The 144,179-nt window shown below is 48.1% G+C and overlaps 1 protein-coding gene across 1 annotated transcript; it reads right to left on the reverse strand.

The window, feature by feature from the left end:
- Positions 1-25,770: 25,770 nt before the first annotated feature.
- Positions 25,771-118,494, reverse strand: LOC142578047 (uncharacterized). Its single transcript, XM_075687465.1, has 5 exons — positions 118,192-118,494; positions 116,020-116,174; positions 93,998-94,101; positions 59,660-59,743; positions 25,771-25,993 (listed from the first exon to the last, which is right to left on the reverse strand). The coding sequence occupies exons 1-5, from the start codon at positions 118,333-118,335 to the stop codon at positions 25,815-25,817; spliced, it is 666 nt and encodes a 221-aa protein (XP_075543580.1). The 5' UTR covers positions 118,336-118,494; the 3' UTR covers positions 25,771-25,814.
- Positions 118,495-144,179: the final 25,685 nt, after the last annotated feature.

The raw sequence follows: 144,179 nt of genomic DNA on the forward strand, positions 1-144,179 counted from the left end.
TGATTGAAAGAACCGTCATACAAAAGTAATGGTGAAATCAATGGCCTGTGAAAAGTGTAATTTGTATATTGACACTGTTGACATAATAGGTGTCATACCGGCCTCAAAATTGTACTGGACAGAGCAGTTTGTTTCCTGTGTGAAACACAAGCTTTCATTACATGCTGTGCAGATAACCAAGCTCAGTTGTGATGTGGTAGACAACATTCACTGTAATCTATTTTTGATTCTAAAGAAGTGCTAAACACCACCTCTTTTTCAAGGACGTCATGGGAATACTGGCGAGACCTTTTTACAGCCCCTCATAATGGAAGTGTGGCCAGCCAGCTTTACTTGGATGCCTTTACAGATTTCTGTTCCTGATCATTGTGTGCTATCAAGTTGCTAAAGTCTATGCAACTGGTGCAAGGCATTACGTGATTCTATAGCCAGATAAAACTTTAGGAGGCCGCAGAATCTGCGCTTTAAAGGCAGGTGAACACAAGCCAGCACCAATGGGAACGCACTCTAGACTGATGTCGTGCCGCCGGGCGCACTAATACCCGCTTGTTGGAGAGGGACTATTTCTTTAGTCGTGGAGGCAATCGACTTCTGCGCTTTGGTCATCTGGGCGGGGCCTGTCCTGTCTTCTGAACTTGCATCCGAGTGTTAAGGATGCCGCTTTTCATACAACACAAAAGGGCTAAGTGTACAATTATTTGGATTGTGAAATGGATACATGAGCAGTGAGCTATGCAAGGGCTTAAGCTGTGTGAAAATTAGTACATGCAAATATATGACATTGTTAAAGAATATGTGGTATCGAACATGCATGTAATGGCATGTTTGGGTCGGGGAGTGTTGCAGTAATATGCACAGTCTACAGGTGATAGCAATATTAAACTCTTGCTGTTTCCTGTCTTTTCATTGTGAATTACACATACCGTTCGTTTTGTGGCTAATCAACACGCACTGTATTCTTGCACATAGAAAGAACAAACAGCACGATGACGTGTATGCTGCATTAGTGTATTTTTCATTTACATGATCCAAGAGTGGCACAGGTTGTCTTAAATTTTTGCCTATTTTGAAGAGACACCAACTGCATGTTACAACTGTCCTAATATGCACAGCACAATGTTTACTGCAATAATTCTATTCATTCTCTAGAATAATGACCAAAATAATAAACTGAAATCTCTTTTATAAGGTGTCTTCTGGGGTCTCGACGGGAAGGCAGTGAGGGCACCGATACTAATGTTGCAGAGCAGCCCTCAGGACCTCTGTCACACTCTCAAGAGCACGAGCCTGGCGCTCGCCTACTGCCACCAGGCGGTTGAGTGCCTCCAGCAGCAGAATGTCTTGCTGCAAAAAAGTGGATTATTGGAATGAATCAACCGCATATAAACCATTATTTACAAAGGAAAATGCTCGTTGCACTATTGGTACTCATTGCCCTTAACTGTGGAAGCCTTTTGTGTAGTATGCATAATACAACGATGTGTTGGGATAACGTTGCTTTATTTTTCATAACTGGGGCTGTCTTTTTCAGAGCCAATTGTCATGTTGATTAGTATGCCAGCAGCTGAGGTGTCCCCACACCTGCACGAGTCTCTACTGTCAGCACCACAAACCTATTTTTGTTCACTGCAAAACAAATGACTCTCCCTACAATCCCTTCTTATACGAGCTGATTGAATCCTATGCTACAAACATCATATTTTTGTCCCATTACGCAATTTTCTACCATCCTCGGCTGCAGTTCTTTCTCCTTGACATCCATTCTCTTACGCTTATGTGATAACCTATTATGAATTGACAACAAGGGATTGAAGACGTGCGTGGCCTACCTGCCGATTCCATTTTCTTTCTTAATCTCAACTAGCATATCAGTTGCCACGGTTTACTACGCCACTGTCTTCCTGCCTTAAAGTTATCTCCAACAATTTTTGTTATTTCGCTTTCTACACAGTCCTCGACTTCTCAAGTTTCTTTGTTTGTGTCCCATATAGCATAACGGGTAGAATGCAATGATTCTAAACTTTTTTCAAGGATATCGGTAACGTGGCGATCACGATTCGGTAATGCCTTCCATGTGCTGTTGAACCCATGAAATGTTTCCTGCTTTATATCAGCACCTGCTATTGATATTTCACCTGGATAAAGATATTTTTTCATAGATTCTGCGGGCTTAATGTCACTCTTGAATTTTTGTTATCTCACCAAGTTAGTGAAGGTTACCTTCATCTTTTCGATATTTTCGTGGGCCCACGTGCATGTAAAAGCACGAACACTCATTGGTTCACAATGCCTTTTTGGAACTGCTGGACATTCAGTTTGTTACTACGAAAGTGACTTAATCCGTGCACTATTATGCTAAATATGAAACAGTAGAAATTTACTTATCTGCAGTTTGTCGATGTCTCCTGCACTATGTTGGTAGCAAGATCCATCTTCGGCACCACCTCCTTGTCGCCTCGTAGATATATAGGTTGTCTTCCTTTTGCACTCACTATGTAATATTCGTGACGCTCGCCGTCACGCTGAGTGGAGGAACTCGGCGCACTCGCAGAAGCAGCACGGGACACGTTTCTTCAGCATTGCGCCGTGAACAGTAGGTGCGCGTTGCGATCTGTAAAATCGCTGAAGCTATTGGCAGTCTTACGGGGTGCAAGGAAAGATTGCTCACGGAGGAACAGAACTATCCAAGAAATAGTGGTCATCGTCGAGCCTGATCACTACGTCGCGCACTGCAAGCTCGTTGTACGAGTTTGTTTACACTGGGCCTCTTCGATGTTTAGCCGCCATGCTCGTCGAGTGAATGGATGTGATGACGCCACCACAGCGTTCCCTCGTGGTATAATGCGAAGCGTACTAAATTACAAACTAGTCTAATACACATTTAGTGTACATCCTGTGAGCTTTAAAATGCTTCTAAACCGCCTTGAAGTAACCAATAACATCGTACTAAATGCATTTGTTTTATAACTTGCTTGTGCATGTAATGCACTCAGTGGAACGACAAACAAGTGAAAGAAGGCACGACCATGGACCGACAATATGGCCACGTGAGTCTCTGTTTGTTGACAGCACAGAAGGCAACGCCCAAGGAACGATAGCCACCCAAAGTGAATCTAGATAAAGTAATGAAACTGGAGGCTTGTCGAAAGATAAACTGTGTCTCGGTACCATTTGGGCTTTCATCTTGGGGTGTCGCCAGAGCTCGTTAAGATCCCGAGTTTTGTGAAACTCGGCGCATCCTGCATAGCACCCCTGAACCAATTTTAATGAAATTTGTTGCATTTGAGAGAGATAAGTAACTTATAGTGACGGTTGGAAGCGGAATTTCTATTCAGTGGCTGAATATTGTTAAACGTATTTTGAAAAATTCGAAAGTGCAAAATAATAGAAGCACGAAGTTTACGAATCAATAGGTTTGCATCAAGAAAAGATATCGCGGTTCTTTAAACAGCATCCACTAGATCATTCAAAGCGGAAAAATTACATATGCCAATTTATATCGTACATGAATTCGTTACGTGGTGTACAAGGGTTCTGCAAAGCTGTATTTATATATTACTAAGTTTTTAGGGATTCATGTATAATATATCAATTTTGTCCGCTTTAGATGTACTGTTAGATGCAGCGCAGAGTTGTGATATCAGTTTTCATTGCCGAATAACAGTTCGTAAACTTTATAGTTTCATGTACTAAAAATTGGAGGTGTTTGTTAATTTTTAATAAACTAGTGATGACCTAAATCAAAAATTCAAAACCAAAAGTCACAATATTTTAAATTTTTCTGGTAAATGTAACGAACCTCGTCAAATTTGGTGCAGTGGTTGCCGAGAAAAACGGATTCTCCTTTTACATGTATTTATACAGGAGCAACCGAGCTAAAGCTTCCTCTTAAGGGCTACTTTTCCGAATATCGTGTCCTCGTGTACAAAAAAAATGACAAAGATAGTCGAATGCCGCGCCCACCCGCGTCGGAGGTGCCGTTCGCCATTAAGGGGCCCACATACACTGCTTCACTTGTAATCCTTCTTCGCAGAGTGGAAGGGCACTGAGTTTTATTTTTTTCGCATTTATTTCGATTCTAGAGAGAGATAATAATATAAATGCAACGCAATTCGTACCGCTCGTGCATCGTGCACTGGTGCACAAATACCTCAAAAACAAGCCCTGCAAGGTGGTTCCGGGTGCCTAAAGACAACAGGTGAGCGCTCAGACTCAAGGACATCAGAAGGCGCATGTACACGAACACAGCTCTGTCCATGTGTGTGCTCCAGAAGCCTCCGGACGTCGTTGCGCCTTGATTGTGCTACACTTCCCTCTTGCCGGTAGAGAAAGCTGACAAATAGATGTTCCTCCTCCTTGTCACATGGTCTATGCCTTGTGTTTTTGTGTGCCAAATCTCATTCTGCAACTTCAGTAACTTGCCAGATTTCCATTCTGGCCTCAGTGCTTTTTCTGCGTGTCATGTTCTACAAATGTACAGACAGTTGAAAAATTACTGCTCTTTTTGTGTATTGTGTATCTTTTTGTGTATTTTGTGTGTCTGAGGCGCGGCGTCACTGAGAATGACATAGACGTTGTGCATCGTGTGCCATCCAGGGATAAGAGTAGGCCGAACGTGATCGTAAAGTTTCGTATGAAAGCCGCCCGGGATAGAATGCTTTCGACAGCAAGGAAAAGAAAACTAAATGCGAGGGATCTAAGGTATGACACAGATGCTTCGATCTATGTAAATGAGCATCTGTGTCGTGAAAACAAAATGTTGCCAGGAAAAGCGAGACAAGCAAGGAAAGAGAAAAAAATTGAAGTTTATCTGGGTGTCTCAAAGCAAAGTTCTCATGCGGAAATTGGAAAAGACACCAGTTTTGCGCTTAACGTGTGATGAGGACTTGGCGCAAGTTGTTTAATAGGTCGTCAGGGTGGAAAAATGGTTTTCTTTGTTCTGATCCTGCATGTAATTTTTCTTTACTTTTTTGATCACTTTGCTAAACATTTAAAGCATAATCCTGTCCTTCTGTAGAGTGTTAGATGTGCCTAAACCGATTTCTTAATAGTACACAGCATTTTCTGTAACCAATGCCTCTACTCTTCATCTACATTATGTAACTGAACATTTGTGTAAGGCTTTCAACATTGCTGTGGGCTGGATTAGTGCCATATATCACTTCTCTGTTATCTATGATAGATTTTCTAGCATTGTACAACGAAAGTATGGATTCGTAACGATTCATCAACATCTATTACTGAGTACGTTTACCCTATTCAAAGGTTGCTGTTTTGTTATACTTGCTATAATTAATTTCTGTATACATAGGTTATAACCACTGTCTACTAATGGACTCTAGTACAATAGGTTCTAGTCCATGGAAGCCAAATTCACGCATTGTAGACCACCGCATATCACCCCTAGCTATGCTTCACATTAATATGCAGTCTGCTTGTTGCAAAAAAGACAACCTCTTTGTTCTTCTTGATCAGATTAAATTTGATCTCTCCATAGTTCTGCTAACAGAAACTTGGTACCGTGATGATTAGGACGTTATTAATATCGCGGGTTATAATCTAGTTTATTTAAATAGAAAAATAAGGACAGGAGGTGGCGTATGTATGTATGTTAAAGATGAAATGAGATACGAATGCCTTAACGAGTGGCCTCAATGCACGGATGATATTGAAATTGTATGTCTTAATGTAGAAACCTTTGTGGTTGTTGCAGTATACAGACCACCCGATGGCAGCATAAACAATTTTATTCAGTTTTTAGATAACATACTTTCCTTCGTTAATGACAATGGATATAGACTTGTGTAGGGAGGTGACTTGAACATTGATAGGTTAGCAAGCACAAATAAGCAAAAGCATTTTTCAGTACTTGTTGATTCGCACATTTTATCGAATGTTATTGTCACTCCTACTCCTATCACTGACTCGAGTGAAACATCAATAGACCTGTTCATAACAAACTTTCCCTTCGATTCAGTACTTTCTGGCAATATTTGTACTGCTATCAGTCATCACCTACCTATATATTTTATTGTACACCAATCCCGCTGCATACCTAGACAGGCTGCTTCTGGTATATATAATAGAGCTATAAATTTAAACTCTCTTTCGTGCTTTCGTGATGCAATTGAGCAAACGCAATGGGATCACTTATTTTCTTTCTCCTGTGTTGACTTAGCTTACGACTACTTTATCCGAAAGGTCATTTCAACTTATAATAAACATTTCCCACTTCAGGTTGTTAAAAAAACCAAAGCGTGCCCGCAAACCTTGAATGACTACAGAGATCCTATAGATGATGAAGGAAAATGATAGGCTTTTTCATGCATTCCTAGTTAACCGAAGTCCAGATGCTTTGAGGATGTTTAAAAATGTAGAAATTTGATCATTAGGTAACAACCGCAAGTAAAACGAACTTACTAATATAACATGTTCGAGGGCGTCACGGATATCAAACAAATGTGGAATAAATTACACTCCATCATATCTCCAGGTAGAATAAGAAATAGTTTAGAATAACATGTAGTTGACAATGAAGTTATTAAAGGCAAGAAATTAGCCGACAAATTCTATGAATACTTTACATCTGTAACTGAGAGATCCAGATAGTGCCTTTGATTACATGCAAGTGAGGCTCAAGGATTCTATATTTCTTGCCCAACTGATGAAAATGAAGTATTAACAGTATTTAAAAACTTTAGGATGAGTAAAAGCGAGGACATAAATGACCCAAAAATGGAGCCGATTCAATATATTATTGAACTGCTTAGTCCGTGTGTGACACATATTATCAACCTTTCCATACGAAGTGGCATTTTCCTACAGAATATGAAGAATGCTAAGGTGACGGTAATATACAAAAGTGGAGATAAAAACATTGTCGGTAATTATACACCCATTTCAATCATTCCCCTATTCTCCAAAGGACTTGAAAAAATTATTCATCATAGACTGTCAAACTTTATGACAAACATGCCGTCATAACAAAGTCGCAATACGGATTTAAATCAGGTTTTTCAGCAGAAAGTGCTCCACTGTTTCAAAATGAATTGATTCCCAAGAATATTGGAGTAAAAAAATTCACATTCGGCATATTTTAGATATGTCTAAGGCCTTTGATATAATTATTCATGAAACATTAATAGGCAAGCTGCAGTGTTATGGAGTTCGTGGTGTTGCCCTAAATCTAATTAAAAACTACTTAACAAACCGACATCATTGTGTATCGATGAGCAGAACTCTGTCTTCTATCATCATCATCACCCTGGTTACGCCCACTGCAGGGCAAAGGCCTCTCCCACACTTCTCCAACTACCCCGGTCATTTACTAACTGTGGCCATGTCGTCCCTGCAAACTTCTTAATCTCATCCGGCCACCTAATTTTCTGCCGCCCCGTGCTATGCTTCCTTTCCCTTGGAATCCAGTCCGTAAACCTTAATGACCATCGGTTATCTTCCCTCGTCATTACGTCCTGCCCATCCCCCCCATTTCTTTTTCTTGATTTCAACTAAAATGTCATTACCTCGCGTTTGTTCCCTCACCCAATCAGCTTTTTTCTTATCCCTTAACGTTACACCCATCATTCTTCTTTCCATAGCTCGTTGCGTCGTTCTCAATTTAAGTAGAAGCCTTTTCGCAAGCCTCCAGGTTTCTGCCCCGTACGTGAGTACTGGTAACAAACAGCTGTTATACACTTTTCTCTTGAGAGTTAGTGGCAACCTGCTGTTCATAATCTGAGAATGCCTGCCAAACGCACCCCAGCCCATTCTTATTCTTCTGATTCTTTCAGTCTCATGATGCTGATCCGCGGTCACTACCTGTCCTAAGTAGATGCATTTCCTTACTATATCCAGTGCCCCGCTACCTATAGTAAACTGCGGCTCTCTTCCGAGACTGTTAAACATTAGTTTAGTTTTCTGCAGATTAATTTTTGGACCCACCCTTCTGGTTTGCTTGTCCAGGTCAGTGAGCATGAATTGCAATTGCTCCCCTGAGTTACTAAGCCAGGCAATATCGTCAGCGAACTGCAAGTTACTAAGGTACTCTTCAGTAACTCTTATCCCCAATTCTTCCCAATCCAGGTCTCTTAATAGCTCCTGTAAACACGCTGTGAATAGGAGTGGAGAGATCATATCTCCCTGCCTGACGCCTTCCTTTATTGGGATTTTGTTGCTTTCTTTATGGAGTACTACGGTGGCTGTGGAGACGCTATAGATATCTTTCAGCATTTTTACATACGGCTCGTCTACACCCTGATTCTGGAATGCCTCCATGACTGCAGAGGCTTTCACTGAATCAAACGCTTTCTCGTAATCAATGAATGCTATATATAAGGGTTCCTTATATTCCGCACATTTCTCTATCACCTGATTGAGAGTGTGAATACGGTCTATTGTTGAGTAGCGTTTACGGAATCCTGCCTGATCCTTCGGTTGACAGATGTCTAAGGTGTTCCTGATTCTCTTTGCGATTACCTTAGTAAATAATTTGTTGACAACGGATAGTAAGCTGATTGGTCTATTATTTTCAAGTCTTTGGCGTGCCATTTTTTATGGATTAGGATTAGGTTAGCGTTCTTCCCAGATTCCGGTACGCTCGAAGTCATGAGGCATTGCGTATACAGGGTGGCCAGTTTTTCAAGAACAATGTGCCCACCATCCTTCAACAAATCTGCTGTTACCTGATCCTCCCCAGCTGCCTTCCCCCTTTGCATTGCTCCCAAGGCGTTCTTTACTTCTTCCGGCGTTTCTTGTGGTATTTCAAGTTCCTCTAGACTATTCTCTCTCACATTATCGTAGTGGGTGTTACTGGTACTGTATAGATCTCTGTAGAACTCCTCAGCCACTTGAACTATCTCATCCATATTAGTAATGATATTGTCGGCTTTGTCTCTTAACGCAGGCATATGATTCTTGAATAATTCTAGTTTCTTCACTGCTTTTAGGCTTCCTCCTTTTCTGAGAGCATGTTCAGTTCTATCCATATTATAGTGCCTTATGTCAGCTGTCTTACGCTTGTTGATTAACTTCGACAATTCTGCCAGTTCTATTCTTGCTGTAGGGTTAGAGGCTTTCATACATAAGCGTTTCTTGATCTTTCGTCCCCTGTGATAGCTTACTGGTCTCCTGTCTAACGGAGTTACCACCGACTGCTATAGCGCACTCCTTAATGATGCCCATAAGATTGTCGTTCATTGCTTCATTACTAAGCTCCTCTTCCTGAGTTATGGCCGAATACGTGTTCTGAACCCTGACCGGAATTCCTCTATTTTCCCTTTTACCGCTAACTCACTGATCGGCTTCTTATGTACTAGTTTCTTCAGTTCACTCCTCAAGTCTAGGCTAATTCGAGTTCTTACCATCCTATGGTCACTCCAACGCAACTTCCCGAGCACGTCTACATCTTGTATGATGCCAGGGTTAGCGCAGAGTATAAAGTCTATTTCATTTCTTGTGTCGCCATTCGGGCTCCTCCAAATCCGCTTTCGGCTATCCCGCTTGCGGAAGGAGGGTATCTATTATCCGCATAATATTCTGTTCTGCAAACTTTACTAATAACTCTCCCCTGGTATCCCCCGCTTACTTGTCTCCAGCCTGCTTCTTGCCCACCGTGGCATTGAAGTCGCCCATCAGTATAGTGTATTTTCTTTTGACATTACCCATCGCCGATTCCACGTCTTCAGAGAAACTTTCGACTTCCTGGTCATCATGACTGGATGTAGGGGCGTAGACCTGTATGACCTTCAATTTGTACCTCTTATTAAGTTTCACAACGAGACTTGCCACCCTCTCGTTATTGCTATAGGATTCCTGTATGTGACCAGCTATATCCTTATTAATCAGGAATCCGACTATCAGTTCTCGTTTCTCCGCTAAGCCCCAGGAGCACAGAAAGTGCCCACTTTTTAGCACTGTATATGCTTCTTTTGTCCTCCTAACTTCACTGGGCCCTATTATATCCCATTTACTGCCCTCTAATTCTTCCAATAGCACCGCTACACTCGCCTCACCAGATAACGTTCCAGCGTTAAACGTTGCCAAGTTCATATTCCAATGGTGTCATGTCCGGTGGCCTATCTTCTATGCAACCTTTTAATACGGAGTTCCACAAGGCCGCATATTGGGGCCGCTTTTGTTTAATATATTTATTAATGATATTGTAAATGTGGACCCTCTATAATAATATAATAATATTTGCGGTTTTACGTGCCAAAACCACTTTCTGATTATGAGGCACGCCGTAGTGGAGGACTCCGGAAATTTTGACCACCTGGGGTTCTTTAACGTGCACCTAAATCTAAGCACACGGGTGTTTTCGCAGTTCGCCCCCATCGAAATGCGGCCGCCGTGGCCGGGATTCGATCCCGCGACCTCGTGCTCAGCAGCCCAACACCATAGCCACTGAGCAACCGCGGCGGGTAATGTGGACCCCTCAGCCCAATACATAATCTATGCTGATGATACAAGTCTTATCTTTTCAGCAACAAATATACATGATGTCGTGAATCTAGCTAACTTGACATTGGAAAAAAATACGCAGCTGGACACTTAGAAATTCTTCACAAATTAACTGCTCAAAAACTAAAGCTATTCTTTTTCACTCTAAATCCATACTTTATGACTCACTCGTTCTTACAACCTCATGTTGAATAATAATAAAATTGAATTTTCTGCTACACTAAAATCTCTAGGTCAAAATTTTCACAAATATATAAAATTGGATCACCATACTGAACATTTACAAGACAAGCTTTGCAAGGTCTTGGGCATACTAAGAAGATGTCAGCATGTATTGCCAGTTACATAAGAGCTTTCTATATTTAAGGCACTCTTCTCATCACATCTGCGCTATAGTAACCTAATTTGGGGTAACGGAATTCAGTAATTAGTAATTAATCTCGTTATTCTTCAAAAAAGGCCCTACGTTCTGTTGCAAACCTACCATTTAATCCACATACTTCAGAACTTTTCGTTAAATATAATGTAACTAAAGTAAGCATGGTATATATAATTACACTTTATAACTTTCCTTTACATCTGGTACTGTAAAAAATCGCGGTTATATACACAGTGTAGCTAACTTGCAACTAAATCCTTCTTTGCGCCTAAACAGACACTCGGAAAAATGGTATATGCCACGGCCGCGCGCGAACTATAGCTTTGAAACATTAAGTTATTGCTTGCCGAAGACATTAAATAAATTCAAGATTTCTTATGAAAACGTTCGCACACTCTCTAAAACTTCTGTTTAAGCATGCTGTGTTGAATAGGTTCAGTTAAATTTCACTTTTTGGAAAATATGTCTCTGTGGATATCATGTTTTCTCAGTTGACACCGACGTTCAAATGTATTTTTCTTTTATTGCTATGCTGCCTTAGTGAACCGGGGACGTGAGGCCCAGTCAAGCTGATCTTAATGCAGCTTTTTTCCCTCGTTCCAACCACTTATGTGAAACTCCATGTATGTGGTAAATAAATGAACTTGAAACTGAACTTGAGTAACGTTTGAAGATTCGATATGTTAAAGAAGAGATGGTTCGAGAAGCAACAACTGCAGAGAAAAAGCGATGAACGACAAACTGTGAAGAATATAACAAACAACAAACAGCGCAACACGGAATTGGAGACAACACAACGCAATGGAAAATACCATGGAGAAAAATCGCAAGATTAACCAAGAGAAAAGAGGGCGAAGCAGGGATTGTTCAAGCTCGTTCCCCGGACTCTCCGAAGCGGACAGAGAAAATGTCCAACGCAGACCCAGATCCACGTCCCGGCCCAAACAAACGTCCAGGCCAAGGGCCAGATCCAAGTCAAGAACAAGGACGTCACCTCTAGGAGAGTCCCGGGAGGGTCCTGGCGGAGGTCGGGGCGGCTGGACACAGGTGAGCTGGCCGAGAACGGCATCCGGTGCTTCTCTCCTGTCTGGGAGGTCGTCTGAGGCAGTGGCAGAAGAGTCTGCCCTAGGACAAGAACTAATCCAAAGAAAGTAAATGCTAGAGCAACTCACCCAAGAAAACGCAACACAGAGGGATGAAATATAACATTTAAAGGAGCAGAACGTTCCGCTCAGGCAAAATCAGCTACACAAGTCAACAGCATCATTACACTCGCCTAGTCGAGCCCCAACGCCTGTGCTAGTAATCAGGAGTGCAAGTAGCAAAAAAAAGAAAAGAACAGGAGAAATGTCACACGTAGAAAATGATGAAATATCACAAACATTAGAAGAAAACTAGAGAATATGTTCGGAGAATTAACCAACAATATGCAACAGCAATTCGCTGGATTGGAGGTGCAGCTTGGAGAAGTAAGCCAAATAATAAATAGCATTGAAAATCAATAACGGCGGCGATGAGCACGCAAACAGATCTGAGGCCTGTAGGAGGGGGACCGGTCAAAGCAACTATTAAACCTTACAGCAAAGTGGCTGCATATAAATGAATTAAAATCACAGTAGAAGGGCAAATTAATTAACATGGCTCAACGTGATCACTATACGATTTGGCAATTTCACCGTGGAAATGTTGCGGGTATAGCCGGCAACGGGAAAGCTATAAACAGTTCGTAAAGGAAAAGGAGGCCCCCGACATCATCGCCTTATAACAAATTGGAGGATTGGCTAAATTATCACGCTATAAATCTTATGAACGCCCTGATGAAAAAGCATCCGTAACTAGACTCGTTCGAAGAAATATCACAGGAAATTTTAGAACACGATAGAGACATTTACGATTTAGCTCATGTTCTAGTTGAGCTAATTCCGACAAAGCAGAATAGGCAAAGTTTATTCATATTAAAAGTGTATAGCAGTCCCAAATATAATACCCAATTTAAGCCGCTTCTCAGGAAAACTATAAACATTGCAAACAAAACAGCACTTGTTATGGTAGGAGATTCTGATGCATCACGTCCACCCAGGTGCTATGATAAGGAAAATATCGAAGGTCGAAATGTTTGGAATGATGCCTACAAAAGGGTCAAATATCAGTTACCGACCCGTCTTCCCAACCAGGATAGGAAACAGCGTATCCAAAGACACCACTCCTGACTTTACATTCACTAAGAATATAATGGAAACGCATTGTATAAAAAAAAACTGGAAAAATATGGGCAGTGATCATAAGAATATGGAAGCCACCTTTAAAGCGGGCTCAGAGAAAAAGGAAATACAATGTATTAAATATAATTGAATGGGATGCCTTAGAAATATTAGAGATAAGCATGCAAGCGATATCATAGAAGACATAGATGAATGGCTAGGAAACCTCTAATAAAGTATTCAAATGACAGCTAAGACCACATAAGCGAAGGAGGGACCAGACAGAACTGAAAGTAAGCTTTTACATATGTGGGAAGGGAAAAGAAGATTATAAAAGAGATGGAAAAAATTAAAACACAACAAAACACTTATAAACAAGATAGCTACGCACAGCATGGTAATTGAGGAATATACTTTGGAACTATGCAGACAACAATGGGAAAAATGTATGATATGATGGAAAAACAAATGGGTTTATCCAAAACATGGAGCACGCTAAGATCACTAATACAGCAAGACAGCATAATGACAAAACTTAAATAAGCTAGATTGTAGATAAAGACGAAGGTACAGTAGAAGAACTAGTACAGCAAACAAAGAAGAGATACGTAGGGAATACAACGAAAGACCAATTAAGTTCATACAAGGGCAAAGAATATTGTTCCCTAGACAGACCCATAATAAAGGCTACGGGTAAGATCAGAACTTATGAAACTGAATACAAAATCTGCACCGCTCCTGATAGAATTACGCACAAAGTCATCAGGAATTTAGACTATAAGTCAATCACAGCAATCACCAAACATATGAACAAGTGCTGGAAAAAAAAAATTCGCATACCCAAACAGTGGAAAACGGCACAAATAATAATGATAACCAAGCCTGGCAAAAAAACCAAATCTTGAGAGCCTTAGACCGATTTCCCTTACATCGTTTATAGGGAAATTGTTATAGCATGTAATTCTAACGCGCCTGACCAATTATATGGAATATAATGAACTTCCTCCCCATCCTATGGCAGGACTCAGGGTAAAACTCTCCATACAGGTTACTATCAAACGTCAACTAATCGATGCAGAAGTGGCAGCAAAGGATACTAAGATTACAGTAGGCATATATCTTAAGAAGGCTTTTGATAATACTGCACATAAAGTTATACTTGAAACTCTTCAAGAATTAGTGGTAGGAAGAAGAGCCTGCAGTTATATCAAAGACTTCCTTACTGACCGGGTTGCAGAAATAATACTAGGCGGGACAGAATTCGATAAATTTAGCCAAGGTAGTAGAAGAACGCCGCAAGGCTTGGTACTATTCCCATTTCTTTTTAATGTGGCGATGACACGTCTTTCTACAAGAGTGAAAGGAATTTTAGGACTCCACCATAGCTTCTATGCTGATGACTAGCATTTGTAAGAAGGAGGTAGTGACGGACAGATCACATTCGCATTGGCTTTTCAAAAAGTTTTCCAAATAGCAGTAAAATTGTAGAAGACTATGTCAGTAATAAGGGACTGAAATGCTCACCAGAATAGTATGCAGTATTTCACAACGAAAGTAGAGCTAAGAAAAGTAAAGGATGAACTTAATATTATAACCTATCTTGGAAATAAGGAAACACCCTCGACCGAAACCATAACAATTCTGGGACTCCGAATAACCTCAAACGGACATAATGGAGAAAGGATCAGAATACTTGAAACTAGTGCGCCACAAATTATGCGCCTAATTAGACGGATTGCAAATGCGCACTATGGTATGAAGGACAAAAATATTGTCACGTAGGTGCCGGCGAGCTGACTGGCACGCAGGCAGACAGAAAGGAACCCTGCGTCAGCGGTAAACTCAAATGCAGTTTATTCGGCGCACTTGTGCCCTAAAGCAAGCGAACAACTATGTGACGGCGAAGGCAGTCGGCGGCAAGGCTGTACCATGTATTGATCTGTTATTTCGCTGTCGACAGGCTGTCCGGTTGCGCACGCACTCAAAGCTACCGACACGGCTATCAGGGAACACGCATCGACGCGTGTTGGCAGCCTGCATCACCGATTTTTGCATCAAGATTCCAAAGGACCAACATCGGCGTCCTTCCCTGTCGCCATACGTCGCTCCCATCGCCTTGGTCACCTGATCTCGGCAGCCCAATCAAGTCTGACTACCGTCTACAAAAGGACTGCTCTCGCTGACTCCCGTCGCAGTCGGCGGCAAGGCTGTACCGTGTATTGATCTGTTATTTTGCTGTCGACAGGTGAATTGAAACGACCACCTACCCGCGTTCTTTTTTCTATTTTGCTCTCTGCCGCCGACTGCACCACAATGCCTGATTGTACCGCTTGTGCTGAGCCATTGCCGCGAGATGATAAGTTTCTGACGTGCTCTGTTTGTAATGAAGCTTTCCACCTGGGTAAAAACTGCTCGACGGTCGCTGAATCAACTTTTTGGAAAATGTCGGCAGCAAAACGGGGATCTTAGGTATGCCCGGCATGCAAGACGCAAATCGTCAAGCAACCTTCAATGGGTAATAAATCGGATGATGGAGTACTAGAACAGCAACTTTTGGCTGTGAACGATAAACTGGACCGGCTGACGACTACAGTTGAAATGTTGGCTAGTCGAGTGGAAGAACTACTGACCTTCAAAGCTATCGGAGAAAAAACCGCAGAAACTGTCCTGCTGTTAAATATGAATCGGTGTCACCCACAGTGACTGCAAACCAGATAGCAGTCGGCGAGCTTGGCACGCAAGTACATACCTCTCCTCTAAGTTTGTTGCCCTGGCTGAGCTGCTTGGGAAGGTTGGCTCTGAACTTAGCGAATTAGAGCAACACAGCGGACGCTGCAATTTTGAGATTCATGGCCTGCAATATATCTCCAACGAGGATTTGCCTTCCTTCTTGTCAGGACTGGCGGCGAAGCTAAACATTTCCGAATTCAAAGTGACCGATGTTTCTGCCGTTCACCGACTTCCGGCACGCAGCAATACCATTCCTGTAGTGCTTGTGTAAATGCACACTGTTTCGGCCAAACAGCAATGGCTCGCTGCACGAGGAATCCTACGTGAACTTGCTCAAGACAGTACCTTTCCGCGGCTTTACTTCAACGATAATCTTTCGCGTGCCCAACGGGAGCTGTATCGGCTGGCATGGCAGAAAGGCAAAGAATCAAAATTTAAATTCGCTTGGACCAAAAAACGGCAGGATACTGGCTAAGAGGGATGAAGATGCACCTATTCTGTATATCAATAAGGCATCTGATCTCGAGAGTATTGCATGAGCATGAACAAAGCTGCCTTCAAGACATGTACTAATCTAAACGAGGTTCTTAGTTTCTTTCCAAATCCTAATGGTTGCGGCTTCCGTGCTGTTCGCGTCAACATTTGTAGTATTAGAAAACATTGGGTCCATTTTCAGGCCCTAATTACTCCTTTCAACTCCTATTTCGATGCGATCGTGCTTACCGAGATTAACATTCCGTCCGCCTGCATCAATCAGTATCAGATTATTGGATACCAATGTTTTCATATACTAGGCCAATTAAAAGGGGAGGAGGCGTGGCAGTCTTCATCCGGGACACATGGGCGACAACTGAGCTGACTTTCCCGTTTTCCCAAGCTGAAATTGTGGCAGTGCGTCTTTGCGCACCTTCCTTGTCACTAATTCTGCTTGCGGTTTATCGCCCACCGTGTTGCAACGGTCGTATATTCCTAGATGAACTTGATGCTGCCCTGGCCTCGATGTCGTCAATGGACCATGTTTGCCTAATTGGGGATGTCAACATAGATACGCTACGCCCTCCAGCAACGACAGTTGGCAATTATTTGGAGGTCATTTCCAAATGGGGGCTTGCAAAACACGATCTGTGAACCTACACGCGAAGAATTCCTTGCTGGTCATCTTGTCACATCTTGCATAGATCATATAAATATACGTGCACATAACTGAAGTGTCAAATCTGCCGTTATTACAGCGAAACTTGCTTATCATTACATGGTCTGCTGCTCTCTAACAGATGACACTACCAACTTGGTCGCTCCAAACGAACTCAAACAAATCTTAATTGTTGACCCCTTGGCTTTGGAAAAATTTGTAATGAATCACGACTGGCATAACTTTTTTGCTGACTGTTCCTCCAGGCGACGCCTACGACAACTTGGTAACACTTTTCACCGATTTCCGGCTTGCAGCTACACGGGTCTGTAAAATCAAACAACGTAAATTGGACCAAAAATGGATGTCGACAGAAATACTTGCGGCAATACAAGCAAACGACTTGTTATGTGTTCAAACAAAGAGAAGTCGTAATTGTACTGCTTTGCGGCTTCGGTACAAAGAGCTTCGAAATAAGGTCAATGCTATGATACGTCTAGCAAAACGTAATAACATACGAGCAAAATTCACGGACGCTCGTTGTGACAGCAGGAAAACATGGTCCCTAATTAACAATCTTAGAGGTGGTGATGTAAACGCTAATCGCCATGTTGATCTGATGCCTCGTTTTTCTTCAAATGGTACTGCCACAGCTAATAATTCTAACTTATTTTTTTCAAAAGTGTCCAGTGTAGCAAGACCTCATCCAGATATTTGCACATTGCAAACTAGTATTTCAGAATCCGCCCTTCTTCCCATGTTTTCGGAACATGACTTCAAATCAATTCTTTTCAGTCTAAAATCAAATAAGTCTCCTGTAATTGATGGTATTTCAATATTAGAGCTGCGCAGAACTTTCGAAGCAATAAAAGATGTGCCACTACTAATTTTAAACAATATTATTACCACTGGTATCACTCCAGATAATCTGAAAAATGCGCTGGTCATTCCTCATTTCAAAAGTGGCGCACGCAACAATATCGAAAACTACCGGCCTATTTCAATCCTTTCATGCATTGGGCAGATATTGGAAAAACATCTGCTCAAGACAATGAGCAGCTTTTTAAGCAATCATGGCGTGTTATCTCCTAGCCAGTATGGTTTTGTGCCGAATCGGGGTACGCAGTTGCTGCTTGAAGATTTTTCCGATACACTAAACTCTGCGTTTGAACACAGATCAGATTTGAATCAGATTGCTTGTGCACTGTTTCTAGCCGTCCGCAAAGCGTTTGACAGCGTCTGCCATAGTATACTGCTAACCAAACTTTCTTTGCTAGGCTTTCGGGGTGCGTTTTTGCGGCTTCTGAAAAAGTTCTTATCTCATAGGCAGCAACTTGTGTCGATTGGAAAATTTCGTAGCAACCTGACCGAAGTTAAAGCTGGCGTCCCCCAAGGTTCAATTTTCAGTCCGTTATTATTTAATTTATATTTTAACGATTTATCTAATGTTGTGAACGTCAAATTATATCAGTATGCTGATGACGCTGTCCTAGTTTCACACGCTCGAAGTTACACTGACGCCATCTCTTCTTTACAAATGGCAACAACAAAAGTGATGGACTGGTTGCAGAGAAATGTAGTCTATATCAATGCGCCCAAAACTCAACTAATCTGTTTCCACAACCCTGTCAAGCAAGTTACCCTATCGTCCCCATTATATTTGCACACATCACATTGCAAATCCTGTTTGTGTGCCCCTGTGCAATACGCTTGTTCAATTAAATACCTTGGTGTCTTTTTTGACAGTGATTTATCCTGGAACTCTCATTTCGCATATATTTGTCAAAAACTTCGCGCAGTGTCTTGTGTTTTGTATAATATAAAATTTTACATGCCGTTGTCTGTCCGAAGGCTTGTAGTACATGCCTTATGCTACAGTGTAATCCAGTATGGGATGTCTACATATGGTCATGGCGCTCAACATTTGGTAAACCGGGTCAACTCCGTCCTTCGTGGCATTCTGAAGCATGTTGCTTATGATGTCCTCCCCTAAATCTGATGTGTTCAAAACTTTGTCTTTACCTGATTTCAACTCTTGGCTGCTAGAAACTGTTATCTTAAAACATTTTTGGATAGGTCAGTATAAAATTACTTATGTGCCTGTTCGTTCCCTGAGACCAAACAATCCTTACGTTACACCCCGCTGTAAGACGAGATATGGTCGAATACTTCGTAGCTACTATGTCCCAGCAATGTTTAATTTACTTCCTCAAAGCATACAAGATGTGAAAACGAAATATGGTCTTAGAAAGGCTCTTAGACACATTATTGCGTGATGTGAAACCTGTCATGTGTGTGTGCGTGTTTTTAACGCGATAGCGTTAAGGAGCTCGTGTCGCAGAAAAGCCGGTGTCGTCGGCGTCGGTGTCCGCGGCGTTGGCCGTGAGCGGTAAATAACGGCAGGCAGTTCGTAAATAAAAAGCAACGTCCAAGATGGTCTGGGTGGGAATCGAACCAGGGTCTCCGGAGTGTGAGACGGAGACGTTACCACTGAGCCACGAGTTTTTTTTTTTCTTTATTGCCTGACTTTGACAAAGAAAGAACAGCAATAGCAATACACAAACCAAAACATAAAAGATACAATGAACACGTCGTATTGACATAAACAGCCTGGTAGGGGGCTGGCTTCGCCACATTAAAATTCATTTAGAGCCATCAATGGCTCCACCCTTGACAGCCACTCGGGGGTATCGCCGCCGGCCTTCAAAATTTCAACAAACCGATGCACAGTTTCACGGAAATAAATTCGCGTAGGTCGTGCATCGGGATCGCAGTAGTATCCTGCCATTCGAGAGCGCCAAATACTGTGGAGGCCAATTAACATTATTAAATCAAACGGAAAACCATCCTCGTTAGTAATGGGTAGATACCGTATTCCATGAGGGTCGAGGGGAAATTGTTTCTTTAACGTTCTTTGTAGTACGTCCCAAAAAAATACCCCTCCCCAACAATGAAGAAAAACGTGATCTATCGTTTCTGGTTGTTTGCAGATAAGGCAGTGAGATCCCCATGGAAGAAATAAGCCCTTTTCCTGTAAAAACATTTTTACTGGCAACGTTCCAGTGTGTAATTTAAAAAAAAAGGTTTTAACCCCTGGCGCAACTTGCATTCTTTTTACTCTCTTTAACACGTCCCTACCAGGGCCTCCACTGTACAAGGCTCTGTACATTGGCTCCGGCAGAACGACATCACACAAATCCTTGTACAATTTTTTCTTTTTCACAGTAGATAAATATTCATTTGAAAACCTCGTTGCAAGGAATCGTACACTTGCGACAACTTCTCTAAAATATCCAAAAATGCCTCCCGTGAGTGTTTCGGTTGAAACAACAAAGTCTGGCAACGCGCGCCCGAGCCTTACTTGGCATGCGGTGCGCAAAAAAGGATCGCTGACGTCACGAAGGAAAAGAAACCTGTTAACAATCTGCCGCAAAAAAAGGTGTCCCAGGCCCAATCCACCATTCTTGACTCCTCTGAACAGATTTGTCCGGCTGCACCTTTCCCATTGCGCATCCCACACGAAAATGGCGAAAATTCGATGCAGCTTCTGTACATTGAGCCTTGCACAATGTAACACCTGCATTACATACCACAGCCTACTAATAAAGAACAGATTGCACACGGTTGCTCTAGCAAAAATCGATAAGTTCGTTCCTTTCCACCTTTCCGCTTTTCCACGTGTATCATGCGTCTGCGCTGTCCAATATGTCGCACTATCACGGTAGCATTCTAGAGGTACTCCCAAGTACCTCGTTGGGGTCGTAACCCAGGACACGTTTGCAAAGCGGTCGGGCGTCGATTGCCATTCTCCGTGCCAGAGCCCTAGTGATTTTGCTAAGTTCACTCTGCTGCCTGTGACTTGGCAGAAGTTCTCTACACATTTAATAGCCTCAGTTACGCCTTCCCTACTCGTTGAAAAAACCGCCACATCATCCGCATATGCCAGCAGCTTGACTTCCGCTGCTTGCAACCGAAAGCCGGGAATTGTCTGCTTTTTCACGATGTTTAACCACATCGCCTCTATGTAGATGCAAAACAAAAGAGGGCTAAGGGGACAACCCTGGCGTACCGACCGCTGCACGCTAAAGGGGACACCCAGACTCTGGTTAACGATCAATCGCGTCGTGCAGTTCCGATACGCCAGGGCGACACCCTCGCGAATAACAGAACCAACGTTAACATGATCTAGTATGCAAAGCAAAATTTCATGCGCGACACAGTCGAAAGCTTTTTCAAGGTCTAGTTGCAAGATGGCCACGCGGCTATTTGTAATATCGCAGCACTCCAGCACGTATCTTGCTGTGTGAATATTAGTCGTAATAGATCGTCCCTTAATCCCGCACGTTTGATGCGGTCCAACGATTTCCTGTATTACTGACTGTAATCTTCGCGCTAAAACTTTCATATAAATTTTGTAATCCACATTTGTAAGTGCGATTGGCCGGTACGCTGTTACTTGTCGTAACTTCTCTGCATCGTCAGTTTTGGTTATTAAGACAGTGTGTGACCTTGCATAAGACGGAGGCAATTCGTTAATTTCGTAAGCTTCATTAAACACTACGGTCAATATTGGCGCGATTCCACGCTTAAAAGCTTTGTAAAACGCCGCGCTTAACCCGTCCGGTCCTGGCGATTTACCAGGATTTAAATTGTCTATCGCCATTTCTACCTCTGATTCGGTTATTGCCAGCTCTAACCTAACCTTCTGCTCATCGTTGAGTCGCGGCAGTGCCCCGAGGAACTTATCCTTAAACGTGTTCGTGTCGGCAACATGTAAAGCGAACAACGCCTGATAGTACTGAAAAAAATGCACGCTTAATATGTTCGTTATCATCCGATAAGACGCCTCCCCATTCTATGTTGTCTATGTGATTTCGACGAGCGTGGGCTTTTTCAATTCCGAGCGCTCGTTTAGACGGAGTCTCCCCAGCAGCTACATGTTCCGCTCTCGCCCGGACCAGTGCACCACGATAGCGCTCCTCTTCTATCACTTCAACTTTTTGTTTCGTTTTCCTAATGTCATCGATCCATTTACCAGGCGCTTCGCATTCTTTCTCGAGCAGTTTTGCAAGCATAGACCTTAGATTACGTTCAGTTAGTTTCTCCTCGTACGCCATAGAACAAGACCGCTCTATTGCTTTTATTTTAAGTTGTTCCTTACAAAGCTCCCACTGTTGCCATGTTTTCAGTTCATTATTCGGCTTTATTTTGCCGATTTCTTCAACTACCGCAAGGTTGAAAGCATCGTCTTTAATCAGCTTGTTATTTATCTTCCACAGTTCCCAGCTAAAAGCACTGCCACGTTTTTTTGCCCCAATCCCGCACTCTACTAAACAGTGGTCTGAGAAAGACACCGGCACTACTTGATAACTGTAGCATTTTGGAATCACGTCCAACGTTACATAAATGCGGTCCAGACGGGCATGACTTGCACGCTGGAAATGTGTGTACTTCACACCACCCGCGCCTTGCATACACTCCGCCACATCCTCAAGGTTCCATTTGTCTATGATTTGCGACAGTACCTCAGTACTTGCGTCCCTGAACCCCCGATCACTAGTCTTATCACAAGCACTCAGCACACAGTTGAAGTCGCCCATGATAATCAGCTGTTTATCGAAGCTGAGACGCTGCTCAACACTTCTAAAGAAATCGACCCTTTCATCCACAACATTTGGTGCGTGCAAACATAAAACACGCCATTCTGTATCGCTGAGTGTGAAATCGACAGCAACACACCGACCTGACAAGCACGAGAAATCAGCATGCACGACCAGAGCCGGCAACTTCTTGATAAAAAGGACACAACCAGCAGATGTGCCGATGGCATGGCTTACAATAGCATAGAATCTAGACGTGAAACGTCGCACCATGCTCCCGGTCTCTTCCTCACCGTCAACTTTTGTTTCCTGCACGGCCAATATATCAATGTCGTGCTCCGTTAAAAGCCGATACACCTGACTTTGCTTTTTCATTCCTGCCAAGCCCCTGACATTAAGTGTAGCTACCTTCAACGGAGGTGCAGGAGCCATTTTCGCAAGGAAGTGAAAAGGCCGAGAGCATGGTGCTTACCCTCCGCGTCTAGCGCGTGGCTAGACGCCATCGTTGATGCCGGAGCCACCCTGTGCAGGCTCCAAACCTTGCAGCGTAGGTGCTGTATCGCCGGTTCGCCTCTCAGACGAAACGTTAGGTCGCTGCCGAAGACTGGCCCGCCTGGCTTGAGTTGTTTTCGCAGGCGGCTCCTCGACGCTGGTGGCTGCCACCTTATCCCCTTCGTTGCCGGTGTGGCCATAAGGGCGCTTGGCTGGCGCGGAGACGCTGACTGCGCGGCCGCCGCTCGGGTCCGCGTTCGGCGAGCTGTTCGCTGGTTCGACGACTTTGGGTGCCGGAACGCTCTTCCCATTCTCCGACGCCTTCGCCCGAGACGCAGGCAATTTCTTCTCCTCGGAGTGCGTCTCTCCGTTGCTTGACTTGGTTGTGTCACCGCCGGCAGGCAATTCCTTCTCATCGGGGTGCGTCTCTCCGTTGCTTGACGTGCTTGTGTCACCACTGGCAAGCCCCGACGGGTCGGTCATTCCTACTGGCTTGCCCACTTCCTCGGCTCCTTTCGCTGCCTCCTCCGCCTCGTCGACGTCCATCAGCAGCTCCGTCGACTTGTCTTGCGATGCCGGCTCCGTAGCCACCGCATATGTGCGGACGCAATCGCTGTCGACATGGCCATAGCGTCTGCATTTTGAGCACCGTGGCACCTTGCATTCACGTCGAACGTGGCCCGTACCACGGCAGCGTAGGCATTGCATAGGCCGCCCAGGCGCCACCACAAGGGCCAACTCTCCTGCAACGCGTAGCTGGTGAGGTAGGTCATCGACCTTCAAACCGGGTTTCAGCTTCAGGAGCACGGTCCTCGTTGTGGACCCTTTCTCCTTGACGCCTGAGACACGCCATCGCTCCCGGGTCACTTCGGATACGCTGCCGTAAGCAGCGAGAGCCTTCCGAATGTCGTCGTCCGCCACGCCGTGCAACATCCAGTGCAGCCGTAGTTTCACCTGCTGGTTATCTGGATCGAAGATAATGCAGCGGCGTCCTTTTACTTCCAGTTCCTTGAGAGCGGCCAGCTTCTTAGTTGCTTCGGTGCTGTTGAGAGTCACCGCCCAAACATGGTTGATTTGGTACGCCCCCAACGCCACCACTTCGGGAAGCGCACCAGCGTTGGCTAGGGCGTCGCGGAAGTCCTCAACCCTGTAGGGCCTAACTCGTACATCGCCGTGCAAAAAAACAGTATTAACCACAACACATCCGGTGGGCAATGTAGGCAAAATGATCTCGTAGTCCTGACCGTCATTGTCTTCAATCCTGTTTCCGCGGCTTGCAGAAGCCGCTATCGCCGCTCCGCTGGAGCACATGATTCCGCGTCCGCACCGAACGGTAGTCGGAAGAAGAATGACTGAGCCACGAGTTCGATGCTTCAAAGCGGTACAAAAGCGCCTCTAGTGAACGCGGTGTTGCCTTAGAAACGAGCTGTTTCTAAGGCTCAGGCGTGCGTCGCTTGCTCAGGCGCACATTTCGTTGTCGCGCCGAACGCTGCGTTGCTCGACGCTCACCGCGTCTGATGCAGGGCGGCTAGTCGCTGCGCCGTAGCCCATTGTCTTACACCCCTTGGCGGGTCGATGGGAACGCTGTCGCGTTCCACTCTTGAAGGCGAAGCTTAAGCGTTCTCCAATTTTTTTCTCACTGTTGTCTAATAACGAGTTACTGATGGCTCTGTCGCTGTCTGCCAGGCACTGCCGTTCAAGCCCACTGTGGCTTTGGCAGGCCAGATTCTTCCACTCTATGATTCTCAAGTCATCAATAAAGTATTATTATTATTATTATTATTATTATTATTATTATTATTATTATTATTATTATTATAAACAGCAAGCGCGCCTACGGCGTTCGTCGGGCTAAGCCAGCGCAAGCGGTTGTCCCGTATTTATGCCTTGCGTCGCGGAATGCTTGGTGCGCGTCCATGATCGAAATGCGTCAAGCGACGCCGCTCGCGTCGCTGCAATCCGAAATAAACGCATGCGGCACTATAATAGCTTTCGTTATAAGACGTATTGTATATGTGATTCCGCACAGCACACTTCAATTCGCCAAAAAAGAAAAGAATAGATAGAATCTTTTGACGAGTTTTTTTTTACAGGCGTTTGTACTGCCGATACATACCTCTAATGAGAAAGTACTCGAATAGGCGTTCAGAATACCTTAGAAGAGCTTATAGAATCTCAGAAAATGGCACAATGTGAAAAACTGCCGCAGAGTAAGACGGGCAGAGATATACTAGGAGAATTGAGAATAAACTACACAAGTCAATTTGGCTTCAAGAAGGATATCTCTTGTGACATGCGGAAATATATGATAATCCCACCAATACTAAAAAAAAGCATGCATGCTGAACATCATCAGCAATGGAGAGCCTGAAGGAGCAAGAAATATAAGTACTTTAAAGATTCCCAAGAAACCATCTATGTGGACGCGGCCAAGTAAAAATAAGATAACTTGACTGTAGTAATGATGGTCTACAAAGCGAACAATCAGGTGAGTGGTTCGGTAAAACGAGCTTCGCAGAAATGGTGGAGGAAGCAGCCATTGCCCCGCTAATAGCAGCGACCTCAATTACACTCCTCATAACCGACTCGCAGACGGCCGTGATAAACTTCGCACAAGAGCGCATATCAAAAATAGCAATAATAATGTTGGCTGAATTCAAAGACCAGCGTATTATAGGTATAATCTGGGCACCCGCTCACTCTTTACCCGGCGATGAAGCTGCACACGAGGCGGCTCGAGGAGCACCACTGCCCATTTTGCAAAATAATTCAGCGTTATAGTGAATCGATTTTATTGCAAAGTAAGGAAGATGTTTGCTTTATTAACGTGCTTTGGTGTTTTCCGTTGGGTATTCTTGGGCGTCTTGCCATTTGCAACCAGCTGCATACACTTTTTCAAGTGCACGTTCCTCACCGCAAAATCGTTTATAGGCTATCTTACATACAGGAGTCAGGCCCTTACCGACAGTCGAATTGCTGAGAAGAACCACACAGCCGGTTCCTGGGAAAATAAATATAGACAACTTACGGATAGAATAAAAAAGCAAAAATACAGTTTGAAAATACAGCAGACTTGCAACCTTAAAGAATCCCATCCGAATTTCCAGCAAATCCGCTTTTTTGTGGCCGTTACAAGATATGTAATTGCCATTACAAAACTTCACGCCATTACAACGTAGCCCATACATGACTCGTCCGTTTTACATCTTGGTGGCATACAACGCTTCGAGAAATTATTGAAGAAATGTCTTTTTGAAGAGAGCTATTCATGCACAAACACATAGTTTCACGCAGGCAGTGACCATAAAAGCCCCCGAGCTCTCACTTAGTTCGCTTTTGTGGCATTGAATAGGTCCCGAAGGACAAAGTACTCACACCTGCACCGTGCGTAAAACAAATTTATAACACTCCGAAGAGCTTGAGTACGTAATTTGTTCAAAGTATCGCAGTAAATTCGAATACTTCTAACCTTTACTGCACATCCCGCATGATGTTCCTCTTCAATTCGCGAAACACAAACGAGGTATACATGGGGGTTACCGAGGATGCTCCGGACAGCTAATTACAATACTGTATAGCGGATAGAAATACGGAACAAACGTGTGCTGAATGCTCATGTGAAAAGTTCACATATAATCCAGATATGTTAAAGCTTTGCCGCACATTGTACCTACTTTGGTCACCATTTATACCAAAAGTGAACTTGGTGTTATTACGATTTTTTTGGGTGATTGTGAAATTATGATGGCCTATATGAGGCCTTTCAATACTTTTTGATTAAGTGTTTTCTTTTAGCGCGTGCTGTTATTAACAGGCGTTCTTTAATGATTGCGCACATATCAATTATACCCCTCCCCCCTATATCCTCAGCATGTGAACGTTTTCTCTTGCAAACCTACTTAAGGATGGTTGGTAAACTCTGATGCACGTGGTTCTTAAGTAATTTTAAAACGTATGCAACGCCTACATAGGTAATGTTGAACAAAGATTCTAATTGTCCTCCACCGTTTAAATAACCATCGTATATGCAGCTTCCTATTCTAACGAAGCAATAGCAGCTTGAATCGTCCGTTTCAGCTAGTAGGTCGAAAAAAACCTAACGTACGCCTCGTCTAACACAATTAGGTTTTTTTACTGAGTACTTTTTTATTATTTACAAAGCATATAATTAACGCGCGCGTTTGTAACTTTCGGTACACAAAATCTATGTAATGCTACTCATTTCCCAGGAACAGATCAATAGGGGGATAACAAGTGCGTACAAAGTCGTGAACAGTCAAGGACATGAAGTGGAGCGAGGGGCACGATGGAGGCGATGCATTAAGGACAGCACAGACATTGTCAGATGCGTAGTTGGCGCTCCTTATAATGTTGCTCCGTGTTCACAATTACAGAAATCACATGTGATGTCTATGTACATATTTTCGCAAGGTCATTCACATGCCCTGAAAATCCTGGCGCGCTCCCCTTTTTTGCCTCTCACGATAATCGTGGAGTTCTTGTACCAATGAATTGAAGAGTTGTGTTGCATCGTTTGGGTTTCAACAACAGCATTCTAGATTTCTTCGTGATATATTTTTTTATGAAAAGCAGAACTATTAAGTATAGTTCTGCTTAGTATTGATTTCTTTTTATGTTAACTAAACTATCTGACAACGTTTAGATGAAAGCCGATGTATCGATGAAAAATTGTTTTTTGAGAGGTGTTTAATGCTGAACATAATAAAAACGTATTCCATGTCTGCAAGCAAGCCCCTGTTTAGTATTTCTTTGATGTCATGAAGTAAGATTAGCTTGCGTTTTATCGATACATGATCATTTCGTCGTTGCTGAAACAAACTTACGTGACCCCTGTCATTTTGCTTAAGAGGTTAAATTTTAATGTTTAATTCCTTAAAGCCTTTTCGGTGACGAGTAGTCTGACCATCAACATGGTCGTAGTTCTCAGGCATGAGCAAGACAGCTTGCTCAGTGTTTTGTCAAGCTTGAATTGCATGTGTATTATTGCTTGAACAATATCTTTTTTAGGAATACCTGTTTAACTGATCAAACCACAGTGTCCGGTTTGCACAGAGCGTTGTGTATATTGGCTTGATCTTTAGACCACCACGCGTTCTAGCCGTACGAAATGCTGGACCTTTCTACGATTTTTGTCGCTTTCGATAAAAGAGTTCAAGGGCTCTTGGTAACCAGAGGTAATTTCTGAATGTGATCTAAGTAATACGACTTCGTACACATGTGATGCGGTTAACTCTGTTCAACATGTTTTTCACTCAGCATGCACAGATTGCAGTCGTTTTCACATGTGATGTACAGGTTACGTAAGTATGCATTGGCACCAGGTCCAAGACAAATGGAAACAAAGCAAACCTATAATGTAGAGAGAACAACCAGCATTCAGGAATTCTAACAGACCCCATCTACGATTATTGTATGCATTAAGCCAGAACATTCGCACGCACACATATGTTATTCAAATTCAATTAAACGCTATTGAGCCGAGCATGATGGTGTGGTCCTTTGGTTTCGTCGTTTTTGCAGTCAGACGCGTTGTGCGTCGCTCGAAACCCAGTAAACCTCCTTGATCGATCTGCGTGAGCCATTACGAATAAAATCTTCTTGAGTACAACTGTTTTGTGTGGAGCATGATGATACTGCGTCCTTTGGGCGTCGTTGCTTTTACAGCCAAACGCACTCCACGTTTCCGGGAAAACTAAGGGATGCAGCCATCAAAGCAACGACCGTTCATGCACGTCGATATTGTGACAGTATGACGGTGGCTCTTCAAGTCTATTGTCGCGCGTATTCTGAGCCCCTTCACAGCTGTTAGCGTGGTAAAGATTAGGTACTCAATTGCCACGCTGCAAGTGTATTCGATTCCTCCGGGGCGCTAGATTTTTGCAAAATAATTTTTGTTACGTTTTCGGGTGGAGGTAAGCTCGACTGATTAAATTAGAGTAGTGTATCGAAAGATATTGTGCAATAATTAAAGTTACCCGCATAGGTAAGCCGGACTCTGGGCGTATCACTGCTGTTGCCAAATCTCAAAGGCATTCTGCTATTCCGTGCCCAATTAGCCAGTAGGTAATGCGTAAGTACAGGCTATGTGACGCAAGCCAGACGAGGTAGCAGCGTTTCCACAGGCCTTTATTGATGTTTGCGCATTTGTGAGCCACAGTCGATCGACTTCAATCTTGACAAGGTGACTGAATTGAATTTTGGGCTTTTACGTGCCAAAACCACGATTGCATTGAGGCACGCCGTATTGGCGGACTCCGGATTAATTTTGACAAAGAGAGAACCTTAACGTACCCCTAATGCACGGGAAACGGGCGTTTGTCTATTTGGACCCCATAGAAATGCGGCCGCGGTGTCCGGGATATGATCCCTCGACATCGAGCTTTGGCATCGCGACATCGAGATTCGACATCACGACTTCGAGGTTCGACATCGATCCCGTAGCGACCAGATGCGATTCAGACGAAACGCGCAGTCAACGCGATCCCGAGCCTCGCTGAATATAATGGGGCCGTCTAATCCGGGCCCCTGCAAACGAATGCTTTCGCTCATTGCAAACTTTAGATTATATTAGAGCGAAGCCGTTTATGCGGACCCTATGTCGTTGTTGTCAGACTTCGGTAAATAGGGGACACTTCAACTACCGGGAGATGAAAAGAAAAGCTCAACAGGGGGAAAGCATTTCAGTTACCCCTTTCCCCCCTGTGAGAATGCTGTGTTATACGCGAACCTAATACGGTTGTCACGCGGTGCGTTTTCGGTGATCGAGCCAGATCGCCATCGATTTATCGCCATCGAATTTATCGACCCTGCCGCGAAAGAAATAATCTTATGCTGGCGGTTTGCGGCCAACGAACAGTGCCTAGCTATCGAAACGCGATACTAGGAGCGCGTGGCTGCCGGCATTTCCTGCGCCAGCAAGAAGCGCCGGTAGCTACAATGATCGTCAAACCGATCCAACCAGTCCGCCAAGCCTTGCTCTCATTACTGGCGCGCAAAAAGAAAGAACGCAGCAAATTGCGCGCAAAAAAAAGAAAACACTGGCAGAAGTGCAAAGGAAAGCACTACTAAAGCATGGTAATCGCGCGAAGCGGGCAAAAGCGCAAATGAGGCGAAACAGTGGTTAAACAAAAGATTCACAATTTCGACTGGTTGCGAAGTTTGACTTGCAGGATGTAATACTCAGGATGTAAACTAATACAGCTTCGCTGTTCGACCATCTTCACGGACTGGAAGGGGTGATGATTTTTTTTAAAATAACGATCAGATTTTTCTCATAAATATATGGATTGAGCGTTATACATTATCAATGCGTATGTGTTACGTGTAAATGCTTGTTTTTGTGTCGGCTTGACAGGACGGAAGGACAGGGGAATCATTTTGGTAATTTCCTCGCGGACTGGACTCGACGAGCCGGTTGCGAGAAAGGACGAACAAGTTTCAATGTCTAATGCCTCGATGTCACATGCATCCAGCGCTGACAAGTTGACCACTGAGATGCCTTGCGGGAGAGATTGGGTCGAGTTGCTGATATTGAGGAGCGGGAGCTGGACGTTGTTGTCGACAACAGTCAGAAGGGTCGGCTCCACAGCAATATTTCTACTCAACAGCACGTCAACTAGTAAACATACTACGTAGTCGCCGTCGGGGACTGGCGATGCCGTCGCCATTTATTTATTTATTTATTTTATTTCCCAACACTTTCTTTTCCCGACATAAGTACATGTGTGAGCTACACAAAGAATGAAAAAGCAACAATATTCAACAAAATACAAAGGATAAGGTAGATAAGCTATACAACAGAACGCTAAACAAAGCAGAATAAAATGAACCACAACCGGGGCATATCATAGTCAACGCAAAAACGTGAAGTATTTGGAAACAAACAAGTGTATACATTTTTTTCTAAGCACTGTTAGTTTAACATAAAGAGAACAGGGGACAAACATGAGAAATCGTTAATAATCTCTTGTGATGAGCTCCAGTTGTGAAACGAACAGGGATAAAGAATTTGTCGCTGTTAATGACGAGTTAAGTTCATTCCATTCTCTGATTACTCGAGGAAAGAATGAGTGCCTGAATGCATCATTATAAAAGGAATACTCGGTTATCGTATGTTCGTGTTGATGCCGTGTTATCCTAGATTGCGAATATGAAATGTACCGGGTGATATCAATTTTATACTGACGGTGCAGCATTTGAAACAGAAATTTTAGTCGACCTTGTTTCGCTCTCGTCGATAATGTGTTGAGGCCCGAGGAAGCTAAGAGACGTGAAGGTGAGTCAGTAGAACGATATTTGCTATGAATGAACCTTGCGGCTTTTCTTTGTACAGCTTCAAGTTTAGCTATGTTAGTTCCTGTGTAAGGAAACCAAATTGTATTAGCGTATTCTAAAATAGGTCTCACAAATGTTTTGTAGGCCAGAAGCTTATTGTTCGTTGGAGCGATCTTTAGGCGTCTCTTTAGATAAAATAGCTTTCGTAGTGCAGTAGTTGTAATATTAGTTATGTGTGTTTCCCAATTGAGGTTTGATGTCAGCGTTATCCCTAAATATTTCTGTTGGTCAACCATGGAAAGAGGCGTGCCATTAACGATATAGGTGAAATGAGAGGGTTGCTTTTTTCTTGTTATTGTCATTGCCACTGATTTATTGACGTTAATAGACATTTGCCACTGGGAACACCAGTCGGCTAGCGTGTTAAGGGAATCATAAAGATCGAGATGGTCGTTGTGGCTGTTAATTTTTTTATATATCACGCAGTCATCCGCGAAGGGTTTGATTTTGCACCCTATATTATTGGTTATATCGTTAATAAAGATCACAAATAACAGCGGCCCGAGTACCGAGCCTTGTGGTACTCCAAATGTGACAGCAACGACATCAGATGGCATGTGGTCATACATAACAAATTGTGAGCGGTGTGTTAGAAAAGCTGTTATCCAAGCAGAAACTTCTCCTTTCCCGATGGCATGCTCCACTTTTACAATTAGCTTAGTGTGACTCACGCAATCAAAAGCTTTAGCTAAGTCAAGTCATGTCAATTTGAGAACGATTATTAATACTAAGAGCAAGGTCGTGAACTACCTCTGTTAGTTCAGTGATGGTTGATAAGCCAGATCGAAAACCATGCTAGTGAGGCGATAGGATGTTTCCACGTTCTGGAAATACTGTCATGTGTTTTAGAATGATGTGTTCTAGTATTTTGCATGAAGTGCTGGTGAGAGATACAGGTCTGAAATGGCAACATTATTTTTGTCTCCTTTCTTGTGGATCGGTATTATTTTAGCCTGTTTCCAGTCATGTGGTAGAGTAGAAGTTGCTAGTGATTTACGAAAAATCTGTCCCAGATATCTACTGCACCACTCAGCATATTTTTTTAGGAATTCGTTTGGAATTTCGTCAGGCCCGATTGATTTCTTAGGGTCAATGTTGAGGAGAAGATTGTGGATTCCGGCGTCCGTTATTATTAACCGATCAAGCACTGACGTACAGGATGGTGGAAGAGGGGGGAGTGTACCATTGTCTTCCGTGGAAACTGATTTGAAGAAATTGTTATATTTGTTTGCCGTTGCACTTTTTTCTTCTTCGGTTAGTTTGGGTGTTGTCTGCTCGGTACTGCGCAGATGTTTCCAGAACATTTGTGGGTTATCTTTTAGAAGTTAGCAAGAGTGGCACTGTAGTAATATTGTTTTGAATCTTTTAGTTTCTGCTTGAAATGCATAACTGCACATTTTAACTTCAACGTTGTAGATGGTTTTGGGTTATCCTTGTTTGCCTTACGAAGCCGATTTGCGCGCCGTTTAGCATGGATGATTTCGCGTGTGATCCATGGATTCTTAAGGTGCTGTTTTTTCTTTTGCATTGGAATATAATTAGTTAAACAGTGCAGGACAATGATCTTAAAATGTAGCCACAATGCATTTACATCAGTAGATTCCTGAGATGCTTTTTTCCGAAAAGGAATCGAATTCATACGAGAGATAAGTTAGTATGCTGGCGTTATCTGCTTTATGAAAGTTAAAAAAGCTCTTTACTGTAGACTGGGTAGTAATACAATGATCAAGCTGGAATGTGCACATAGGTATACTGTGATCAGGTATTCCTTCAATAATGTCTATTTGTGCTTTACTTGTAGTAAAATGGTTGCTAAGAAATATGAGGTCGAGGATGTTTTTCGTTGAGCCTTGAACGCGGGTAGGACGAGTGACAAGTTAATGTAGGTTAAAATTTAGCAATAAGTCTATTAGCACTTGGGAAGCTTCTGACGTATGATGCATTGTGGACCAGTCTATGTCAGCTAGGTTAAAGTCGCCCGCAAGAATAATCCTGGATTGATGGACATGACGCTGCATATATTTTTGAATTGGTGAAAGGCATGCACTGTCAGAGGAAGGGCTCCGATAAACGCAACCGGTTACGATTGACGTCCCGTCGCACAAAATTTTGCAGAAAACGGCTTCAGCGTTGTTCACCTCGGGAAGAAGGACAAAGCGAAGACAGTTTTTTATCAGCATGGCAACACACGTGGCGGCTTGCGGCCACAACCAAACGTAATCGACAGAGGATAAGCAGTGTGTCGGTGAAGGTGGAAGATCAGCAAGTTGAGGAAGCTCAACTTGAAGGACGCCGGTTGCACAATCAATCAGAGCGGCATCTGCCGAAAAGAAATCGAGTGCCAGAATGACGTTGCCAACGCATTGCTTGATGACAGTAAAGAAACAGATATATGGTGACCGGCGATGGTGATACGAGCTGTGCACATTCCGATGACCGCGGGACTTCGTCCACCAGCGACACGAATAATACTAGTAGCGGTGGGAGTAAGTGCTTTCTTGAGGCGGCGGTCAAGTCGATTACTCATCGCGGACATTTGTGCCCCAGTACCAGTCAAGGCGGGGACACTTAAGCCGTCAACGTCGATAAGGTTTCGTCGTGTCGGCAATACGAGGAGACGATTTGTGGTGAAAGTGGAAGATGCAGCGTCACCTCTAAGAGCTCCATCCCTTAGTTTTCCTTCCTCTAGGTTGAGCGACGATGTCGAGCGTCATCGTAGAGGCGAAGGAGAGGACGCACGACGCGCTGGCGGCGAACAGTAATGGTGACCTCCAGGTGACGGGGAGCGGCTGTGCGGCGTAGGACAGGCATCGATGTTGTACGGCTCAAAAGGCGGGAAGTGCCGATAGCTATCAGTATTATACGGCTGAGTGGGCTGAAAATGGCGGTATTTGTCGGTGCGGCTAGCAGTGTCATGCCGGGTAAACGGTGACAGCCAACGGTTGTTGAAAAAGTGAGCGACGTGACCGGTATGGCGGCAGTTAAAACAAATCGGCCGATCAGTTGCTGTCCGCCATTCAGCCATATTCCAAGAGCGAGGATGGAATCGTTGTTCCTGGGGCGGTGATCTTGGGCGAGGCCTCTACCTAGGGTAAAAGTCAGGTATCCGAGAATGAGCAACGGTACACACGACGAAACCCAAGTTGCCAAGTTCGTCCGCCAGAATGGACTACACCAGGGAAGCTGCCGGCACGTGAAAATTGCCGTGGCCGGTGTTGGGAAGAACAGGAGCAATCGCTTAGATTTCCTGACGGACGATTTGTGTAAGTTCCGATGGCGGCGACGACTGGAGACGAGAGACCTGTCCGCCTTCGCATGATGACGTCGGAGTGGTGTTCGGTAGCCGAGTGAATGTCCATTTCCAGAAAATGGCAAACAAGGCCCGCAACGGTAATCCCGGGGCTCCAGCAGCCACGACCGCTGGACTTTGACAAAACGTCGGATTGGCCGGCGTGGATCGACCACTTCGATGACCAGCGCTTCGCCACAGCTCTCAACGAACGTTCGGGAGAGGCATATGTATGCACGCTACTTTACACAAGGGGCTACGACACATTGATCGCCTACACCATGCCGCAGATGGTCAAGTACTCCTGACCCGTCTACGCTCCCGGCCATCACACATGGGACGGCTGTGTGGCCTCTATAAGGAGGTCATAGGGGACACTCCTGCAAACGCTGTACAGCCTCGCCCACCACATCAACCTCCAATCCCTATCTCGACGGAGCTGCCAGGTGTCTCGAAGAACCGTTCCCCAACATGTGCCCTACAGCAGACGGCAGCCTCTCTCCTTCAAGAGAGACTTGGGGACCACCTTCACATCTTCGTCGATGGATCCGTGATACTGGAGACTGGCTCATCCACAGCAGCCTGCGTTGCACCGGCCCTACGAAAGAGCAAGCTGTGCCGTCTCCCGGGGCACGCAAGTTCTACCGCAGCACAGTTAGCAGGACTCCACCTTGATGTGGACCTACTTGCAGAGGAGCTACCAGCGACCCCGGCAGCCATCTTCTGCGACTCCAAGGCGGTGATGTTCTGCCTGCAGAACCCTGACAGGGCTAGCCTTGGGGTAGCGCTACTCTCCTCAAGACTGACGGCCCTTCAGGACGCAGGATGCTCAGTATCTTTGCATTGGCTACCGGCACACGTGGGGATCCCGGGCAATGAAGAGGCGGACACTCTGGCAAAAAGTGCCCACCACTCGAGCGTCCCCCTCAGCCCTGCTGTAACGGCCGCAGACTTCTCGAGGCACAGGCTGCGCCGGCACATCATCGCCTGCCACCCGGACAAACGCGTATCCCTGGGCCGGCCTCCACGGCCTCTTCCACAGCACGGCCTCCTACGAAGGGATGCCTCGTTGCTGCTCCGACTGCGAGTTGGCTGCTACTGGATGGTAGCCCGCCGGCACCGCCTTGGGAAAGCCACCTCGCCAGCCTGTGCCTCCTGTGGTGAACCAGAAACTCTGGAACACCTCCTGCTAGCCTGCCCTGCTCACCTGCAGCACCGCGGTCGACTTCTGCGAGAGTTCCACCGCCTGGGGCTCCCATGTTCACGATAGGAAGATATCCTCTTCCGCTGTCGTAATCAGCTACCAGCCTTCCTAAGTGTCGTCGAGTACCTCGACTCGTCGGGGCTCTCGGCGAGACTATAGGACATTTCTACAAAGACGGATGGCCTGACGGCCATCCCACCACCTCGTGCTTCCTGATGGGCCACTACTTCGCTTCCATCTCTACGAGCCTCTACCTTTCTCCTTCCTACCCTCTCTCTCTTTTAACCCCATCCCCACCACCCTGCTGGCGCTGAGCCGTGCTCCCGCATGGGTTGCAGAAAATAGCGCTAGACTTTTCTCCTTCCTCTCAAAAACCACTTCTGGATGCCAAGCCGGCGAAGTCTTTGCTACATTTGAGCTGACCGACGATGAAGCAAAAAGTTATGATGTCTTTAAGCAGAAGTTCGACAGTCATTTCGTAAAAGAGCGGAACATTGTTTATGAAAGTGCCTGCTTTCACAGGCGCCAACAATGGCCAGAAGAGTCGGTGGATCAGTTCGCAAGCGCACTTCACGTGCTGGCAGACCGCGGCGATTTTGGGGATATGAAGAAGAGACTCATCCGGGACAGGTTTGTCATTGGGCTGCGGGACGTGCAAATATCCGAGCCCTTGCAGATGGACCCGCAGCTCACATTGGCTACGGCGCTGGCCAAGGCCTGCCTCAAGGAATCCGTGCGTCAGCAGCAGCAGAGCCTTCGACCGGAGCGTGTCCACATCGGGAGCCCGCCAGAACTTCAGGACCAAGGCGCCATCGTGGACACCGTAGGCCACCAGAAACGCCCTCAGCACAAAGAGGGACGGTGCCCCTACAGCATCGGCGACTCGCACCCGAGGTCGACGTGCCCAGCCAAAGCTTCTAGGTGCCACTACTATGGTAACAGAAAGGTACGCGTCTCGGCTGTCAAACATGGTACCGGAGAAAGTTTCATTGGCGCGATTGATGTGGCCGGGAAAGCGCGCTGTGTGCAGATTCTGACAAGCTGTGTGCCTATCCTTGCTATAGTTGATTCGGGTGCAGAAGTGTCGGTTCTACCTTCTACATTTCCAGGTTTTCCCACCCACCTGGATAACGCAGACGAGGTACTACAAGGGGCTGGCGGGAACAAGCTCAATGTTCTAGGCAAATTTGTCGCAGGGATTGCGTGGAAACAAGAGGACTGCCCGAAAAACGTGCTATGTCGTTAGCCCTCTTCGCGACGTACTTCTCGGGCTGTCAGCCCCTGAGGCTTTAGGTATCGTTAAATTTGCCGGCTCGCTTACCGCAGACAAGCAGCGGTATCAGACACTTGTTCCGCGCATGGGTCGTTGTCTAGGCACTATCCCAGGAGAATACACTATCAGGCTACAACCGGGCGCAATTCCACATGCCATAACCGTTCCGCGGCGAGTGCCGATTCCGCTAATGGAAAGGCTAAAGCACGAAGTCGAGAGACTCGTGCGCATGGGAATAATTAGAAAGGTAGACGGCCCCACGGATTGGTGCGCAGGAATAGTCCTGGTAACGAAACAGTCGGGGGAACTGAGAGCATGCATCGACCTCAGAAAGTTAAATGAGTGCGTCGTTCGTGAGCGCTTCACGCTACCTAAGGTCGATTAAGCATTAGGCTGTCCGGCGGGTGCGAAATGGTTTTCGAAGCTTGACGCCTTCTCGGGGTTCCATCAAGTCCGACTAAGTATCGACTCTGAAGAACTACGTTCTTGACTCCATTCGGGAGGTACTGTTTTACCAGACTACCGTTCGGAATTACGCCCGGTCCGGAGCATTTCCCGAAAAGCATGTTAGAAATCCTATGTGGCCTGCCAGGTGTTGTCAGCGTCATGGATGATATTTTAGTGTTTGGTAATACGAAAGCCCAGCATGACGAAAGCTTAGCTGATGTTATGTCACGCCTAGCTAACGCAAACTTGACTCTTAACAGAGAAAAGTGCCTGTTTGGCGTTAATAAACTGAGATTCTTGGGCCATATTCTGAATGAGAACAGAATTGAGCCTAATCCAGCGAAGGTCAGCGCTATTAAGAATCTTAACGCACCGAAAATTGCCACCGAAGTGAGAAGCTTGCTCGGCATGGCCGGTCACCGAGGTCGCTTTTTGCCTCACCTGGCGCAAACTACCGCTCAGACGTGTGCTCTTTTGCACAAAGATAGCGAATGGGTCTGGGGGTGTTACTAAGCAAAAGCCCTGAATAAGCTGAAAGGGCTAACTTGTTCTGCGCAGTGCATGGCCATGTACGATACAACGCTTCCTACCATCCTTTCAATGGACGCATCCTCTTTCGGACTGTGAGCTGTCCTTTTTCAAACGCAGAAAGACGGTCACCGTAGACCAATAGCTTTCGCGTCTTGCTCTCTCTAGAACACAGAAGGGCGATACTCCCACATGGAAAAAGAAGCTCTAGCACTGACGTGGGCTGCTGAAAGATTTGACGAGTACATCCGTGGCCTAAAGATTACCTTTGAGAATGATCACACGTGTTTAGTGTCTTTACTGGGCCAGATGGTCATTGATGATATACCACTCGAATTCAACGCTTCCGGCTACGCCTAATGCGCTATCTTTTCAGGATCCAGTACGTTCCCAGCAAATTGCTAGTCAAAGCCGACACCCTTTCGCGGTCCCCTGTAGCACCCAGCGATTCTTAGAAATCCTTGAGCGTGTCAGATATCACAGTGTATTCTGAGGCGTGTTTACTTGGCTTGGAAACGGGGGACAATTTTTTATCCAGAGTGAGAGAATGTCAAATTAATGATCCCGTTTGCAAACACCTTTGCAGACTGTGTAAAAGCAACTGGCCAAGGAAACCGAATGTTCCTTCTTTCCTCATGCCTTACTGGCAAGATAGAGCATGCCTTAGCATAATTGATGGTCTCTTGTTGAAAGGAACAATACTTCTAATCCCACAGTCTCTAAGAACAGAAGTGCTGTGCAGACTGCATGATGGGCACCAGGGTATCGTGCGTTGTCACAATGTTGCTAAAGGTTCTGTCTGTTGGACAGGATTGAGCACTGAACTGGCGCAGTTCGTGAATCTGGGCCGCAATCTTGTATACGTTAGAAAAACCGACGTTCGATTTCGCCTCACGCGATTGGACTAGATTGGCCTAGGCCGTGATATCGGCGCAGCCTGGACAATCACGCGAGGCGAAATCGAACGTCGGCTTTTCGAACGTGTACAATATAGCGGCCCAGAGCACTGTTTGCGTACAACATGCCCAGCAACTAGCCGAGCCCTTGTTAGCAACCGCAACACCATCATTTCCTTGGGAGAGAGTGGGAGCAGATCTGTGCGGAATCAACGGGCAGGCATATTTTGTCGCCGCGGATTATCTTTCACTTTACCTTGAGGTAGCCATTCTTCCTTCCACAAAGACGGGAGCGGTCATTGATAGACTGAAAAGTATTTTTTCTTGGCATGGAATCCCTGAGTGCATGGTGACCGACAACGGTCCTCAGTTCGTGGCAACTGAGTTTGAACAGTTCGCTATGTTTTACGGGTTTCGCCATGTCACCGTGAGTCCGAGGCACCCACAGGGCAATGGGGAAGTAGAGCGAATGGTTCCGACGGTTAAGCACCTCCTTCTAATGTCTAAAGACCATTATCTGGCATTGTTGGCTTATAGGGAGACGCCCGGCATTCTTGGGGTCAGTCCTGCGGAAATAGTTATGGGTGGGCGACTGAGGACAAGAGTCCCAATGCTACCACGTCATCGAAATACGGAAAAAAAGCAGCCCGAAAGTCTTGGCCAGCGACCAGAAGGTGAGGCGGCGGCAATGCCGCTACTACAACCGACGCCATCGTAACAGACGGCTTCCCGAGCTAGAAGCAGGTGACCAGGTCTGGGTTACAGACATGCAATACAAGGCCTCAGTCCTCGCACGAGCACCGAAACCGCGGTCATATGTAGTGCAAACAGACAACGGCTTTGACCTCCGCCGAAACAGGAGAATGCTTAACCATCTCCCAAAAAAAGGGCGCACATGGAAATTTACGAATTTCCAGAAAACGCGGAGCAGCCCAGCGCGGCACAATTGGCTCATAGCCCAGATGGCGCGACTGCAACAGATTCAGCCGTGCCTCCGACTCGTGCCTGGCCTATAGTGGCCCCACTCCCACTGTAACGCGGTTTCGAAGACTGGTGAAGAAAACCCATACGACTGGGCTTTGATGAGTAGTGCTTTCGTGTTTAGTGTTTTTGTAGTACAAGATATGTTGTCTACCTCGAATTTGCGAATGTTCCTGTGTCGTGAAGAAATCCATACGACTGGACTTTGAGTGGCTTGCTGTTCTGTTTTTTCTAGTATATTCTCTACCATGTATGTGCGAATATGCCTGTGCTTGAAAAAGAGGGATTTGCTGTCATCGCCTGTCTGTGAGGCGTGTGACATCACGACAGATAGCTGGGCGACCACTGCGAGTGCCAAGCTACCTGTAACACTTGACACCCCCCACCTTGTATATTTTCGGCCAGCACAATAAACAAGGGCTCTTTTCTTTCGTCACCTGGAGCGCGGCTCGTCGACTGTTCCTTCCGACACACATACGCGTCGCGCTCGTAGGCCGTGTCACCACACACAACACACCGGCTTTCGGCATGCTGAAGACTCCGGCATTCTTGAATAATTTCATCGACAGTCGAACAATTTCGCCACAGTAATAGGTTGAACACATCGCCTGTGATTCCCTCAGCACGAGACCAACCTTGTCCGACTCCGTCATGCCGCTTTCGACTTTACGGCAAAGAACCAAGACGTCTTAAATGTAGGATGTGTATGATTCGGCGGACGTCTGAGCGTGAATGAATAGCTATCTCATTGCGGCTGCCTTTCGACCCATGGGCTTAAGGCGCTAAGTTTTTCTTTGAAAGTGTTCCAACTTCCAATCTGTGCTTTGTGATTCTCGAACCAGACATTTGCCGTTCCTTTGAGATAAAACAGCAACTTCGCCAGCATCAGCGTTGGGTTCCAATCATTGATCTCACTGATGCGTTCATAATCAGCAAACAATCTCCGACGTTAACTTCATCCGTACCGGAGAACATCCCGGGGGCTTTAGGGTGGGTAAGGACGATTGTCGACGTTGTCGTCATGGCTGGTGCAGGCGTCGTACCGGTTGGCACAGGCATGCACGTGGTCTCGTCTGTCATCATGATGACCCCGACACGACGACCACTACGGAGCTCCGTTGTACACCGCTTCTGGTGCCCCACCCCTCTACCAAATTCTCATGGGGATTAGGGCGTGCGTGAGGGTGTACATTAGGGTGTATATATTTACAGGCTGCTGCTACCGCAGAATCGCTCAGAGCATCTCACGTGGCATGGCCCGTCATCTTTCTGTTCGCATAGCGAAGCAGTCCATCAACGGCATGCTCATACGCGGTTCCTTGTAACAATATTGCTACGGAACACTATTTGTGATGACGAAGAGGCGAGCAGTGTGAAGGCCACCACGGCGATTAGAGGAGTAGAACTTGTTGCTGGGCGAGTTGCTTGGGATCTAAAGAATACATTGTTGCGCCAAAAACGGAAAATAAAGACTTGGAAAGGAAGAGTACGGAAAGACAGATTGAGCGCTGATCTGTCTTTCCGTACTCTTCCTTCCCAAGTCATTATTTTCCTTTTTTGGCTCAACAATGTATTCTTTAGACGATTAGAGGCTAGCGTCAGCTGTTGCGTCTTGGCCAAGTGCGGCGTATTTCCTTGTAAATATACTTGCATGTAGCTTTTCGTCTGCGTCTTCCTACGAAACATATCTGGTGGAGGTGCACGTTCTCTGTACCTCGTCACGGAGCTTCGCAGTGGATGGTACGTCGAGCCATCCTTCATGACTCCCGGCGACGACAACTCGACTCAGCCGCCTCCGATACCTGCTGCCACTTCTACGACCTATATTGCTATCCCCGCTCCCCTTGATCATTGCGTATTCTCGGGCAAAGATAGCGAAGACGTCGAGGACTGGATCAGCCTGTACGAACACGTCAGCCGCCATAACTGGTAGGACCCTACTATCATGCTCGCCAACGTAATCTTTTATTCGGTGGCACACCTCGCGTTTGGTTTCGGACGCATGAAGATGAGTTCACCAGTTGGGATTCGCTTAAGTAAAAGCTCCGAGACTTGTTCCGCAAACCCTACGGCCACCAACTTGCCGCGCAGAAGGCACTTTCAGGCCGTGTGCAGACGTCAACAGAGCCCTACGATACGTACATTCAGGACGTCTTGGCTCTGTGCCTCAAACTTGACACACATGACTGAGTCAGATAAGGTTTCCCACATCCTGAAAGGTATGGCCGATGACACCTTCAACTCGCTCGCATTCAACAACGTGGCGACGGTGGATGCAGTTATACAAGAATGCCACCGCTTGGAACTCGCTAAATGCCGACGTATCGACCAACAGTTTGCCCGTCTGCCCAACACCCCAGCGACATGTTCCTGTGCCGATGCTCCTCGTCCCAACAACACTGGCGATGTTACCAGGATCGTCCGGCGTGAGATCGAGGCCGCCTATCCGGCTGCCTTCGACTCCAGGTCCTCCAGCGCACCTGCAGTCACGGTTTCCCTGATCCGGGCAGTTGTCCGCCAGCAGTTCTCAAACATGTCTTCACACCATCCGCTCGGCCCATCGCCCTGATGCCCACTCGGCTTCTACGATTCCGCCTCGTCGCGCATCTCATAACCCACCACGTTTGCGCGACTCATCTGAATGGCGCCCTGCTGACGACAAGCCCATTTGTTTTCACTGCCGTCGAATCGGGCACATTTCTCGGCACTGTTGCAGTCACTGGAGTTCCCCGACCCGGTGTACTTACACTGCCTACTTTTGCCCCCCCGGTGGCCCTTCTCGTCCTTATGCCGCACGCTCCGATAATGCCACCACTGATTCTCCTGCGCCGAACCGCCCCTATTCTCGTTCGCGTTCGCCCCAACGACGGCAACTTCACTCTCCCCAGCCCCGTCGCTCCTATTCGCCGACTCCCTTCGGACGGTAATCCCACCCGGAAAACTAGACGATGCAGCGCCTCGAGGTGGCGCTGCATTGCTCCCTACGCCGCTAAATGCTCTACTGACGCTGCCCACTCATCTGAACCTTCTTGCCGTGCAAGTTTACGGTGCTTCTGTAGCTACTCTTATAGACATTGGGGCACATTTGTCCGTAATGAGCGCTGACCTTTATCACCGCCTGGAGAAAATAATCATGCCCGCCACGACGCCTGCTGTCTGTGTCGTCGATGACGGAACAGCCCCCGTAATTGGTATGTGTGCCGCCGGCGTCTCCTTCGCCGATCGTTCCACTATAGTGCTATTAACAGTAATCGCCCACTGTCCCCACGACATCATCCTCGGCTTAGACTTGCTCTCCACACATTCTGCTCTCATCGATTGTTCCGCCATTACTCTCCGCCTTGAGCTGCCTGTTCTGGATCCCGCTAAACCACACCCCAGTCGCCTCAGATCCGCCGACTTCGTTCGTTTGCCACCATCGGCACTGACTTACGTTGACTTCGTGTCATCCTCACCAGTGCCCGACGGTCACTACATCGCGGCTTCTATGCGAGATGTCCTCTTTACAAACAGGATCACAGTACCTCAGACAGTTTTATCTATTACGGCGAATTGCGTCTGCCTGCCAGTGGTCAATTTTGGCTTGACGACACAAGTGCTGCCACGCGGGATGTCTCTGGCCGAGCTTTGCTCATTCGAGGATCACTCAGTAGCATCTATTGCAGTCGACGATAGCTCAGCCGATCGTCCTCTACCATTGCAGTCGACAACTTGTACCATCGCCGACTTACAGAAAATGATTGTGCCCGACATGCCGTCCGAGCACGCTCGTGAGCTCTACCGCGTTCTGTTTTCCTACCACGATATTTTTGAATTTGATGATCGCCATTTGGCCCGAAACTACAGCTGTTAAACATCGTAATAATACCGGTGATGCCCCTCCTATTCATAGCCGCCCGTATCAAGTGTTACCGGCTGAGCGTCAAGTTATTCACGCAGGAGTTGGAAAAATGCTTGCCAAGAACATTATTGAAGAGTCATGTAGTCCATGGGTGTCACCTGTTGCACTGGTAAGAAGGAGAATGGCTCATGGCGCTTTTGTGTGGATTATTGGCACCTTAGCAGGGCGCGCAATCGGAGATCTTTGTTCGATACGCGTTCTGTTCTGTTGCTGCAACGTCACGATGTGGCAGTATGCAAAATTTCTGAGAACGGGTTGGAGAGAGCAGCCAATATCCAAGCGGTGAACTCCCCGGAAGCTTGCAGACAGTATACTACAAAACGAAATGTTTCTCGTCTTCCAATGATTGAAATCTTTATCTAAATTTTGTCTTCTCAAGCTCAAAAACATTTTCAAATAGTGGCAAGTGTGAATACTACAATTGCTAACTATTAGTTTCTCTTCGTCGTCCCTAGGTGGTGTCGCGCACAGCGAGAACAAAGAACGAAAACAGAAACGATGGGGAGCAGTGGCGCACTTTTCAAGAGACAGCAACAGCATTCCAGCCGCTCACTGGCACCAATGATGGGGTCGACTTCAGCGTACAAGCAACGCACTATTTGTTTGGAGAAACGAAAGCGATGCCGGAATTCGCTTTCTGCCATTTTTTCAAACGCGTTTTGCATTGCTACCCGCTCTCCTTCTTCTCGAGCCAGCGCAAACACCGAAGTTCCCAACGCAAGTGCCATTTTTTAATAATTAAACTATGGATTGGATCCGAACGTGCTAATCAGCTACCGAAGCCATCGTTTGGATCCAATCCAATCAACCAGACGCGCCATGCGAAGCCGGTCTCGTAACGAGCGATGTTCTCTCCAAACTTCTGAACTCCCGCCGGGTTCGGCGCCTAGCAGACGAAATGCTCGCTGGGAGGATAATTGACAGAGTGAGTCGTAATTTTGACGTCACCAAAAACGTGGCCCCGCCCCGTGGCTGGCGACGTCGGCGCGGAGTAGGCCAATAGCGCGCGCCAGTAACCGAACGAACGCGCCGAACAACCATCTCCGATCGCACCCAGGGTTATCGAAAAGGACGTGTATCCCCTATATCGAATTGATGACGCCCTTGACTGCCACCACGGTGCTCGCTACTTCTCCTCTATTGACCTTCGCTCGGGCTACTGGCAGATTGCCGCGGTCGATCTTGACCGCGAGAAGACTGCTTTTGTAACACCAGACGGTCTTTATCAATTCAAAGTCATGCCGTTAGGTCTACGTAACGCTCCTGCCACTTTCGAAAGCATGATGGACTACCTTCTTCATGGTTTCAAATGGTCCACTTGCCTGTGCTACTTGGATGACGTTATACATTCTCCCCAACGTTGGCTACGCACCTCGAGCGCCTATCAGCAGTCCTGGACGTTTTTATGAAGCCGGTCTACAACTCAACGCATCAAAGTGCCAATTCAGCCGTCGCCAGATTACCGGATATCTCGTCTCGCTACCCGGTAGACGAGCCTGACGACGCCAACAGTAGTACCGCCTACGGCATTTTCTCTGTGTCTGCCTTAGCTAACTTCGCCGATGAGCAGTACCTTGACCTATCGCTGCGAGTACTCATCGTGCGTCTGCGCTCCAGACCTACCGGCGCATCTGTTCACCGATATGTCCTCCAGGGCGGCATTCTGTACCGCAGGAATTTCCTCCCTGATGGCCCTGATCTTCTTCTTGTTGTGCCAAAACATCTATGACAGGCTGTGCACTTTGAGATGCATGACGCACCTACTGCAGGACATCGTGGGGTAACCCGCACGTACGACAACGTGTGCAGCTGCTTCTATTGATCTGGTCACGCTCGCTTCGTCGGACACTATGTTGCTGCCTGTGATCCTTGCCAGCGTCAGAAAACACCTCAGGTGCTGCCTGCCGGTCACCTCCAGCCGATCACCGTCCCTGTGGAACTGTTATTTCGTGTTGGATTAGACCTCCTCGGTCCCTTTCCCACGTCAACCTCTGGGAACAAATGGGTAGCCGTCGCAACTGATTACGCCACCCGATAGGCATTCACGCGGACTCTCCCTACCACTTGCGCCACTGACGCCGCGAACTTTCTCTTGCGTGACATTATCTTGCTTCAAGGCGCCCCGCGACAGCTGCTTACTGACCGTGGTCGTAACTTCCTCTCGCAAGTTGTCATGGACATTGTGGGTTCCTGCTCCAATCTACACAAGCTGAATACCTCATACAATCCTCAAACCAATGGCCTGACAGAGAAGTTAATCCGTACTCTTACTGATATGCTGTCCAAGTACGTTTCCAAGGACCACCAGGACTGGGACATTGCCCTTCCTTACGTCACCATCATCATCATGATCCGCCTGGTTACGCCCACTGCAGTGCAAAGGCCTCTCCCTTACTTATCCAACTACCCCGCACATGTAATAATTGTGGCCATATTGCCACTGCGAACTTCTTAATCTCATCCGCCCACCTAACTTTCTGCCGCCCCCTGCTATGCTTCCCTTTCCTTGGAATCCAGTCCGTAACACTAAATCACCATCGGTTATGTTTCGTCGTCATTACATGTCCTGCCCATGCTCATTTGTTTTTTCTAAATTCAGGTAAGACGTCTTTAACTCGCGTTTGTTCCCTCACCCAATCTGCTATTTTCTTAACCCTTAACTTTACACCCTTCATTCTTCTTTCCATAGTTCGTTGAACCATCCTCAATTTAAGTAGAACCCTTTTCGTAAGCCTCCAGGTTTCAGCCCCGTACGTGAGTACTGGTAAGACACAGCTGTTGTACATTTTTCTCTTGAGGGATAATGGCAACCTACTATTCATTATATGAGAATACCTGCCAAACGCACCCCAGCCCATTCTTATTCTAATTATTTCAGCCTCATGATCTGAATCCGCGGTCACTACCTGTCCTAAGTAGACGTGTTCCCTTACCACTTCCAGTGCTTCGCTACTTATAGTAAACTGCTGGTCTCTTCCAGGACTGTTAAACATTACTTTAGTTTTCTGACCTCGCCGACCATGCACGCCAGCTTGCCCTACTCGACTGACAGCCTCGCAAACCCCTCATCAGCGTCAGTGCAACTTCGGCCACCATGACGTACACTTTTCGCCTGGTGCACTCGTGCTCCTGTGGTCGCCCTCTTGTCACGTCGGACTTTCAGAAAAGCTCCTTTCGCGATACACAGGGCCCTACCGCGTGCTGTTCCAGGTAACGCCTGTGGCGTATGAAATTGTTCCTGTGCATTCAACCTCGTCCTCTACGCTGGCATGTAGTGATGTAGTCCACGTCAGCAGGCTCAAGGCCTATTACACTGCTTCCGATTCCGACCTTTAGTCGCTCCGGGACGGCATTTTAGCCACCGGGGGTTGTGCTACGGAGCAGCATTTGCGATGACGAAGAGGAGAGCAGTTTGAAGACGACGACGACGAATAGAGTCTAGCCCTGGCTGTTGCCTCTTGGCCAAGTGCGGCGAATTTCCTTGTAAATACACTTGTATACAGCTTTTAGCGTACTCCTCTGGTCGAACCCACTGGGCCCTCTCTGTCGGGCTGCTCTGATGCTGCTAAGACGACCTTCTACCTTTCTCCCTACTACCCTCTCTCTCCCTTTTAATCCCATCGCGCCACCCGGCTGGCGCTGAGCCGTGCTCCCGCATGGGTTGCAGAAAATAGTGCTAGCCTTTCCTCTTTCCCCACATAAACCACTTCTCTAGTTTTTCGTCTGCATCTTCTTTCGTAACAATATTTTGAATATTTTGATCGTTACAAAGATGAGAGGTAGCTATATGACGGTGACTTTAGGATTTCCCCTTTTTTCGTCTGCCTTTCTCCTCCAGAGTTCGTATAGGCATCGGGAATTGAATGAGTTTGACCAGTGGTGCCATGAAGCGGCTGCACCGCGAATGTAATGACATTTGACGGCCGGACCGGGCGCAGCACGGGTAGCCGCCATCTACGCTGGCTGATTGTGTTCCAAATGGAGGGTATATGCTGCACTTTCGCACAGGTGAGTGCGCGCTTGACGAGCGTGTGCACACGATGTATTTGCTCTGCTAGTTGCGTCTGTCACACAACGTGTGCTGCTACCATGAATGTCATTGTGGCAAGCGCTGTCCAGCAATAATGTCACCACGGCAGCTTGAAAAGGGGATTGTCTTTGAGTTTCCGTGTAACAGAAATATGATTTATGACGTTGATGAATATGATATGATGTCTGTATGTGTGTGCGGTACTTTACGAATTCTCTGACGCATTTTGCTTTAGGAAATTCAATTGCTTCGATATCGCAGTTGAGCATGGCGAAGGGCCTAAAGGAATGGTGATGAATGAGGATGGACCTCAAACTTCAGCTGGAAAAGGGCTTTGTCTTTCGGTTTCCGCATAAAAGAATGTTTTCTCTTATAACCGTAGTAGAATGCGGACTTATCACGTCTGCAGCTTGTGTGTAAGTCATTTTTACGCATTTTCTGACGCAATTTACTTTTAAACTTTAATTTAGTTCAATAAGGCACTTGCGCTTCGCGGAGGACCTAGAAGAACGAGGATGTATGCTTTACTTGCGCCAACATGCGTGAGCGGGTTACGTAGGTCGCTTGTGCTGGTGGTGCTTGTGTAGCGCCGCAAAAAGTTTCACATGGTGGTTTAGAGGCGGATTTTTGTGTGTGTGTACGACTGATGACCAGAGAAGTAAACGCGACTTGAGCTGACAGAGCTTGAGTCACTTAATTCACATTAGCTTATGTCTACAATATGTCATTTCATATCGATTAATGACTTAAGTTTTAAAAAATGAATTAGCGGTGTGCTACAAGAAAGCAACCTGGGACCATTACCTCCTAATTTTTATAATAATTACATAAAATATATCCGCCACGACCTTGGCGGTAGATGTGGAACATCTTTTTTCTGGCAGGTGTCACAGGTACGTTATCTTTTTCCGTGAAGGCTACTGGTCAGTAAACCCACAAATGCAACTTGCACGGATATGTGGGTTTATTCACCAGTTTCTTTGTGAGAGGTGGCGCTGGCTAAAACTCCCAGGGTCAGTTCTAGTAGTGAAACCCAAATACCCCAGATAGTGAAAGGCATGACGGCGCCGCGGTAGCTCATTTAGTAAGGGCGTCGCATTCGTAATATAAAAGACGTGGGATCGTTTCCGACAGGCACCCAGTTGGCTCTTCACCCAGTTTCATTGGGAGGAATTTATCATTGCTTTAATTGAATTAGTAAGTACAAATAGTTTCCCTACGTGGTCGTTGGTGTCTTTCTTTGTTGCCTTCTTATATCCCTAATAAAAATCAAACCCCTCAGTTTCCTTTCTTTTATATATATATATATATATATATATATGTATATATATATATATATATATATATATATATATATATATATATATATATATATATATATATATATATATGTATATACTGTAACGAAGAATTAAGGGAGTCCAGACAGAACTATTTATTGTGGGCTAACTTGCGCCCTGGGGGTAAATAAAAAGACTGCTGCGTTCTGAACAGGAGTTGGAGAATGCCTTCTTCTTCTCTCTCGAGCTTCGCTTCACCTCTTCTTATTCTTGCAGACGCTGACAACGGCCATCTACGATGTAAGTGACTGCGGCGAAAACACGTGCCATCATTTCGTCGTCTTTTCCTCCAATACGCCGTTGTCCTCTTGAGGGGGCGCATGAACCTGCGCGCGTTGTTTAAAATGTTTTGCCTTGTATCATTATCCCCCCTCCAAAACGCATCGTCCCGATGCGTACAGCGACGAAATTGTTCACAAGCTGTTGTCTATACTAAAGTGGTATATGGCACAGAATAGATGTTTGGTCGAATATTCACTGCCTGTCATAATATGGCTTCAGTGTGACCACATGTGCAGTTTCTGTGCGACGCCGGCTTCGTGATGAGCTCACTTGTCCTTCTGGCCTAACTTCGTAGTTCAGGGGACTGATGCGGCGAAGTACTCGGTAAAGGCCGAAATAACGGCGCAAAAGCTTTTCGGACAGGCCGCGCGTCCACACGGGAGTCCACACCCATACTCTGTCGCCTGGGGCATACACCACTTCCCTGCGCCGCAGGTTGTATCGGTCCGCGTCGATGCGCTTCCTTTGTTGAATGCGATGTCGTGCAAGCTGACGTGCTTCTTCGGCCCTCTGTGTAAAGTCGCTGATGTCAGGGTTCTGTTCTGTACTGTCGCTGACAGGCAGCATTGCATCCAAGGGTGTAGTAACTGTTCGACCAAAAACAAGCTGGAATTGCGTTACTTGAGTGGTCTCTTGCAATGCGGTATTGTAGGTGAATGTTGCATAGGGTAGTATCTTCTCCCATGTAGGGTGCTCTAAGTCTACGTAAATTGACAACATATCGGTCAGCGTCCTGTTCAATTGCTCGGTTAGCCCATTTCTTTGATGGTGATACGCAGTTGTTTTCCGGTGGCTGGTATAAGTCGGTTTCACAATGGATTGCGTCAAATGGCCTGTGAACGAAGTTCCTCGGTCCATGATAATAATTGCAGGGGCACCGTGTCATAATACTATCTTGGTGACAAAGAATTCAGCCACTTCAACAGCCGTTGCACTGATGAGAGAGATTTGTCTCGGCATATCGGGTTAGGTAATCCGTGGCTACTACAATCCATCGTTTCCCTGATGACGATGGCGGAAAGGGACTGAACAAGTCCATTCCTTCTTGTTCGAACGGGGCTCCTGGGGGTTCTATTGGTTGAGAAGGCCTGCGGGTTTTAATGGAGGCGTTTTGCGTCTTTGGCAATCCAGACATGTTCGTACATAATGCTGTACTGAAGTTATTAGCTTTGGCCAGTAGTACTTAGCATGAATTCGGGCGAACGTTCTGCTGACTCCGAGGTGTCCTGCTGATGGGTCATCGTGACAGGCTTCCAAGATTTCGGATCGCAAAGCTGAAGCAACGACGAGTAGAAATTGCTCTGTGCTGTGCTCAAAATTTCTTTTGTACAGGACGCCATTTCTCATCACATACGATGACAATCCCCGGCAGAAAACTCGCGGAACATGGACGGGGTGTCCCTAGAGGTGCCTGATGAGTAGGACCAACTCGGCGTCAGACTGTTGGTGTTCGGCCATCTCGGATGTGGTCACGGCTCCAATAAACGGAAAATCGTGTCCATCTTTCACAGGAGCAGATTCGACCGGCGCACGTGATAAACAATCAGCGTCACTATGCTTGCGACCTGACTTGTACACGACCGTTATGTCGTATTCCTGCAGCCTCAGACTCCATCTAGTAAGTCGTCCAGAAGGATCTTTCAGGTTTGCAAGCCATCACAATGAGTGATGGCCGCTGATTGCTCGGAACGGTCTACCGTATAAGTATGGTCGGAATTTTCCTATGGCCCATATTGCTGCAAGGCATTCTTTTTCGGTGGCTGAATAGTTGGTTTCAGCCTTCGAAAGAGTGCGGCTGGCGTATGCAATCACTCTTTCCTCTCCGTTTTGCCATAGAACGAGGACGGCACCGAGTCCTGAATTGCTGGCGTTTTTGTGGATGTCTGTTTCCGCTTCCTCATGAGAGTGCGCAAGGACCGAGTGGTCTTGAAGTCGCCGTCATAGCTCATTGAATGCATCTTCTTGTTCACTTTGCCAGACGAAAGGCATATATTCTTCCGTTAATCGCGTTAATGGCTAGGAAATCTTTGATAAATTTTTGACGACACGCCTGTAGTAGGCACGAAGTCCTACGAATCGCCTAACGGCCTTTTTATCAGTTGTTCTAGGAAACTTTTCTACTGCTGCGGTCTTCTCAGGGTCAGGACGGATGCCTACGGAGCTAATCACATGGCCGAGGAAAAGGAGCTCATGGAAGCCGAGGTGACATTTTTTGGCTTTATCGTCAGCCCTGCTGGACTAATAGCTTTGAGCACAGTCCTTAGTCGTTCCACATGCTGAGGAAAGGTGGTAGAAAAAAATCACGACGTCGTCAAGATAAACCAGAATGGACTGCCACTTTAACCCGGAGAGCACATTGTCCATCATCCGCTGAAATGTGGCAGGTGCGGAACAGAGGCCGAACGGAAGTACCTTGAATTCGTATGGTCCCTCAGGTGTGACGAATGCTGTCTTCTCACGATCTCGTTCGTCCACTTCTATTTGCCAGTGTCCGCTTTTGAGGTCGAGAGAGGAAAAGAATTTCGCATCCCGTAGTCTATCGAGGGTGTCATCGATCCTCGGAAGGGGATAGACATCCCGCTTTGTGACGACGTTTAGCTTCCGGTAATCAACGCTGAAGCGCAAGGTCTGATCCTTTTTCTTTACCAACACCACAGGCGAAGCCCACAGGCTGGTCGATTGTTGAATTACGTCGTCTCTAAGCATTTCTTCGACTTGTTTGCTGATGATCTCTCTCTCCTTCGGTGACACTCAGTAGGGATGCCGGCAAATAGGCCTCATAGCTTCATCGACAATGATACGGTGTTTGGCGATGGATGTTCTTTGGACTTTCGATGTCATTGAGAAACACGACTTGAATTATCGTACACGGTTGTCTATTTGCTGCTTCTGGCTCGGTGATAATGCTGCTTCGATGTTGACAGATGCGAGTATGGAGTCTACGTTGTCAGAATACAGTAGTGCAGCATCGGAAGGGCTCAAATCCGTAATCTGTTCATAATTGTTAGGGCGGGCAATGACGGTTCCCTTCGCAATATGCTTAACTTCATTTCCAAAATTAGTCAGGAAGACATTCGAACACCCGTCACGCAGCCGGACCAGACCCCTTGCCATAGAGATTCCTTTTTCGAGTTAGAGACCAGTGTTACTGTCTGCTATTCCTTCATAGTCGCTGAATACGGTGCTTCTTACGGCAGCAGCTATGCTGGATCTTGGAGGTATCGTGACGTCGTCGTCTATAATCTGAAGAGCATCAAATTGTTCATCGCACTCGAACGTCGCGATGGCGTGCTTCGTTGAGAACGACACACATGATTCCTGCAATTTGATAACAGCACCGTTCGCCTGCAAAAAGTCCATTCCAATAATTAAATCTCTTGAACATTCTCACAGGACAATAAAACTGGCGACGTATGTAAAGCCACGTATTCCGATTCTAGAAGTGCACCTGCCCACAAGGTTGATAAGGTGTCCTCCGGCGGTTCGAATTTGTGGTCCTCTCCAAGGAGTCGGCACTTTATTCAGTCTTCTGGCAAGTACTTTACTCATAACGGAATGGTCTGCGCCTGTGTCTACTAAAGCAGTAATTTCTCAGCCGTCTATAAACACACATAAATCTGAAGCAACGTCACTTTTTCCGCAACTGCTCTCGCGTCCGTCGGTCAGCGCTGGAGGCTCTGTTCTTGCGTCGACAGCGGCCTCACCTCCACAGGTCGCCGGTATTAGTTTTCCGGACGTGGGCTTCGGGGGCGTCGCCTTGGGGAGCTTGAAGTTGGACGCGGGCTTGGTGATCGATACCTCAGTGGCACTGTTGACCGAGGTTGATGTTGCTGTGAAGTCTACGGGCTTTGGCGCGTTGACAAATACTCCTGGATCTCGAAAGGGCGTTCACCGTTTCTTGGGCAAAGAGCGTTTACGAAAACCCCCGAAGTCCCGCTCCGCGATATTCCCACATCCTGTAGAGATGACCAGCTTCGCCGCAGTGGTAGCACAGTGGGATTCTATCAGGAGTGCGCCATATATCATCCTTCCGGAATCTCGTCTCCGGCGGAGACGGCAAGAACCGAGGTCCGGGTACATGCACATTTGCCGCGACGAAAGCACGTCCTGGAGATCCTCGGAGATCCTCGGAGATCCTCGGAGTCCTGGAGATCCCTGGAGTACCTCGGCGTACGATACCGTCGGCCGAACAGGTGACGACGCTTGCGGCTATGCTGGCAGGTGCTGTTCGCGGACTGCTTGTCTCACTTCTTCGCGAACCACTTCTGCTAACGAAGAGACAGCTGTGGGGCCGTTGTTAAGCTGTTGCCTCTGGAGCTCTTCTCGAACCACAGATCTAATGAGTTCTCGTAAGACCTCGACGCTGTTCCCGAACATTGCCGACATCGTATCCATAGAGGGGACGTACATATCGCGGTTGTAGAGTCTCGCACGCTGTTGAAGAGTCCTTTCCATAGTTGTCGCCTCGGAGCGGAATTCGGCGACGGCGCGTGGAGGGCTGCGAACAAAACCGGCAAAGACCTCCTGCTTCACACCGCGCATCAGGTGTCGAAGCTTCTTGTCCTCGCTCATGCTCAGATCGGCCCGGCGGAACAAGGGGGACATATCTTCGATATACATTGCCACGCTTTCGTGGTTTCGTTGGCTTCTTGCTTGCAAAGCAACTTCAGCTTTTTCCTGGGGATCTGTGCTCGGATACGTGGCCAACAACTCCCATCGGAAATCATCCCACGACCGGAGGACAGCTTCATGGTTTTCAAACCACGTTCGCGCACAGTCTTGCAACGCGAAGTAAACGTTGCGGAGCTTCCGGTTTTCGTCCCATCCATTGTAGTCAGCGACGCGCTCGAAGCCTTCCAACCAGTCCTCGGCGTCTTCGAAGGTATCGTCGTGAAAAGGCTCGGGCGTCCGCAGCTGACCGACGACGATGCGCGTTGAGGCTGTCTGGGATGTCATTTCAGGATTGTCTGCTGCTGCTATTATAGTTTGCTCCGGCAGAAGAGGAAACTCAGGTGGCTCACCACGTAGGCGACGGCTAGTGAGCTGGTGGACAGGCGTGATTTCGTTGGATCTGAGATGGCGTGGTTCCGGGCTGCTTTCTCTAACTCGAATTGGGCTGGAAACCATTACCCAGCTCCTCCACCAGAATTCTAACGAACAATTAAGGGAGTCCAGACACAACTATTTATTGTGGGCTAACTTGGGGCCTGGGGGTAAAAATTGGAGGACGCTTACGCTTCGCCTTCAAGAGTGGAACGCGACAGCGTTCCCGTCGACCCGCCAAGGGGTGTAAGACAATGGGCTACGGCGCAGCGACTACGCGCCCCGCATCGGACGCGGTGAGCGTCGAGCAACGCAGCGTTCGGCGCGACAACGAAATGTGCGTCTGAGCAAGCGACGCACGCCTGAGCCGTAGAAACAACTCGTTTCTAAGGCAACACCGCGTTCACTGGAGGCGCTTTTGTACCGCTTTGAAGCATCGAACTCGTGGCTCAGTGGTAACTTCTCCGTCTCACACTCCGGAGACCCTGGTTCGATTCCCACCCAGCCCATCTTAGAAGTTGCTTTTTATTTATGAAGTGGCTGCCGTGATTTATCGCTCACGGCCAACGCCGCGGACGCCGATACCGACGCCGACGACACCGGCTTTTCTGCGACACGAGCTCCTTAATGCTATTGCGTTAATAAAAAGGCCTGTCACGTTGTGAACAGGAGATCAAGAATGCCTTCTTCTCTCTCGAGCTTCGCTTCACCTCTTCTTCTTGTAGACGCTGACAACGGCCATCTACGATGCAAGTGCATGCGGCGAAAACACGTGCCATCATTTCGTCGTCTTTTCCTCCAACACGCCGTTGTCCTCTTGAGGGGGCGCATGTACCTGCGCGCGTTGTTTAAATATGTTTCTGCCTTGTATCAATATATATATATATATATATATATATATATACACATACATTGGTAGCGACTTTAGTCAAGGCAGGTTTATAAAAATAAGCCATTTATTAAGGGTCGAACTTGTGCATCGAGCTAGTGAAGATAACTCTATCATCTGCAGCAAAGGCAGATCAAGAACGTCATCTGGTACGAACCACTGTCCTCGAACGCTGGTTGCGGTCCCTGTTGATGAAACCACACACGTTCATTTCCCATTGGTAGGGTGGCACCTCGGTGGGAGGTCGTCCGCGCACCGGCTGGCAGGCTGGCGCACTCCGCGAGCCTTGATGGACGCTGGTGGTGTTTCGCTTTGTTGCAACGCTTGCGGCGTCCGAAGCGATCTGTGTGGTATTTGAACGCAGGCTACGTGGCACTATCTCGCTCCTAATGCGCTTTCGATCGTTGCGTAGGAAAAGAACGTAGAGTGTACGTATTGCAGATGAGATAATTTGCATAACAGACGTCTTGCTGGGTGCTCCTTCTATTTATATGTCCTACTAAAGTTTCATGGGCAATACATGTATGCGCTCCGTGGGGTTGCGTTGCCTTGAACGCTCGCGTCCAGCAGACTTCATATGTAAGGTCACTCAATCGGTGAACTACTCTATAGGGCCCAAAATATGGCCAAAAAAGATTTTCGGACATCGCGCGACGTCGTACTGGGGTCCATGTCCACATTTGGTCCCAAGGTTCATATATCGTTTCGCGATGTCGCTGATTGTAGTGCCATGCATCTATGCGTTTGCGACGACGTATTCGTTTTTTGGCCAACTGACGGGCTTCCTCAGATCTTTGCAGGAACTCATCTAAATCCGGAGGGTAATCACCGTCATTTATCGGCAGCACAGTATCGAGTGTTGTGGTAACTGCATGGCCGTGTACAAGCTTGGAATGGCTTGAGTCTGGTTGTCTCTTGTACGGCTGTGTTATAGGAAAGCGTGGCGCAGGGTAAAATTTCATCCGACATCTTATGCTCTACATCGGCATACCCAGAAATCATGTCCGCGGGAGTTCTATTCAGGCACTCAGTTTGACCATTGCTTGCACGATGATAGGCAGCAGTTTTACTATGGTCAGTATGAGTGATCCTCCTCAAGCATTGCATAAGTTGCGCTGTGAACGCTATTCCCCGATCAGTAATGACGACGATTGGAGGGCCATACCGGAGGACTATGTTTACGAAAAACTTGGCCAATTCAGCCGCCGTTCCTTGGAGCAGGTAGTCTGTTTAAGCCTATCTGGCTAAGCAATCTGTAGCCACCACAATCCACTTTTTCTAAAATGAAGATGTAGGGAAGGACCAATGAAGGTCCGTTACAACGTGTTGAAATGGTATTTTCGGTGGATCTATAGGGTGTAGAAGGACTGCCGGTTTCACAGACGGTGATTTTCACCTTTGACATTCGCGGCAAGTCTTCACATAATGTTACACTGAAGCTAACGGTTTGGGCCAATAATAATTTAAACTAATTCTGGCGTATTTTCAACCCACGCCCAAATGTCCTTATGTGGCTTCATCGTGGCATGCTTGTAAAATTTCTTGGCGCATAGTTCCAGGCACTACAAGCACACACTTTTTGCTGTTTGGTTTGAAGTCTCTCTTGTATAGGACATTTCCTCTGAGACAGGACGCTGACAGGCCTCTGGTAAAACTACGGGGTACCTGGATGTTGAATCCTTCGAGGTGTTTAATAACTATAGTAATTTTTCGTCGACACGTTGGTGTTCTGCATTTTAGTTGCTTCGACAATGCCTACGTCCGGAAAGTCGTCTGCCTCTTTTAGTGCTGCGTGATAGTCTTCCAGAGGGGTCTTTCAGGTTCGCGAGCCAGCAAAGCGAATGGTGATTGCTTACTGCTTTGAATGGTCTGCCATATATATATGGATGAAATTGACTTATGGCACAGATTATGGCGATAAATTCTTTTTCGGTTGCTGAATAGTTGGTCTCTGCTTTCGATAAGGTGTGGCTAGCGTAGGTTATGACCTTTTCGTCACCATTTTGCCACTGGATCAGGATGGCACAGAGACCCACATTACTGGGGTCCGTGTGTATGTGTCAGCTGTCTCGTCAAAATGAGCAAGAATTGGAGACATTTGCAGGCGTTTACTTAATTCATTAAACAAGCTCTGTTGCTGGCTTTGTCCTACGAAGGGTACATCATCTCTTGTAAGTTTTGTTAGAGGCTCCGCAATTTTTTTAAAAAAATTTCGACGAATTGTCTATAGTCAGCGCATAGACCCCAAAACAATCGCACTGACTTTTTGATTTAGCGACTTTAGTCAATACAGGTGTATAAAAATGAACTATATATTAAAGGACGAACTTGTTCTCAGGGCTAATGACTATCACTCTGTCGTCTGCGCAGCGAAGGAAGATCAAAAACGCCCTCTGCTGCGAACCTCTGGCCTCGAACGCCGCTTGCGGCCTCTCTTAATGAAAGCACACCCGGTAGCTTCCCATTGGTGAGGTAGCACCTCTGTGGGAGCTCGTCCGCACGCACGAAGGCTCGCAGGCTGACGCACTCCGCATGTCTTGATGGACGCAGGGGGTTCTTCGCTTTGTGGAAACGCTTGCGGTGTCCAAAGCGATCTGTGTTGTACCTGAATGCAGGTTATCTAGTAATATATGCGTATCTGTTTGTGCCTGTGCACCTATAGAATAATAATCTATCTATAGACTTCGTTAAAACCAACCAAGCATCAAATTATGATGAACGTAAAATCAAAATCTTGTGTTAACCCTTTAACTCGCGAGATAAGAAAGGCCTCACTTAGAATGCTTTTTATTGCTTTATTTCTTGTTGATATTGTTCACATACATATCAAGTGAAATATGAGAGGGTTTATCTGAAAACTAAATGAGATACAGCGGGTCTAAAATATTGTTGACAAGCTGATTGAGGAAAATGTATGATCGAAAACTTGCGTTTGGTGCTTACTTTGACAAGCTAAATCTGTGTTCTTGAGATACACATCAATGGAGAAAAAAATTGCTTTCTTAAACAAAGGGAAAAGATTTCGCATTAGCGATAATAACGCCACCCCATCCGCTAAGACGATACCGACGAGGCCTCCGAGTTTCGTCACCAAAGCGTCTCCTGCAGCTCACGGTCGACATTTTTGTGACTACTACTGTTGAGCAGGTACATTACGTGAGGGGAATTGACGGGCGCCGACTAATATTTGGTTTTGTATGTTTGCAGACACTTTAGTAAGGTCAACAATATAGTTGAGCTGCCGGTTAGAGGCTTAAGGAAAGGGAACTCACTCGGAAGGTGATTGACGGCGTGTTTGTGCACGCACGTTTTTGTTTCCTGATCAAAACTTCTGTTGATTCTTTTGTAAATCTGGCCTTTGCACTGCTTGAAGTATGATAGCTCACTAAATAAACGGGCACATCCGCCACTATTTACACGTTGTCCTAAATGTGAACAGCCTGCTGTGCCCCATTCTTTCTCCTAATTTTGCGCCTAGGTTTCAGATTAAAAGGTAAAAACATTACGTTTAAGTTGGAGCTTATGAGAAAAAAGAAAAATGGCAAACGGTCATCGGACAACACTTGTCAGCCGTCACTATTGCTGAGAACCAGTTCCAATTACATGATCCTTTAGTCATAGTGGCATCATGCTTTATAGTTGTTTGGTTACGTCGGAATGTAGGCTTCCTTGACGTGCAGTAAGGAATGCCTTAAATAAATTCGAATAACGGAGCTGAATTTTTGCCCCTTACCTTTTACGACTCATACGTATACTTTACTTTAACCATTATGGATTTCGCGTCCATTGTGGCGAAGTGACTTAGCAAGACAAGCACTGATGGCGCGGCACTTCTTAATTCTTCCGGATAATGCGTTTTTAGGCGCATCATATTGAAACATCAAATCAACCTTTTTTCGACACCGTCCTTTCTTTCCTCTCGTTCTTCCTTTTATTTCTCGCATTCTCTGTTAGTTTCGTTCAGTCGGCCCTTCGTGTCCTCCTGCATGCAGAATTTAATGTATATGACTACAAACGCAACAGCGTGAATTTCTGTTACCTGCCCTGGATAGGGCTATACCAGTTCGGGCTAAGCGCAATAAAAGAGCACAGGTAACTACAATGCCTGATTTCTGTCGAATGATCGGTCAAACTAGAGCACGTGGGAAAGCACAGAAATTTTGCAAAGTAGCTTTATAAAAAACCTCTTGAGCCGCCTGGCGTACATACCTGCGCCCACATCCATCACTCGGAAGAGAGAAGACTTGCCATATTCTAAATAGAGCAATCTGAAGTTTGCTCCAAACATGTCATCTGTTGAAAAATATGAGCAGTATAAATAGCATTGAAGGAATTTGTGGCTTCTAAGAATGCCTAAAATGTAGCCGTATTTCTCAGCGACCGATTTCAATTTTTCATACAATGTCAATTCGTCTTTGAGTCTGATGATGTCGAAAAGGCGTTATCACCGGGAAAATGCACCCGGTGTGATGAGTAATGAAAAGAAAACAAATATATCATTCAGAAGTAAAGACGAAAGTAAACGTTATGAAAACTCAGAGTATATTATGAGATAAAAGGTGATGTGCAAAACCAGCACTCGCGCTCATCTACTATCGCCGTTTTACCTAACACATATGGCGGACTTCATGCTTGAATCATAAATATTGGGTCAGCGTATGGACTATAGTGATAGAATCCCTTCCTAACATTTCCCAAGATTTGAAGATGCATGCCTCAGCTTTGAAGTGATACTTGCAGAAGCATGGTCCCCTTGGTTAGAGCAACTTCGATGTGCGGGAAGCCCACCTACAAATTTTCGCATTTCACTCCTTTGGTTAAACATTCTGACATCGGCCATTTGCAACCTTCCTAAAATTCAATTTCAACCACTGTCCCAGGCAGCACTACAGGGCGTCTACTTTCTGTAGCTTTTTTGCAAACAGCGCTTTTCTCAATAAAATAACCGCAATTCCAGAAGCTTAGTCATTTAGGCAAAGTTCATAGGCTACCAGAAGTGAAGGTACAAATTATTCCCTTCTAAGTAATTCCCGCCCAACCTGTGACCATAGCTGTCTGTGCTGTCGATGTACTGGGTCATAATTTTTAAATTTTACCCATTCTTTATTTAAAAGAAATCACCTGTGGTAGATAGCCTAATTCCTGTCCTTGAGCGTTATTATTCGAAGAGGCGGACATTGGTAGAACGAAAAATTTATACACATATTCTAGTAATTCACAAAAATTCTCTAAATAACTTTAGTTAGTTGCATTACATCACATATTCCCATTTACCTATTGTACCCGGTGAATTTTCAAGATATATTCACTTGAAATGAATTCCTATGAGATGACATCCGTTTTGAGATATTATTTCTCAAAGTGTGGAAGGAAATTACTATTTTTGCGCTTCAATAAATAAGAGAGCATTTTCTTACAGCATTAGGTGGAGCAACAGTGTTTGTTACGGCGAGTTTGATGGTGAATATCTACAAACTGGTGCCATTCTGGTAATTCATTCAGAGTCTGTGCGCCTTCAAACTTACCGGCAACAATTCGCGAATTTGCAAAAGTGTCGAATAGTGAATAATTTGGAAGGTCTCTAGTGATATTGTGTTAGTGGAATATGCGTTTCGATTTCTCGAGCAATCAATCTCCGCCTTCTCTAATAATCCAGCATATGGACCAGATCGATGTTATCTGCAACAGGCAACTTCTTTAAAAGTTACGTAAAACTTAAAAATGAGTATCGCGTATAATTGCACCGTATAGTGAACGCGAACTCGCTGACTAAGTTTTGCAGCCTGGCTTAACACGAGAGGAATGTCTAATCAGGTTCGCGAGATTTTGGAACGCTGGGAGAGACGTAGCCGCTATGTCAGCACTGCATCTAATTTTTGAGCTTTAAGCGTCTGCCCGTATGCTCGCATTCGTGACGCATATTTGTCGCAAATCTCGTGGCGTCGGCGAACGTGTTTTGACTGCAGTGTATCGCTAGCCAGAATAAGGTGTGTGTTTTATGGTAAAATTACGCGGCGTGAAAAAGGATAAACAGTTTCCACGCGACTTCAATGGGTACATCATCTTGTTAGTACTCGAACATGGCAGCCACAATGACACCAGTGGCCATATCATCAGGCGTGGATTGCTTTGATTTTTGAGATTTTTCTTAAAGACTTATCATTGATAAATTTTTCGCACTGCACCAGACGCGCCAGTCGTGCTCTTACGATTTTTTGCTGTAGTTGTTAACGGAGCCTTTCAAGGATGGCAGCCACGACGACATCAATGCAAAACGTCTATTTCTGTGGAACGAATAAAGAGAACTATTTGCCAAGCGCTGCTGTTGGCGGACATCGTTAGCAATGAAGTCAATGCAGGTACACCCGAGAAATTACTGAAGCAGTGGAGCCGTAGTTATGGGGTAGGAATGCACTTACTAAGCGCTTGCATAGAGATAAGCATCTGTAGGCGACAGAGAGCATGACAAAAGGTACAAATTGCTCAAGTATTTTGACATAAGAGGAACCAACACGTGTAAAGTAACAAAACTTTCCTTTCACGTCCTTCCTACTTTTGCGGCTTCTTCGTGTCATGCAGAAAATCAAGAACTGCGGAAGTTGATATTGCCACGTAGTAGTGACGGTAACGAAAGCAGCAAAACACTGAATGACGAAGCTAGCGTTTTATTGTGTGAACTGTGTACTCCAAAACGGGCTACACTAAGAGAAAAACGATAACGGCAAAAACAGCGGGCGATTGTCGAAAATCTGATCAGCGAGCAAAGCGCGTCGGCTTTTACATTTTAGTCATCAAAGGTTCCAAATTAATCGCTGGTGCCGGCGTGTCTTCCAGAAATCACTACACAACTCGCGTCGTGCATACATGCAATAAGATTACACAAGGTTTGATAACAACAGACTGTGGATAGCACCATCGATAACATTCGAGAAACTTCAGGCACATGCAGGTGCGTCCTGCTGCGCTAAGCGAAAACATTTCTTAGACAACGAAAACGCGGTCACCCGATAAACAAGTACACGTGTCAATGTATTTTAGAAGGCTATAGACGTTTAAAAAGGTGATGGACGGTCAGAAACACAACACTGGCACTGGCTCGAAAGTAAAATTTTATTGTGAAATAGCGTCGTGTGTATATAGAAGACCTGTGCGTATATGCAAGGCGATGGGAAAAGAACAAACGAAGGATATGTTGGCTACAAATCACCCATCGTCCGTTTCGGCGCGGTTTCTTGTGTCCCAACAATTCGTGGTGTCTTTTCTTATTTTCCTGCTCCTGATATGAAAGCTAGTTTTCGTGGACTGAGAAACTTTCGCAGCGGCTGCTTGTAGGCTGATTAACATTCAGCTATCAAGAGCAAAAGAACACAATGGTGTGGCATGGGCTGTCGTTGCTGTATGCGGCTACGAGTAAGCGAGCTGTGCTGTTTACACCACACCCAACCAGCGCCAGTCCTTTCGGGTCGCATACGCAAGTGAGCGGCCACATTGACGCCGGCAACTGATCTTTTCCTAAGTGTACCAGCATTGTTACCACTAAAAATGGCTACGAAGATTCTCAACTAAAACACCTTACGACAGGGCAAAAATGTAGAAGCGGGAACGGAAAAAAAGGAAAGGGGAATTTAACAAATTCCATGTGAAACAAGGTCAGCATTCTCGTTTGTTCGCTTTCGTAGACGAATTCATTCTAGAAAAAATTCGCGCGGAACGCCGTTGACGTTCCCCGCAACATTATTTTATCCCAAAATTATTGTATTGTGTTGCCAGCATTATAGGATGACTATTATTACTAGGATATAGTTGCTTTGCGAAACGTTTGATGTTTGTGTACGTCGTGGCAAATAAGCCGCCATAATATCAAAGCCAGAGTTCTGGAACGCTATCAATTGTGAGACGATTTATATCACTCGTTTTCTTGTTCTGGCCCATGTGTGTACGTCATGCTGTCATCAGGCATATCCGGGAGATGGCGATGCTTCCCTTTTAATGCTTACCTAATGGTTAGGAAAGTGGGCATATAAAGAACAAATATGTCTCTCTCATTAAAAAGAATTGTGCAATCGAACACGCGTTATATTTTCTGCAATGACGATATTTAGGTGTGATTTCTTTTATCACGATATACTTTCGTAAATAAAATAGCCGGCAACCTGGATAGCTATAGGAGTAGGTAATATTGCAGTGCTTGGAAGGAGCTTTGAAGTTTACACTAGTCAGACGATCAAATTTGTTAATACATAGAGCGAGTACACTTCGCTTCACTGAGTGCCCTTTGGGGTATAGTGGCACTGGACGGCAAAACGAAGTATGATTGGGGATTGATGACATTGACGACCTGCGAAGCAACAGGGGCTGATTTGAGTGTCGGCATTTTGAGTTTTAGAAATGGTTACCGTTTTATTAGGAGAAGCTGCTTATGTACAAGGGCCTCCGCCATCAAAAAGAAAAATACTGTGAACCCATTAACAAACCTATCTGTTTTGAGCAGATACAACCAGGAAACATATCCTCGTTTCACCAAGACAATGTCGCGGAATCCGTCGAAAATCAATGTTTTAAGCATTCTTATTTGTCCTGTCTTTTTCTTTTTTGCTTCACGGATGCTACAAGAACGCTCACAGCTTTTGAAATCGAAAGCGAAAACGGTCTCTTAGGATTAGTTCTGACTCTGTCGCGAGCCTTTATTTTTTTATTGACGCATTGCTACCGAGCCTACACTCTTCAACACAGCGAAGCATACAATACCATACCGGTGGGACGCGCTTCACATCGGCTTCGCAGTTTTTCGATGACTGTGCCGGATTATCACCTTGTGCTACAAAAAATCTTGCACCAAGTGTTCCGTGTAGTCATCAGGACCACGAGGATACCTGCCTTTAAGGTAGAGGACCATTTTTTGGGACTTTAAGGACGATTGTGTGCCCACCCAAGGCGAGTCGTCGCTAAGCCTAGGCTTGCTCCGCCGACCGCTTGGCCTAGCCGCCGCGGCCGACAGGCGGTCGCTGCTAGAACGCACATTATTCCGAACTCTACCTGCATCATGGCCACTCCCATGAGTATTGAAACAGAGGGGGAGGATATTCACCCTGAAGGAGTAACCAGAACCCTGGGCTGGCGCATCGCCGGTGAACGCAAGTCCCGACCACGTCAGCGAGACCTAGGTCTACCCAATGCACTTCAATCAAAACCCTCCGGTGCCGGTCGTAGACCCGAGCACGCCAAAGATACGTTAATCAAGAGAGCGCGCATGCCTGCACTGGCCCGAGACGATACCAAGATCGTGGTGAGACCACGCGGGGGTCTGATTATCTGCAAGGTCGGCCATATGGGAGTTGGCCGGGCCATTTACGCTGCGGCGGGAGTCACCAAAGAAGAATGGACCCGGGACGTGATATGCCCAAATTACCAGCAAAACATCGTTGTCATCAGTACTTCAAAGAGAGAAAATGCTAACCGGTATGTAGGAGTCACCAAGATTGTCGTCCAAGGAAATGAGCACGAGGTCAGCGCCTATCGAATCGCCCCCCCATGGCATGACCAAAGGAGTCATACGAGGCGTCCCCCTCAGAGACACGGTTCAAGAAATCAGCGAGAACATCGTCAACGAATATAATCCCACTGCTGTAGAGGCCAACCGCATCTCTAACATGACGTCTGTGGTGATCGCCTTCAATGGACTCAAAGTGCCGAATTCCGTTCGTTACGGGGGCCTGCTCGCCAAATGCTCGTTATACAGAAAACAGATAGATATCTGCTATCAGTGCGGTCGCCTGGGCCACCGCATGGATGTTTGCCCTGATCCAACAGACCGGATCTGCCGGGGATGTGGTGCTCGAAATCCCGATGAACAGCACAAGTATACCCCCAAGTGTGACCTTTGTGGAGGAGAACATTTGACCGCAGACAAGGTGTACAGAGCTCGCTTCAAGATCCTGTACGTGGTACGGAAACGCCGGTGGGAGCGGAAAGATACCAACTACACGCCTGCAGAAACCTCCAAACCGCCACGTCGGGAGGGAGCAGCTATGTCAGGGTACCGGAATCACTCTCTTTCCCGTGAAGGCCGGAGAGGGCGGAGCAGCAGCTGCGCCTCAAAGCCGGGCTTGAGAGCGTCGTCGCCGGGTGACGTGGCCGGCAGCAGCTGCAGCGAGCGCCGCCGGGAGTCGCGCTCAAGGTCGAAGACCCGAAGCCAGACACCATCGAGGAACGCCGCTAAACAGGTGGGCCGGGCAGTTAGATCTCCCATCGCTCTTAGCAGCAAAGATTTCTCTCCCCTTCCCCAGACTCCCAAGAAAGATTGTGAGGAATGCATGCAACTCAAAGCGCTTGTAGTTAAGCAAAATGAGCAAATCAGCGCGCTTCTTGCGCGCATGGAGGCATTAGAAAAATCGAAAAGCAGCGAGGATGTCACAAAACGCAAAATTGCCAAGAGGGACCCTGAACCGGAGCCCCCGGTAACAGCAATGGAGGCAGAGAAAATTGAATCGAGTCCATCTGAGGAACCGGCGTGGGCCAAGCCCATTGAAGCCCTCACCGAGATGGTCACACAGCTTGCCAGCCAAATTGACTTGATAACGTCCAAGATGGCCAAGTTCACGCGCTAGAAGCTAATGTCAACCAGCTCATACTAACCACTCAAAAAGCTAAAACGGGAGCCCCGTATGGGAAACCGTGCATGGCGAGTAGTCTCACGACAACCAACCTGAGCCAAGATGGCGGCCAGGCGTAAAAATAGGAAGGAAGATACAACGATCTTAGCCCAATGGAACTGCCGAGGAATTAAGGACAAAATAGGCGAATTACAGCAATACATAGATAATCCGGAACACAAACCGGATATCCTTGCAATTCAAGAAATGAACTCGCGACCAAAACACGCGGGGTACGTCACATACACCGATCCCAGTGAGAAAAGCACAGCCAGACTAGTCCGAAGCAACATAGCTGCAACGCAGCACATTACCACCCAGAGAGGGTGTGAACACGTTCTCTTGGAAATTCACAGCAGAGGCATAGGAAGCAAAGACAACATCTTTATACTCAACGCATGCTGTCGGCCCTCCAAGAAGAACCTCGACATAGAGGGCACATTACTCGACAGCAAGAGAGAGGCGGGCAGCCGACCCCTATTGATATTAGGAGATTTCAATGCGCCTCACACAATATGGGGTTACAAATTTTGCTCCAAGAGAAGCAGGGTGCTGGCGAACCTCATGGATCAGCACACATTAGCCCTACTCAACGAACCAGACACTCCCACCCGCATGGGCACAAGTACGACCCGGGACACCACTCCAGACCTTACCCTGCTGAGTGGAACCTTGGACGTGTCGTGGCAGAACACAGGCGCGAACCTGGGGTCGGACAAAGATTTCCTCAATATTACGATCAGGGGGCCCGCGTTCAAGGCCCGAATGGGAACAACAAAGATAACTGACTGGGACAAACTTCGAAAAAGGCAAGCAGCCGATGAAGACGAGGACACGAACAGCACCAATTCGTATGGGGAATGGGCCAAGGAACAACTCGAGCTGGTAGAAAAATACACCCAGAGAATTGCGACCACACTGCAGACACCCTGTGTGGACGCAAAGCTTGCCAACCTTTGGGAAGCACGACACAGCCTCACCAGACGCGCGGAAGAAACAAGGACACAACAAGAAACTTCGCAAACGCATCCATGATCTCAACAAGCAAGCAGCGGAATACGCGTCCAAGCTGTGCAGAGAGAAATGGCTGAGCGTGTGTGATGGACTGCGGGGCACCCTTTCTACCAGGAAGACGTGGTGCCTCCTTCGTCACCTGATCGATCCGCTCGGCAGCAAGAGCGCCACTAATCGAAGCCTCACGCGCACCCTCAACAACTATACTGAGGGTGCCGACAAACTCATCAACGACCTGAAGGCCAAGTACCTGAAAACGGAGAAGGGTGATATCGCACCTCCCGACTACGCAGGACCTACCAATGAAGCGTTAGACAAGCCATTCACTGGCACCGAGTTGATCTCGGCAATCTCCGAGAGCAACAGGGGCAGCGCGTCGGGACCCGATACCATTACCTACAAGTTACTTAACAACCTCGAGCACAAGGCCCGCAGACAGGTGCTCGAGTATATGAACCGGGTCTGGGAGTCTGGCAATCTTCCACACGAATGGAAAGAGGCAGAAGTGCGCTTCATACCCAAGCCTGGGAAGACACCTCACATCGACAACATGCGACCGATATCCCTCACGTCCTGCGTGGGGAAGGTCATGGAACGTATGGTACTTAAGAGGTTGCAGCGACATCTTGATGCCACCGATCAGATGCCAGAGACAATGTATGGTTTTAGGCAACACCTGGGCACCCAGGATGTTCTCGTACAACTCAACGAACTGGTGATTAAGCGAGCAACGAAGCAGGCGCCGCGAGCGATACTAGCGCTAGACCTCACAGGTGCCTTTGATAACGTCACACATGAAAGTGTCCTCCGCAACCTGCGCAACGCGGGTTGTGGAGTGAAAACTTACAACTACATCCGAGACTTTCTTCGTAACCGAACGGCAAGGATCAGAATAGGAGAGGAGACATCCCAACCGATCTCCCTGGCGGATCGAGGAACGCCGCAAGGTTCGGTCCTTTCCCCCTCCTATTTAACATGGCTCTCCTGCCGTTGCCCAAGCTTCTCGAATCAGTAGATTGTCTGGGCCATGCATTATATGCCGACGACATCACACTCTGGACTGCGAGGGCAGGGTCGGATGGCTGGATGGAAAACACGCTCCAAAAGTGGCTGACACGATCAACAGCTATGTGAAGATATGTGGCCTTTGCTGTTCGCCTCAAAAATCGGAGCTGACCATTGTCAGACCACGTGCATCAAGGACACAAGCAGAAGACATAGAAATCACTTTGGAAGGGAACCGGATACTCCCGGTACTTCAACTCAGGATCCTGGGCCTCCTGATCCAGGCAGACGGCAAGGCAACAGCCATGATTAGAAAAATGAAGCTCACATCAGACCAAATCTTGAACATGATCAGACGAGTGGCCAACAGGCGGAGGGGTCTGAAGGAATCGGACACCTTGCGCCTCGTTGAGGCCTTTGTTATCTCACGAATCGTCTACGCAGCGCCGTACCTGCAGCTCCTCAAGAAGGACGTCTTACAACTTGACGCAATAATCAGGAAAGCCACGAAGCAGGCCCTGGGTATTCCCATAAATTCATCCACGACAAAATTACTTCAAATGGAAGTCCACAACACACTAGCCGAGCTCGTAGAATCCCACCTATCCAATCAAAGGGTACGCCTTAGCCAGACCAAGGCGGGCAGAAGCGTCCTCCGCAAGCTAAGATGGCAAGAATGGCACTACACCCGTTACGACCAATTACCCGAAAAGTTGAGTGAGAAGTTGGAATGCAAAACACTACCACGCAACATAAACCCCACAAGGCATGCCGGACGACGCGACGCCCGGGCAAGAGCCATCTCCAGGGCCCTGGAGGAAGACGACACTGTTTTATATACAGACGCCTCTCTATCGAAACGCTCCACGAGGGCAACAGTCGTGGTCAACGAGCTAGAAAAGCTGGTCACCTGAGCATCAATCTACACTCCATCTTCGGAGGAAGCAGAAGAAGCAGCGATAGCTCTCGCACTCCTGCAGCCAAACGTCCCCAAGATCGTCACGGACTCACAAGCTGCATACAAGAACTACAGATCTGGCTGGGTGTCCCTTGTGGCACTAAAAATTCTTGGTAAAGCTACGCCTACTAAACAAGCAATCGAATTAGTTTGGGTCCCGTCTCACTCCTTAGTTGAGGGCAATGAATATGCTCATCAACAGGCCCGAGCGCTAAACTCCCGGGCCAACGAGAAGGAGGCAAGGGGATGGCAACCCATCACAAATTACAGAGATATAGTCAAATATTACAGGGACGGCAGGAAGACATTCCCGTACCCCCACCACTCTTTGACCAGAGCCGAACAAACAATATACAGGCAAATCCAGGCAGGATCCTTTCCCCACCCCTGCCTCCAGTACAAAATATACCCAGAGAGATATAAGAACACATGTCCTCACTGCAATGCATTAGGCACCCTTCGGCACGTCATAGGAGAGTGCAAGTTTTCAATAGACCACCCCCACCTATACCCACAACTAACCCCCCTACTATCCCCACCCTTTACGAGCGATGCGAGATCATGCTGTCCAGCCCCGCCCTGGAAGACCAGCTCCGACTGATCCACAGGGGCCAGGCGGCCCTGGAAGCATATGGAGCCCGCGAAGAGGGAGCCACTCCATCAGACGCTTAACGCGTTTCATTTCATAATGGACCAGTAAAGTTGTTTCTCTCTCTCTCTCTCTTCCTCGAAAACTCTTCCTAGAAAGTTACTCCACAGAAAGTTTCACTAAACCTTTGCGTCTGACAGCCTGCGGGTGATAGTAACGGCAAAGTGCACTTGCTCGAAGTGTCACTAAATATACCCCGGCTGACAGGGGTATTGGTGTTTAAGGTCGACGATGTTCTTAGCACGTTCTACGTGCTTGATCGCTGACAATCCTCACCCCTCGTTTGCGACGCGGCAACTCACGCTGTTTTCGTGCGTCGGCTCACTTTTAAACATATTGTTACGAATGGGACGTGTTTCTTTACAAGATGATAGATGGTTAGCTTAGAGCAAGGCTCAGGATGGTCAAGCAAGGGCAACAGGCATCTGCCAGCTCCTCGCGCACACTTAAACTTTCTTTTCCTTCGGCTGTGTCGTGTAGCGTGACAGCTCCTCCGGGAGCAGACGAAGCTCTCTGAGCGAGTTATGTAGCCCGATGACGTACAGTTTGAGTCAGGCGACGTGCACTACTTGCGTTATACGTGACCGCCGGTTGTGGAAAATCACGATTCCGAAGATATATGTCACGTCGCTCAAGCGTTTAGGTGTGACGTATGTGCCGGTGTATCGTGACATGCATCTTGTGTACAGCCCCTTTTTCCATACAAGTGTCCAAAGCCAAACAATGTTCCCAAGAGCAAATGCATATGTCCAGCGTCATAACGAGCGTCGGCACGATCTTGAGAGGCGAGAGCGCAGAGGCGGGCGAATCGACGGGGTTCTTCGGCACGACATAAAATCTGGCCTAAGGAAGAGTCATTACGCGGAGACCAGGAGAGGATAGCGTCGATAAAGCTTTTGGGGATTGCGAGCACACAGAAGAAAGAATGGCGCATAACCTGTGACTTCACGCTTGACAGTATCTTAAACATACGTAACAACAGGTAAACTATAATCCGAATTTTCGTTATTTCTCGAGACATACCTGGCAAAGCATATTAGTCAGCGTACGATTCGTGAGCTCAGTGATGCCGTTTGTTTCCGGTTGTAAAGAGTCTAGTGCCAGTAAGCACCTCTACAAAGACGTAGTAGTTTTTCCACAATGTCACCCGCCGTGGTTGCTCAGTGGCTATGTTGTTGAGCTGCTAAGCGCGAGGTCGCGGGATCGAATCCCTGCCACGGTGGCCGCATTTAGATGGGGATGAAATGCGAAAACACCCGTGTACGTAGATTTAGGTGCTCGTTAAAAAAACCAGGCGGTCGAAATTTCCGGAGTCCTCCACTACGGCGTGCCTCATAGAGTGGTTTTGGCACGTAACCCCCCTATGGTGTTGAGCTGTTAAGTGCGAGGTCGCGGGATCGAATCCCTGCCACGGTGGCCGCATTTCGATGGGGACGAAATGCGAAAACACCCGTGTACGTAGATTTAGGCGCACGTTAAAAAACCAGGCGGTCGAAATTTCCGGAGTCCTCCACTACGGCGTGCCTCATAGTCAGAGTGGTTCTGGCACGTAAAACCCCATAATTAAATTTTTTAATTTCCACAACGTCCGCAGTAAACTTCCGTCCACGATCACTGATCACAATGCGTGGAGCACCGTGACGGAAAATCACGGAGTACAGCAGGCAAGATGAAACGTCTGCTCGTGTAGCCGAAGCAGGTGCCGCAGTCCCAGTATACCGGGTCAAATAGTCCACACACACAATAATCGAGCGGTGTCCAGTAGTAGACTTGGGGAAGGAACACAGCAAGTCGACACCAACTTTTTAAAATGGCAAGCTAGGTGACTTAACTGGCTGCAGTGTACCTGCAGAAGGAGTCGTTAACTGCTTATTGCATTGGCAAATTTCACAACTGGAAAGATACTGCTTCGCCTTCTTCCAGAGCATGGGCCAATAGAAATGCTGGTGCAGTCGGTGCAGCGTCCTGGCAAAGCCAAGGTGGCCTGACGTGATTCCATCGTGCATGGCCTGAAGAATCATAGCTCTCAATACCCGGGGAACTACGAGGAAAAGTAGAGCGCCGTCAGCAGAATAATTCGTCTTTTAGAATAAACCGTCACCAATAATGATATTGGGCCCCATGCTGATGACCGAGTGGCGTAAAGAATAGGTCTGATTGAAGGGTCATGCTGTTGCTCCCGCTTGAAGGCGGTTGCTTCAGGAAACTGTTCAGAGATAACAAGGAATTAATAATCTGAGTAATTGTTCATATCTCGCATGTTTGCTAACCGAAGGCGAGATAAACAGTCAGCATCAGTGCGACAGAAAAGTCGTATTCTTGAAGCCTTAATGACCACCGAGCTAATGGGCTAGATGGACCGCGTAGTGCGACCAACCAGCACAGAGAATGGTGGTCTGTCACTATTGTGAAGTGGCAGCCGTACAAGTATGGACAAAACTTGTCGATGGCGAACGCTACCGCGATGCATTCCAATTCGGCTGCGGTATACTTCCGCTCAGCCTTGGTAAGAGTACGGCTTGCGTAGGCGATGACTTGCTGGCGTCCGCCATGTATCTGTATGAGTACTGCTCCGACAGCTGGACCACTCGCATCGGTGTGAAGCTCACTTCTGGCCTCAGGATCAAAGAGACGCAAAACTGGAGCTGAGTTTAGCAGTAATTTCATTTGACAGAATGCGCACTCACACTCAGTAGTCGATGTAAGCGGTGTATTCTTGTGAAGGAGTGTCGTGAGCGGATGAGCTTGGTGCGCAAAGTCCTTAATAAAATGGCGAAACTACGCACATAATCACAGGGAACTGCGGAATTTCTTCGCCGATATTCGGCTGTTGAAAGTCACGAATGGCTGCAAGCTTCTACAGGTCTGGGCGGATGCCTTTTTTGTCGACGAGGAAACTCAAAAGCAAGTGTTTGACGCTCGCCAAAGTTGAACTTTTTGGAGTTTTACATCAGTCCAGCTTGGCGTAGGCAGTCAAGGACAACTTGTAGCCATTGGTTGTGTGATAGCGCCGACTGATGTCGTTCAGTGTCCGTTATCAGAAGCCGATAATCAACCGCCAGCGCGTATAAGAAGCACGCGCTTTTCCGAATAAAGCATTCTCTGTTCTGGAGCTCGTTGGTCTACTTGCTCGTCACGCTGCGCGCCTGCGCGCGTCACCATCCGCGTAGTACACAACTCATGGCGACGAGGGTGGGATCGACAAAAGCGGCTTCCCGGGACCGCGGCGGCTGCTGAAAACAAGCGGGGCAGGCAACCAGGCCAGGGCGGTGGAACCTCGAGGAAGCGGCCAACATGTGAAAGGTGGGTAGAGTCGATTGTTTAGACGAGAAGGCCGAAAGTTTTGACTCGTACATGGAATGGTTCGAGTTGTATGTGGAGGCAAATGAAGTAGCCATCAGCAAGAAATTAGCCGTATTCTTGACGGTCGTAGAAACGAAATCGTGCGAAATACTGAAAAACCTGCCCGTGCCCCATGCGCCGTCCAGTAAAACGTACGATGAGGCAAAAGCGGTTCTGAAGAACCATTAGAGACCCCGGAAAGCCATTCTTAGCGGAAAGGTGCAGACCCAACCGCCACGTACAGTTTGAACAAGAAAGCGTAACAGTATTCATACTCCAGCTGACGAATTTAGCCAGAAGTTCGCATTCGGTGGCTTTCTTGGCCAAGCCTTGAGGGACAGGCTCGTAGTGGGGCTGCAATGCGCGAACTCCGAGCGGGAGCTGTTTGCGGCAGACGCCGAGGTTCTGACCTTTGAAGGGGCTGGCGAAATTGCTCTGAACCGCCAAATGGCATCGAAACAGTTGCAACAAATTAAGTCTGAAGAAGCAGGGCATCAGGCGGACCTGACGGCCGAAAGCAGGCAAATAGGCAAATTCTCAGGCCAACAACGCCCCGTCACAGAGAACCGCAGGCGAGTAGTCAGGACAGAGCAGATAGAATGTTTCCAATGTGGAAAAAACCACTCGGAAAGAACGTGTCGATACCGCAGGTACAAGTGCCACAACTGTGGCACGCAAGGTTATCTCACGACGATGTGCAGGCGGGGAACCGAACCACGCAAAGAATTAAATAGCGTGGGCGGCTCCACGGAAAAATCGGAGAAGGATTTCGAGATTTCTGGTATCGCCAACAACAAGTCGGCGTATTATGTTACCGTGAATGTAGAGGGCCACAACATGACCATGCAAATAGACACGGGCGCCTCATTGACGGGGATGCCGAAGGCAATGTATAGGCAGAACTGGGCGCACCTGCCCCTGGAGGCCGTGGTGGATCTGTTAAGAAAGTAACGGGCGAGCTTGTGCCAGTTCTTGGTTCGGTCGACGTGCAAGTAAAACACAACAAGCAGACTTGCGTCCTTCGCCTGATAATAGTCGATGATGCAGGAAAGCAGTGGTTGTGCCTACTGGGAAGAAACTGGCTGAGTTGACTAGGGGTAAATTGGAACGAAGTCATAGGAAAAGGGGAAGTCATCATAGGGCAAGTATACATGGTAACTGAGCTGAAACAGAAATTTGCGCCGGTTTTTTCCAAGCATTTAGGACTAATATCCGGGTTCAAAGCGAAAATACTAACAAAACCGGACAGCAGACCCGTGTTCTGCAGAGCACGTAGGGCACCTTTCGCCTTGTTAAACCTCTGGGAAATAAGCTGGATACTTGTGAGGAAGCCGGTGTCGTGAAGTGGGTAACAGGGAGCGAGTGGGCAACACCCTTGGTCGCTGTGCCAAAAGATGGAGGGCGGATGTACGGTTGTGCGGTGACTGTAAGCTCACAGTGAACCCCGTCCTGGAGACAGAGCATTACCCGCTTCCGCTACTAACAGACTTATTCGCAGCTTTAGAGGGCTTGAGTGTTTTTTTCGTTTTGGATCTAGCCTCTACATACCAGGAAGTAGAGCTATGCAAAGACTCTTGACGATACTTGACGAAAGTCGCTCTTGACGATACACACACAAAGGGCTCTTGCAATATCAGCGTCTGCCTTTTGGCATTGCAAGATCTCCGGCGGAATTGGTCGCTTATGGACAGAATTCTCAGTTGTATTCCTCACGTAGGATGCTACATGTCATCATTCGGGCACCACTACGTCGGACTGTCGAGAGCGGCTAGAACAAATTCTCTAGCGGTTTCAGGCCCACAATGGAACTCTTCAAGAGGAAAAATGCAAGTTTTTTCAAAGGGATGTTTGGTACCTGGGCCACCGGACATCGACATCCGGAATCCAGCCTTTGGGATCAAAAGTTAAAGCGATTACGGCTGCGCCAGAACCCTCAAATGCAACGGAACTGAAATCAATCTTGCGCATGATGACCTTTATTCCAAGTTCCTGTCGAACTTGGCGACCGTGGCAGCACCGCTGTACGCTCTTTTAAAGAAAGGCCTGTGGTGGCACTGGCCCAAAGAATGCGCTGCTGCTTTCCACAAAAAGAAACTGCTCACGTCGAGCTCAGTAATCTGCTACTACAACCCAAAGCGGCCGCTAGTACTCAGTTGCAATGCATCCCAGTACGGACTGAGCGCAGTTATTTCGCATGTGCAACCAAACGGGGACGAAAGGCCCATTGCGTTTCCCTCTCGAACATTATCGGCAGCGGAACGCGGCTACTCACAAACTGAAAGAGAAGCGTTGGCCATAATATATGGGTTGAAGTAGTTTAATAGATATCCGTACGGCCGTCTTTTTGCGCGTTTGACGGACCACCAGCCGTTACTCGGCATTCTAGGTGCCTGCAATCCGATACCAACTTTGGCCGCTGCGCGTATACAACGATGAGCGCTTACCTTGGCGGGATATCGTGACGAGCTTGGGTATCGGAAAAGGCTTCAAATGGAAGTGCCTGATGCGTTATCAAGATTGCCACTTCCAAGTCAAGCAGAGCATGAAGAGGCCGAATGTTTGGCAGTTTTTGAAACGACGCCGCTGTCGGCCAGAGATGTCGCCAAGGCTACCCGACAGGACAAAGTGCTGTGCAAGGTTGCCAAACATACTCTTAGTGGATGGCCACTTCAAGTAGAAGCCGAGCTACGGCCATACCACACCAGACGAATGGAACTATCGCTAGAGCAAGGATGCGTGACATGGGGTAGCAGGGTCGTTGTTCCGCCCAAACTGCAAGAATCTGTGTTGGCATTACTGTATGCTGAGCATCCTGGAACACTCCAAATGAAGATGTTAGCTCGAGGCCTAGTGTGGTGACCTGGGTTTGACGCGGCCATTGAAACCGCCGTGAAAAGTTGCAAAATCTGCCAGACAACGCAGGGTAGCGCTCCCCGCGCCCCTTTGGAACCGTGGTCATTTCCCGCTCGCTGCTTGCAAAGAGTGCACATGGATTTTTTTCGAGTGCGAAGGCGCGTCATTCTTGCTGTGTGTCGACTCTTATTCGAAGTGGATTGATGTCTTTCGCATGAAATCGACAACGGCATTGAACACATTTGAACAGCTTCGTACTCTCTTTGCTGCATACGGGTTGCCGGAACAGATAGTGTCAGATAATGGACCCCAGTTTACGGTGCGAGAGTTCAACGGTTTTCTACAGTCATGAAGAGTGCGTTATACATACACGCCACCTTATCACCCGCAGTCTAATGGAGCAGCTGAGAGGTGTGTGCAAACAGTAAAAACACCTGCGTAAGCAACTACTCCATGATAGCTCTTCCGGCAGCCACAGGACGCTACGAGAATGCCTAGACCATTTTTTGCTTGCGTATTGGACAACTCCATGCGCAGTTACGGGCCGGTCACCAGTCAAACTGTTTCAAAAAGGCCGCCGCGTACAAAGCTGTCGCTGCTAAAGCGATCGTTTCAAGGCATGCTAAAGGGGCAGCAAAAGTCCAAGGCTAAACGGGACCGAGGTCACTCTCCATGGCGCGTCTTCATCGAAGGAGACCGCATTTGCGTTAAAACTGTCAGAGAGGAGAAAATAACGTGGAATGAAGGCCGAATAGTGAAGATCATTAGCCCTGTGACGTACTTGGTGGACGCGATGAACAGAGTGGGATTCGTTCACGTTGATCATCTGCGTGTGGCCAGTTATTCCCAGCACGCAGATATGTCTACCCCATTCCAGTCATCCCAGCCAGCCATTCCAGAGCACCTGCCGTACGCGGGCCCCCAGACAGTCCTGGCGGGTATGCCCGGGAGCACGACGGTGTGCCCGAGCAGGACCAGCCCATGGAAGGCGACCATCAGCCAATGGGTCAACGAGAGTATCTTAAAATAAATCCTGAGGATGAGGCAATCGTTCAGCCCACGTCACCCTAGCCCCCTGCCGTACCACGTAGAAGTTCACGACAGCGGCACCAACTTGTTCGTTACAAGTCGGGGGACTTTCGCAAATGAACTTAACTTGGGGGGGACGGAATGTGATAGCACCGACGGGCGTCGTTCAGTGTCAGTTATCAGAAGCGGATAAGCAACCGCCAGTGCATATAAGAAGCACGCGCTGTTCCGAATAAAGTATTCTCTGTTCTGCAGCTCGTTGGTCTACTTGCTCGCCATGTTGCGCGCCTGCGCGGGTCTCGATCCGCGCAGTACACAACAGGTTGTGCTCGTGAAAGGTCTGGCCGCAAATGACAGCGTCGTCCAGGTAACACATGCACATTTCCCACCGAAGACCGCTTAGAATTGTGTCCATAAATCATTCGAATCTAGCCGGAGCATTCCACAAATCGAAAGGCTTTACGTTACCCTCAAAGAGGCCATCCGGTGTTGAAAAGGCAGTCTTCTCCTTTTTTGAGGGGTGCTTAGGTATGTGCCCGCAGCCTGAGCGCAGATGGACAGCGAAGTACGAGGCAGAATGTAAACAGTCATTGGCGTCATTTATGCGTGGGAGACAATAGACATACCTTGGTTTGTCACTGGGTTTAGGCGCTTGTAGTTGACGCAGAATCACCAAGAATCGTCTTCTTGACCAATTTAACTGGAGCTGCCCATGGACTATTGGACTCCTGGATGACGCCTTACTGTAGCCTGTCTGGAACTTATTCGGCGATCACTTTGTGCTTGGCTGAAGAAATGTGGTACGGCTTTTGTCGTATGGGCGATGCTGCTTCAGTATTTATGCTGTGGTGTACACGGGAGTGCAATGGTGAGTGTAGGCGTTCTTGTCCAAAGTCAAACACTGAAGCAAGCGGCCAAGAAGCTTTTGAAGCGCTTCTTGGTTGGAAGAGCGAAGGGATTTTGTTAATCGTGCTGTTAAATTTTGATGAGTGGTCACTGAGCGACGAGCTTGCTTCCGTTGAAGTAACAACTGTGCGAATGGTTGCAACACCAGCTTCCTCAAAGCTTGCTACGTTCAGTTCGCCAGGCGAAATACCTGACTCGGAGGACACATTCACCGTCCACTTGTTAGCACAACCTTCTACGACATCGATAAGTGAGTGAGGGACAAGTACATTCTTCTTTAGAGTGCTCATGTATTCGGGTTCAATTAATCCACAGAAAAAACAGCACGGGCGTGACGAGGTCACTGGGATGGACATTGCCGTCTTCGCATGCACACGTACATCAGAGGATACGGAAAATACTTCTTGACAATCGGACGGAACGTTGTCGAGCATTGGTGGCCTGACATTGCTGTTGAGAGAAATTTCACCAGCCCTGCCGTCTAATATTGCTCAACACTGCCGTAAAAGGTCAATACCAAAAATCGCGTCACGCGTGCCTCTTGCATGTGCAGTAAATTCCGTTCAAAATACTTTTCAAGTAACGGTTATGACAACTTAACATATTCCCACAAGGCGTAGCAGTTCACCGCCAACTCGGCGAAACGTGGTATTTCCGTCCCAAGCAAACATCACTTTCAGTCCTAGGCGATCCTTGAAAGAAAGACGCATCACAGACACGAAAGCACCAGTATCTATGAAAGCCACAGCATTTACACTATCGACACAAACACGCACTTTGTTCTTTAACATCGCGATAAGCGGAGACATTGGAGAAAGTGACCATCCCGCGACCCCACCTTCGTCGGTCGCACCAGCTAGTCTCCCAGCTAGGGCGGCGTAGGCGAGCGGTGATGCGTAGATGGCGATCGACGTGTCCACGTCCGTGGTGGAGTCAGGCTGTGGTGAGGTATCGGGGAGCCATTCTTTGGCGTGTACTCTCGAAGTTGCTGACGAAAAGGGACAAATGGTTGCCAAGAAGCAGCTTCTTGCGTGCGGGGTAAATATTAGCGATATCGCGGAGCACGGTGTGGGTGACGGCGGCAATACGTCGCGATGTGTCGCTGAGCCCCGCAGCTGCAGCAAATGGGCAGCCTGCGCTTTCCATTGAAGTTGGGCACCCATTCCCAAGGCGTGTGGTGGATAGAGACGCTCGTTGCGGCTGTCGGTGATATCGAAGTTCGAAACTCGTAGGCTGCTGCTGGACGATGGTGCTCTGGACATGGGTGTTGTCACAAACTGGATGGTCGCTGTAGGTAGGTCGTGGCCAGGCAGCCGGTGCCTCGAAGAAGCGCTCTTCAACGGAGCATTAGTGGCACAAGCGGTTGGCATCTGGGTGCTGAAAATGAGCCAGATCATCTCTGATAAATAGTCTTACTAAACGTAACGGTAATAAACAGGAAGGAAGGTGTTTAACCGAGGGGTCCGATTTTTATCAGTCATATCACAAGAAGCCAACAAACACTGACATAGGGGAAATTACTTGTGCTTAATAAATGAAATAAACACAATAAAATGGCGGAAATTACTTGTGCTTAATAAATTAAATAAAGAAACGATAAGTTATCGTTTCTTTATTTCATTTATTAGGCCCAAGTAATTTTCCCTATGTTGCCCTTAGTGTCAGTGTTTGTTGGCTTCTTGTGATATGACGAAAGGCGAAGGTCGTTAGAGGCACATGCGTCCACACTTGCTACATTGGTCGCGTTGTCCAGCCGACCAAACGTGGGAAGAATGCGGCGTGTTTTAAGAGCCTCGAACGTACGACAGTGACACCTTAGCCAGAAGGGGTAGTGACGTCATTCTTAGAGATAAAAAAATTTATACATCTTCGGAAATTCTGTTCAGTAAGCGTCGAAACTTTTCCTCGTCCGACATACTTGCGTGCACAATTCCGCAAAGCTTCAGGATTTCCTCAATATAGGTAGTGCACGGCTCTCCCGGTAACTGCACTCGTCGTGAAAGTGTCTGTTCAGCCCTTTTCTTTTTCGAAAGCTAATCGCCAATGCATTTCTTTATCTCTTCACCGAAGCTGTCCCAAATTGTGAGCGAGCCTTCGTTATTGTCGAAGCAGATAAAGACAGTTCTGGCAAGGGAAAAGACAACGCTAGAAAGTTCCGCAGACGCGCTCCATTCATTGTGGCGGCTCACCCTCTTGTAGTGCCTCAACCAGTCTTCGACGTCCCTATTCCCTTTGCCTGAGAATATACGTGCTTCTCGATGAGCTGTCCAGTAGACAGCTTGCATTGGGCGAATGCTTTCTTCCGCTGTTTCCTCGCAGACGTCGCCTCCGTCCGAATCACTTATGTCAGAGTCTCCCAATGGTAGCCTGTCCAACTGTTTGCTGCGTTGGAGGGGTAGTATGACTCGGTCGTCCAGTGTGATCTACACGGCACGTGCATCAAAATTGCTATGGACGAGATGGGTTTATTTACAAGATCATACACTGTTAGCGTAGAGCAAGGTTCAAGACGGCCACGCAAGGCCAACAGGCAGCCGCCAGCTTTTCGCAAACACCTCTACTTTCTCTTTCTTCGGCTGTGTCGTGCAGTGTGACATTAAGTATGGGCGCTCGCACGCGACGCCGTCGGAGCTCCAACAACAATACGTACGCACTCAGCTCCGTGTCAAAATTATCTGTCGCACCGGGTAGCCTCCAGGTAGCTGGTTACGCTGTCTAGTTGCACAGGACTCGGGTGCTTGTGATTGCTGTCATATTGTTACGTGTAGCTGATGCCCAATGCTATCTACAACTTATTTACAGGGAAGCTAAAGAAGGCCGAAATGGCGACGCTGCATAAAGCAGGCACACGTTGGCTTCTTCGTCCTCAGTGCAGCCACACTGTGACGGCTGTTCCGTAGCATCAGCCCCGGTGGTAGAAGCACCGTCCCGGTGCTTAATCTGCACATCCTCGGTGAAATGTGTGTGGTATGGCTTTAGTCTCACCACGTGAACGATGCCACTTGCAGCTGACGACGACGCTTAGAGTTCGGCGGGGAGGACTCCATACGTGACATCGGTCACTTGTCGCACCACATGGTATGGGCCAGTGTAGCGCGACAGCAGCTTTTCGAAAAGGCCCACACGTCGAATGGGGGACAAGAGAAGCGCCAGAGAACCCGGAGAAAAGTGCACGTCGCAATGGTGGCAATCATAGAGGCGTCTCTGAGGCTCCTGTGAGGCCTCCAGACGGGTGCGGGCGAGCTGGCGCGCGTGGTCGGCCTGTGCGATTGCTTCGCGGGCGTATTCAGTGGCTGAACGTGTGGCCGAGGGCAGCAAAGTGTCCAAGGACAACATGGGTCCTCGGCCATATAGCAGATAGAATGGTGAATAGCCAGCGGTGTCGTGACGCGAAGAATTATACGCGAACGTCACATATCGTAAGTGAGGATCCCAGTCGTGATGGTCGGTTGCAACGTACTTCGAAAGCATGTCGGTGATGGTCCGGTTGAGGCGCTCCGTGAGGCCGTTGGTCTGTGGATGGTTGAACTTGTGCTGTGTGGAGCAGGAGCGGAGGATGTCGTCGACGACTGCCGAGAGAAAGCTGCCGCCACGGTCAGTGAATAATTGGCGCGGAGCACCGCGCACTAAAATGATGTCATAGAGAACAAAGTCAGCAACGTCAGTAGCACAACTTGTCAGGAGGGCTCTGGTGATTGCGTACCACGTAGAATAATCGGTAGCGACGGCGACTCATTTATTTCCTGCGCCCGAGAGAGGAAATGGTCCAAGAAGGTCTAGACAAACATGGAAAAAGGGTTCGAGTGGGATGTTAATCGGCTTGAGACATGCAGCTGGAGGTGTGGAGGGCTTCTTCAGGCACTGACAAGGCTCACAAGCGGCAACGTAGCGCCGCACGGAGCTGGCGAGACCCGGCCAAACGAATCGACGGCGTACACGGTCGTATGTGCCCGAGGCGCCTAAGTGTCCAGCCAAGGGAGCGTCGTGAAGTTGGTGGAGGGCAGCCAAATGCAGGTGCGATGGAATGACGAGCAGAAGGTCAAGGCCATGTGGATCGAAATTGCGGCGGTATAATGTCCCCTCCTAAAGGAGGAGCATCCGGAGAGAGGCGTCGCCAGGTGTTGACTCCAGACGGTTGATGAGGGCTCGTAATGAAGGATCGCGGCGTTGCTCGTTGCCGATTTGTAGCAACTAGGACACAGAGAAAACACAAGCGATGGCGTCCATATCAGCCGGTTCGTCGACGGGGTAGCGGGACAAACAATCGGCATTCTGGTGCAAGCGTCCCGTTTTATTTACCAAGGAGAAGGTATAATCTTGCAGGCGTAACGCCCAGCGACTCAGTCGTCCCGTGGGCTCCTTGAGAGAGGATAGCCAGCAGAGAGCGTGGTGATCGGTGTTGACACAGAATGGGCGTCCGTACAAGTATGGACGAAACTTCACAACATTCCACACAAGAGCGAGGCACTCGAGTTCTGTGATTGAATAATTGCGCTTGGCGAGTGACAGAAGTCGGCTGGCATATACTGTAACGCGATCATGTGCACGCCGGCGTTGTGTAACACTGCACCCATGCCATGACCACTGCCAGTTCGAACTTCCGTTGAGGCAGACGGGTCAAAGTGGGCCAGAATTCGAGGTGTGGTAAGGAGAGCACTGAGCTGCGAAAAAGATGCAGCAGGGTCAGGACCCCAAGAAAAAGGGGCGTCTTCAAGATGTTGGTAAGGGGACGTGCGATGGTCGCAAAATCCTTCACAATGCGTCGGAACTAAGAGCACAGCCCTACGAAACTACGAACGTCCTTGGTAGACTTCGGAACAGGAACGTCCGTAACGGCGCGAATTTTGACCGGATCAGGTCGCGGGCCTCTGGCGTCCACGAGGTCTCCAAGGACGGTGATTGGCGGCGAGAAAAGTGACATTTTGACGAGTTGAACTGGAGACAGAGGCGGCGGAACACTTGAAGAATCGCTGAAAGACGATCTACATGTGCGTCGAACGTGGACGAATAAACGATGACGTCGTCCAGATAGCACGAACAGGTAGACCACTCGAAGCCATGAAGCAAAGAGTCCATCATTCGTTGGAAGGTGGCGGCGGCGTTACAGAGACCGAAAGGCATCACCTTGAACTGATAAAGGCCGTCAGGGGTAAAAAATGCAGTCTTTTCTCGGTCCATGTCGTCGACAGATATCTGCCAGTAGCCCGACTGTAAGTAGATAGAACAAAAATAGGTGGCACCGTACAGGCAGTCTAGAGCGTCATGAATGCGTGGCAAAAAGTACACGTCATTTTGTGTGATTTTGCTCAGGTGGCGATAATTTACACAAAAGCACTACGTTCCATCCTTCTTTTTGAGAAGTACGACAGGAGAAGCCCGGAGACTACAGGAACGCTCGATAATGTCCTTTGCAAGCATCTTTTTGACTTCCTGTTGGATAGTAGCTCGTTCCAACGCAGAAACATAATATGGGCGTCGGTGAATAGGGTTCATATCGCCAGTATTCATGCGATGGGTCACGACGGACGTTTGACCTAAGGGTCGATTGTCAAAGTAAAAAAAATGTCGCGATAGCCTTCAAGAATGCGTCAAAGAGCTTCAGCTTGCGCAGGTGTAAGGTCAGAGGAAACCATCTTCTCAATGCTGACGTCAGTACCGTGCGATGACGTGACAGTATGGGCTGATCTGTAAGGATCTTCCAATGTGAATGGCTCGACCTCATTATCCTGCAAAGCGTTAATTATAGCCAATGAGATCCACTGAGGCAGAACTTGCGCGGTTTGCACAAAATTAGCAAGGGGGAGGCACGTGCGGTTGCCAGTAATTGTCAGCAGAGTGTGCGGCACGGTAACACCATGTGTAAGTATAACGGCCGGAATTGGTGCGATCACGTAATTGCCGTCACGTTGAGCTGGTGAGGACAAGTCGACGTGTGTCACAGAGTGAGGCGGTAGGTGAATAAAATCCATGCAGCCCAAATGGCTTGGAGGCGGGTCCACAGAGTCGGCAAGAATAGGCAAGTTAACGAGAAGTGAGCCGGCCAAACAGTCAATGAGGGCAGAATGATTACCAAGGAAATCCCGACCGAAAATGAGTTCGTGAGGGCAATGATCGATGACGGTGAAGAGAATGACGGTGTGTCTCTCAGCATTGATGAGTCGGGCAGAGCACATGCCAACAACAGCGACAGTCCCTCCCTCGGGGGCCTGTACAACTTGGTTCGGGGCAGGCGTCAAAACTTTCTTGAGCCGACGGCGAAGAGTAGCACTCATAATGGACGCATGCTCCCCGGTGTCAATCAACGCGCACACAGGAACATTGCCAACGAGAACGTCCAAGATATTCTTGTTTGTGGGTAAGGGGAAGCGAGGATCTCGTGCCAAAGTCGTCACTGCAGCTTCACCTCCAGAAACTGCACTGTCTAGTTTTCCGGTCGGGGGTGCGGCAGGTAGGTCGGAGAGGGAGCGTGGCGTAACGTGGGCGAGCGAGATTGGAAGCGGGAGGGAGAAGGCAAGCGGGAGTAGCGGGGTCGTGTCAAAGTTGTCGAAGAGTCAGATGGTGGAGCGGGCATAGAAGGGGCGAAGGAAAAGGATGCGCTAGAAGGGCGACGGCGGTAATCAGGATAATAGCGCGTCGGAGAAGTCCAGTGGCTGCGGCAGTGGCGAGCGACATGTCAATGCGTGGGCAGTTAAAGCAGATCGGCTTGTCATCCACGGTTCGCCATTCAGAGGGGTTGCGCTGCCCATAAGTGGAGTAACAAGAGCGGGGTGGGGACGTGTGTGGAGAATGAGTTTCCCAGCTTACGGAACGAATGGATTGCAGGCCGACGTTGGACAACTCTTGACGGACGACGGCCTGGATCAAGGAGATTGTCACCGGGTAATTATCAGGTGACGGGAATGAAGGGGCCGCCGGCTGTGCTGCTTCGACCTCACGATGAACGATGCGGGTGAAGTTGTCACATCGCGACTGCTGGTGGAAGAGGTCGTCACAGGATTACGTAGCAGCTGCGTTGGGAAGTCGCGTGGTGTGCAGGAATAACCGGCCGCTTTTAGCATGCTCGAGACGGCGGCACTCCTTGAGGATCGTGTCGATGCTGGTGACGTTCGCAAACACCAGTCAATTGAAGTCGTCGTCAACAATGCCTTTCGGGACGTGATTAGCCTTATTGTCCTCAGACATGTTCGGGTCAGCCTTGGCACAAGGGGCCAAGACGTCGAGAATGTACGACACGTAGGACTCGGTCGACGTCTGTACAAGTGTGGCAACGGCTTTCTTGGCATTGACTTGGCGACCGAACGGATTGCCAAAAAGGTCGCGGATCTTCTCTTTGAAGAGATTCTAGCTCGAGATTTCCTCTTCGTGAGTCTGGAACCATGTAAGTGGAGCTCCGTCGAGATAGAAAAGAACGTTGGCAAGCATAATAGTCGGATCCCACTTTTGACTGGTGCTGACACGTTCGTATAAGCGCAGCCAGTCGTCAACATCAGGACTGCCGACTCCGTTGAAAACACCAGGATCCCGAGGGGGGGGGGACGGCGACGTAGGTTGGGGCTGCAGGCGGAGACGCTTGCGTAGATGAAGTGCCGCCAGCAGGAGCCGAAGTTGCACTATCGCCGTTGCGACCGCTGCGATGCTCTATGATGGGTATGGGGAACGTCCACCTCCAACAAGTTAATGTTACGTGTAGCTGATGCCCAATGCTATTAACAATTTATTTAATGGGAAGCTAATGGAGGCCAAAATGGCGACGCTATATCAAGCAGGCACACGTCGTCTTCTTCCTCCTCTGTGCAGCCACACTGTGGCGGCTGTTCCGTAGAAATATCACGATTCGAGCAGAACTGCATTTATTTTAGTTGTATTCTTAAATTTTGCGCACCAAAACCACGCTATCATTGTGAGGTACGCCGTAGCGGGGAAGCCGAAATGTTTTTGACCACGTGGGCTTTTTTACCTTGCGCCCGAAGCCCAGTACCAGGGCGCTCTAACATTTCGCCCCCCTCTAAATGCAGCAGCCGCGACCGGGATTTGATCGCACGTCCTCGTGTTTAGGAGGTTGCCGCCAAATCCAGTACTCTACCACGCTAAGTAACTCAAATTAATAACACTGTGAGCATTTATGGGCTTGTATTTGTGTATTCAAAGTACCTGCTATTACTTCTTAGAATACGCTATTCACTTTCGTGTTATGTCCGATTCTTCTGGCAGAGGGATCAACCAACTTGATTCTACACTGTCTAGCAGTGCCTAAATGAAATCTGAGTCCAAGACTGCCCCGCAAAGCAGTGCATCTTGGAAGGCGCAAATATCGCTAGGCGAGAGAACGCCTTTCGTTAAGCTTGCCGCAGCCAGCGGCAAAACTTTCAGCACAGATTGTTTCGCACACCGGTAACGAGGGAGGTTTCATGAATGTCACTGTTACAGTGGAGAAAGGCCCTGGTAACTACCATAAATTAAGCTATAGGCCACGGTTTGAGTAGAGACTGTATCAATGACTTCTGGGGAATATCAAGCTGCGCAACTTGATTGTAATTGACAATACCCCTTGCGATAGTGTACAGTTGAATAAACTGCCTACTTCATCGACACGATAGAGTTATGCAGCTCTGGGTAACTCTGAAAACCATAAGGCTATCAAAATCAATTAGCGCGGGAGCTGTTGCACCTTGGTAGGCCGAACCGACAAGGAATTTCCGTTTCATCGGTTTGAATGTTTCGCTAGGGGTGTTGGCCACGACATTGTGAAGCTTCTCCCAAGTCACTGCCCGCTCGATACAAACAAATTGAGATGGGTGCTGGTGAAGGGGTGCGTTGTGACTAGGAATACTATATTCACACTTACCGCCATCGAAAAACATATTAATAAATTTTTCGATCTTGCTACGGCAGGAGACTAGCCAGGTGTGTTCAGCGCGTCCACGAGCAACGCGATGACGGAACTGAACTGTAACTCCAGAAGGAGCAATATTCACTGAGTTTGGATTCAAGCAGCATTATTGATACAACCGACAATCAGCTAAGAAAGTAGAATAATTACCGTGAACACATTTTCAGCCGCATTGCAAGCTTCTATTGGGTCTTAGTGCTGCCTTATACAGCGCCGCTGATGATGAAGCATGCATGGATGCTGCTAGCGGGGTACATTTATGATTGATTGTCTACACAATATAAATCTCACGAAAGTAAACATAAAATGCGAAGCATAAACAAATATTGGAGGACACCTGAGCAGTTGTAATGCGACGGGAATGCAACAGCACTAATCTCCTATTGGACGCCGCTGAGCGGTCCTTCGAGTTGTGCACTGCGAGTAAAGTTATCTTCTTTTTTACCCCATTCAATTCGTGCGAATAATTTTGTTACAGTTTCTACGTTAGCGTGCTTGTTGACGATTGGAATCATTTGTCGATATTGCTGAGCACTGAAGGATGCCGCATGCACCCACGTCCTGCGCTACGAAAGAGCGAGGAAGTCGCAGCGGCCCCCAAGGCCGGAAGGCGCGCACATCAGCTAAGCCCATTTGGTGAGTGAGAGAGAAACACGGACCGCCCGCCGGCTACTAGAGTGCTTTAGTTGAGTGTTTTTACGGTCCGCTCCACTCCGAGTTGCCTCGCTAAGCCACAGCCGAGCGGCGGGAGATTCTCACGTTGTAATTATACGTTTAGCGTAGCGTAGCGGACCTTTCGTGGTTGCTGCACCCTCTGGCCAACTTGAGGGTAATAAAAGCAAATAAATACACCGATTAATCCCTTTTATAAAGTAAAACAAATACTTATATATATATATATATATATATATATATATATATATATATATATATATATATATATATATATATATATATATATAAAAATTGTGAGCATTATTCATACACTTCATATTCTCACCTGTACATACTCATCGTCACCATCACCGTTATGGGTCCTGGTGGTGGGGCTCTCACTCGAGAGAATAAAGAGGAGTCTGGCTGCCTAAACCTCGTCTCAGAAGTGGTGGAATGTGCTGTCCGGTTCCTTCGCCCTCTCGATCCCGGTCTCGCCAGCTTCCCCTACGCTACATCTGTGGAACTCCACTCGAGACGCCGCCTCTACCAACTACACTCAACCATGTCGCAAGATCAGCAGACAAGTACCACGACATCCACCTTGCCTACTCCTGCGGGAACCCCTTCTTGGACAGTCACCACCCCTCAGAAGGCCCACCGGTGTTTACTGGGCTTCCAGGTGACGACGTTGAAGACTGGTTGGAGCTATACGAGCACGTGAGTGACTTTAATCGCTGTGACGAATCAGCAAAACTTGCTGACGTCGCCTTACCTAAGCGGCGTTGCGAAAACTTTGTTTTACAATCTTGAGCTCGATTTCGTCAGCTGCAGCATCTTTAAACATCATTTACGCTAGATTTTCGCGAACTCGTCTGTCCGCTCCGATATCGCCAAGAAGAAGCTTGCTGGGGGTGTTCAGCACTCGAGCGAGTCATACACCACGTACATCGAGGACGCCCTCACTCTCTGCCACCGCGTGAACACCTCGATGGCAGAGAGTGACCGTGTACGCCATCTGCTCAAGGGTATTGGGACTGCAGCACTCAATGGTCTTGCAGTGCCGAATCCCACTACCGTCGCCGACATCATCAGTACATGTCAGCGTCTCGATGAGCTTCATATGCTCCGCTTACACCCTGACACATTTGATTTCAAGGCGTCCAACGACAGCGAGCTACGAGCCTTGATTCGCTCCATCATCCGTGATGAACTGCATGCCCAAGCTTCGTCAAACCCTCATGAGGTCCATCTGACGCCTCCTGGTGGCGGCCTACGCCATATCGTGAGGGTGGAGATAGCTGCCGTGACCTGCCCGCAAATCCCGAGCCCGCACCCTATCCATACACAACGTACGCTCACTTTGCCCCTATATAGTGCCACCCTCCCAGCAGCCACAACAACAGGCACCTGCACCGCACATCTCCCTGAATCCTATCACTGCAAGACCACCAACTGTTCCGTCTTATAACGGATGGAGCCCACCTGACCGGTTTGTTACTACTGCGGCATCCGTGGCCACATTTTCAGGTTTTGCCGACGCCGTCAGCAAGACGAAAGACGTGGCTATGACGTGTTTGAAAGGGATCAGCTTTCTGACCCTGTACCACGATGTCGGCGTTCTGACTAGGATTATTATCCACGACGTTCCCCTTCTCCACAGGACTTCAACACTGCAGGTTCATTGCGTTTCCCGCGTCGTCACTCTCCATCACCGATGCGGCGCTCTTCTTCCCCTCTACGACCGGCTACTTCGTCCTCCGATCACCGCCCGGAAAACTAAATGGTGCAGCTCCAGGAGGGAAAGCTTCATCTTTTAGACAACGTGAAACTCCTCCGGAGCGCCCGTCAAATGTACTTTTTGTGAGTGTTGAAGGTGTCCGAATCAAAGCCTTGGTTGACACAGGTGCATCGCTTTCCGTTATTAGTGCTGACTTGCGTTCTCGATTGCGGAATGTGAAAACACCGTATAATGACCCTCCCCTTCGCTGTGCTAATGCCATCCTTGTTCAGCCCTCCGGTCTTTGCCATGCGCACGTTTTCATTGATGGCATTCTCCACCACATTCAGTTCGCCGTGCTGACTTCGTGCACCTACTTCGTGCACCTTGGGATGGGACTTCCTGTCCTCCGCCTCAGCTTTCATCTCTTGCCGTCAGCGGACTATTCATATGACGGACAAGGAATCTTCGTCCGCTGTCGAGGACCATAACCTGCGTTTCGTCATGTTTACCAACTGTTTCACTCCCGCGGGCAATGAGCATATTCTGACAATGACTTCCGACACTATTCTTAACGGTGATGTGTTCCTTGCACCGTGCAGTAACTGCATTTCTGGTGGGCTTAGCCTTACTTCTAGCCTGGTGCGGTTTCAGGACGGTAGAGCGTTAGTCGCTGTTCGTAAGCCCACTTCGCCAGTTGTGCTCTCCCAGGGCACTACTGTGGCATGCTTTACTGACACCGAACCTCTTTCGCTGGTACCGCTTCACACCGAATCCCGACCTTTGTCTGCCACAACTGATTATCACACAGGTGCCGCTGCTTTAGCGCCGCGATAAATTGAGATCTGACCACTGCGCAGAAAGAATACCTTCTGCGACTCCTGCAAAAACACAGAGCCTTATTTGACGTTCACTCCAAGCTTCTGGGGCGCACTTCCGTCGCAGTACATTGCATCGAAACCGAAGACAGTTCGATTGTACGCCGCCGCCCGTATTGCGTGTCTTCCGCAGAACGGATAATCATTGCGCGTAACGTTGATGACATGCTCCAAAGAGACAACATTAGGCCATTGTCCAGTTATTGGTCGTCTCCTGTCGTGGTGGTTCGCAAGAAAGACGGCTCTGTACGATTTTGCGTCGATTATCGAGCCCTTAGATTACGCGCAAAGACGTATATCCAATGCCAAGAATCGACGATGCCATTGACTCCCTCCAGGGTGCAGAATATTTCTCTAGTATAGACCTCCGATCCGGATAATGGCAAATCCCCATGCACAAAGCGGACGAGGACAAGACAGCCTTTGCAACACGAGACGGCCTTTACGAGTTCAACGTCATGCCCTTCGGTTCATGTAGTGCCCCTGCAACATTTGAACGCATGATCGACACAGTTTTACGGGGCCTTAAGTGGAAGACCTGTCTGTGCTATTTAGATGACATCGTTATTTTTTCTACAACTTTTCGTCAGCACCTTGAGCGTTTGGACAATGTTTTCACATGCATTTCCAACGCTGGACTCCAACTCAACACAAAGAAATGCCATTTTGCCTGAAAGAACATCAAAGTGTTGGGCCACCTTATCAGCAAAGATGGGGTTCGACCAGATCCCGAAAAAGTTGCTGCCGTACTTCACTTCCCTCGCCCTGAAAATAAAAAAAATTAAGAAGTTTCTTGGGCCTGGCATCCTACTTCCGCCGCTTCATCAGTCATTTTCTTGCCGTGGCGTCGCCGCTACACAAGTTGCTCACGTGGGGAACTCCTTTCCCTTGGACAGTTGACTGCGAACTTTCTTTTCAAGCCCTCAAGCAAGCATTAACCACCGACCCTGTCCTCTGTCAATACGATGAGAACGCACCAACTCTTTTGCACACCGACGCAAGGGGCCATCGGATCGCTGCTGTACTTCTCCAGCGTGATACCACCTCACCAGAGAGAGTTGTTGCCTATGCCAGTTGCGCACTAACAGCTGCCGAAAAGAATTACTCGATCACAGAACAGAAATGTCTCGCAGTAGTTTGGGCAATCCAAAAATTTCGACCATATCTTTACGGACACCATTTCACGGTCATAACCGACCACCACGCCTTATGCTGGTTGTCGTCAATCAAAAATTTGTCTCGACGACTTGGTCGCTGGGTGGTACGCTTACAAGAGTACGATTTTGACGTTGTCTACAAGTCTGGGAAAAAGCATTAAGATGCCGACGCTCTCTCTCGCTACCCGCTGCCACTATTATCTTCGAGTACATCTCTCCATTGCTCGCCACTTGATGATGAGACTAAGTCCCCACTCCTGTTTTTACCTCTATCGGTTACTCACACGTTATCTTCCAATCGCGTCACTCAGCTCGCCTCGTGCCAACGTTCTGACCGCTATAGCAACAACATTATCCAATGCCTGCGCGGAACTACTTGTGCACCAAATGCCAGATTACGTTGACAACTGCTAGTATTTAAGTTTGAGAACTATGTGCTGTACCGCTACAGATACAATTCCGACGGACGCCGATGGTACCTATTGTGCCACGTTCGATGCTCACACAAGTCCCTGAAGCCTTTCACAACGACCCATCTGCTGGCCATTTGGGTTTCCACAAAACATACCACCGCGCTAGGAGCCGTTTCTTTTGGCCAGGCATGTCTACCTTTGTGGCCAAGTACGTCGCCTTTTTCGTTCAGTGTCAACGGCGGAAACGACATACTTCGCCTCATGCTGGGCTTTTACAGCCCATCCCAGGTCCCGAGACACCGTTTGCCATCGTTGGGATAGACCTAGTCGGCCCTCTGCCCATAACGCCGGCAGGTCATCGATGGATCGTGACAGCTGTTGACCAGCTCACACGTTACGCAGAGACCAGTCCTCTACGCTCTAGTTCGGCCTCCGACATTGCCACCTTCTTTCTGGATGCCATTGTGCTGCGCCATGGTGCACTTCGTGTACTGTTAAGCGACCGCGGCACGACTTTCATGTCAACAATGCTCGCAGAAGTACTCAGAGCTTGTGGCACAGTTCATCAGACGACATCCGCATATCACCCATAAACAAATGGCTTCACCGAGCGATTTTATCGCCCACTAATAGATATGATATCAATGTATATCGGGCCAAACCACGACAACTGGGGCAAACTTTTACCTTTCGTGACTTTTGCTCACAACACCGCAATCCAACGAACTACGGGGTACTCACCTTTCTGCCTAGTGTACGGCCGTTCACCAACACTCACCATCGACGCCGCTTTCTTCAATGCCCGAACTAACACCTCGGCCAGTATACCCGAACAGTTCGTCTCGAGACTTTAGGAATGCCGTCAACATACTCGCTTCAACACAAATCAGTCAGCTAGATCGCAAGCAACGTTACGACATCTCTCGTCGCGACGTCTCCTTTCGTCCTGGAGAGGAAGTGCTCCTTTGGACGCCCATTCGTACACCTGGTTTGCGTGAAAAGTTCGAATCCCGCTTCCTTGGACCCTACATTATTAATGAACAAACATCCCCCGTGAACTATCGCGTTACTCCCGTAGACGTTTCTTCAGACCATCGTTGTCGTGGTTCAGATATATATATATATATATATATATATATATATATATATATATATATATATAACTTATCTGTCCATGAATTACCTAGACGTACGCTTTTAATGAGTTACCGGTCCATTTTATCGAGTGGAAAATAAAGCCCCGTCTTGGGGAACGCCACGTGCAGCCAGCGAGCTTGCATTTGTATCCGATCCAATCCTTTCTGACGCCAACGCTAGCCAACGCGCTGCGCAGCACGCACCGCTCAGGCAGCTAGTAAGCGGACCGTGTTTGTCGCACCGCTAGGCCGCTGGCGGCTAAGGGGAGGGCGCATGCGCATTCGCGCTTCCGCCCCGCTCACCTGCTGAGCGGAGCGTAAGAACGCCGAACTAAAACACTCTACTGAGAGCGAAGCGCTGACAGCCGCACGCCGCGCGTCACACGATTATCTCGCCGACGGCCACCCGTATCGCCCCGCCGCGTCGCGTAGCCGTACGCTGTTTACTTGGCGTCGCGGCGACGCCCGCTACCCTCACGCAACACCTGGCCCACTAATGGAACAGGAAGTGTTCCGATTCGCCCACTCTTCCCCGTCGAGGCGCGCTCATGACGTGGCATCGCAGCCAATGAGAATTTAAGTGTCCTTTCGCTGCTAAAGGCTCCGGCTCTTGCGGTCAATGGGCCATATGGCAATTTCCGATCAATACTCCAATTATGATGTTTGTCAGGCTTGTTCGCAATGCAATACGTTGTAATACCTGCTATGTTTGGCGTAAGATGAGCGGCGCAATCTAGCCTTGAGAATACCTATACAACCAAGTTCAATTATGTGTTTTATTTGTGCGCTATCCACAATTTGTATGAATAATTCTGTTTGCTTTCTTACAATGACTATGCACAACTAACTTCAACTTATCACTATTTGACAGCGCTAATATTACAGGCAGTAAGGCCAAACTAATATCCCTTAGGAAAGAAAGCAATTCATGTATTGAACTCCCTGATAAAATCGAAACCGAAACGGTCAGCAGAACATTTGGGCCATTTGGCATATTAAATTATGCAGAACCCTAGCACGTAGCATTGTTCTTTGACACCAGATGTTGCCTTCGGATTGTACCGCAACGTGAAAGGTGCTACGAATTTTGGTCAGGAATTGTTTCAAAGTGAGCAATAATTGTCTGTCTCTTTCCGAATTTTCAGGCATATGCAGTACAAACTACGACGCAATTTCTTTCATTCGGACAGTTTTTCTGTGTGACGTCCTCCGCCTCGACAAAATTCAAGAACCAAAGGAAGCCAGAGATTCTGGAGGAATCAAATTGAAATATTCAAGCAGAAGTTTTTACCTTTTGGGGTAAGTCTAACACAATTTGGGTGTTTCCGCTGGCCCTTTTCCATTTCATATGTGTCATTACATTGATAGAACTCTCCATAGATTCGAATCTCCGTCCTAGAAAATAAAATAAAATCAACGCCGAATATCTTAACTGCTTTTGGTTTTTACGGTATCGTAAATATAATATCATCTAATTATTGAAATTTAAATTCAAATCTTCCTATGTTACACTCAGAATTGCTCTATAGTCTTAGACGCCGAAAAAAAGCTTTTTCTCTTGAACTGAGCCAAGAACGCATTGCTTTCTAAGATGGCTGCAAAATAGAATTACCCAAAATGACAATTTTCTAGAAGTCGAAGACGAGGAAGTCCGAATAGGCCGCAATGTCGGCCCCGTACTGCTTTGAGTAATAATGGTATCGTTATTATTCCTTCGGAAGTTCACGCACTTTCAGGGGACTGTTTCCTCTCTCTCTAGAGGTTCCCAAGCCCCCAGGTTCCCAAGCTCCCGCATTACAGGTTCCCAAGCCTCCAGGAGTATGTACCATTGAGCTGGGACCCTTTATGCACAATCACCAGGACCGGCCCACACGATGATTTTATCTGTTGACTGATGCCGAAAAAACTACGGAAGGTTATTCATATACGGCTTACGCTGTAAAAGGCAGCAAAATGTTGATTGCCGAATAGAGGGATTGGTCAGCGCTTTAGAAATCTCTGTGAGAAGAGGCGGCGGGAACGGTGGCGGGGCTCCCTCCCCCTCCCCTTCCTGGGTACGTGCCTGATGGAGTGCCCGGCTTATCCTCCTCCGCCGGGCGCGGAGCTATCCACATTGGAGGAATGGGAGGCCACACTGCGCGCGACGGACCCGCACCGGCAGAGGGCAGCCCCCACGCTCGCTGCAGATGCGCCGCAGCGACATGGATTAGCGGACCTTTAAGCACTGTGGGGCCGTGCTTCATGCGGGCTGGCCGACCACACCAGCGGACATTAAAGTTTCGTTTCTCTCTCTCCCCTACTGCTTACGTCGGTCAGCCACGACTGTGCCGAATTTCCATTCGCAGCAGCCCACTATGTCATGTCGTATCAATTTTTTAACATTAAACAAAAGCTGTCGCATGGGGACCATATAAACCTACATCACAATTACTGGAATCGTCGAAATTGAGAGTCTGTATTCGCTTCCTCTGCAGAGCGCTCTTCTTTGGAATCTAAGAGCTTGCCATACGGCTCCCTTTTTACATAACCATAGTAGAGACAAATGCCATACTAAAATGTGTTCGATACGCCCAGATGTCACGTTAGCCGTAACGCGGTGTTTTCTGGCACTCTGTAAATGTTGTAACAACACCACAGACGCATTTGCAGTCGACAACTCCCTCCCCCCCGTCAATTATGTGTCTGTCCAGGCATCTCTACAAGCAAATACCTCAACAAAACACTTTAGCAAAATAGAGGTAGTAGAGGCGAGCAACGCACAGGTAAAACACAGCATAAATATTACAGTGCCAACTGAGTTCTTGTGTAGGTAATTGCGCAGGGCTTCAAAAGAAACAGGACACAGCACAGCAAAGTTTAACGCTGACGGACCTTCGGGAATTAACAAAACAACGGAGGTATTGGGAAGGCGCCTAATAACTGGCGCACTTTGAACTTTGCCCACGGATTATGGATGAAATGTCTCATATTCCGTGTCAATTATTTGGGGCACCTCAGGTTAATTCAGAACATTGGGCAAGTTTCTACTCCGCTTGTTTGTAAACTACACTATAATAGCTCGGAGGTGTTTGTAAGAGTTTGTCCCAAGGAAACAAAGACGTCACTAAATAAAAGGTGCCGTTCTGAAAATAGTATAACCCAGTGCACATGCGCGCATATTATAACATCAACACTAAAATGTGGATGCACAAATACATTGAAAAAATGATGCAGAAAACACACAGCAATTAAGAAAAAAGAAGCTTGGCATGACTAAAGGCTCTCGCCGTTCTCAGAGACGGATTTGTTAGCTGCAAGCTTAAGTGTGAGAAAAGGGTTATAAAGCATTACCCACCAAAACTTCTGAACGAGTGGGGACAACCCCACGTTCAAGCATCAGTGACATTTAGGGTAGCTGTAACGCTTGATTAGAAATGTAATTTTTATTGTGTATAATCATCATCATCATCATCATCATCATCATCATCATCATCATCATCTTCAGCCTGGTTACGCCCACTGCAGGGCCAAGGCCCCTACCCTATCTCTCCAACAACCCCGTTCATGTACTAATTGTGGCCATGCCGTCCCTGAAAACTTCTTAATCTCATCCGCCCACCTCACTTTCTGCCGCCCCCTGCTACGCTTCACTTCCCTTGGGATCGAGTCCGTAACCCTTAATGACCATCGGTTATCTTCCCTTCTCATTTTATGTCCTGCCCATGCCCCCCCCCCCCGTTTCTTTTTCTTGATTTCAACTAAGATGTCATTAACTCGCGTTTGTTCCCTCACCCAATCTGCTCTTTTCTTATCCCTTAACGTTACACCTATCATTCTTCTTTCCATAGCTCATTGCGTCGTCCTCAATTTGAGTAGAACCCTTTTCGTAAGCCTCCAGGTTTCTGGCCCGTAGGTGAGTACTGGTAAGACACAGCTATTATACACTTTTCTCTTGAGGGATAATGCAACTTGCTGTTCATGATCTGAGAATGCCTGCCAAATGCACCCTAGCCCATTATTATTCTTCTGATTATTTCCGTCTGATGATCCGAATCCGCCGTCACTACCTGCCCTAAGTAGATATATTCCCTTACGACTTCCGGGGCCTCGCTGCCTATTGTAAATTGCTGTTCTCTTCCGACGCTGTTAAACATTACTTTATTTTTCTGCAGATTAATTCTTAGACCCACTCTTTTGCTTTGCCTCTCAAGGTCAGTGAGCATGCATTGCAATTGGTGCCCTGAGTTACTAAGCAAGGCAATATCATCAGCGAATCGCAAGTTACTAAGGTATTCTCCATCAACTTTTATCCCCAATTCTTCTCAATCCAGGTCTCTGAATACCTCCTGTAAACACGCTGTGAATAGCATTGGAGAGATTGTATCTTCCTGCCTGACGCCTTTCTTTATTGGGATTTTGTTGCTTTCTTTATGGAGGACTACGGTGGCTGTGCAGCCGCTATAGATATCTTTCAGTACTTTTACATACGGCTCGCCTACACCCTGATTCCGTAATGCCTCAATGACTGCTGAGGTTTCGACAGAATCAAACGCTTTCTCGTAATCAATGAAAGCGATAAATAAGGGTTGGTTATATTCCGCACATTTCTCTATCAGCTGATTGATAGTGTGAATATGATCTATTGTTGAGTAGCCTTTACGGAATCCTGCCAGGTACTTTGCTTGACAGAAGTCTAAGGTGTTCCTGATCCTATTTGCGATTACCTTAGTAAATAGTTTGTAGGCAACGGACAGTAAGCTGATCGGTCTATAATTTTTTCAAGTCTTTGGCGTCCCCTTTCTTATGGAGTAGGATTATGTTAGCGTTCTTCCAAGATTCCGGTACGCTCGAGGTCATGAGGCATTGCGTATACAGGGTGGCCAGTTTCTCTAGAACAATCTGCCCACCATCCTTCAACAAATCTGCTGTTACCTGATCCTCCCCAGCTGCCTTACCCCTTTCCATATCCCCCAAGGCTTTCTTTACTTCTTCCGGCGTTACCTTTGGGATTTCGAATTCCTCGAGACTGTTTTCTCTTCCATTATCGTCGTAGGTGCCACTGGTACTGTATAAATCTCTATAGAATTCCTCAGCCACTTGAACTATCTCATCCATATTAGTAATGATATTGCCGGCTTTGTCTCTCAACGCATATATCTCATTCTTGCCAATTCCTAGTTTCTTCTTCACTGTTTTTGGGCTTCCTCCGTTCCTGAGAGCATGTTCAATTCTTTCCATATTATACTTCCTTATGTCAGCTGTCTTACGCTTGTTGATTAACTTCGAAAGTTCTGCCGGTTATATTCTAGCTGTATGGTTAGAGGCTTTCATACATTGGCGTTTCTTGATCAGATCTTTCGTCTCCTTCGATAGTTTACTGGTATCCTGCCTAACGGAGTTACCACCGACTTCCATTGCACACTCCTTAATGATGCCCACAAGATTGTCGTTCATTGCTTCAACACTAAGTTCCTCTTCCTGAGTTAAAGCCGAATACCTGTTCTGTAGCTTGATCTAGAATTTCTCTATTTTCCCTCTTACCGCTAACTCATTGATCGGCTTCTTATGTCCCACTTTCTTCCGTCCCCTCCTCAGGTCTAGGCTAATTCGAGTTCATGCCATCCTGTAGTCACTGCAGCGCACCTTGCCGAGCACGTCCTCATCTTGTATGATGCCAGGGTTAGCGCAGAGTATTAGGTCTATTTAATTTCTAGGCTCGCCGTTCGGGCTCCTCCACGTCCACTTTCGGCTATCCCGCTTGCGGAAGAAGGTATTCATTATGTTCATATTATTCTCTTTCGCAAACTGTGCTAATAACTCTCCCCTGCTATTCCTAGTGCCTATGCTATATCCCCCCACTGCCTTGTCTCCAGCCTACTTCTTGCCTACCTTGGCATTAAAGTCGCCCATTAGTATAGTGTATTTAGTTTTCACTCTACCCATCGCCGATTCCACGTCTTCATAGAAGCTTTCGACTTCCTGGTCATCATGACTGGATGTAGGAGCGTAGACCTGTACACTCTTCATTTTGTACCTCTTATTAAGTTTAACAACAAGACCTGCCACCCTCTCGTTAATGCTATAGAATTCCTGTATGTTACCAGCTATATTCCTATTAATCAGGAATCCGACTCCTAGTTCTCTCCGCTAAGCCCCGGTAGCACAGGACGTGCCCGCTTTTTAGCACTGTATATGCTGCTTTTGGCCTCCTAACTTCACTGAGCCCGATTATATCCCATTTATTGCGCTCTAATTCCTCCAATAGCACTGCTAGACTCGCCTCACTAGATAACGATCTAGCGTCAAACGGTGCCAGGTTCATATTCCAATGGCGGCCTGTCCGGAGCCAGTGATTCTTAACACCCTCTGCTGCGTCGCAGGTCTGACCGCCGCCGTGGTCAGTTGCTTCGCAGCTGCTGGGGACTGAGGGCCGCGGTTTGATTGTTGTGTTCATATAGGAGGTTGTGGCCAAGTAGTGCACCAGGGTGGCCAATCCTGCTCTGGTGAGGGAGTGCGTTAGCGGTTTTGGTCACCGGGATCAGGCCACACTTCAGGCCTGTTTGTGCAATTTTATCAACACGCGGATTTTTTTTAATCCATTGGAAAATTGCCGGCACCGGGATTTGAACCACGGACCTCTTGCACGCGAGGCGGGTGTTCTACCTCTACGCCACCGCTAATTAATAATAATAATAATAATAATAATAATAATAATAATAATAATAATAATAATAATAATCTTTATTTCACTCATGAAGTGAGGGAGTGCGAGAAAAAAAAGCTGACAAGTCAGCTTGACTAGTTCCCAGCTTCCCGGAGTACAATATAGAAGAAACGGAAACACTTTTTTCTCATGGCAACATAAAAACCACAAACAAATAATAAATACTAACGCAGCAATGACTTGTCGATAACAGTGAGAATAGGTAACTATAGAAATAAAAAGTTTGTCAACTGCGTGATAGACCAATGTTAAAAAAAACCTACAAACATGAAAAGCTGCAAAAAAGCGCTACATAATGAAGGAAAAAACGAAAAATAAAACGGCACACATTGGTGTAGTATGAAACAGTACATTGGTACATTGAAATGCGTATATATAAATTGAAATAAATATAATTGAAATATAAATTGATGTACATTGAAATTCTAATTATAACTAATTCTAATGTTAACGTTCATAGAGGCCAAATTATGAACGTGTAGGTCATGCGAGAATTTCATGTCGACGAGCTTTACACAGTTTAAAGTATAGTGCTTGCTACCATTGCGCTGCATTGAAAACGTCTTTGTTATCATCATTGGCCAAGCTTTGCGCTAGCGTGAAAGAATGATTAGAATAAATTGGTGCTGCTGATGTAACAAGCATGTGACGCACCCTCGGGTATAATCTTCGTTGGCCCGCCAGGCTCAGTGGCCTGCCAGGCTCAGTACGCAACGTTGGTCACCGCATCGCAACAAACACCGACGAGCCCAGTGGCTCGGCGGTGAGTCATCGTTAGTCACCACCACAGTGCGGATCATCTGTCTAACGGAGGGTGCCTCGAGTCCTCCCTCGTTCACGAACCCGGGCGGATCGTGGTACTGGCGACGAGTAGACACGGAGCGTCCCGTGCCGCCCCGAGCGGCGAAAACCGCCCCCCGTTGCTGCTGGCATGCTGCTGTTCCGAAGGCTTGAGCCGTTCGAGCGAGATGGGTCTACCTGGACAATTTACGAGGCACAAGTCCACGTGTTCTTCCGGGCAAACGACACACCCGAGGCCAAACAGGGGACATTTTCCTGGCCAGCTGTGGGATCCGCGTCTTCGGTCTCCTGCTCGACCTTCTCAAGCCAGCCACGCTGCACGTTTAGAGGCTGGGTGAGCTGCTCGCCATACTGCGCTCGTATTTCAGCGCAGCACCGTCCACACTAATGGAGCGTTTCCGCTTCAACAACCGGAGCCGCCGGGAAGGAGAGACCCTCGGGCAGTTCGTTGCTGCGCTACGAAAATTAGCGGGTGCCTGCGTTTTCGCGGACCAGCTAGACTCGCTGCTCCGGGACCGTTTCGTCTGGTCATCAACAACCCGCCATGCAGACGCGACACCTGGAGCTTCCCGACCGCTCGCTGGACGACGCCGTGAAGGCAGCGCTGGCAATGGAAGCTGCCGCCAAGGACGCCGGCGAGATTGCACGTGCGACTGGCTCACCGTCGGCGGAAGTGGCAGTAAAAATGTTGGCGACCCAGGGCAGTATCTGCGGTCGCTGTGGTGGTGCCCACTCTCTCTCACAGTGCCAATTCTCTCAAGCATAATGCTTCACGTACGGATAAACTGGGCACCTGGCATGGGTATGCTGAAGGGGCAGGACGAACAGCAAACAGCCGCAGCAGCCTGGTTCAAGCCCAGGTACCACACAAGCCCGTCGCCAGGGTAGCAGTCGTAAGGCAACGCGGCGGGGGCATGCGGCAGCAGGCTCAAGTTCTTCCGTGGCCAGGCTCCACGTCATGGCCGAGCACCCGCCAATTTGCGACATGTGGCACACATGCTGACCGTCGTAATCTAAGGGCACCCCAGTTCCATGAAGCTGGACGCAGGGGCCAGCGTGTTGGTCATGGCCAGGGAACTCTTCAGGCGTACTTTCCCCGGCGTGTCCGTTGAGGCTTCGAGTGTGATGCTGCGCAGCTACGCCTGGCAGCTCTCCCAGGTCCAGGGTCAGGCCCAGGTCTGCGTTCGCATTGGCGACAGGGGGGCAACACTTCCCTTTTACTTAACCAAGAGGTCGTCGCCGACGCTGCTGAGCCGAAACTGGATTCATGCACTGGACGTTCGTCTGCCAGAGTACCAAGAAACGAGCCTGCATACGGTGAAACACGTCCCCAGCCTCCTCATCGAGTTAAAGTCCTGTTGCAGCCAGGGTTGGGCACATTCGCCGGCACGACGGCTGGCATCTACGTACCTGAGGGAGCCCGGCCACTTTTTTTCGAGCCTCGCCCACTGCCGTTCGCCCTGAAGGACGGGGCCATCCAGGAGGTCCAACGGTTACAGCGAGAGGGCATCCTGGTGCCCGTCAAGACGCCTGAGTGGGCCGTCTGAAAGGGCTGCCATCGTACCAGTGCTCAAGCGAGACGGCAGTGCCAAGATCTGCGGGAATTTCAAGGTCACAATCAACCCAGTCGCTACCGCCGAGAGGTACCAGTTGTCCCGGATTGAAGATATCTGGTCAGTGTTGTCCGGTGGACAGAAGTTTACCAAGCTCGACCACAGAGATGCTTACCAGCTGCTGGTGCTCCAGGATGCCAACCGGAAGTGTGTCACAATATCGACAACTTTGGGGCTCTTCCAGTACACGCGCTTACCGTTTGGGGGGGCCTCAGCCCCAGCCATATTTTAGAGCCAGATGGACAATCTCTTCAGGGGCATGAGGCACGTGGCGGTGTACTTGGACGACATCCTGATTGCTGGCAGAGACGACGGGGACCACCTGAAGAACCTTCACAATGCCCTGGCAGGACTGCAGGATGCCGGTCTCAAGCTCAAGCTGGAAATTGCATTTTTCTGGCCCCCAGTTTTGAGTACTTGGGACATGTCATTTCCCAGGCTGGCCTAGCCCCGGCTCCCCGCAAAGTTGATGCCGTGCTCAAGGCGCCTAAGCACTAGAACAAGAACAACCTCGGCCTCATCAACTTTTACAGGAGTTTCCTGCTAAACCTGTCGGAGCCCCTACAGCCGCTCCATGTTCTGTTTCGAGACGATCAGCAATTAGTCTGGAAGAAGGAGCAAGACCGGGCCTTCCAGAGCAGCAAGGAGCTAATGACCAAGACTCCAGTGCTGGTACACTTCGATCCTGCCACGCCTGTAGTCCTGACCATAGATGCGTCGCTATACGGCGTGGGAGCCGTCCTGGCGCACAAAGACAAGGATGGCCAGGAACGCCCTGTGTTGTTTGCTTCTCGTCGGCTTCAGGCTGCCGAGCAACGCTACAGCCAGCTGGACAAGGAAAGCCTGGCCCTCTTGTTTGGTGTCTAATGCTTCCACCACTATCTGTGGGGCCGGAAGTTCGAGGCGGTCACGGACCACAAGACGCTGTTGGGCCTGCTAGGGCCTGACAAGGCAGTTCCCGTGCAGGCATCGCCTCGAATGGTAGGCTGGGCCTTGATGCTGGCAGCTTACAGTTACTAGGTGGCTTACCGTCCGGGAAAGGACCTGAGACCTGCTGATGCCCTGAGCCGCCTGCCCCTGCCAGAGGTGCCTGATGCTGTTACAGAACCTGCTGAAGTGTTCATGCTCGAGCTTGCGTACCCGGAGGTGCTCCCCAGATCTGCGGTATGACAAGCGACCAGCCGGGACCCAGTCCTGCCTCAGGTGGAGAAGGCGGTGCCGCGTGGGGAGGAATTGGTTCAGCAGGCCTATAGCTTCAAGACCGCTAAGCTGAGCTTGCAGCAGGGCTGCCCAGTGTGGGGTTCCAGGGTGGTGATCCCACAAAGCCTCCGGTCCAAGGTTCTGTAGTTCCTGTACGCGGGTCATTCTGGCGTGAAAAAGACCAAGATGGTGGCCCAGCCCCATGTTTGGTGGCCTGGCTTGGACCAGGACATCGCTCACGTGGTTCAGAGCTGCCAAATCTGCCACGAGCATCAGCGGGCCTCACGTCATGTGGAAATCACCCCCTGGCCGTTCCCTCAGAGACCATGGTCCCGCCTGCATGTGGATTTTGGGGGCCCTTCAAGGGCCATTATTTATCGTAGTGGTGGACGCCTTTTTGAAGTGGGTGGAGGTTTTACCTGCCATTGCTCCATCAGCAGGCGCGACAATTGCAGCGCTACGACAGGTCTTCGCCGCTCAGGGGTCGCTAGACGTCATCGTGTCCCGTAATGGTCCTGCTTTCGCCAGCACAGAGTACCTGGCCTGGCTGACGAAGAACGGAACCCGCTGGATGATGGTTCCGCCGTACCACCCTGCTTCAAATGGTGCAGCCGAGCGGTTGGGACAAACTGTCAAGGACATGCTCAAGAAGAGCCAGACTGGGGATTTCCAGACGCAGATTGCCCGGATACTATGTCAGTACCGAACCACGCCCCGCGATGTCACTGGCCGTGCCCCCTATGAGCTCCTGCTGGGTCGGATGGTCAAGACACCCTTGCACGTCTTGCATCCGGACCTCCGATCCACAGTGCTCCTGAAGAATCTGAAGCAGAGTCTGGCTGCTGGCCAAGGGTCCCGTCCAGGGTCTTTGCTAGAGTCGGGAGCTCCAGTTTTTGCCAGGAACGTCCTGGCCCACCCTGGTCCGAGGGACAGGTGGTGTCTCCTGCCAGCGCCTCATCGCTGCTCGTTCGCTTGCCAGACGGGGCCACGTGGTACAGACACGCCGACCATGTTAGGCCTCGACTCGGGACCTGGCCAGCACCCTCGACTGCCACTTCGGAGTTCCACCCTGCAGGAGGACTAGCGGCAACACCAGTCGCTTAGAGCGGAGCCCCGCCCACCTCGGAGGCCGCAAGTGTTGCCAGTGATGCGGCGCCCGTTGGGTCGAGGTCAAGGCCGGCATCACTTGCAAGGCCGACCACTGCAGACCCTCCGGACGGAGCGAGGCTGGCTCAGGCAGCACCTGGCATTGCCACACCCGGCTCGTCAACACCGGTGCCCAGGTGGAGTACTCGACAGCGGAGGCCACCGGACCGTTACTCGCCTGGGTATGAGGCACCATCGAAACGGCTAGGACTGAGGCAGAGCCTCGCACATTGAACTTAGAAGTCTTTTTTTGTTGTCGACAAGCTAACGGGGGGTAAGGGGGTGTAACAAGCCTGTGACGCCCCCTCGGGTATAATCTTCGCTGACCCGCCAGGCTCGGTGGCCTACCAGGCTCAGTAGGCAACGTTGGGCACTACACCGCAATAAACACCGACGAGCCCAGCTGCTCAGCGGTCAGTCATCGTTCGTCGCCACCACGCTGCAGAGCCTCTGATGGAGTGTGCTTCGAGCCCTCCCTCGTTCACGAAGCCAGGCGGATCATTTACCCTGCGCGTTTATTCCCGCAGTGGCACTCTAACGAAGCAAATTTACATTTCAACTTGTCATTGTATTCAGGAATCAAAAGAGCAATAAATAATCGGATTGCAGGAATGTCGGAGTGCAGATCATGAGTAACCAGTAAGAAACATTGCCATATATGGCTGTGCTGCTGTTAGTAGCGTTCTCGTAATGTATAACAAGATGAACTGTTCTGTGTGATTGTGAACTTTGATGTTGCGTGATATCGCAAATACCGTATTTTTGTGAAAGCGATGTGCGTGGTGACTGTGGCCTTGCTTGTTATCATAATTCTCAGAACATAAACCAAAACAGCCATCGTCAAGCAGTTGTTTTGGTAAGAACTCTAAATTGGGAGTCATTGTCATGGGTTAAATGAAATAGGGGAGGTATCTCGCGAAAAAGTGGTACCAAAAATAAAAGAAACAGCTCAGAGGGCACTGCCACTGCATCGTACAAGACGATGACAACAGCGCGCGCTGCCAGCAACAAATTTTTGGGAACGGAAAATAAGAACCAGCACTGCCGGGCGCGGCTTTATAAGATGCAAGAGCTGCACTTGAGCAGTGTGCTCGAGGAGGCGAACTTCTGGCGTCGAGACCGAGGACCTGAGCCAGGCGGGGGAGAGGGAGGAATAGCGGCAGCCGACCCGCCTGGCTATAACGTCACCCTTGCAGACGTCACCGCGTAACCAGGCCCTTTCTACGCTACGACGGCAACGATGATGAGGGGACATGTGGTAGGTACCGAGTGCTATACGGAACATCTCTACCAGCACTACGAAAGCGCGCACAGATTAACACCATGCACTTCAGAATTCGTTCAACAGCGATAGCAAGCTAGAAAGCTCAAAAGATGCCACATAGTGATAGTTGCGGTGCTCCATTCCTATTTCTGTGGAGATTGTGCCATGGGAAGGAATATGGACAATATTCCACAGTTGAAGTGTATATACCAAAGCACAACAAGACCGCGATGCTCCGTCAGCGGGTTCAACCGATTGCAACAACTGAAACAACCGTACCTACGGGACGCTGCGGACGTGGCGGTAATTGAAAATGATGACAAATAACCTTCTCAAGCCGGCCACACCCTCAGATTCAAGCCACTCGCAGCTATGCAACGGAATTTTGGGACCGCTTATTATTTTAGCTGCCGGTTTTAACCATGCGAAAGAAGCCCTTGTGAACTTTTCAAACATCAATGATGCTCACATCTGTTGCTGACAGCCTCGGCCCAGCTAAACACATCAAAGTACTAGCGAAAACACTGCGTCTTCGTGAGCAGATACATAAAATTCACAATTTTGCGCGTGTGAACGTAACTGTCCACTAGATGCAGGCACATGGTCAAGGTCGGAGCATTGACTTTGTGGATCACACAATTCACTCTTTCTCGACACCCGTAACTCCTCCGCATTCCCTTACCTCTCACCCTCTCTTTGTTTTCATTGCCCGCAAATGCATCCTCCGGTAGGGGGGGGAATAAGCTTATATTATTGAATCAGCACTTTATGATAGCCAGGCCCAAGCCTCCCATGAGGGGACGTCGATGGCTTACCTCACCGCCGCCTCGCGGGCGTGCTGGGTCACCCAGGTTTGGTCGGCGATGGCGGAGCTCCGCAGAGCCTCACGCAACCTCGACGAGACAGTCTTGGTGTTAATGTCTACTGTGCTGGGCACTCCTACAGCATATGCGGAAGCGTACCCGGGTGAGTGCCACAGCACGGGCAGTTAGGGGCAGTGTAATCGTCTCGGAATATGAGGTGGAATCGGGCGGGTGAGGGATACGTGTTTCTTTGTAGCAGACGCAGGGTGGTAGCCTGCGTCCGGCTGAACTTGAGGTGAGGTGGGGGGGATGGTTCGGCGACTGAGGTGAAAGGCCTTAAAAGGAAGCTTTAGCTCGGGCCACGGAGTAAGACATTTAGGAGGTGAAACTCCCGTCAGCGCGAGCGAGCGTGGGCGACCAGTTAAGGTCACAATCGTTGTATGCGCCGACGGGGCCGCATACAGTGGCGGCGCCATGCGGCGTTTCTTAGAAGCCACAGCGAAAAAAGAATGCAGTGCCCGGGCAGGCGGCTCCGGCGCGCTCTCAACGGCGGTAATATCTTTCCAGGCTGCCAGGCGCCGCCAGCACGATAACGGCTCCGCGGGCTTGTGACCTTTTCTAGTCGCCGCAAACAGTGGAGTTTCCACTCCGAAATGTTTCTTGCCCCATGGCTCGGGCTCAACTCCGACGCAGCCATTTCAAATACACATAAAGCGCAAGAACGTTTCTCTGATATAACCCCTTCACCGATTTTAGTCAAATTTGTTGCATTAGAGAGACAAAACTAAATTCTAGTGCATGTTGGAAGCGGAGTTTTCAAATATGCGAAAGTTTGAAAAGTATAGGAGCACGAAATTTACAAATTCATTGACCTGCATCAAGAACAGATATCGTGGTTCCGTGAACGGCATCCATTAGACCATTGAAAGCGGACAAATCGGATATGTCATTTTATATTTTACGTTAATTTGTTACGTTGTTTACAATGGTTCTGCAAAAACTGCATTTCCATATTACAACATTTTTGGATATTCATGTGTAACATATAAATTTTGCCCGCTTTAGATGTTTTATTAGATGCAATTCACAGAATTGTATTATTATTTTCATTGATGAGTTACAGAGTTGTAAACTTGACAGTTTGAATTCTTAATTTTCGATTTTTGGTAATTCTTAATATAAAATTAACAACCTAACTCAAGATATTGGGAACAAACAGTCACTAGATTTTAAGTTTTTCTTTTAAATGCAACAAACCTCGTCAAATTTGGCGCAGTGGTTGCCGAGAAAAACGAATTCTCCTTTTACATGTATTTAGATAGGAGCACCCGAGCTAAAGCTTCCCCTTAAAGAGACCATTATAGCTGGTCAGATTGTCCCTGGTGTCCCACTCGTCTCCAGTGATTCCGGTATGGTTGACTAGGCCTCGCGCAATGGAGTGGGTGACCTCGTTGAAGTTGGGGAGGTGTCGGTGGACAGGGCACGCATGAAGCGGGATCCATGTCAGGGAGTTCATGCTGCCTTTAGAGTTTGGTGCCTGGCAAAGGATGCGAAGAGCTTGAGGAGAAATACGATATTTGCTGAAGTTAGTGACGGCTGAGCCACACATGATGGTGTGGCAGGTGGCATCTAGAGTGGCCAGGGCAATGGCCACTTCTTCAGCGGTCTTGGCAGGGGGGGAGCAGTGACGCTTCAGGCGTGGTGTAGGACTCCATCGCGTGTCACAAATCGTGTGCCATCGGCCACAAATCGTGTGCCATCGTAATTTGGGCTGCGTTAACAAATGTCAAGCTAGGTATCTGAGCAAGGAATTGTGAAGAAGAAGACGCACCTCGCGGCACAGACACATCGCCAACGCGCGGCTCGGCCCCGCTCGCGCTGTTGATTACTGTCGCCTTTTTTGGACAGTGCTTCGGGCTGTCTCGCCGTTCCCGGTCGCCGCGCTTTTGCCTTAGGAGCCGCCAATAAACCTCTTCTCAATTGGTGGAGGTGCTGGGACTCAAACCCCGTCGCTTGTCACCCTGGAGCTGCGATCAAGAACGCTATCGCCCGCCATAACCGACAGCTCATCCGAAACGGCGCCGACGCCACAGTCCGTCACTTGCACCGGCGTTGCACGACAACGCGACCCCAAGATCTTCAGCGGTGCAGACGACGACGACGTAGAAGACTGGTTGGCGTCATATGAACGGGTGAGCGCGCACAACAAGTGGGATGATACAGCGAAGTTAACCCACGTCAACTTTTATCAGGCTGGTGTTGCCCAACTCTGGTTTCACAACCACGAAAGTGACTTATCCACATGGTCAATCTTCAAGACAACCTTTACAGAAGTGTTCGGCCAACCCGCTGTTCGCAAACTGCGCGCTGAACAACACTTGCGCGCCCGAGCACAGCAGACGGCAGAAACATTCACGAGCTACATTGAAGACGTCGTGGACCTGTGTAAACGAGTCAACGCGGCCATGCCCGAAGCTGAGCGAATTCACCATATACTGAAGGGCATCGATGACGGCGCTTTCCAGATGCTTCTAGCCAGGAATCCGCGCACTGTGTCCGAAGTCGTCAGCCTATGCCAAAGTTATGATGAGTTACGGAAGCAACGCGCTTCGACTCGGCGTGCTCTGGGCAGCGACGACTTGGTGGCAAGCGTTGACAGCATGTACGACTCACGCTCATTGCTTCAACGGGTCAAGGACTTCGTGCGTGAGGAAGTTGCCCGCCAACTTTCTTTAGTCCCCTTCACTCAGGAGCCCACCTCCCGTCTTCCAAATACGCTCCGCACTCTCATCTCCGAAGAGGTCGCTCAAGTTGTCCCTTCCGCACACCATCAGCCGCCTGCAGCCACAAATCTCAACTCTGCTCTGGCAGTGCAGCCTGTCGCGACTCCTCCCACCTATGCGCCGCCAGTCCTGCCTGTGGCTGCGCCTCTTACGTACGCGCAGGCAGTACGCAGGCCTCCGCCTGCGTCTTTCGTGACCCATTCCCAACCGGTGCCACCGGAAGCCCATGCTGCATCTTGGACCGCACCGAGAGCTAATCCTTGGAGGACGCCTGATAATCGTCCCATCTGCTATTCTTGCTGCACTCCTGGACACGTCGCCCGATATTGCCGACGTCGGCCTCAAGCGTTCGGCGACGCCTCTCGGCCCTTCCAGTACGCCAGCCAGCCCTTTCGCCAATACGCCACTCCTTCCCACCAACCGTATGCTCGTGCTGACCTTCCAGAATTTCCTTCGCGTCGCTCGCCATCCCCTCGCCGACGCTCGCTCTCCCCAATGCGTCGGCGACCCGCACCACCTGACCAGGAAAACTGAACGTCGCAGTTCACGAGGCAAGAACTGCGCCCCATGCGAACTGCTCAAGTCCTCGCGCCTGTCCTGCTAACGTGGTCGAAATTAGTGTAGAAGGTGTTCCTGCATTCGCTCTTGTGGATACCGGCGCAGCCGTTTCTGTGATAGCCGCGAAACTGTGCCGTTCGCTGCGCAAGGTGACCACGCCGCTTTCTGGACTGTCGCTTCGTACGGCAAGCGCTCAGCACGTCACTCCGCACGCAGCCTGTACTGCACGTTTGCTTATTCACGGCATTGTTTACATCGTCGAGTGCATTGTTCTTCCCACCTGCTCGCATGACGTCATCCTCGGATGGGACTTCTTATCCCGTCATAAAGCCGTGATCGACTGCGCACGCGCCGAAGTTGAATTTTCCCCTTGTGACGCACCCTTGCACGAAGATTGTGACCGCCCTTCTAAACTTACCGTGCGCGAGGACACAGATATTCCACCTGGCTCCTTCGCTCTCGTACCCGTCTCTTGCGATGCCATCACTGATGCCACGGTCCTCTTCACACCTTCCGACGTCTTCATGAGCCGTAAATCTCTCCGACTACCTTTCGCAACACTTGACATGGCTGGCGGCTGTAGCAATATATACTTTTGCAATCCCCTCTGTGCGCCTATTACATTGCTCGTTGGTGAATGCCTTGGCATCGTGGAGCTCCTCGACTCTTCGTCTTTGGTTGACGTCCCCGGAGACTCTTTTGATTTCGACTCCGGCCAGTCGTCTTCGATTTCCGCGCTTGAAGAGACGTCCAAGGATGCTTTCTCGAGTGCCATCGCCGATACCCTCACAACTGCCGAACGCGCCGACCTTCTTGATCTCCTGCACCACTTTCGAAGTTAATTCAACGTTTCACAACCTCACTTGGGCCGCACATCGGAAGTGCAGCACTACATTTACACCGGTTCACATCAGCCGTTACGTCAACGACCCTACCGCGTCTCGGCCGAAGAGCGTCGTGTCATTACCACCCACGTCGAAGATATGCTGCGCCGTGACGTTATTCAACCTTCGCACAGTCCCTGGGCATCGCCTGTCGTTCTAGTTCGCAAGAAGGACGGGTCTATTCACTTTTGCGTCGACTACCGTCGGCTAAATAAGGTAACGCGCAAAGACGTCTATCCTTTGCCGCGCATCGACGACGCCCTCGACAGTCTTCAGGGAGCAGAATTCTTCTCGTCCCTTGACTTGCGTTCGGGGTACTGGCAGGTACCGATGGCTGCAGCCGATCGCCAGAAAACCGCATTCATTACGGCTGACGGCTTATATGAATTTAACGTAATGCCGTTCGGGCTTTGTAACGCCCCTGCCACCTTTGAACGACTCATGGACAACACGCTGCGTGGCCTCAAGTGATCCATATGTCTGTGTTACCTCGACGATGTCGTGGTTTTCTCGCCTGATTTTCCGACTCACCTGCTCCGCCTCAGACTTGTTTTGACCTGTCTAACGAACGCTGGCCTCCAACTCAACCTCAAGAAGTGTCGCTTCGCCGCGCGAGAGCTCACCATTTTAGGCCGCGTTGTGTCCAAGCACGGCGTTCTACCCGATCCTGCAAAACTTCGAGCTGTCCAGCTGTGACCAGCTGCTCCACCGACACAATTAATCTCCTGAAGGCCGTCGGTGGCTTCTGGTGATTCCCCGCAGCTTAAGGTCTCAAATATGTGCCGCTTTCCACAACGATCCACAGTGTGGCCACGCCGGAGTCTTCAAGACGTACGAACGAATTCGCCACCGCTACTACTGGCGCGGCATGTACAATTTTGTACAAAAGTTTGTTCGGTGCTGTCTTGACTGTCAACGCCGGAAATCGCCGCCTTTACGCCCGTCTGGTGCCTTGCAGCCGCTCCCGTGCCCTACCACACCCTTCGATCGCGTCGGCATCGACCTATACGGCCCGCTTCCTATGACTCCAGACGGCAATCGGTGGATCGTAGTTGCTGTTGACCACTTGACACGCTACGCCGAAACCGCTGCTTTACCAAGTGCTACGGCACGGCATGTAGCCTTTTTCGTTCTACATCGCTTCGTGCTTCGACACGGCGCACCTCGAGAACTCCTCAGCGATCGAGGTCGCGCCTTCCTCTCCGAAGTCGTCAAAAGTTTGCTCTCGGAATGCCGTATTATTCATCGGACAAGCACGGCATACCATCCCCAGACTAACGGACTCACAGAGCGATTTAACCGCACACTTGGTGACATGCTGTCGATGTACGTGGCATCTGATCATGGTAACTGGGACCGCATCCTTCCATTCATCACGTTCGCGTACAACACCGCGATCCAGGCCACTACGGAATTTTCACCTTTCTTCCTCCTGTATGGCCGCCAGCCTACGCATACCATCGACACGCTCCTTCCATACCGTTCTGACGCCTCCGAGTGTCTACCTTTGTCCGACGTCGCCCGACAGGCCGAAGAATGCCGCCAGCTAGCGCGCTCCTTTACGGCCGAGCAACAGCAGCGCCAGAAAGAAAACCGCACCGACACGCTTACGAACACCACCTACGCTCCAGGCGTTCTTGTGTGGTTGTCTGTGCCTTTCCAGACTCCGGGGCTTTCCTCGAAACTCGTCCCAAAATTCGAAGGGCCTTACCGAGTCTTGGAGCAAACATCTCCGGTGAATTTTCTAATTGAGCCACTGTCACCACCTGAAGACTTGCGCCGGCGTGGACGTGACATTGTCCACGTCTCGCGTCTCAAGCCCTACCACGACCCTCTGCCTCCTGATTCTTAAGGCGCCAGGATGGCTCTTTTTGTCCGGGGGGAGATTGTGAAGAAGAAGACGCACCTCGCGGCACAGACACATCGCCAACGCGCGGCTCGGCCCCACTCGCGCTGTTGATTACTGTCGCCTTTTTTGGACAGTGCTTCGGGCTGTCTCGCCGTTCCCGGTCGCCGCGCTTTTGCCTTAGGAGCCGCCAATAAACCTCTTCTCAGAATTTTGCGTTAGTTCCAGCCAAAGCTTGGCGCCGGGCCCTGTTATATTCAGGGTGCATGTTTCTAAGGGTGGGTCTGTATAGATCCAGCTACGGATGTCGGTCAGGATCAATTTTTGGGGCCCTATTACTGATGAAAAGTGAAGTCAAGCGTGGATAGAATAAAGCGTCCCGTTTCAGTAAGGGTGAGTCCTTCAAGCTGAGAGTATTGTTGAGTTTCAATGAGTTCGGCAAGTGTGTTGTGAACTCCCAGTTGGTTGAAGAGTTCAGTGCTGGTGTAATGCGGGAGGCTAAGTGCTTGCTTGTAGACCCTTCGTATGAGGGTGTTGAGCTTGTTTTGCTTAGCCAGGTACCAGTTGAGCTACGCAGCAACGTAGGTAATGTGACATGTGACAAAGAACTGCGCGAGGTGGAGAAGGCTTTCATTAAATCTCCCTCGTTGGTTGTGGATGCGTTCAAGAAAGCGTAGCGTGTTTTGAGATTGGGCACAGATGTTGTTGAGAGCGAGGGCGTTGGAGCCGTTGGTAGAGCTGGTAGAGATGGTGAGACCGAGGACCCGGACACTCGGGACGTGTGGATGGGACTGCCATCTTCAAGGTGTAGGATGATGGCGTCACAGGGTCGGTAATCAGATTGGTGTTGGGGGGGGGGCGTCCCCGCTGAATGGGCTTGTAAAAAAGAAGCTCCGATTTAGCCGTCGAACAGCGCAATCCGCTTACTTAGAGATAGGCTCCAACCGTGTCAGTCGCCGTCTGGAGCGCTGATTCCACTTGACCATCACTGCCTCGTTACGCCCAGATGGTGATGTCGTCGGCATAGATGGTATGGTTGATATTGTCGACTCGTTGCAGTTGCTGGGCACGGCCAATCACGACTAAGTTAGAGAGCATGCGAGAGATAACTGAACTTTCCGGGGTGCCTTTACTGCTAAGGGGAAGCTGGTCTGATCGTAAATCCCCGGCCGAGAGGGTGGCCGTGCAATTACAGAGGAAGTCGCGGATGTAATTGTAGGCTCGCTCTCCCTCGTGTAGGTGTGAGACCTGGTCGAGGATAGCTGCATGGGAAATGCTGCCAAAGGCTTGAGTGAGGTCGAGTCCAAGGATGGCTTTCGTGTTATGCGAATGGTCGTATGGTCGAATGGTCGTTATGGGAATGATTGATGAAGTTGTCCATCCACCGTATCACACAGCTCAGTCCATTGTTGCCAGCTTAGGGTTTGACAATGCTCCTCGATGGCTGTATTTACTTTAGAGATCTTACTTCTGAGGCGGCGGTTTAGGCGCTGTCCCTTCCATCCAGCTAGGATGGAGGCCCTAGCCGCCAGAAGATGGGCGAGGCGGCTATCCATGCATTCAACTGGGGCATCTGTATTTACCACCTGAGCGGATGTTTGAACATCAGTGTGTAGCGCTTGCGTCCAGGTGTTAATGTCGGCAATGCCTTCTGCAGAGGTAGCACCAATGCGTATCTTACGAAAGGCATCCCAGTCGGTAATGGTGAATTCTTTATTGGGGGCAGGTGCGGCACCAAGATGGGGTAAAGAGACAGGGTAAAGATTCGCGTGACACGAATATCTTCATACCGCCGCGTGTCAGCTCCCTTTCCCACTAACTCAGGTGGAGGAAGTCTCTCTCCGGAGTCTTCGGGCTGGGGCGTTCTTTACGCCTATTTCCGTTGTGTTGCGGGTCAACCATACAAATGCATTATCTGGTGTCCGAAGTGCTGCGCTACTGTGTCGTTAGCGGATGCCCGCCATCTACCTTGAACGAGTGCTGAGGCAAAGACAATTGGCGAAATTTCTTTTTAAAGGTGCGAAATTGAACACTGATTAAGTTGAAGACAATAAAAGATGAATTATGGACAACACATTTTATGTCAATGTTGCAGTATCGATATGAAATGGGCCCGGGTGCTTATATTTAACTCCATTATGACGTTATGTCGCATGGAAACCTAAGTAAAAGAAATTCAGTGCCATTATACTCTGCGAATGTGGGTGACCAACGAAGCTCTGTATAGTGATGACTATATGGAATTAATAAGTGGGGATTACTATAACGATTCAATAAAGACACATACATGTGACTTCTGAATTCTACCGTCTTTTATTTTATTTTGTTACCGTAGTAATCATCGCTTCAAGGTCACTTTGGTAGACAGCCATGGGCTGAACGACACATGCTGGAAAAATCCTTTACAAACGCCAAATCTATACATGAACGATGACGCGCAGTTTATGGTTTCTTTCCGCCGCCGCCGAGCGCATTCCCATTTCTGCTGAAGCTGTCGCTCTTTATGTGCACGCTACCCCTCTTCGTTGCGCACAATACGCGTCCCACCCATAACACGACAACAAGTCAACTGCTGAGAATGCCGCTAGGTGGTGTTGAAGTCACAATAAAGAGGCGCACACATAACGTCGGCCTACAAACGCGCCCTTGGCGTTTATATTCCGACATAATCGGCGCGTGCTAGTGTTGCTCGGCGTCGAGGACGTAGGAGGGCTGGACATAGCCATATTATTTTCTTTTGGTCTACGCCAACCTCTCCTACACACCCAGAAAAAATGCAAACCTAGACAAACACAGCTTCGCTATAAAAATTGCTAGCTTTCCCGTAATCAAGCATAGATGTAAGCATAAAGTGGCAACTAGCAAGTCAAAGTGGTTGGAGATAATACTATCCAAAATCTTAAAAAGGAGGTAGCGCATGTTTGCAATGGCATGCCCCAGCACACTCCACCGAATCACGCCATATTGTGCACTGGTCCATATTGACGCTACCCAGCTACAAGAAGAAAACCGCCTGAAGGCCGCTCGACTGGCTGCTAAACACGCCAGGACGACAGAGCGCACTGCCCGCCTGGAGGAAGAATGAATAGAATACTGTGGTTTGACGTGCCGCAACCACAATAACCTGAGACACACCATAGTGGTGATGTCTTTACTGCCCCATAGCTGCTTTTTGAGTGACGCTATCGGAAATTAAAATAAAAAGTAAGCGTACTATAAACTACAGCTTGAATGATATTGTAAAAGAACAGAACTGAGAAGCAATGCTTTTGTAACTAGTTTGGCACGTAAGTAGCTATGTACTGCTGTCCTGTAGAAAGTGTTGTGTGCCAGAGACCGCATTTTAATTGTTTTGAGTGGTTGCCGGGGTGATCTCGTTTTGTTCTTGCAACTTGCTCGGAAGTGCTTGTTTGAGTGCCCTGATAACGGCTCGGGCTTTTGGCTCAAGGTCACTTGAAGCTCGCCGAAAGCGGGTGCTAAAAGCATTTCATGCTTAAAGAAACTGTCCTCGGTTTCACTGTAGTTGCGCCTACATTTTAACGCAACGCATACTTCACTCTTCAAGTACGCATTAAATGTCGGCGCGTGGTGGTAGACTTCTGCTATTCTACCATATTGCGAACTGGAGCATTTCATATTTGTGCCCTTCGCTCAAATTGAACAGTACATCTTTATGTGCAGTAAAAAAATTCGAAAGGAGCTGACTACTTACTGGTTACTGCCCCTTCCGCCGATGGCTGTCAAATTTATGTGAGTGTTATTTTGTCCCTGCATTTTAAAATGCACGCATTCTCTTTTGTTCTGCGTAATCGTCGGGTTTGGAATGTAGACACCGAATAGCCACCAATAAGGCGAACTGCGAAACACCTGAAATAAGATGTTAGGATGATTCGTGGTTAGGAGAGTGCTTGGAAGGAAAACATGTGCAGATTTTAAGGTACTCCAATAATTTTGCAGCACAGGACCGCTGCTTAGAGAAATAATAAGCTGTATATGTATTAAAAAAATAGCACTCATAATTGCTCTAATTGCCGCCGTGGAAGCAAAGCCACAGGTAGGTGACAATCGTAGGGGCACTGGTCACCGTGAATCCCCAATTGGAATCCAACTGCTGAGTGCCCCTATTTGCAGTTGCTTCGTAGTTGTACAGGGCGATAGAATATGATTTCGTATTTTAATGAAAGCCTTTACTGTACTCATCGCTGGTAGGCTTGCCGACATGCATCTGATGACGCTGTTTATTGTGCACTAGGTCGGTGCACAGTAGATAACGACCGCACTCGGTCCCTTCGCTAAAGACACGGTGTTTTTCCTGCGATACGCTTCTTCGTACTTGGATCTGTTATCGCACCTGCTAATAATCGAAGGATGCCAGTATCTGCATGTGACGACAGTGATGTGCCAAAGAACATCACACACGGTGGCACTGCCCAGCCAAACTACTTTACCCAACGTGAATCACGTGGCCCGAAGCAAGCGTATAAAACGGCAGTGCACCCTAGCTACGTAGGAATTGTAGCCGATACACTTGCCGACATGCGTCGGACGGCGCTGTTGCTTATGCACATGCTTGCTGCATTCCAGATAACGACCGCACTCACACTATTGGCTGGGGAGAAGGTCTTCCTTCTGCAATACACTTCTCTGTCCTGGAATCTGTTATCGTACATACTAACAAGCGACGCACGCGCAATATATGCATGCGACATCGGTGATGTCCCGTGGAGCATCGCACACGGTGACAATGCCAAGGTAAGCTACTTTAACTAATCTGAACTACGTAACGAGAAGCAACCCTGTATAAGGTTAGAGAACCTTGGCTATGGGGAATTTAAAGCTGGCGCACTTGGCGACATGAATATGATGACGTTGCTTCGTGTGCAGACGCTCGGTGCGCTATAGACAACTACCGCAATCTCCCCAGTGGCTGGGGACAAGGCCGTTCAACTGCATTACGGGTTTTCGCCCTGGAATCTTTCATCGCACGTACTAACAAGCGACGCGAGCGTAGTATCAGCATGCGATGGTCGTGACGTCTTGTGGAGCACAAGGTAACAACACACATTAAAGCTACTTCGACTAAAGTGAACCACGTAACGTGGATCAAGCTTATATAACGACAGGTCATCCTGGATACGTGGAATGTGAAGCCGGCACACGTTGCGATATCCATTTGACAGTGTTGATTCTGCAGATGCTCGTTGTACTGTAGACAACTACCGTACTTGGAGCCTTCGCTTTGGTACACTGCCTTTTCCGTGCGATACGCTTCGGTCCACTCGGATACGTCATCGCACTTCCTAACAAGCGGCGCAAACGTGGTATCTGCAGGCGACCAAAGTGACGTCTCGCATAGCGTCACGCACAGTGGCACCGCGAACGTAAACTTTTTAAAGTGAAGCTTTATATGAATAGGCGAAACCAAAATGCGTCAGTGCATGCCTGTATACACAAAACTATTATCATCAGCAATGGCTCGAGCGTCTTCTTCTACAGCTAGCTCGTCGGCGCCCCTCGGCGTAAGCGTGGGAACGCATTCATTCGTTATATCTTTACTGTTGGGATTGTGGAAGTTCCGGTCGACGGCTGTATCGCCTCGAGCCACCATGTTCCAGCAGATGAAAACCCACGTTGTCACGTATTAACTAAAGAAAAGAAACAGCTATGGGGTGAAAGAGCGTGTTGACCACCAATCTAACATCCTATTCGCTCAGTTTAGCCCTTTGCTTACATGCAGCAAGACGGGAAGGTGCAACAGGAGGTAAAAGATTTTCGCACGGACCCTGAAGAGAGAACAATTGCTCAGTGCTTTGAATTTTATAATCCAGCATGCTTCACAAAGAACACATTTGTGAAGCGAGGTCATCTGCACCCCTTCTCTCACCTTTGTGATGTCTTGGTCCTTCATGTAAATGGGTGAGAAGTCCATACGAACGCCTCCACTTAGTGCTTCAGGACTATCATCAACCAGGCATATAAATATACATAGCGCAAGAGCCGATGACGCCAGTGTACATTTGCGTGCCATATCTTCCGCACAGTAATGTCAAACCGGCCGCTAGCTGCTTTGAAATGGTGGCCTGATGTTGTTCCTCTTATACCTTTTCCTTTCTTGAATAAGACGCCACAGTTCTGCTAAGCACGCAAGGTGGTAGCATACGTAAAGGAGTGGATTGCTGATTGGCTTCGCTGCGGCGTATGCGCAGCAGTAAAGGTCGGGGTGGGGGGGGGGGCAGTATCATAGCAACGAGTGCAGAGCGAACAATGACCTTAATCTAATTTTTTTTCTTACAACAATGACACCAGTTGATTCATCTGATGGGTTCGGATGTCTATGTTTATCATGAGTCAACGTCACTCAAATTTTTTCGCAATATCTATACGGGCTGCTGCTCTTTAATTGAACAAAAAGAACAAGTCTACAAGCTCCGAGCTGCACAGCTCGTCTTTTTGAGCGTTACAAAGAATTACGATTTCTTCTAAAATATTTGCAAGAATAAATGCGCATAAAAAGTAGATACTAAGACTGACTCCGGCACCTTTTCAATATTATTTTCTATTTACGGCGTTACTAGGCTCCATTAATTCGCATGCAATATGTTGACTTTTTTAATGCAAAGACCTCGTTCACGGTACTTATAAGCGGTGGCTACCATACGCAAAGAAAAAAATACAACTGGTAAAAGTACCTGGAAATTCCTAAAGACATGTGAGGGCGGCAGCATGTTGGGAAATTTTGTTCTATTCCTTAGCTGTCTGAATGAACAATGGAACTTTGTACGATAGGACACGTGTGCAAGCAACCAATTTGTAATTGATGGCCGCTGCGCTTGTGTGTGCGTGAGCGGAGCATGATGTGTGGTGGGAGATTGAATCACGTGGGGAAAAATTGTAAAGAAGGGAGATGGTAGCGATGGGGTGACAGGAAGCAAGAGCTGTGAATACGATTTCGCGTCTAACAGCGAAATGCAGACTTCATACGAACATTTCGAGGGCGCTTAAGCTTCACCTTCATAGCATTCAAAGATCCCCGACTGCTTCTTACGATCCCCGGCAACTGCAGCTTATGTAACCGTAATGTTTACTGGGAAACGCTGGTGGCGAACACGATGCACGAAGGCGAACTTGCTGGTAGAAACGCCGCATCTTGCGCGAGCCGCGGATGCACGGATGTGAGCGCCATCTGGATGGTGTTGCAAGGACACTGACGCGCTGTTCTATGAACGGTAGAAGCTCTGGGAAAGTGGTTTGTGTTTGAGGTTCCGCGGAACAGACTTATGTTTCCTCGTATATCAAAATACAGTCCAATACCAGAAGGTATCATGTCCCTAAGTTGTGCGTAGTTCGTACTTCACGTTTTTTCTGACGCATTTTACTTTGGAAAATTCAATTAGTTCAGCAAAGCCTGCGCACTACACGGAGGGTCTCCGTGGTTCGGTATGCATTGTTCGGAATGAGTATTCGCTCACCAGACTGTCGGTGCTGGAAGCCGGTCGCTGACGCAGGAATTTCTACGAAACTGGGCCCTTAAAGCTCTCGCGTTAATCGGAAGAACACACGAATCTACTCCAAAAGTTCGGGTACAGGGTTTCAGATAGATGTGGCTATTTAATTGTCTGTTTGATGAATGATTAGGCACAAGTAGTATGAAGCGTCGTGGACCATGACGAAGGTACCGTTTCCTAAACCTTGTCTCACATGCCTAGGAAGCTGTGTGAGATTCATCCCTGTTCCAGGAAAGGTTGTAAGGAATGGTTATCGCTTAGTACGTGCGCGCAAAAATTCTTTATCAGAAATATGCAGTTGCCCGAAGTGGGAGAACGGTTTGCGACAGCGCGAAGTCGGAACAAATGTAAGAATGTTGGGGTTAACTGCCATGTGCCTAAGCGTGAGTCTTGTGCAACAGTAAAGTGATTTTCGAGACATTATTTATTCTCAGAACTTCGTCATGCGACCGCATATTTAGTGCAGGCTACACGTAGCAAAATATATTTATACTGTTTTTCAGAAGAGGAGCATGCCTAAGACTGACATGTTAGGGGTAGTAGAAGTAACAGCAAGGTGCTTGGACGTCTGGTAATTTGCAAAGAAAAACCGGAAACGATTAGCTAGAGGGTGTTCCATCTAGTTCACTACGTTACGGAAATAACGTGACTACATAGAATTTCAGTAGCAAGCGGTGCTGGAGCATTGTAACAAACTCTTTAGCGTAGTTTAGGAATGCATAATAAGTTTGAACATTGTTAAGAAATTAATATGTGGGACATTACCGGCGATTTCTTATCGGGTTTAACTAGAAAGCCTGTACAAAACGTGCATCGACAAGTGTGGAAGTTTACCTAGTATGAAAAAGTCTGAACTGGTCTACGAATAAGCGTATGGACGGGACTGATGAGAACATCAGACCAGTTTAATAGGTATTCCAAGGTATACTATTTAATGAACTAGGGGAGTAACTTAACGGAAATATGTGTTACCTGATTTGAAAATTGCAACACTCCCCAAGTTGTATTCGTCTGGTAAGCGCATAAGAATAATCATCATCAGCCTTTCTACGCCCACTGCCGGGCAAAGGCCTCTCCCGTACTTCTCGAACTACCCTGGTCATGTGCTAATTGTGGCCATGTGGATCCTGCAAACTTCTTAATCTCATCCGCCCGCCTAACTTTCTGTCGCTCCCTGCCACGCTTCCTTTCTCTTGGAATCCAGTCCATAACCCTTATTGACAGTCGGTTATCTTCCCTCCCCATTACATCTCCTGCCCATGCCCATTTCTTCTTTTTGTTTTCAACTAAGATGTCATTACCTCGCGTTGGTTTACTCACCGCAATCTGCTCTTTTCTTATCCCCCCCTTAACGTTACATCCATCAATTTTCCATAGCTCGTTGCGTCGTCGTCAATTTAAGTAGAACCCTTTTCGTAAGCCTCCATGTTTTTGCCCCGTAGGTGAGTGCTGGTAAGACAAAGCTGTTATACACTTTTCCCTTGAGGGATAATGGCCACCTGCTGTTGATGATCTGAGAATACCTGCCATGTGCACCCCAGCCCATTCTTATTCTTCTGATTATTTCAGTCTCATGATCCGAATCCGCGGTCACTACGTGCCCTAAGTAGATGTATTTCCTTATGACTTGCAGCGCCTCGTTACCTATCGTAAACTGCTGTTCTCTTCCGAGACTGTTAAAGATTGTTTTAGTTTTCTGGAGATTAATTTTTAGACTCACCTTTCTGTTTTGCCTCTCCAAGTCAGTAAGCATGCATTGCAATTGGTCCCCTGATTTACTAAGCAAGGCAATATCATCAGCGAATCGTAAGTTACTAACGTATTCTCCACTAACTCTTATCCCCAATCTTTCCCAATCCAGGGCTCTGAATACCTCCTGTATATACGCTGTGAATAGCATTGGATAGAGCGTATCTCCCTGCCTGACACCTTTCTTTATTCGGATTTTGTTGCTTTCTTTATGGAGGGTTACGGTAGCTGTGGAGCTGCTATAGATATCTTTCAGTATCTTTACATACGGCTCGTCTACACCCCGATTCCGTAATGCCTCCATGACTGCTGAGGTTTCGACTGAATCAAACACTTTCTCTTAATCAATGAAAGCTATATATAGGGGTTGCTTATATTCCGCACATTTCTTAATCACCTGATTGATTGTGCGAATATGGTCTATTGGTGAGTAGCGTTTACGAAATCCTGCCATGTGCTTTGGTTGACAGAAGTCAAAGGTGTTCCTGGTTCTATTGGCTATTACCTTATTAAATACTTTGTAGGCAACGGTCAGTAAGCTGATCTGTCTATAATTGTGCAAGTCTTTGGAGTCCCCTTTCTTATGGATTAAGATTATCTTGGCGTTCTTCCAAGATTATGGTACGCTCGAGGTGATGAGGCATTGCGTATACTGGGTAGCCAGTTTTTCTAGGACAATTGCTGTTATCTGATCCTCCCCAGCTGCCTTCCCCCTTTGCATAGCTCCCAAGGCTTTCTTTACTTCTTCCGGCGTTACTTGTGGATTGTCAAATTCCTCTAGACTATTCTCTCTTCCATTATCGTCGTGGGTGCCACTGGTACTATATAAATCTCTATGGAACTGCTCAGCCACTTGAACTATCTCATCCATATTAGTAATGATATTGCCGGCTTTGCCTCTCAACGCATACATCTGATTCTTCTTCACTGCTTTTAGGCTTCCCGCGTTCCTGAGAGCATATTCAATTCTATGCATATTATACTTTCTTATGTGAGCTGTCTTACGCTTGTTGATGAACTTGGAAAGTTCGGCGAGTTCTATTGTAGCTGCAGGGTTAGAGGCATAGAGTTTCATATTAGTATAACTAGAGGGAAATCTGCCTCTGCGATCGTTCAACCGTCATGGGATTGATGGGAAGTACAGGCTACGAATTGGCATTATGTTGACTGGCAAACTAGTCTATAAGTATTTTTTGGCCGTTTTGGTTTCGCTCCAAGCGCAATTGCTATCACCTGCAGTGGGACAGTGCAACGCAAAGCTCTCTGCATTTGTTCTTTTGCTCTGCACTTGTTATGTTGCTCTGTTGCTCGCGGCTGGGACGATGTTTGTGTCGCGGTTTGGTGTCGAAGCCCTGACGAGATAGCGACGGCATCGTAAACGTTCAAAGAACATACTTTGACCGTTTGGACCTAGGTTTGGTAAGTTTCATAAAACTTCTAAATAGCAAAAAGAAGGCACTACTGATACAAGACATAGACAATCCCACTTCTAGTGGCTCGACAATAAAATTTTATTGAGGGCTTCATTATGCATTGCTCGTTTATGTGCTCATTGAAATGCGCGTTTTATGACTTTGAGAACACAAATTTCCTTGTGGTAGGAAAGGTTGCTGCTTCCTGGCGGCAGTGTAGTATCGCAAAATGGGTAAGTGCAAAGCCACGCCATGATGCTTCGGAAGCGGCACGTCAACATAAAATAAAATTAAGCATACTCGTGGAGGCCTCAAGCATCCCTGCTTGCAGTGCAGCAGATGTGCTTAAAAATACTTGAAGACGTTCAGCAATCGTGACAGCCGACACAACCTTTCGAAAGAGCGAGAGAGTTTGCAAGTGCCTGTCATCTGCGAGAAAAGTCTCGCGTTCGTAGAGAGCAGGCGTCGTGGCATAATACATTTGTAGCAATCTTATCAAGGGCGCAACACTTTCTGACAAATACAACATTCTTATTTCCATAAATACTTGATGAGTTTTTTAATAGATGTACATGCACGATTGTTATTGCTGTTGTAAAAACAAATAAATATGCTCTGGCGTTAAATAGGGAACAAAATTGCGCAAGAATGCATACCCTGGTGCGCCCTGGTGATAAACCATAGTAAACCGTGCTAAATCTCAAGGTCATACAAAGTTCATGTAACGTGCTGTACATTATATAATATACTGCAGAAATAAAATTAGATTTTACGCGATAATATTTGAGTATTGCTTCGCTTACTGCTCCGCAAGCAAACGACACTAGTTTAAAAATCGAAGTCAATCCGAAGCCTGGACTTCCCATCGTTCCCATGTAGGTTGATGCAACGCTCATGAGAACCCCGTAGACACTAGCGCCCCATTTCCCTCTCGGTTATCTATTTAGAAACTCTATGGTTGGAGGCTTTCATACATTGGCGTTTCTCAATCAGATCTTTCGTCTTTTGCCATAGCTTACCGGTATCCTGTCTAACGAAGTTACCACCGACTTCTATTGCACACTCCTTAATCATGTCCAGAGTCGTTCATTGCTTCAACATTAAGGTCCTCTTCCTGAATTAAAACCGAATACCTGTTGTGTACCTTGATCCGGAATTCCTATATTTTCCCTCTTACCGCTAACTCATTGATCGGCTTATGTACCAGTTTCTTCCGTTCCCTCCTCAAGTCTAGGCTAATTCAAGTTCTTACCACTGCTATCTAGCTTATCGCAATCAATCCGATCCTTATCAAATAACATCTATCCTCGTCAACCTTATGGGGTATGATGCCAGCCTTATGAACTCATCTCGGTCATTATCGACCTCATCAGACTTGATTTCAGCCTTGTCCACACTCATCGGTGCTTATCAACCTCATCAGCATTTTCCCAACCATTATGAGCCCTTATCGCTCTTTAACACCTTATTTAATGGCGTCAAACCATTATCATCGGGGATGAGACCCATATAACCCCTCATCACTCCTTATATTGCTTATCAATTCACAGGCTGCTAATCTGGGTGTGTTGCGCGACGTGAAGCGCATGAGGCCTCAAAGATCAGTGGCATTTCGGTCGGTCAATGAATACCGTGACTTGCAACCACTGAAACGCATTGGCAATGTGCCGTGATTGGCATTATATGTTCGCAAAATGTGAGCTTCCATGATTTCTACAATGCTCCCAGTCGGCGCTACGTGTTCTACTAGAGGTGAATTTTCAAAGCAGAAGCTGTTTAAGCTTTCAGTTCCGCGGTGGAGCGTTACCAGAAAACTCAGTCCAGCAGTGCGGCGCATTGCCTTGCCTAGCAACCACCTGCGAGAGCACCGAGCCACGTAACCTCCCTGCACCCCAAGTGCGTAGGGCGGAGTCGTGACGTCACAGACTAGTAAAATCTCGGAGCAGGCGGCGCGGCGACACATATCTTGCCTCCTCTTCACCGTGCGTACGTGCTGCTGCCATAGGAAGACCGAAGAAGAGGTGGCTTTCCAGGAAGAGCGCCGTACCGCAAACGAGAAGCGATGCGTCACCGCCGAGCTCATCCGGAACACCACGCAGAAGCTGCGGCCGAGAAGAGGCAACGCCGAGTCGAAGATACCGAGTTTCATTCCAGGGAAAGCGAGAGTCGACGCCTGAACGCTCTATGTCGCCGAGAAAGCAATGCCGCCCTGCAAACTGCTCGAAAACTTCCAGCCTCAAGCCAGTTGAGACAATAACTTAGCAAAACCTAGCATAACCTCGCAAAACCTAGACACAGCCTAGCCGAGCCTACCATAACCTCGCAAAACATGGAAACGACTTAGCCAAGCCTGCCAACTACTTAACAAAACCTAGCGTAACCTCGCAAAACATACAAACAACTTGGGCAGCACAGGTAAAAGCTAGGTGATCACGAGCTCCGCTGTTGACTCCAGCCTTGCACTACCAGTGCAAGCTGCGCACATTTTCATTCCACCATCGCCAAAAATTTTGACAAAACTGTTGCCCTTGGACATTTGTTTTATACCGCGAGTACAACACAGTCATGTGAATCAGATATATTCACCTTCTGCAAGCGCAGGCGTTTAGTCCACTGGGTGAGGTACTTGGCTTCTGAGCATGGGCTCGTAGTTTGATTGGAGCCAACTTTATTTATGCGTGCAGTTGGGCGCTCGTGCGCCCCCACGAGGGCCGACGTCATCCTCGAAGTCGCCGTTACTCGGCGCGGGTCTCCGGTCGCCGTTGCCGGCTCGCTGGGTCCGTGCCTTTCGAGAGCCTCGAGGAATTGCCGGACGGCCCATAGCTGATCGTCTCGGTCGTAGCTCTTCGCGGCTGCCTCGAGCCGCGGTGGGAGCGTTGTTGATTTTGCTTCTTCTGGATATTTGACGCAGTCCCACAAGATGTGCGTGTAGTCTGCGGTCTTCCTCCTGCAGACTCTGCACATATCTGTCGGATATGTCTCGGGGTACATGCGATTCATCAGTCTCGGACTCGGTAGCGATCCGGTCTGGAGCTGTCTCAGTACTACCGCCTCCCCTCGACTCAGTCTCGGGTGCGGGGGTGGGAGAGTCCTGCATGCCAGGCGGTAGGCCTTCGTGATTTCATTGTAATCCGTCATGCGGTCCTTGGTTCCGAACCACGTCGGACGGTTTGTCGCCGGGGCGCGGTTGGTTAGCGTTCGCGCCGCTGCGTGTGCCGTCTCATTATGGTTCTCATTGCGTTCCACTTGAGTCGTACTTTGCGTTCTTCTAGTTTGACCGCTCGCAGTACGCGCTCAGCCTCTCTGCATATTTGGCCTTTGGCGAAGTTTCGCACCGCCTGTCTTGAGTCACTCAGCACCGTGTGGCAGTCTGCGTCGGCGATGGCCAGGGCGATGGCTACCTCCTCCGCTTATTCCGCTCCGGCGCTTCTCACGCTCGCTGCCGTCCTCGTGGCGCCTGTTGACGCCTCTATGACGACCGCTGGGGAGGCGTTCTGTTGGTATTCGACCACGTCCACGTACCGCTCGTGTTCATTGTTGGCATGCTGGTCGATGAGAGCCTTTGCCCTCGCCGCTGTTCCCTTGTTGAACACGGGATTCATGTTCTTCGGTATGGGGTCGATTCTGGTCTGGCGTCGGACCTCTTCGGGGACGGGGAGCTTCATCTCCACCTCGTTCGAGCGTCTAATTTCCAGATCGTCCAGTATCTTCCTCCCGGTTTTGGTCATGGACAGCCGCTTCAGGTGAGAGGTCTGTTGTGCTTCGGCTATTTCTTCGAGCGTATTGTGTATCCCGAGTCGTAACAAGCGGGTCGTGCTCGTAGACTCGAACAGGCCCAGCGTCGTCTTGTACGCTCTTCTGATGAGCACGTTGATTTTGTTTCGTTCGTGTTGCAGCCATCTGTGGTAGGCTGCAACGTACGCGACGCAGCTGATGACGAAGGATTGGACGAGCCTAATTAGGCTCTCCTCTCTCATGCCAGCCTCTCGGGAAGTGGCTCGTTTGAGGAGTCGAATCGCGTTGGCTGCTTTTGCCTGGAGACGGGTGATGGCTTCGCCGTTTCTTCCGTGCTTTTCGATGACCATGCCTAGGATCCTAATTTTGCCGACCTCGGAAATCACGTTGCCGGATTTGGTGACGATTCTGATTTTTTTCGTTTTCGCGTTGTCTGGTCTTGCCTCTGCTGTTTTTGGTAGGTGGGAGTATGAGAAGCTCCGATTTGCTCGGCGAACATATCAGTCCGGTGCCTTTCAGCTGGTCTACTATTGCGTCGACGGCGGCTTGCAGCGCACCCTCGATGTAGGCGTCACTGCCACCGGTCGCCCATAGCGTAATATCATCCGCTTAGATGGTGTGCCTGACGTCTTCGATGTGTCCGAGCTTTTCGGCCACTGCGATCATTACCAAGGTGAACAGCATCGGCGAAATAACCGATCCCTGCGGTGTGCCGGTGCTCCCGAGCTTCTTCTCTTGCGTATGTAGGTCGCCTGCTCGCAGCTCGATGGTCCTGTCTGTGAGGAAGTCCTTGATGGTTGTAGGGTTTTTCGCCCATGTTGAGCTTGGAGACTTGGGACAGAATCGCTGTGTGTTTCACCTTATCGAAGGCGCTCTGCAGGCCAAGCCCTAGGATTGCTTTGTTGCCGCGGGCGCTGCCGCAATCGTCGATGATTTGGTATTTGAGCTGCAGCACCGCGTCCTGCGTGCTGAGGTGCTGTCTGAAGCCGATCAAAGTGTCCGGGTACAGGCCTTCTCGTTCCAGGTAGTCTTGCCACCTGTTGAGCAGGACATGCTCCAGCACCTTGCCCACGCAGGACGTGAGCGAGATGGGCCGGAGGTTATCCGTGTCCGGCCGCTTCCCCGGCTTGGGGATCAGGATGGTCTTGGCTGTCTTCCGCAGCTTTGGCAGCGCGCCCTCTCTCCAGCACTTGTAGTATTTTGCGAGGTTTTCAATCGAGCCGTCATCGAGGTTCTTCAGCGCCTTGTTCGTGACAAGGTCCGGGCCTGCTGCCGACCGGCTGTTAAGGTCGTGCAGGGCCGCGCGTACCTCCTCGACGTCGATGTCACGATCGAGCTTGGCGTTAAGCAGTCCGCTGTAGGGCGCGTGTTGTTCGGTGGGTGGAGTCAGCAGGTATTTGTCGCTAATGCGTCTGGTGACTTCATCGAAACCCTGTGCTGAGACCGCCCGATGTATGAGCCTGGTGAGTCTGTCCCTTTGGTGCGACTTGGTCTTGGTTTCGAGGAGCAGGTGCCGCAGCAGGTTCCACGTCTTCCCGCTGTGCATCTGCCCGTCTGCCGCGTTGCAGATCTGGTTCCACTGTTGGGTGCCGAGAGCGAGGCAGTGATCATCGATCGCTCGGTTCAGCTCGCCACCATCCTTTCCTTGCGAGTTTACTTTGTTTTAGACAATAATTTCTTTATAGCAATTTGTCTTACGTGACCGACAGATGGGGTTGTCTCCGAGTTGTCGAGTTGTTGCAGGAACCAGAAGGCCATAAACAATTCCCGGAGGCACAATTGGTCCAGTCTTCCTCCTCGACATCGTTCTCACTAGTGCACACAGCAGGTCGCCAGAACTAGCAGCCACCCGCTCGCTGCCATTCCACCGCACAGAGGCCACATGGTACCGCCCCACGCAGTTAACAGGAGGGAAAGATCACAGGTGATAATTATCGTCGCCCGAACTGTGCCGCTTCTACTACCAGAGCTCATGATGTTCTCGGTGTGGCCATAGTTGAACTCCTCTTCGGAATCGTCGTCATAGTCGTCTTTGCTGCCGCTGCCACCAGCCGGCCCCGAGATCCCGCCTCCACAGTTGGAAACTTCGCCATCTTCGGACGAGGACGAGGTGCCGCCCTTGTTCTCGTCTTCGCTGCGCGACGAGCGGTTTTTCCGAGCCGTTTTCTTTGACAGCTTGCGTTGCGGGCCTTGGCGGCTCCCTTACCGTCATCGGTCAAGTCGTCTCTCAGTCACTGGACGAGGCGGCCCGCCGGGTTTGGAGCCGCGCGTGCCCTCTGTGATTCGACAACTTGTCGGGTTGATACAGTATTGCATCAGTTTGATGCAGGAATCGTGCCAGCAGGTCCCATCTCCAACACTGGCGCCGGGAGCATCAGCAGTGCGTAGGACACCGCCTCGTCCCCGTGTCCCATGCCGGACCCGATGACGGTGACAGAGGAGGAGCCGCGCTGAAACGTTCCTCAACGAACCCCACAGCTGCAGCTCGTACCGCGGGGATGCTCCCGCACCAGGCGAGGAAGGCGTGCTACTGCCCGTGGAACGGGTGCCGCCCGCCTTCCCCAGTTGTACTTACTGACTCAAAAAGAAAGATAAACATATAATTGAGAATTTCATTGATTAATTTAGTAAGCAAAAGTAGTTTACCCTATGTTGTCCTTGGCATCAATGTTTGTTGTCTTCCTATGATATGAATAATAAAAAACTGGACCCTTGGTTAACCCCCTCTTTTCACGTTTTGGACTGCTATAGTAAATACAAAATAGGGTGCCAAATTTTGTTATTTTTATGTTATAGCACCTAAGATTACCCGTTACGGAGAGTCCAGCTTGGCTATCATCATGATCAGTCACCCGCTCGAGAAGTCGCCGGGCTTGTGGCCTGTGGTCACGATTTCTCTTTTGTGTGCGTGTGTTTAGATATGGTAAGGCCAAGTTAGGTTCAGACAGTCGCTTTGCGATCGTTCGCCTGTTCGTCCCGAATACGCCACGCCCTAGTGGCAACGCTAGCGACATGCCTACAATACCTCGTAAAAATGTTTCAAAGTCCCACGACGGTGGCCTAGCGACGCTGCCAGCCGAAGGGGTTGAACTTTTTGATTGCGTCAAAAGACGAAGCCTTCGATTGCTTCGAGTAAAGTTCAATATATTTTTATTTTCTGCGCCTAACATAGGTCTTGGTAGAACTGTTTCTCTCCAAGAACTTGCGACTTGTGAGAATTTAGTACCATCAAATGGGTAAGCACGGCCTTTTGCGATGTTTGTACAAGCGTGCATTACCGCGTTTCATCAAGCCGACCGAGGTAAAATAGGTGAAATTTATACAGCGGTGCAACTTGTCCATCAATTTTTCTTCTAAATTGGCAGGACGTGGTGGGTACGAGTTCGAAATGTGTCGCTTATACTGTGGAAAAATTGGTAATTTATAAAGAATAAGCGTATGTACGACAAGCAGCTACTCCAATCAACTTCGTTACAACTTTTTTTTCAGTTAGGATACTATATTCCTTGCCAAAACAAATCAGCCTTCTTGGGGGCTGGCGAAACCTTTAGCGTTGTTGAAATTTGCTTGCATAGAAAGAAATCTTCGGCTCTCTTGGCAGTTGAACAAGTTCTGACGCACAGAATATGAGCTGAGAACAGAAGAACAATACGTTTGCTTTGAAAGATGCATCAATCACATATGTAAGGAGAACGTCCACATTTTATTTCGAGGAATGAGAAGTAGGAAAAGGTTACCATCTCTTCCAGAAAAGATCATGTACTGCAGCAGTTCCTGTCATTCTGCGGCCAAATACATTTATGGCCTAAAAGTGATACATTAGAAGTTTGGTCCTATATTCTGGCTTTAAAGAAGCTCTGGAGATAATAATGTTATGACACTTGCACGCCACTTCCTCGCTTTACCTTTCTCATGTCAAAACACTCTCACATCAACGGCACTGACTACCCTATTGTCACGTGGTGGTGACGTTGAAGAACGCAGTAGCAATACTGTGAAAGACAAAACTGTGCCCACAAAAACAGGCTACACTTATAGCACAACGATAGCGGCGAACATGGTCGGCGATGGTCGAAAATCTGATCAGCGGGTCAAGCACGTCGGCTTTTATACATCAATCGTGGAATGTTTAGAATTAACCTTTGAGACATGCGTGCCTTCAACAAAGTTCTATACCATTCGCGTCAGGCGATGAAATTAGATAACATAAGGTACGGCGACAACAGACAGCGGATCGAAGCATCGATCTATCCAGAAACTTCGGATACATGCAGGCGCATCCGGCGCTGTGCGATAGCATTTGTTAGGCGGCGAAACGTGGTCGCCCGATAGAGATAAGTACACGTGTCAGTACCCCCTCTTAAAGAAGCATCGCCCCGATGCTGCAAACGAACAAAAGTAATGAACGAAAGCACTCGTAGCAAAGAAAACTGCAAAATAAGGAAGTTCGTCAGCATTCGTAAAAGGGTTTAAGGCGCACCGCGCGGACCACTTCAGATCGTGCGCGGCGCCGCTGTGAATGCGAAATGCCGTCTGGCACGACCTCATAGTCCAGTGCGCCAATACGTCGGATGACCTTGTAGGGTCCGAAATAGCGTCGCACTAGTTTCTCATTGAGTCCTCGTCGGCGTATCGGGGTCCATACCCATACACGGTTGCCGGGCAGGTACTCGACGAAGCGTCGTCGGAGGTTGTAGTGTCGGCTGTCGGTCCTCTGCTGGTTCTTGATCCGCAGGCGGGCGAGCTGTCGGGCTTCTTCGGCGCGCTGGAGATAGGCAGTGACGTCAAGATTTTCCTCATCAGTGACATGCGGCAGCATGGCGTCGAGCGTCGTCGTCGGGTTCCTGCCGTAAACCAGGTTAAATGGCGTGATCTGTGTTGTTTCTTGCACCGCCGTGTTGTAAGCGAATGGTACGTACGGCAGGACAGCATCCCACGTCTTGTGCGCGATGTAGCCGTACATTGCTAGCATGTCGGCGAGGGTCTTGTTCAGGCGCTCCGTGCGACCATTCGTCTGCGGATGGTAGGCAGTTGTCCTCCTGTGACTTGTCTGGCTGTATTGCAGAATGGCTTGCGTGAGCTCTGCTGTAAAAGCCATTCCTCTGTCGGTGATAACGACTTCTGGAGCACCATGTCGCAGCAGGATGTTCTAGACGAAAAATTTCGCCACTTTGGCTGCGCTGCTTTTCGGTAGAGCTTTAGTTTTAGCGAAGCGGGTGAGATAGTCCGTCGCCACGACGACCCACATATTTCCGGAAGTTCATGTCGGAAACGGTTCCAACAAGTCCATCCCGATCTGATGTAAAAGTCGGTAAGAAGGTTTGATCAGATGTAGTAATGCCGCTGGCCTTGTCGGTGGTGTCTTGCGTCCCTGACAGTCTCGGTATGTCTTGACGTAACGGACGACGTCGGCGGTCAGACACGGCCAGTAATACCTTTCTTGTATCCTCGATAGCATCCGGGAGAAACCGAGGTGTCCAGCGGTCGGATCGTCATGTAGGGCGTGCAGTACTTCTGGACGCAGTGCCGACGGAACAACAAGAAGGTAGCTGGCGCGGACTGGTGAGAAGTTCTTCACGAGTAGGTGGTTTTGAAGCGTGAACGAAGAGAATCCACGCTTAAATGCCCTAGGGACAAAGTCGGTGTGCCCTTCCAAATACTCGACTAGGGCTTTTAGCTCCTGGTCTCCTCGTTGCTGTTCGGCGAAGTATTCCGCGCTTATTATTCCAAGGAAGGCATCGCCATCTTCGTCATCTTGCGGCGGCGGGTCAATGGGGGCGCGTGATAGGCAATCGGCATCTGAGTGTTTTCGCCCGGACTTGTATGTTACAGTGATGTCGTATTCTTGTAGTCTGAGGCTCCACCGTGCCAGCCGTCCTGAAGAGTCCTTTAAGTTAGCTTGCCAACACAACGCGTGATGGTCGCTGACCACTTTGAATGGCCTGCCATATAGGTAAGGGCGAAATTTCGCTGTAGCCCAAACGATGGCGAGGCATTCCTTTTCCGTTGTAGAATAATTGCCTTCCGCTTTTGACAACGACCGGCCAGCGTAAGCTATCACGTGTTCATGTCCATCTTTTCTCTGGACTCTGGATTATGGAGTAATCGGCCCCTGTGTCCACTAAGGCGGTAACTGCGTGGCCGTCGAGAAGCACGTCGAGGTCGGTGGTTCTTTGTCAGGCGTTGCAGTTAGGTCTTGGTGTCGGATCACCGCTGCGTCGCGTTGACCTGTAGGTGATATGTGACGTCGTCAGGTCGTCTTTCATTGTCGTATTCCTTGCTTCCAGACTTCGTCGGGACGGCGGTGTGTCGTTATGTCGTCGAGGTAGTTTCTTACGCGTCTTCTTCGGCGCCGGGGGATTATCGTCAGTTCGACGAACCGCAACCGCACCTCCATCGTTTGCTGCTTTTAGTTTTCCGGATAAGGGCTCGCTGACCGGCCCCGGGCTGGGCCTGTGTATGGTCGGCGCTGCGGCGACAGGTTGCGGCCTGGTGCCGGCGTACAGGATGGTCGTGGAGGCTTCCACTGAGTGGCGGCGGGGTAGTCGGCGATATCGCGAGGTCGTTCGCCAATCTGTGGTCGCGGCGCGTTAACGGCGAACCCTCGGAGTCCCACCTCCCGGTATGGGCATCGGCGGTAGATGTGCCCGGCTTCTCCGCAGTGAATGCAAAGCGGACGGTGGTCGGGGGCGCGCCAAACATCAGTATTTCTTGGAATCCTGCGTGGGGCGATGGCTTGGCGTGCTGGCGGCGGGGTTAGTGGCGGATGACGGAACTGTGTCGTTACTAAGCCTTGCCGTGGGCGCGGAGGGGGTACGTGAAGGCGGGCTACAGCGGCGTATGTCATCGCTTGCGGCTGAGGCTGCGGCGATTCAGGGGCTACTTCGAGTTGTTGTTGGAGCTCCTCACGGTCGGCGTCGGCAATCGAAGCCACTTGAGGCTGTGATGACCGGAACAGCTTCCGTAGCTCTTCCCGCACGACAGCTCGGATAATCTCGCGCAGGTCGTCGGTTGCCAGTGACTGAACTCCGGCGTAGCTTGTCGAGTTCGTGCGGTGGTTGAATTGCCGGTTCCGCATTTGCAGTGTGTTCTCGATGCTAGTGGCCTCGCAAAGAAACTCGTCGACAGTCTTTGGTGGGCTTCGTACCATTCCGGCGGAAAGTTCCTCCTTTACACCACGCATCAGTAGGCGAACTTTCTTCTCCTCGGACATATCCGGGTCGGCATGGCGGAACAGACGGCTCATTTCTTCCGTAAAGATGGCAACGTTCCCGTTAGGTAGCTGCACTCGGGCGTCCAGCATAGCTTCGGCCCTTTCCTTGCGCATGGCGCTCGTAAAGGTGCGCAGGAAGCCGCTACGGAACAAGTCCCATGTTGTCATGGTCGACTCCCGGTTCTCAAACCACGTTCTGGCGGCGCCTTCTAATGCGAAGTATACATGCCACAGCTTGTCGTCGGAGTCCCAGTTGTTGAAAGTCGCGAATTGTTCATAGGTCTCCAGCCAGGATTCCGGGTCTTCAGTAGCTGCTCCATGAAAGGTCGGTGGGTCCCGAGGTTGTTGCAGGATAACGGGGGACGCGGAGGCAGCCATTGGGGTTGTCTTGGCCACGATCTTCTTTGTCGTCTCAGGTAGAAGTCCGTGCTCTGGGGGCAGTCCTTGCAGTCGGCGGCTAGCACGCTGCTCTTGGGCGATGCTGGTTTTGTCCTCGGGCTTCGGGCTTGGACCGCGGCTTTGCGGGGGCGTTCGGTACATGAACGCACAAGCGCCTCCACCAGGTGTCACGTGGTGGGGACGTTGAGAGAGAGAGAGAGAAACTTTATTTGGTTCCTTCAAGGATTTAGCGTCTCGAGGTCTCCGTCGTCTTCTTGGGTGCAAGCGACTTGGAGCCTCTTCCGGCAAGGGTGGGCCCCTATTCCAGGGCTCCACTGAGCCTAGCTACCTCACTTGCGTGCTGCACTAAGGCCCTTTGGGCCGTGAGCTCGCAGCTGGTAAGCCGACTCTCCCATTGCCCCGCACTCGGGTTATTGTGTTGGTCGAATGATTTATTGTGTCTGCATTCCCATGTGACATGATATAGTGTGGGTGTGGCCCCGCACCATGGGCAGGTGTCTCTGTATTATGTTGCGTACATTTTGTTTAGGATGTATAAATTTGGGAAGGAGTTTGTTTGCAATCTGCGCCAACTCGTTGCTTCCTCCTTCGTTAGAGCTTAGTGCGCTGGGGGATATTTGGCTCTCGTCCCTCTGTATAAGTTTAAGATTTCTGTGTATCCTCCTTCACAAGCGTGTTTGTGATACTCCCGTGCGTGCGACTGCTCTGCTCGGAACGTGGTCTCTCGAGCTAGGCTGTCTGCCCTTTCGTTACTCTCTATGCCTGCGTGGGCCGGAATCCAGATTAACTTGTGAAGAACACAGTAGCAATATTGTGAAAGACAAAACGAACTTTTATTGGGTGAACCTGTGCCCACAAAAACGGGCTACACTTATAGCACAACGATAGCGGCGAACACGGTCGGCGATCGTCGAAAATCTGATCAATGGGTCAAGCGCGTCGGCTTTTGCACATCAATCGTGGAATGTTCCAGACTAATCGTTGGGACCCGCGTGCCTTCGACAAAGTTCTATACCATTCGTGTCGGCCGATGAAATCAAATAACATAAGGTTCGGCGACAATAGACAGCGGATAGAAGCATCGATAACATTCCAGAAACTTCGGATACATGCAGGCGCGTCCCGCGCTGTGCGATAACGTTTGTTAGGCGGCGAAACGTGGTCGCCCGATAAAGCTGAGTACACGTGTTACTATAAGAACCCTGAAAACCCAATAACCCCAAGACAGCAAAAAAATAAAGGCAACGTCCTAGTGTTCCGGCTGCGTTGAGTAGGCGTGATACACTGAAGAATGCGCAGTAATTATAGCAAACGCGAGGAGAACGGCCTTCCCCGAATAGCAAATGTGTTTTTTATTTCTTTCCTTTTCTAAATATAAAGTAGTTAAAACAAAAACACGACAGAGTTCAACGATTCCTTCCACTCTGAAGTAAGTTAACCGCTACGACAATCTCGCATCTTGAAGACCGCCATCTTATTTTCGCTTGCCTGTTTATTTCTCAAATAATTGCGTCTACCCACTACGTGGAACGGAACCCAGCCTATCACCGCGAGATTTATTTGTACTTCGCAGGACGATCGTATTCAACAAAACATACTGGTGGGCTAGTTGGTATTGCATGTTAATAGTTTTTAGCGCAAAGAAACGCATGGCACGAGAGCAGGCGCACCGGGCATAGCGGTGTCCTGTTTGCCTTCTCTCGTGTCGTGCGTTTCTTTCTGCTGAAAACTATTACCATCGCATTGTTAGTGTGCGTAGGCCGTCGGCGGCATGCATTGCAATATACACGGCGGCATTTCATTCGGAGTGATTTGGCCTGATTGTTTACAAATGAAACGCACTCACATATTCCAGCAAACTCACGACATATTGCACTTCAATGCCACATTCTTGGAGGAAATGCGTGCAACGTTCCCATTGCATTTGTAGGAAGCGCAAGCGGGCCCTCACGTCTGTATCGGCACGTCATTAGTGGTTCTTGGGCTAGCGGGTATTGAACTTTCTTGTTGGAAATACTGGTGCAGAAAAAGGTTTAAATGAGCATAAGAAGAGCAAGAACACCATGAAAAATGCCTTTCCATTCCAACGCATTTACGACACGAATTCCCTGCTCAGTGCGAAGACCAGCTCATTTTTAGGCAATCACTCCGGTTACATGCACATTACCGTCAACAATACCGGTCTTGATATAACGGCGTTATTTACACCAGATGGTTTCCTGAGTTCCAGGTCGTGCCGCTTGATTTAAGTGCTTTCACCAAGGCAGCTTCGACATTGTGATGGACGCCCTATTAGGTGAATAAAACTGGCCTACTGCATCCGTTACGTGGAAAGCGCCATCGTGTTCTCTCGGACCTCTGAGGCATACAGCTTGAATTATTTCTCAGTGCTTAGGTCTCAGTGTTTTAAGGTGGCTGGGCTACAATGCAATTAATCAAAATGCGATTTAGACATGCTACTTTCGATGTCATCGCAGATATGCCACCTTCACATATTTCTTCGACATGTCGGGCATCTGCCCTGATTCAGCCAAATTTTATGATGTCTTTGACTTTCGTGGAAAGACTTGTGGCAACTATGCCCTCATTTTTTACGCCTTTGCGCCTTCTTCTGTATTTCTAACGTATTTTATTTATTTTGCCAAATCTTGCAGTTTTCTAGAAAAAAATTTACTCCGTTTTACTGGTCCCCTGATTAAGCTACTCTCCTCTAATGCTTTACCACGCTGTTTACTACCACGCCTAATTATGGAGCATTTCAACGTGTTCCCTATAACATCGGTCCGCATAGACGCAGGTGGCTACAGAATTGGCGATGTTCTGGAGGCTGCCAGCGTAAGCATGAACAAATTATTTCATTTTATTAGTAGCTTTATCTCGCCCACTGAGCAGAAATATTCTATTACTGAGCCTGAATTCGTATTAGTTGCTTATTTCCTTACACTCAACAAATTCCAGCCCTGCTTGAGGCAGTAAAGAGCATTCCCTGCAAGTCCGTCTCCGACAAGCTATCAGCGACCACCATTGAAGTGAAATTTTTATAGTCATGAAAGTTGATCCTAAATATTTAGTGAAATGACATAAAACAAAGTAACAAATTATGTAACGTTGCTTCAAACTTGTGTGGGAGCCATGAAAGAAAAATCTCTGTGTATTCGGTTTCACGCATAGCTTTAAGGCAAACGACTGTGCTCTAGAGGTGATGCTAAAAAAGCGTTTTTGTTTTGAAGTTCTCTCTCCACGATTGGAAACATTCTATTTCAGCAGTGAATTTTCGATAAGTGATTGTGCAAGCGCATTGTTCATTTTGTTGCGGCCACGCTCCGATATGCGTAAGTTAGGAAGCATTTTCTTTTCGAAAGGTTTCCACGCTGGCAATAGAAATTATGGGTACCTCGCAGGAGAATACGTGTAGCCTTTTGTTTTCGACTCACTGCTGCGACGTTAAAGTCGCGAAAACAATCAAAAAATAAAACAGGGTAGTGCCATGCGCTGTGACATTTGGACGTAATATTATTCCTAGTATTTTCCGGTGGCGTCATGGCATCACCTGTACAGCTGGAGCCGTGCCGGTATGCTTTGCGCCATACAGCTTCATTCCCCATATGAAAAACCCCTAGGCCATATGACTGAAAACAAGAAACATGCTCATAACTCTGGCTTCAAATAGGGTGTTACCACCATGTCAGTGACAGCTCGTAGAAAGTGAGGAATAATTGTTATGTTTTACGCGGTAAAAAAGCACTATTTCTCCATGAGGCATGGCGTTGTGCGGGTATTCGTATTAATTTTGAGCATGAGGGGTTTTGTACCACTGTACTGGGGCATATTTGCATTTCGCTCCCATTGAAATGCGGTCGCCCGGACGAGTATTTGATGCCGCGACCTCGTGCTTAGCAGCACAACGCCACAGCCCTTAAGCCAACATGATTGGGGAGAATGTGATACACCACTTCTAGAAGTGGCAAAACACTTTCCAAAGATGTTGATACGTTGGTACTCCCTGGAACTGCAGGCGGGATGCGCTCGTGCTGAATTTTCTTCTGATGCGTCAAAGTAGCATGCCGACGTGTCCTGTGCAGCCGTCGGACCCTCCTGCTCCGAATCCCACCTTTTGCACGTACAAAAAAGCATCGTTACAGCTCCGACCTATGCGCCATTGCTGCCTGATAAACACATATAGCAGACAAAAGTTCAAAAAACATGTATATTTATAGGCTCCTTAAGCGTCATGAAAGCGTCTATGTCACATCAGAAGCATGCAGGTCCCATAATCAACTGCCATCATTTGCTCCTGTGTATTATTTATTTATGTAACTAATGTGTTACATTCCCAGTAGATCGTGCCTAGTAACGTAAGTGGGCGTCCAAGAGGTAAATTGAAGAGTGAGGCAAACCTACTGTCACATAGCCCGTGATTCAAGTTGGTGTCAAATACAATAATTGAAGTACGCTATATACTCAGTGCCCCATATCCAGTCCCATATTTCCAGTGACCCATGTCGGCGTCGAAGAGATTTGTTGAAGAGTGGCACAGGTACACAATCACGATGTCGAACCGAATTACATTTCAATAAAAAACTGGGTCGAGCCTTTATTTTCAAATTTCCGCTGAAGCCCTGAAATTAGAAGAATGTTCATCAAATTAATAATGTCATCCGCCTGATTGTACAACAGAGCTACAGTCGTGTGGCTGAGTTCGTTGGCGTCGATTCGCGGAATAGGACAAATTTTTATTCAACCGTGAAGCTGCCTTTCTTAAAACAATGTAGGAGTCTGTGCTACATTTCGTGCTACATTCATCCTAAATGAGGATGGATGGCAATTTTTTGCTTTCATGAATCTTCCTCTATCTTGCGGGCTTTTGCATGACCGATCGGCCATGCTTGAAATCTACTGCTCACAATTCTCATAGCACAATGCCACCTGCATACTTTGAAGGCCAGCTTTGAAGGCCAACTGTCCTTTGAAGGCCAACTGTCCTTTAAAACAGAGATTCCTGTTGAACATATTGAATGGGCGCACGAAAGGAGGTGTGTTTTGACGCTGCGGACGTGGTCAAAGGCGACTTTCGGAATTTAGCTATGAGCCTTTTACCAGGCGCCCGGAACAGCAATAGCGGCCGCAGAGGTGGCAGACGTGGCCAAACCGTCCCTATAAGGGTGACACGGCAGGACAGAAGGAATGAAGCCTGAAATGCACACCCTGTTTTTACAGATTTTCCTCTGCGGTGCGTCTGCCCTGGCACTGGATCCGGGCCCATGCTTCCTTGCCTCAAGTATCGAAGTCCATCAGCTACGCCTATCTGCGTGGTCCGCCGCTGCCTGGGGCGGCTCAACGCATGCGCATGGACGGGGAACCGCAGCAGTGACAACGGAGCGCGCAGCCCTTATAAGCCCAGTCAGCAACGAACTCACCCGTGGGCACGGCACGACAGAAGCAACGAATGCACACCCTGTTTTTACAGGTTAGTAAGCACGGAAAGTGCTTCCGAAGTGACATTCGATTCATTATTGTTCTGCCTTGCCCAACGGCCTGTGTTGAAAATGCTATGATATGCCTTCAAATGCTGTTAATGCTGTCCGGTGACGTTGAGTGTAACCCTGGGCCGAATCACGTCGAGGAAATGCTTAAAGAACTATTGAAACGCCAGAAAGATCTCATAAAAGATGTGAGCGAAATTAAGGCAAACCAATACACGTTTCAGGAGGAACTACGTACCGTCAAACTAGAAATCAAGGAGCTGCGCAATACCCTAATGAACTTGCAGGAAAGTAGAACAGAACTTCAAGAAATGGCGCAGGAGATGAAATTCATGATTCCGCAGCAGCAACAAAAAATTATTGAATTGGAGGACCGACAACGCCGAAACAATTTAGTCGTATTTGGAATCACGGAAAACGCGAGCGAGACTACACATGAACTTAAACAAAAAGTTCTGTGGGATGTTTTCGAAAAGCGACTCGATGTGAAGGTTAGCTCTTTAGAAAGAATCCACCGACTCGGCAAGAAAAACAGGAACAGAACACGAGCAGTGATAATAAAATGCTTTGACTATAACGAAAAGGTGGCAGTACTAAAGAATTGCAAGAAGCTAAAGGGAACAAAAATTTCTGTATCGAATGATTACTCGCAAGCAACGTCGCAAAAACGCAGAAACTTGTGGGCGAGCACAAAAATTGAAAGAGAAAGAGGGTTAAAGGTACGGCTCGTGCACGATAGGGCTTTTATTGATAACGAGGCGTTTGCATGGAACAATGACAGAGGGTGCAGAGTGAAACTTGATCGGCAGCATGCAAGTGAAGACGAGTCTGCTTGACGTTACAAAGCAGATACAGATAATTTTATCCTGATCAATGTAAATGCGCGAAGTCTAGCAAATAAAACAGTTGAGCTTAAGCACCTTCTGATGCAGCACAATCACCATGTTGTCGTTGTCACGGAGACTTGGTTGCGCGCCGAAATTGCTGATTCTGAAATAGTTCCCCTTGGTTATGGGATTATCCGCAACGATCGTGACACGTGGGGCGGTGGTGTGGCAAGCATTTTAAAGAAGGATTTGACGTCGTACGATTGAAAGAGTGTCTTGAAACCGAGAGCATTTGGTGCAAGCTTAAACTCAGTGGAATTTGCTGCGTACTTGGAGCAATATATAGACCCCCAAATGTCCCACTAACATATTTGAAATCTATCCAAGACTACCTGTGCTGTAATGTACCTGCCAGCGCGCGCTTGATAATTGCGGGAGACTTTAATCTTCCGGGCATACAATGGCACAGTCTTGAAAGTGGTTCTTCCGACGTTGCAAACTGTGACATCCTGTTGGACATCGCATTTAGTCAAAACTGAACACATGTTGTGAAGGAGATAACTAGAAGTGGGCCCACGACAGAAACATTACTAGACTTAGTGTTCGTAAATGAAAAAATACATGAATATGAGGTGAATATTGACGGACTTTCAGACCACAAACTTGTTATACTTTGCGTAAAAAACGGTCTACCATGTAAAAATAAGAAAAGGAAACAAATCCTCATTAGAAATTTCAACAAGGCTGATTACGTCAGCATTTTAGACTACTTAGAAAAGCAGCTGTACTCTTTCGACGGGTCGGATGACGTTGATATGTTGTGGACGGAAATTAAGAGAATAATCAAGTATTGTGTAGAAAATTTTGTGCCTCAACGGAAAAAAAAACAGTCAGAAAGCGTAACCCATGGGTTAATCGGGAAATAATTCAGTTAAAACGCAAATTGAAACGCATGAAAAGAAACAACCTAAGACAACAACATGACATTTCACAAGTATCATCTCTGCTTAAGCGCAAATTAATCTCAGCAAAAGAAAAATATTTTTCTGAGACCTTACCTTCTTTTATGAAATGTTCACCACAGCGTTTCTGGCGTCATATCGCTCCGACGAAAGACAGCATTCAGTACCTAGATTTCGGAGGCTACATCATAACCGACCCCACAGAAATTGCTGAAAAATGTAACGAGTTCTTCCACTCTGTCTTCGTGCCTCCTGAAGTTCAAAGCGCAGACCTCTGCGCAGATACCATCCAAGAACGGGAAGGCATGCCGGATATCACTATATCTGAGCAAGGAATATTATCGCTTTTGCTAAACACTGACACAAAAAAGTCTGCTGGCCCTGACAACATCCCGAATGAGTTTTTAAAACGTTATGCAGAATGGGTGTCTAAATACCTAAATATTATTTTCAGCTTGTCCCTGGATAAGCAGAAATTGCCCTCCGGCTGGTTAAGAGAGAAAGTTATACCTGTCCACAAAACCGGAAACAAACATTGTATTGAAAACTACAGGCAAATTTCAATCACGTCTGCATGCTGCAAAATACTAGAACATATAATATCAGCAAGTTTATTTGATTACCTTGAGGGCCAAAATCTGCTTAATCCTAATCAACACGGCTTTAGACGAAAATTGTCAACGATCACCCCGCTCGTAGAAACAGTCCATGAGTTAGTAAAAGCAATCAACGATAAACATCAGGTAGATGCAATTTGTCTTGATATGTCGAAAGCATTCGATCGGGTCCCACACATAGAACTTATAAGGAAACTAAAGAATTTTGGAATTAATAGTACTATTGTCGCTTGGATTAATTTGTATCTTAAAAATAGAACGCAGTATGTGGAAATCAACAATGCGAAATCCGGCATTCTGAGTGTTTCATCAGGTGTTCCCCAGGGCTCCGTGCTCGGTCCCGTCTTATTTCTGTGTTATATCAACGATATTGCAGAGACAGTTTCCTCAGGTGTTAAGGTTCGGTTATTCGCAGACGACTGCCTGGTTTACTCACATATAACATCCAAAGAAGATCAAATTACCTTAAGCTCTGCATTAAGTAGTATCCATGACTGGTGCTCAAAATGGAAAATGAAAATAAATCACAGCAAAACGTCATTTATAAGAATAACAAACAAAATAAAAGATATTCTTCCATTTGAATACGAAATTGAAGGACACAAATTACAGAAAGTAAGCTACTTCAAGTATCTAGGCATAACGATAAGCGAAAATTTAAATTGGGATAGGCACATTCATAACTTATGTAGTGCAGCCGAGAGAAAAATGTGGACTTTACGCCGGAAACAAGGGAAGGCAACCACGACAGCGAAACTAACCGCCTATTTGACACTTGTAAGACTAACTTTGGAATATGGCTGTATCGTGTGGGACCCCTACACAAAAAACCAGATAGCAAGGATTGAAAAAGTACAAAGAAGGGCAGCTAGATTTATTCTGTCTAGATATAAGTCCACGGATTCAGTCTCGGGGATGTTGTCAGAACTTAAATTACCTCAACTGCTAGAGCGGCGAAGAGTTGCTAGACTTAAGTTCCTCTATCTTTTGCGGGGTAACTTCTTTAACATAAACACCGGACAGTACATAACGAAGCGCTCAGCCCGAACATTAAGAAACAGCCACAACGAACAACTTACAACTCTCCAAGTTCGGATCAACACATTCAAATATTCATTCTTCCCACGAACAATTGAAGGATGGAACTCGTTGCCACAGCACATAACACAAACAGACTCTGTCAGTTTGTTTGAAAAATCAATACACCTTTACCTTGACCTACCAAATTAACCACGACAGCTCCTTTGTAGCGAATCTCACCTTTTTGGAAATATGATTGTTGCTGCGTGTGCTTCTACTACCGCATTTCTATTTTGTTGGGAACCGCAGCTTGTGCGCACTAAATTTATTTTGTATTTGCATGTCTGCAAGGCTGTGATTGCCAATGCATTTACTGCATTTGCAACAAATATTTTCCACCCTGTAACGGCCCAAAAATGGGCTAACAGTATTAATAAATGAAATGAAATGAAATGAACACAATCCGCCTAAATGTCGTGTAAAGGCGGTAAAATAAGTTCCTTTAGAAATGTTGCCATCTGAGGCATTGACTGGGAACTTCGTTAAAACGGACGTTTGGGCGAGTTGGTAATCCATATTAAACAGAATAGCGCGTATTTTGACAGGGACTAGGAGGGAGACACGACATGGACAAGCGCTGACTTGTAACTGAAGTTTATTGCTTGGAACGAGGAATATATAGCAGCTCCGAACGACAAGAGAACCAAAAAAACATTGATAGATTCACAGTCAATCATACATGCCACACTGAACAAAGCAGATAACTGTAATCATCCTATCCCCACTGCTAAAGATGACAGCTCTTTGGACGAAATTGATTAGGAGGGCCTACTGACGCATGCGTATTTTGACCAGGCGATATGCCCTGCTTCGATGATTTCACACGTTAGTTTGTTACTATGTTTACTTAAAGACTTTTGTAAGGGTGGCAAGCCCTGGTGTCGGGAGTC

The sequence above is a fragment of the Dermacentor variabilis genome, chromosome 4 (genome assembly GCF_050947875.1).
Source record: "Dermacentor variabilis isolate Ectoservices chromosome 4, ASM5094787v1, whole genome shotgun sequence".
Taxonomy (NCBI): domain Eukaryota; kingdom Metazoa; phylum Arthropoda; class Arachnida; order Ixodida; family Ixodidae; genus Dermacentor; species Dermacentor variabilis.

Excerpts from the sequence above, each read along its gene's own strand:
- LOC142578047 (XM_075687465.1), bottom strand. The coding sequence starts at position 118,335 with ATGGCACGCAAATGTACACTGGCGTCATCGGCTCTTGCGCTATGTATA. Across the intron at positions 94,102-116,019 it reads GGCGGAAGGGGCAGTAACCA|GACGGAGATTCGAATCTATG; the intron begins GTAAGTAGTCAG and ends TTTATTTTCTAG. Across the intron at positions 25,994-59,659 it reads AGTGATGGATGTGGGCGCAG|GAACCGGCTGTGTGGTTCTT; the intron begins GTATGTACGCCA and ends TTATTTTCCCAG.